The sequence below is a fragment of the Ambystoma mexicanum genome, chromosome 14, assembly GCF_040938575.1.
Source record: "Ambystoma mexicanum isolate Mex_15411 chromosome 14, UKY_AmexF1_1, whole genome shotgun sequence".
NCBI classification, from domain to species: Eukaryota; Metazoa; Chordata; class Amphibia; order Caudata; family Ambystomatidae; genus Ambystoma; species Ambystoma mexicanum.
The window spans coordinates 275,155,361-275,299,539 of record NC_090940.1 but is presented as its reverse complement, the minus strand read 5'-3'; positions in this window follow the sequence as shown (position 1 = coordinate 275,299,539).

Below are 144,179 nucleotides of genomic sequence, written 5' to 3'. Positions count from 1 at the left end.
ATTCGAATAGCACGTTAGAATGGAGTAACCGCATTCAGGGTGAGGTGCAGAAAGAAAAACTAGACAATATTTTTGCAGAAGGCAGCATAATTCAGGTCTGCCTTACAAGATTATTGAATGCAGCCGATAAAAGTGCAGAGAAAGACTGTTTAATACGGCTATGCGGCAAAATATGGTTTATTTTAAACAAATCCCTGCGAATGCAAGAGAATGATACTCAGCTAATTAACAGGTTAAAGACTGAATTAGAGGGGGCAAGTAAAAATCAGGAAATGTTGAGAGCAGAATTGGATGTATGCCAAAAAGACATGCAATTAAAATGCAGAGACTTTGATACTCAGTTATCCAAAAGCAAGAAACAATTTGAAGATAGTGAGCAAGAATTGGCACACTTAAAAGCCTTAGTGGATCACATTAGGCAGGATAAAGATGAGGTTGTTTCAGAAATGCAGATTTTACAAAAAGAACATTGCGAAAAAGAAGGTGATCTCCAGAGTGCAGAACAAGAAATGATTAAAATGATTCAAGAAAGAGACAAGAGAAATAAAGAGTTCAATGAATGCCAAATGCAAATGTGCGATATGCAGGAGGTGATTAATAAAATGAGTGATGAAAATAATTATTTGCATGATGAAGCCAACAGACTCCTTAAAAAGTGTAAGGACTTAGAACAGCAAATGTGCATTCCCAGGTCCCAGGAGAGGCGGCAGGGCACCACATTCAATGGAGTGGAGGTGAATTCTAGCTATGCCCAAAGAGCTAGTGCTCCAGTGACAGGGCCGGTGACTGAACTTGGTTGCAGCGCCCTTGGGGGATTTGATACTCCCATTGGGGGCAGCCACCAATCTCATACACCTGAAAACAGGATTGAGTCACAAAATAGTGCAATTCCATGCATTGCAACAAGTAGCCCCATAAAAATAATGAAATCCATTAAAGCCCTGATCAAACCATTTAAAAAGAGAGGTGAATGCTGCATTGAGGATCACTTAGAAGCGGTGCATGACATTTTTAAAGCACTCCAGATACCTAGGGAACAGTACAGACAATATTTTCATTTAACTTTAGATGCCCCGACGGCCAGCATCATAAGGGGATTAAATGAACAGCAGAATATGACATGGCTGGAGTTTGAAAAAGAAATTAGGCGTCATTTTTCTCCTTTTCAGTCATTGCAGGAGGCAAAGAAAGTCGCGTACACAATTACTGCTGGACCTAATACATCCCCTCGCCAATTTTTACAAGACTTAAAAAGAGCATTCTCTCGCTTTGATGTATCTTTTGACTCAAATTCCAATGAGTTTAAAACCGCATACTTCTATGGGCTACAGAAAGACATCATATCCCAATTGGCCCGTGAATTTGACCGTGACAAGTCCCTTGAATGGATTGTACATCAAAGCACAAAGCTATATGAGGTACTCTATTGTCAGGGTAGAGAAAGTGATAAAATGAAAGATACCAGGCCTAAATCTAAAGAACCCTCAGCCACAGTAATGGAAATCAGGTCAGCCAAAATGTCCCTTGAGTCTGCTCAAAGCCAAGGTAAAAATAATGTGACACCTGAACAAAGGGGTAATCAACAAAGATCGCCATTTCCTGTACCAATGTTCCAAACACATGATCCTAGTAATAGAGAGAGCTACATCAGCCCTAGATATTTAGGGGATAGACCCCGGGTAGGATATCGGCCTGATATGGCAGGTATGAACAATAACCAGAGACAAAATCAAGATCAAAGAAATGATGGTCCCTACCAGTCATTGGGGACACAGAGCAGATTTGATCCCAGCACCATGATATATGGTAATCAGGATAGGCCCCGATATGTGGATCGATTTACTGATAATGGAAATCAACATAGGGGCCAGTACCCACAATCTGAGAGACAGGACATGAGGCAAAACGTGAACTACAATCCACGCCAGTACAATGATTCCCCACCAGGGGACTATAATCAAAGGATGGGTGCAACCCGCTCCCCTCCACAAATGAATCAAGAGTTCAGAAACCATCCCAACCGACATCAATCACCTGAGAGGTATCAGAATAGATCCAATCAGGGGGAAAACAACCAATATCGACCTAGGCCACAGAAAGAGGATCCTAGAGAGATGGAAAGGTTCCAGTGCCTTGAGGCCCAAGTGAAAATGTTAGCTGAGCAAATAGGAAAGCTCTATACAGCGCAAAAACAACCTTCCAAATAGGGGGCTGATGGCCATAGCAATGACCGGGGGGCTTCCGAAAAGTGACTAAGTACTCATGATAACTGCAGTGCCAAAATGACAGATTGCTCTGATATAATTTTGCATAACAACTCTGAGATGACTAATGGATTAAAAATGAAAGTACCAGTAAATTAAATTGTGATAGAAAGTGCAAATACTTCTAAAAAAGAGGTACGGTTTAACTTAGAGCTAAATAAAACAGTAAAGATTTGCACAAATGAAAAAGAAACATTAGGAATTCCAAAAGAACAAAGGAACAGATTTAAGAAAAATGACTCATGCATGGGGAATATCAGTGAACAGGGGGTAAGTGGGGATGCCATAGCTCCTTCCCTGGGCAAGCAAAACAATGACCAAACACAGACAGAAAAAGGAAATACTCACAAGGAGGGTACAAGTCAATCACCTGAAGAATTCTTTGAGCCACATATTTTTGAAGAGGCTGAAAGGGCTGGTATTACACTAAATGATCACAAATGCACAGAATTAAAAAATGACAAATTGCTGAATGATGTTGTTACACATGTTCAGTTGGAAGGTTGTAATGTGGTCTCTGATGTTACCCAGATGGATGGGCGAACAGTGGCCACACTCCAAAAAACCTCTGAACATGGAGAAATGAATAAAATATCTCGCACAGAAATGGGTAAAAAGGAGGGAAAAATGTCTTTTCATTTACCAATGTGCTTAGCCAAAAGTGAAAAAGATCTGAGAAAGGTGAGCCCTGAAATCAGTAAGAATTCACATTTCTTATGTGTATTAGAGGAAGTTGAGGACAGATATTATGCACCCATCACTGTAGAAGAAAAATGCCACACCTTCGCTATGATTGACACTGGCGCACAGGCCACAATTATGTCCAAGGAGCTGGTAAAGAGTATCAATGAAGGGAGGCCTCCACAGAGTCAGATCACAGTGAAGGCAAATCAAGGCCGAGTGCATAACTTTAATGGGGAGGAGGTGCCCATCATAGGTGTAACTGAGGTTGACATAAAAATAGGAAAGCACAGAATGAAACAAGAGGTATTGATCACATCTATTTGTGAAATTCCATTTCTGATGGGGACAGATTGCCTGAAAAGATTGTCTACTCTCATAGATGGGGTGAATGGAGTGCTGTGGTCCTTAACCAAAAAACCATTGAGGCCTAAGAAACTAAAATCACAAAACAGCAATATAAATGAATGTCACACCGTTGCCAAAACAAATGATGCTGTGGAGGTATATCTCCAGAATAGCTGCATACCTAGTGTCACTGTTATATTAGTGTGTCAAGACAAAATGCAGAGCGACAATGAAAAACTACCTGTACAAATATACTTGGACCCAAGGAAAGATTGGCAGACTGCCATAGATGAGCACACATTACGTTTCTATTTAAAAGAGAAATCATGCAAACAGAATATTGCTCCTAAAACAGATTCAGAAAAACACATTACCACTCTGGCAGAAATACACATGGAAGATGAGCAACCATGGGTTCATGTTGGTATAAATGATTATCTTAAAACAATAAAAGCCACTTTAGCACTTGAACATGAAAGGAGTTTCATTAATGAGAAATTGTTGCAAAAAATTATGGAGAGGGAAGAAATCCCGAAATTTAGGATTAAAAACCAATATGTTTCTGGGTTGGACAGTCCAGACTTTGAAAACCGAATTGCAGACAGATGCATGCTTAAAACTAGCATTGGGCAGAAAACAATTTACCATAATGTATGGATAGTGAGTGGAGCACAAAATGAATTTTACATGGGCAATGACATCATGCACAGAATGTGTATGGTGTTAGATTTACTTAATCAAAAAATATGGTCACGCCTAGGTGGTCCGGCACCTGAATTTGAAGACAAAAGAAGGGCTTATCATTGTGCACAACTGGTTCCTTATGCAGTCGAATTACAAATGAGGAAAAATACTATTATTCCTGCATTTACAAAACAGTTTGCAATAACACTGAAATGCAAAAATGGGCAGCAGATGAAAGGCTCTGATGCATTTGTATGCCTGAATGAATCCATAAAACAGCAAGGCCTGGATTATGAATACATTCCATTGGTAGACATTGGTGAGGGATCTGTAAAAATCATGGTAAATAATAAAGGTTGTCAGGATATTCATTTAGAGGAAAACTCTCCATTAGGAATGGCCATACAAAAATCACATTACCATTGGTTTTGATGGCAATCAGGTCGACTCCTGCCAAAGCAACAGGTGTTAGCCCCCATGAGGTCTTAACAGGTAGGAAAATGGTGTTACCACAACACCTACTATACAGAACACATGAGCAAACCCTTGTGAGTGCATCCACAGTTCATGAATATATTGATGAACTGAGGAGACATTTGCAACATGCATTTGCTTTTGTGCAGAGAAATCTGGAAAGAGCTGTTGACAGTGCAAAGTCATATTATGATAAAAAGACATCAGTAAAGGAATACAGTGTAGGGGATCAGGTGTACAAGTTTCATTTTGGAAAAAGTAAACAGAAAAATTCTAAATTTCTAGCAGCCTGGCAGGGGCCATTTCGAATTATAGATAAGGTCTCTCCTGTAGTGTATAAAATTTTGAAAAATGAAGGTGAAACAGCAATAGAGCAGTTTGTCCATGTAAATCAAATCAAACCATGCCATCCCAGACATGAGATCAGGCAGCTTGAGCATGTAGAGACAGATAAAGTCCCTTAAAAAAAAAAAAGGAGAAAATAAGTGGATGTAGTCAGGAGGCAGTGACAAAGAAGTTAAAAAAAAAAAAAAGTTGATTGTTATGATGGCACATAAACACTGTAATATATGTAAAAATATATAATATAAATAAATAAATAAATAAATAAATGCACATATAATGGAAGCTCATGGTTGGTGTGCAGAGAGAAAGTGTGTTAAATATTGAATATCTGCTTGTTTTCTTTTAACTTGTGTTTAATTTCAGAAAAAAAAATATATATATATTTTTACCAAGCATGTTTTATTTTTATTATTTATTATTTATTATGCTATGTACTTAATTTGTTTATTTTCTATTTTGATTTAGACAATTAACATTATTTGGTCGGAGGTTTCGAGATCAGAGCCCACGGGAGAGACGATGGAGTCCTGGAGTCCCCTGGATGAAGACCAAAAGATGCCTGCCTCCAGGTGGAGGTGAAGACAAAATAACCGGAATGCCAAAAGAGATGACTGCTGTGGATTCAAGATTGCCAAGATGAAAAAATACTCGAATGAACCGAATAACATCGCTGGTCGGGACATACCAAAAGAGACAAAACAGAAGTTCCGGCATATGAAGTTCCACGTATTTATTATTTTAATTATTTATTTTAATTTGTTATATTAATTATTTGTTTTAGTTAGTTGTTTTATTTCGTTGTTTTTAATTGACTTGGAAAATTTAAACTTAAAGTAATGCCACTTCCACTGAGAAGGCAAATGTGGAACATTTTATGAAATGCAAAAATGGACTCAGATGAAATGTTGATTGCAAATTTTTCATTGATGCACATGAATATTCATTTTGTTGGATTGCTATATTGTAAAAAAAAAAAAAAAAAAGAAAGAACAAGTTGTTTTTAGGAATTGGCTTGGATTGTAGCCAAGTTCTAAAAATAAAAGGAGGGTATATGTAAGGATATTTGGCATGTTACAGCACAGAGTACAGCACTACTGCACAGGTAGCAAACAGCACAGAGTACAGCACTACTGCACAAGTAGCACATTTTTTTTTGCAGCATCACCACAAGGGTGCGGTGCATTGCTATATGGGTTACCAGATTAACAAGGAAAGACAGGCTATTCAGTCAAAAACGATTTTAACATATAAGATGCAAATCTATTTTTACAGTTAAAAGCACACGTGCTCATTTAAAAATGCACACTATTTTTCACATGAAATGCCTATGGTGCGAGAGACACATTTGAAAATTAACAGCTAACCTATTAACCATTAACCTGACTAATAAAACCTTATTTAACATAACCCACTAATGAAATGTGTTCTCCACTGCAGAATTAGGCATACTCTGAAAACCATTTAAATGTGTGTGCAGATTTTTTTTCTTCTCTTCTTTGTCTGCTTCTCCGTGTTTTTGTGCACAGTAACTGCAGGAAGAAGGAAGTCAGATTTGCAACAATTGCAAATGTATAAGCGAAGCTATTGTTGAGAGTAGGAGGATGAGAGATGATGGATTTCATTGTGACACGTCATACAGAGGGCTGAGATGAAAGTTTTAGTGGGCAGTATCGGGGAAAAAGACAGGCAGACATTTTTCTGCACTACTGGGGAGAAGACCTGGCTGTGGGACTCCTGACTGAATGCAGATCCCTGCGTCCTGCTACAGTCAAGATTTGGTAGTCGAGATTGGGGAGAGCTGAAAGAAGGACCTTTCCACTGGCTGAGGCGTTCCTATCTGAAAAAGCTGAGAATTCCAGGCAATGACCCCGGTTTGAGAAGGCAAGCGTTCCTTTTTGCTGGAGTTAATCCAAGGGAGCCACATTCACAAAGAGAACAGCCAAAGAGAACAACTAAAAAGATAAGGTAATGAGAAGTGTGGGAGCTGAGTGTGTACGGTAATATGCAGTCAGTGTAGGATTCCTGTGCATGCCTTAATCAAATGCTAATGTTGCAATTTGAGTTCTGTTCTCCGCCACGCTCTTCGCAGTGTGTCATAGACAATGCTTTTACTGTACCATTTTATTTATTTCTGTAAAGAATGAGATCATTTTTAAATGCAACTTTTATAATACAGAAAAATATTTGAAAACAGACGGGTGGTGTATTTAATATTTACCATTACAATGCCGATGATGTGGGGAGATTTTTAATCAGTGCAATGGTCATTTTAAGACAGATGTGTGCATGTCAGAATCAGTATGAACAGTTGTGAGTGACCGTAGCATAGCTTGTTGGAGGTACATGAGCCAACGGGAAGAGAGACTCTCTGAACATAGCTCCCTACCGTATATAAGGTAGTGGAAATTACCACAAGACTACCATATATAGCTCTCTGTCGTAAATAAGTCAGTGAGTTCGCCCACGGTGGCACACCATCACTATTACTGAAAAATGTGGTCTTCCTAAAATGTAGGTCTGAGGTCTCTCTAGTGATCACACGAAAAATCTAAGCAAAGATAAGGGATTTTGGACATTGGGGCCACAAATAAAACAAGGGAATTATGCTCACTAAAATGCCACCAACCGCGCCTACCAACCACGTATACCAAATATGCAGGTCTGGGTGCTGAAATAATGCATGTCCATTGTATTATTGTTGCACATGGCCAAATCTGAATACAAAGAGTGATTATTGCTAAGTTATTTTTCGGCGGTAATAAAATACCGTCAGGCCCCAAATCTCCACAAAATACCCTACAGACCAGATAGGCTGAATGTAAACCCAAACAAAGGAGGCTCTGTACCAGCGTGTAAGGATAATTATTGACTGAGAGGCCTGCTAGCATGTGTTTCTTTATCCAGGGATTACATCTAAGGCTGCAACTCCCTAGGAAACCATGGACCATTTAAATCAAAAGCATAACTTGCATTAAAAAATGTTTTTAACATATGTGCAGAAATATACAATTAGAAACAAAATGCTGCGTTGCAATTGTGAGACTCCTCTCTATCAGATGAGTCCAAATTTGAAATTCCTATGGTTTGTAATACTTAATACAATTATCAATATTAATAACTCTGGGAGCAATTTTAAAAAACAGGTGCACACAGGGAATAGAACTCACTCTGCAATTAAAAGCTGCAGGGAAGAAACACCACCTTTTCCCATTGGATAAGTGCTGAATATGGATATTACCTGGAGATGACAAGGCCTTATCCCTGTGGGAATTTGAACCAACCCAACCTGAGGCTGACGGGCTTTCCAGAAAAAAGGGAGGATGGGACCAGAAAGGGCATGCTGGCTGGAATTTCTCTGGTATTGAGTATTTCTGCCAGCGCAGCGTCTTAAAGAGTTATTCAAAGTTAGTAGTACAAAAAAATGTAATTAGATAAGTACATTAGAACTAATGCCCTTACGTCGGTTACACGGATGCTGTATTTTCGACTGTGAGAGTTGATTAGGGATTAATGGGCCAATTTCCCGACACCCCCTCCTTTATCTCCAGTCATAGAGCTTGTCACCAAACCTCCCTCCATAGCCCACCTTGTTTTCTCTCTATATAAATATATCCGGGCTCAGAGGTCGTGCCCCACCGTTCCAGGGCACAATGGGATACTGATTTGGGAAAGACACTAACTGACACCCAATGGACGCACATCTGTATGCAATCCCGTACCATCTCCATGTCTGCCCTCTAACACCTAGGCCTCATTCCAGCAAGGTCTCATCAATTCATTAGATATAAATCTGATGATGCGAATTTTTTTCGTGTTTCATGGGACTGTCCCTGGGTGAGACCATTTTTGTATAGTATTAGAGATGCCATTTCTGAAATGCTGGTGGGGTATAATCTGTGTGTCCCCAAGGTATGGCCTCTGGCCTAGCTACTCCCGTGCCCGAAAAGTGTGCTAAAACTGGTGGCAATGGCATCTGTTGTTGCGAGATCCTTGATTGGTAAGACTTAGGGTCAGGCAAGAGCCCCCTCCTACTGGGAATGGTATAACAATATGAATATGTGTGAGAGAAAGGAAACCCTCTACAATGCATCCCTCCCTGAGAGCAGTAAGCCCATAGACTACTGGCTTCCATATAAGAGTCATGTGATTCGTGATCCAGTCAGCTCCCCTGGCCGTTCCCCTGGGGACAGAAGGTGGCGATGGGGACACCCCCCCCCAATGTCCAGGAATGGTCTGTCTAGAAACCTTTTGTTTGGATTGGGTTACATTTGCACCTGTTCATGGTGCGACTCAGGTATATATGGACTCCAGTGTACATATATTGTTCAGTCGGTCACCTTGTTTAGGGTGTGTGGGGTGGTATGGTGTTTGTTGACTTGGTTGTAGTTGATGGTTTCTCTAATTCTTGTGTAATGTCTGTATAATTCATGCCTGTTGTTAAATTAAAACTCAATAAAGAAAGTGTTTTTAAAAAAAAGAACTATTGCCCTGATCAGTCCATTGGGTGATAGGGAATTGGAGTGGGTGTTGCCACTAGGTGTCTCTCTTTCCATATAGAATAGCTTAATGCCATATTTGAAAAACACACTGTGCTTTTCACTCCATAAAGGCCAAGTGAAATTTTACTTTGTGTATAACAGATAGCATTCCTACATACAGCGCACAGGTGCTAATACAACATTATTGATAGCATGAGAATAAGGTGTTGTAGTTGTTGCGTATGAGTTATATCCTGTTTTCATTATACTTTAAACCGATGTTGAATACCTTTAACTAATAATAAAAAATGAGTTTTCTGTGTTGTGTGCACCTTGTAAAATAGGGAAAGCTTTCCAGCTCAGGGAGTATAGGATGTTATAAGTAATAGATACATTGGATCCCACAGTAGTCACAGGTGTAATATGATACTGGATTTGTGGAGGGGTGCACATTTCCACATCTTCATGATTGATTAACAACGTGCAACCTGTTAAAGCCACAGATATTAAGAAGTGAATGGCTATTTGAAAGGTAGTTAGCCATCATCAAGCAGTTGCAAATGAAAATAATCCCAATATAAAAACACCTTCTCCTCACTCTTCTGATTGCATAGTGCAACCCGGTTACGAAATGAAGTGGGAGCAGTACTCATTCTCATTCACTCATCCTCACAAGATTAGGTGGGTCAACCAATTGTTTGTGCATTTAAATTGATAACGCTGCTTCCTAAGCCAAACCTGAACATTGCATGCACAAGCTAGGAACCCACAACCCCACAGTGACACTCTGTGGGGAATGAATACAAGAAAATATGCGCATGTGCCTTATAGTCATTTTTCTATGTGACTTATCTCTGTTCCCAATACTTGCTTTTGGTACTGGATGTTTTTGGATTAGTTAATGATTGACTGTAGTTATTTTGCGAAATGTGAACTGGAAAGAGCTTTAATTGCAGCCACAGAATTAAATGTTTTTTTTTGGGGTGGGTTTCTATTATTTGGGATTAGAATTGTTAGAAACATTACTAATAGTTATGTTGTGTGACTATTTGTGTGTATTATATTTAGAGAGATTGTCACAGGCGTGCCCAGTTTAATTGGGTACATTATGCCATTTAATATATATCTGATGCCTTGTTGTGACTTTCCCTGCATAAAGTAAGTAGATCACCTTTGGTTAGCTTTTAATTAAATACATTCTAATGTTAATCAAGCGTATAGTCTCATGTCCCTGAATAGTTGGATGGGACTGTATACCAGGTGGTGTTAAATTAGGGATAGCCGCATAGTTTAAAGATGCACAAATATCAAAATGATGGTGGGTTGAAGAGCTGAGGAGTTGGTGGCAGTGAGGGAGTAGAGTACTGTTGAGATATTAATTGCAATACAGAGTGTTACAGGTTATATCCAGTGTAATGTGAGAAAAGGGGGTGTGAAAGGTGAGTGAGGGAGAGAACGCTAGAGTGGGATGTGGAGATCACCTTTGGTTAGCTTTTAATTAAATACATTCTAATGTTAATCAAGCGTATAGTCTCATGTCCCTGAATAGTTGGATGGGACTGTATACCAGGTGGTGTTAAATTAGGGATAGCCGCATAGTTTAAAGATGCACAAATATCAAAATGATGGTGGGTTGAAGAGCTGAGGAGTTGGTGGCAGTGAGGGAGTAGAGTACTGTTGAGATATTAATTGCAATACAGAGTGTTACAGGTTATATCCAGTGTAATGTGAGAAAAGGGGGTGTGAAAGGTGAGTGAGGGAGAGAACGCTAGAATGGGATGTGGAGAAAGCATAGAGAGAATTAGAGAGAGAGTGAGAGCGATAGAGAGAGTGTATGGTAAGAGGGTGGAGTGAGAGTGCAAGATGGTAGTGGGAGTACAGGTGAGCGCAGATGAAGTAGGAATGAGGGCATTGTTGGATGTTATTGGCTTGGAGATTGTGGTAAGAGCAGGGCACAGGGGGGTAGATAAGGAACTAAGTGTGGAGAGTAGAGTGGAGAAGGGAGTGAAGAAGGGTGTGTTGAGATGTAAGTAATGAAGGGACAGCAGGTAACATGTTCCTGTAGAGTGAGTAGGGCACCATATCCCTGAGTGGGGAATGCAGTGAGAAGTAAGGATAGCTCAGGGGCAATGCGTTTATCATGAAATCAACACAGAGAAACACACATTTGAATCACGGTCCCGTGCTTAGAGACGGATCTTGGGAATTTTAGCATGTAATAAAAGATTAATGAATTATTCAATTAAGAGGGTTGAGAGAAGCAGAGCAAGGCGGGTGAAGAAGAGCATTGAGGAGGGATGAATGTAGGAGTGCATGGAGGGGCAAGAAGAGAGTGAGAGTAATGATCATGAAAGGGACAGGAGAGAGGGATGGAAGGTGAGAAGGAGAACAAGAGAGGGAGGAGAGGGTGCTTTAGAGTTGAGTAGGAGGAAGAGAGAGGTATAGTAATATCAAGGAGCAAAAATAAAGGGCGAAATGGAGGGAGGGAATGGACCAAGGTGTCTGGTATTGACTCTAGCCTGACAACATACTTTGGAATGTGTGGTGAATGTTATGGATCCCTTAGGAAGTCCCTATGCTTTCAATATAGATATGGCTTCTGTCTTTCAGCCCTCAACACTTGCCAGAGAAAATATTAGATTGCAGTCATTATTAATCTCTGGAGCAAATCACCCTTGGGCTTAGGGAAGCCTGGGCTAGATAGAGGGAGATGAGAGAGAGATGGTTGTCGCTTATAGCGAATTCACCACAAAAGACCAGTCCTTTGAATATATTTTTAAAACCATGAACCAAATTTCCAACTATATAAATAATTGAAGCCATCTGTGGCAACTTGGAGAATGTGGTGCAGATTTAGAAAATGTGAGATACTAGCCTGAAGTTTGTGGTAAAATGTAATGAATATATCTCCTTTGCATGAAGTTGGATTCCCAACTTATTCGAAATGGAAGTGGAATATGATGTCATACACGTTGTTAAAAGCTACAGGCTCAAATATGAATTTCTGAACAGTTCCAGTGTTTGGAACTGGGCCCAACATTTATCACCAAGGGATCAAATAATAGGGACAGAGAGAAAGGGGCATATGTGAAAGGGAAACTAGGATTACCTTGGAGCTGTGTTGAAGGATAAAGAATATGTCTTTATGCACATTAAGAAGGCTGAGAAATTATTGAAATTGATTCTTGAGAGAGCTACTGTTGATGTAGATAAGTGATGTCAGGACATGCAACCAATTAGGTTCTGTAGAATAGTTGTTTAGAATTATGTTCCACAACATTGATTTAGATATACATCTGAATCACTAAGCTCCTGTAAATATACATTAATATCTTGTGTGTGTTTGGTAGAAGCACTGGTTGTTTTCAAGGAGATTGTTTGGTGTAATACTGCGCTACTTACATTGTGTAGGAACTATTCATGTATGAAGAGGATATCGGTGTGAGATATTTGGTTGTAATGAATGAAGATATGGTGAGGTTTCCACCCATTTATATATTATACAGGGTTCTGATCTTTTCACAACTCCAGAAATGGACTTCTGGAGTAGTGAGAAATACTCAACATATTTATAATCCAACACCTACTTACCATGGCTGGCTTCATTAAAAATAAAAACAGTCACATTGATGCACTTAAGCCTCTATTTTGTTATTCTTCATCAGTGCTTCCTCTATCTGCAATGGCAGGGACAAGGGAAACATTGATTGGATGGATGTTTTGACATCTTCACCCCATTGGCTGCTACCTGGTGACCTGTAATTATGAAATCCGGGACCCGTGCCAACCAAGGTGGAAGGGCGGTACTCCATTTGGCTTCTGTGGTTAGGGATGGGGTGCAGATGCCCTTCCATGCCTGGCAATTAGCCTTCTTCCCAGCATAAACCAGTCTGTCACTCAATTATAAGACTTCTGTTACCAGAATACCTCATGCAGGAATATAGAGGTCCATGGACAGGAAGAGCAAGCCTCTAGAGGTACATGCACTATGAAAGGCTCTAGAGATACCAAACTCAATTTAGGGCATTGTTGTCCAATTCCAGATCTGAGTCCCTGAATCCTGACAGGTTTTCAGGGAGTCCCTCAATAATATTCATGAGAAAAAATGTGCATACATTGTATGCAAATGTATTCCATGAATATAAATGTAAGGTATCCTGCAAATTCAACAAATGTCCAGCCCTTTAGGCCTGCAGTTAGACAACCCTGATTTAGGGAATTCCAAGATGTCACAGACGCTTTCAAAATGTTGTGTTACCAATGAAACCCTAATAGAAGCCTGTGTGCCCTCAGTAAAATGGCTCAGCAAGTTAATCGCTCACTGCTGTGATCTCTGATTGATCTGCAGGTTGCAGGTTCATATCCCGGGCAAAGTTGACTCAGCATATAATACTTCCGTGGTCAATAAAATGAGTAACAATTTTGATTGGGTTATAATGTATGTAAATATGTGCTATGTAAAGCACTTTGGATATTAATTATTACTATTATTATTATTATTATTATTATTATTATTATTATTATTATTATTATTATCATTATTATTATTATTATCCCATGTATCAAACACTGACATTGACGAATATTCACACAATGAGGTGAAGTAAGACTTGCAAGATGAATACATGATCCAATGAGAAAATGCAAGATGGTAGAGGAAAGGACGAATCAGAGTCAGCCTTAGAAAATACTCCACAGCTTTGTTGATATAAAAGGGTCAGGACAGGTTAATTCAGAATTGTGCACCTGGAGACAGCAGACATGCTTGCCTGTTGCTTCCTTGATATAAGATGATGCTGCTTTGCTGCTGGAAGGAATGCTGCCTGGAGGAAAACAGGTAAAGCATGGGGAAGCTAGAAGTAGAGTTGCTGCGCTGCCCCTCTCTTATCCCTGTCCTAATTGGAAAACAGAGCAATGTTTTTCCATTGGTTATCCCTAGAAAGGGACAGAAGTCTGGGGCAGGAGGGCCAGAGAATGGCATTTGCTTGAACAGTAGTACCCTGCATGAGAGGGGTGGAGGTACCCATTAAATACAAATTTCAAGAGGGACTGGTTAGAAATCCAGAAACCGAGATTCAGGTAGGATCTGTTTCAAAGCTTACAATTAAGATCTAAGAGGGACCTGCTTCAAAGCCTGAAACCAAGTTCTCGGAGGGACCTGTTGCCAAGCCTGAAGCCTATGTCCCGGAGGGACCTCTTACAAAGCATAAAGCTAAGGTCCGGGAGAGGCATGTTACAAAACCTCAAACCAAGGTCTGAAACTGACAAACCAAAGTCTAGAACTGACCTGCTGCTAAGCCTGAAGTCAACTGTGATCTTTAAAGGAACTAGTTAAGACAGAACAGAATGCAAAAATAATTGAATCTGACCTGGGAGAAGAGCTCTTAAAGCAGGGAAAATGCTGGAAGACTGAGGGAAATCGGTTTTGGAAGTAGTCATGGGAGGACAGCCTTCCCAGAGGGTAAGGTTTGGTTCTGGTTTTGGATTGGACTTCTGAAGTATAGGTTAAAGAAATGTATGCTGATCAAATATTAAGACCTTTGCTTAATGCTCAGAGTAGCCTGAAGGCAAAATACTCATTAAGAATAGGTGCTGAGTCTTTTGTTGGCTGCATCTTTTTGGACATTATTTGTATGTTTCCAATAAGGAATAAGGACTGTCAAGAGTATGGATTATGTTATTGAATACAACCCGGATTTGCTGAGATGTCAATTACCAAGAAAACCTCACTTTTGTTGTCTCATACTGGCACTGTTTAATTTAGAAGTTTTTCTTCTGTTTTAGAGTTTCCCCTAGACCTTTTGAAGAATTTGTCTAACCCAACATTGAGCACTTTGATTAATAATAATAATAATAATAATAATAATAATAATAATAATAATAATAATAATAAGGTGTTAAAGTACATTTTGTGGGTGTGTCTTGTATCATTGTCACAAATATGCCATGATTCTATACAATCTCCAGTATTGTCCTTTTATCTCAAGCCTCACCAACCCACATGTCTGGTGCCTAACATATAGACATTCACAGGGTCAGCATCTTGATTCTGTCAAGGGTGAACAGGAAATCCTCCCTGGAGCAGGATGCCCAGAGCATATTGCAGAGCTGATTCCACTACAGAGGTGGGGTGAGGGATTTTCAGGGCAAAGGGGGCAAGTCACTGACCAATGAGTATTTGTTGCATTGTACACCTTTTCTCTGGATGGAAGTCTTTTCCATTTTCCATAACACCTGCAAAGATGCAGCCTTTACCAAACAGGGAAAGAGTCCATCACAGCAAGCCTTAACAGCCCCAGGCTGAACAACCAGAGATAAAGCCGCTAAACAAAAATGGGGCAGAGGCAAGTAATAACTTTGAAAGGTTTCACTGTACAAGCTCAGCTGCTGGGGACAGCATAACATAAAGCAAGATTGGGAAGAGGGAGGCTGTAACTATCAACACAGGCAGGTGTATATAATCCTGCATTCAGTTGCAAGAATGAGTGATGTCTCTGTGAGGTTCTGTCTGACAGACAAGGCAGTGGAATGAGGGAGTTGAAGTGAAGTGGTGCGGAGGTGGTGGAAATGTTAGGTGAAAATACAAGTATGGCAGGGTGTGAGAGAGTGGTGTCAAGCTTAAGAGACTGAAGTGATTGTTACATATGCATTGCAGAGTATGAGGAGAAAGGGGAGTAGGAGAGAGGGGAGTGTGAGAGTAGGGGAGAGTTGAATGTATATATTGGAACTTGAGTGTGCTACAGAGTAAAAGAGAGAGAGCTTTAGAGGAAGAGAGAGCAGGGTAGTAGGAAAGAAGAAGTAGGCATAGTTGGGGGTTGGAGAACAGGAGGGAGGAAGAGATACTAAGTGGAAGGAGATAGGATATGAGGATATGAGAGGAGAGTGAGTGACATGTGTGAGAAGATCTTTAAAAGGAGGAAGGGTGAGGAAGAGAGAAGGAGAAGTAGCAGGAGAGAAAGAGAAAGATAGACAGCAGGGAGAAGAGTATGCACAGGGAGAAAGGTGAGATAGAGTGGAGACAGGGTTAGAGGACCTAGGAGAGAGAGAGAGACAGAGAGAGAGAGAGAGAGAGAGAGGGAGAGAGAGAGAGAGAGAGAGAGAGAGAGAGAGAGAGAGAGAGAGAGAGATAGTAAGAGTGTGGAAACATCATCCAAACATCGCTTAAAAGGCAGTTTATGGTAGCATCAAGGTGGGGAACTTTAAGGTAGTCCCGGAGGGGGTAAGGTATTTAAGGCTTGAGTCTTATGAGGTCCTCATTGTAAGACTAAGTTATAGTCAGACAGTAAGGGTTACATGTTTTTAGACTTTTGTCAGATCCTGTTGGGAAATAGGGATGGTTGGGCTAGGGTGGAGTGAACCCACCGGAAAGTATGAGTGTGAGACTAGGGATCCCCTTAGTCTGGTCTTCCAACAATCATTCAACATTCAATCCTTTGAAATTAATAGTAGAGTCCTCAAGTTATTCAAGCCATCTGTGACATCACATAATTGACCTGAAACACCCTATGCATTTCATCCAATGTATTGATTTTCTCATCAACATGGTATTGCTGCCAGTTTGGATGTGGATATTCTCAGAGCATTTGACAAAATGAATGCATAGTTTCTGTATGACAGTGATAATCATAATTTATTACCTGGGTCAAGTGGATTGCTATCCCTGAACCGAACGATGGCTTGAATTGTTGTATGTTATTTAGAGAGTTGCTCCTTTGGGCATCATATATCCTATCCACTGCTTCACTTTAGAGTCTGTAGCTCTGGCCAAAAGCAGCAAGATTACTTTAGATTCTCGGGTGGTGGTAGTTAGGAAATAAGTTTGGATGTTCCTTGAGGAAATGGGTGTAGAATTAGGTTGGCTAATCAAATATTTCATAGTGTCTTGGCTTTAAATTTAACTTTCACTGTTTCTACTTTTGCTACAATAGATCTTAGAAATACTTCAAAGATTGCAAACTCTTTAACAAAATACAGTTGCTGTTCTTACTATATGCCATCAGTTGAAAATGCGGGGTATTATCCAGTTGACAACTGCTAGGGGTCAGAAATGTGAGGCAGACAAATTTGTAAAGGTTTTTCATAAGATGGCATTTTATTAACTTAAACAGTTCTGATAAACACCTCACTATCCCTACCTTACATAGAATATCCCTGCCAATCAAAATAACTAAAGGAAACAGTTTAGCAAAAGGAATCTGTCCCTTACATGTAAACATGCAACAAACATATGAAGGGACGATATGGCCATTCAAAACATAACAAAACTACAGTTATGTCAAACATAAACCCAGTAACTGATTGTCCATGTGAACTGGGTAATGTTTCCCTCCCCAGATTGAAAGCAGGAAATTGTATCCACAGTTCAAAACAGGAACGTTTTGATAATAAGGTTCTTCTTGCTCTAAAATTCTCTTAATGGACGCTTCCAACAGTTTAAAAGAAATAACAAATCCTTGTTTACGCTCTGGTGACAAATAGTTCAACCCAACTTCTTCTGAAGAACTAAAAACCCTTTCTCAATTCCTTATAGGTAACAAAAATGTTTTTTTCAGGATGATTCCACAATGATTCTCAATATCATGCAGTGGCCTTGCCACTTCTTCTTCTCCATAGTCATTAATCAGAACACAGAATTCAATATCTTCTACCGTGTCTACTCACTTGCCAGGTCTAACACTACAAGGTCACTTGCCCGGGTATACTCGCCTGCCAGGAAGAAAAGCTTCTAAAACAACTGCAAGTGTTTCTGTGATAAAGTTCATTTACCAACAACTTAGCAAAGTCTTTTGACTTTTAATAATTTCAGTAATTAACACGTCTTCTAGTAAGGCATGAAACAAATTGGTGCTGTTTATGCCATATAAAATGCAGATTATGCTCATCTCCTCCTGATTACTCTTTGCAATGAGGGCTGCTCTTCTGCCACAACAAAGTCTTTTAGGTTTCAACAAAATCCATAATAACATATTTGTTTGTTCCACCTTTGGGATTGCCACCTGCAATGCAGATTACGATCCCCTCCTCCTGAATACTGGCAATCAGGAGGACAGCTCTTCTGCCTCCCTTGTTTCTTCACTTTCACATCAACCAAATGCTAATAATGGCTTTGTATCACCCTTGCTCTTCTTTGACTTAGGACATGCTTGTTTAGGTCTTTCTTAACTATTACCTCTTCCTCTCTGCGACACCATTGGTCTGCTTTGTAATTGTCCCCTTTTAGATTGTGGCAATACAGGTTGTTGGTAATGTCTTTAACTATTGACTTTTCTTGGTTTCATCAATGGTGGTTCTTGTTATCTTTGGAATTATAATTGACCCCAATGTTCTTATCCTGCTACTTGAGCTGATAACCATTAGTTTGTTATTCTATGTTATCCCCAGTCTGCCCATTCCACTTCTTAACATTAGTTTGGTCTTCAATATTGCTTACACGGGGCAGCTGACGATTACGAAGCATTCCGGGGCAAATTTAACTAGGGAACTCACCGGGTGCTGCATACGGTCTCTCTGCAGCCTCTGTGTCTTATGCTTTCTCTGCTTCCCCCTACAATGTTAGTTGCTTTATTCTGCTCCCCGCAGCCCATGCCAGTTGGGAGAGGAGCGTTCCTTGCGCTTGCCTGCCACTGGAGCCCTCTTCTCTATGGGTAAAGCATTCTGCATTAATGCTTCCCACCGTGCAGCCTCAGCACATAAGATCCTCAGGGGGAAAGTCTTCTGAAATAATGCTTCCCGCTGTGCAATCTCTGCAGAAACATTGCTTGAGGGTAGAGACCGTCATAAAATCGGCATTCACTTCCAAATTAGCGGTGTCTCCAGTGACTCTGCTGCCCCTCAACGTCCGCTTCTGATGCACCATGGAGTAATGAAGATTACTCCACTCTCTGCTACTTATCTTACTACAACTCCTTGCCTGCACCTGAGGGGGCCCTTTATACACCCTAGTCCCTCTCAGGTGTGGATCTTTAAAATCATTAGACTGCACCTTGCAGTCTATTGCCTCCAAATCCCTCTTCTTCATTCCAGTTCTTTGGGAATTGTGGGACTTGAAGTCCCCAATGTTAAAATGAGATTTTTCCCTCTGCACATTATGTTTAAATGGGTTTACTTCACTTCTATTATTGATCATGCTTTCAGGAGGAAATGTAAAAGTAGTCAATGATTCTTTTGAAATCAAAGGAGTGCTAGCCCTATCAGAATGTAAGGTGGTAATGTTCTGATGTTCACCTTTAACTTCCTCTTGTTGACTACAAGAGTGCTTACATTTGTACGTGTGGGCAGCTTTATAAGGGGGAGCTTTATGCCTGATAAATTATGGATTAGGACAGGTTTCACAGTCCCCAGGAGGAACCGATTTTGAACAATTGATCTCATTCTGACTACCAGCCATCACGTATTCTGGCATCATTGACATCTCTTTCTATGATGGAGACCAATATACAGGGTCTCACCCAATGGAGTCGTCCTATTCCATAGGGGCCCTTCTCCTCACAGGTGATCCTCCCGGCTAATAACACCCCCAGGGTTACAATCAGGTGGCAGCTCACTTGCCCTGGCCACCTTGGAGGAGACTTTAGGTAGAGTTTTTGCTAGCACTCCAGAGAATTTGTCACACACACTTCTGATACACTTGATATTGGCTTGCCCAAAGAGGTGCAGAAAGTGATAAAGATCAATATATCATAAGCAGTGTTAATTTGCCCCAAAGGGGTGAAGAAGGAGAGACTGGTAAAAGAATTTAGCAGTGAGATATCTGTGCTCAAAACAATGAAGAAGGTGATAGGGGAGAGACCTAAAGAGGAGAGTGAGCTATGTTCAAAGAGTCAATGAAGGCTCTGAGTGGGTTACAGCCTCTGACCACAGGGCTGAAGAATATGGCCAAGATAGGATAGAGGACGAGAATTAAAACACTGACCAGAAGTGAGTAGAGAAGGAGGGACTTGGAGTTTGTACAAAATCTGATCGCAGAGATAGACAGCTTGAACATATGGACAAAGACAGATGAAGTTGGAGAACTGATGGGAAATAGGAAGAACAGTTGGCCAACCTCTCCCCCTATCAGGCTTCCGGGATATATAAACATTGACATGAAGGACTGCACTTCCCTTTCTACGAGAAACTGATGTCTTCCCAGATAGAGAGTTCCTCCAAGACCACACCAAGGGAATCACTGTTGTGCATTACACACAGTGGCCCAGCTAGGACAATGGATGAGCAAGGTGGAGAAAGGGGAGACATTCTTATGAAACCAGTGATTACCTCAGCCTTGGAGGTACTTAGAGAAAGGCAAGTCCTGGATAATGGGAAAATGAGCGACCTATTATTTTTGTTCAAGAATGCACTGTGTAGGAGAAGATGCCTGGCACCACCTGACACTGAGTTTCCATGACATGTAAGTAAAAACAACTGGATCTAGCTTGAGACATTTTCAATGTCACTGTATCCCATAATTGTTCAATATGTTACCCCACACTGTTATAGTTCACAAATAAAACCACTTTAAATGTAAGGTCTCTGTGTTGGTCTGGTCTTTGATCCCTTTCACCTACATTGCAAAATGTAGTGGGAGGATGGCAGGCTGCATGGGTCTGTGTGTTGCTGTAGTTATTGCAAATGTTATAGGGGCTGTGTGTTAAGGAAGGAAACATTATACAGGAAGATGTATGTGTTTTCAGGGTGAGGGGCATGCTGTAAGGGAATGTCTTTGTGTTCAGGGGTAGCGGTTATGCTGAAGGGGTCTGTTTATGCAGAGGGAAAGGGGCGTGCAGCAGGGCTCTATTTATGTATGGGAAGAAAGAACATGCTGCTGTTGGATGTTGGTGTTTGGGGGCATTCAGAAGGGATCTGTGTGGGTGGTGCATTGTAACAAACAGATTATCCAGGTGAGAATAGGAAATATAGCTGATGCAGGCAACTGCAGCAGGGACCATAATGATTTACTCACTGAATGTCAGCGCTGTTAACACTATGCCAATGGGCCAACTGGAAGAAATGTAGTCCCATAGACACCTTATCAGTGAATAACACATTGGTTTTAAAAAAAGGCTCAACCTCATTAAATGTTGGAGAAGCACTACATAAAGCAGTGTCACAATTACAATTGTGATCCAAATTCACCATGCTCAGATCAAAGAAATCCTACTTACCATAGCCATAGCGAAAGCTATACACCCCCATAGCAACTCACTGTTTACCAGGAATTGGCAACTAAACTGATGGCATCAATCAAATTTAACTCCTTCTAAACAGTTATGTCATGTCCTCATGGACAATTTTCGAAAACAAAATCACTGCCTTTTGAACTTGCTTGTCCAAGTTAGATTGACCTAACACGAGACCCCATTACAGATCTTTCCTATGAAACCACCATATTTGAATTTTCCTCAAGGGTATAATTTCCAAGATTTTCAACTAGCTAAAACCTGTGACTTATACCAGTAACATCGGCTGGGTGGCTTCTTCATGTTTCTGATTGTGAATATACACCACCAAATTGCTGAAACTATTGTTACAGAAGAGAGGGAGGGGATGGGGGTTTTGAACTAAGGATATCTGGTTAGCATGGAAACGGGCAATCTCTTTTTCCAAACTTCTCCACCGGACTACCAAATGAGAAGTTCCACAACAATAGTTGCTCCAATCAGCAGCTTTGTAGGAAGGAAGTTGGGCTGGGCTTTGCAGTTCCCAGCTGCGCATGGATTTCATATTGGGTTATTTTGGGCTATTTCCATAAACAATTGGACTGTTTTTAGGCTACTATTGATAGCTGATCTGTTCTTTTCCTCCTGAGGCTGACTTCCTACAACCACCCACCAACCCGACACTCACTCTCTCCATCATCGCCCCACACTGTCTAATCCTAACCACCCCACCCCCATTAGGTGTACTGGTTGGGTTTAGTTTAGGATAATTTTGACAAGTCCTCCAGAGGCTGCTTTGTTCTTCATATTTTTTGCCCCAACAAACTACCATCACCCACCCACCCCACCCACACTCTCTCTAATACCACCCACTTACCCACCCTTCCACAACCTACCGCCTCCCTCTCTGCTCCCACCCATCCAATACACTAACTCTCTACCCTCACCCACCCAACCCCAACTCCCTCTATACCCACCCATCCAAACTACTCCACCCTGTCAGCCAACATCCACCCACCCTATCAGCACACTCTCTATGCCAACCCACCCACCCCATCCCAACTTTCTCTACCCTACTCCACTCTCTCTTCAGACCACCCACCCTACCCTACCACCACTATCTCTACTACCACCAACCCAGCATGCCCTAACATCCACCCTAATCCCTCTCTCTTTACCTCACCTACCCTACCGCTACTCTCTCTACCCACACCAATGTATCCTACCTCCTCTCTTTCTACCCCATACCTCCACTTGTTCTACCCCCACACACCCACCATACTTCTACCATTTAACCCCACCCACCCACCATATTCCCTTTCAACCCCACCCGCCTTACCCCCACCCACTTACCTTATCCCCACTCTCTCTTTCTCAACCACACACCCTTCCCCCATATCTCTAACCCTACCCACCCTATGCCACTCTCTCTACCCCAACAACCCACCCTACATCTGATATCGCTAAACCCCCTTTCTACCATCCACCTTATTCCCAACCACCTACCTTACCCCCACTCTCTTTTTCTTGAACCACCCACCCTACCCTCACTCTCTAGAGAGCTAGAGTCTGACCCACCCTGCCCCACCCTCTCGATTGCCACCCATGACCTCTCTCTACTGCCACTCACCAACCCTACCTCCACTCTCTCTACCCCATCTAGCCAACTCTCTTTTCAACACCGTCACCCAACACCACTCTCTGCCCCCTCTCATCCTTCCTCTTACACTCTCAATTTATTTGTTGACATCTCACTCTGAACCTTCCTTGCTCATAATTCCTCTTGCTCATCATTGATGGCACCCTCTCTCAATCATTTCCTCCCTTGCTCTATTCTCATTCCTTCTCATTCTCTTGCACACCCACGTGCCTTATCGCATCCTCCTTTGAAACTTTGCACTTTTTTCCTTGCAACCAGGTGCCTATAAACACAAAATGTAAAGAACAGCAGAAAATGGCCAAACTATTGGCTATGCCAATGCTTGTTAATTTGAGCTGTGGTTTTTAGTTGGAATTTAAATATCATTCCAGTGTGCTTTGGTGCTGTGGTTCACTTTTCTATATAACTTTATTGATTCCTACTGTTGTTAAAACCCAGTAAATTGGCTCTTCCCCCGTTTCATGTTCACCTTCTTTGCCTCCTCACCAGCTTCCATCCAGCTAGTATCCCTTATCTGCGGGAGACCTTTGCCACCTGAACATGAACTACAATTTCCTTCTTTCTCAAGGGAAGTTGATAGCTAGAATTTGTAATTAGCAACCTCATAATAAAACGTGTTGGCTGGATACCTCAAAAGAATTGGGTAGAGAGGCAGGTGCACACATCATTTATAGAGCCCACCCCCAATCCTCTTTCATAATGGAAGAACAACAAGAGAACACTGTGCATGACACCTGGCATCTTCCCAATACCACATGGAAGATATGAGAGGCGGTATGTGCTCAGGCAAACGTATCGTGTGTACCCTCGAACTGATGCAGTAGACATAAGCCTGCAGACACCACCGGATATAGAAGAATTATAAGTAACGATCGGAAGATGAAAAATTATGCCACTAAAGAGAAAATATATGTGGACACACTAAACCTGATGTATGGATATCTAAAGAATGAAGATGTAATTGAAGCAACCAAATTAACATATATGCAAATGAAAAGGAAACCATATATGATGAGAAGATGTGACAAGAGATGTAATAGATGTAGATACGCAGAAACGCAAGGTAGATAGGACAACATAGAAGCTTGCTAAAGTAGATAATAGAATGCAAGTAAAGCAGCCATGTTGAGAAAATTGATGCCAGCGTTGTACAATAGTAGACGAGAAGCCTTGAGAAGGGAAACCAAGGCTGCAGTGCTGACAGGCACTGAAATACCAAGTCATGCAGGACTAGTTGTTTGGCTCAGAATCAAGGATGCCACAGCAAGAGCAACTACATGGCTCGAAAGGAGTCAAAGAGGTTACGCCATGTACGTAGGACATATTTCTCTTAGATTAAGTAAACGAGTGAATAATTATGATTGCCAAGTATTGTACAATTAAAGATGTGGAAAGCATATACAGGATGGAGAAACCAAGTCTCCAGAGGCCAAGAAGAGTAATAGCACCCAATATAATTGAATCAAATTGCACAAAATAGAAGGACTGAGTGATTAAAATCATGGGGCCTCATTACACGTTTGCTGGTCCGGTAACAACGGTGTCAGTAAGCTACCAGCACCGCTGTTACCGGACCAGCAATCTACAAGTTCTGCAAGCGGGTGCCTGGCAGGCAGACCGGCACCCACTCACAGAACTTGATGGATGCTGTTAAGCGGAAACCTGTGCAGTTCCCTCTGGGACCACTGCAAAAGATTTAGGCCTACAGGTGTTTGGCAGTAAACCCACTTGGTAGCAGTCTGTACCACACAGATTCACTTGGTAGCTGTGGCTGAGTAGTCTGACTTCCCTCAAGAAAAGTTAGGCAGTATGTGGAGTATACAAGATAGGGCAATTTACACAGTAGAACAAGCAGACACGGAACAGAGCTTGGGTGTAAAGATATATAATTATTTATTTTAAAAACACATCTATGAAAAACACACTGGCACTAATACGGCAAACAACTTCGATCACAATTACTATAAGTATATCAATCCCCTAACAATATTTCGACAAGTCTAGGTTCAACGGCACCACTTATTTGCAGACAGAGGTCAATGCTTTAACCTAGATGGCACTCTAATATTCGTTAGAACAAGAGATAAAAGGCAGGGTATGAAAACCAACTCGGTACCAACACTTTTCGAAGCAAATGCAAGGCAAGTAAGGCAGGGTTTACTGTTGATCACAAAGTCAGAGGCCAGGCCCACTCGGAGAGAGGCAAGGCGTTATGTCCCAAAAATAATCACAGTGGAAATGCACTTCGAGTCTTTGTAGCAAATTGACACAGAAAGGTTGGACCAGTCTAGAACGAATTCCATTGGGTCGCCTCCAGAAAAAAGGTCTGGAGGCGACCCAATGGAAAGGTAAGGATTTAAGACACCTCACGCTAACCGTCACAAGGGAAGCCAGGAGGACACGGTGCCTTGTAAGTGCAGAGACAGCTCCGGCGGGGGCAGTTGTTCCTGGTGGTGGATGCAAGTCGGGGCTTTGCCAAGAGATGAGATGGTCTCGTCGTCGAAGGAAAGTTGAAGTTCCTTGCACCACCAGGGAAGAGACTAGCCACGGAGTGCTCCGTCACAAGGTACCACCTTTTGGTCGCAGTACAGTTGTTAGTGGCTATCCGGTTGCCGGGGTGCTCAGCACGGGAAATTCGACCACTAAGTCCTGGAAGCGAAGAAAAAGCAAAGGACTGGTTGTTCCCACCAGTCAAGGGAAGAAGACTCTCCAGCAGGGAGATCTCCTCTGTCATTGGGAAGTGGTGAGTCGGTTCAGCAGGGCTCCACCGGAGGTGTCGTCGTTGCAGGTCGGCTCAGCTTTACCCTCGTCGGATTCTTAGGTCCTGTGGCGACTTCTGAAGATCCAGTCCCAAAAGCCCTGCTTTTATGCAGAAAACCGCCATTCATTCAGCCTAGCTGTCAATCAGAACACGCTAAGTGGTGAGCGGGGTGGCTCACCACTTGGGCCAATCACACCAGAGTGCGACTTGAGTTGGAAAGGCAACTCAGTCCAGGGTGCCTAAACCCACTCCCACACCCCCTGTGGTACCCAGACAGAATGGCACCACTTTGGAGGGCTTCTGTGCAGAAGCCCGCCAAAAGTGGAACAAAGGGCTCAACCTTTGGTTCGGAGTTACAGAGGCGAACACAGACGCCATTTTAAAAACCAAGTCCTGGCAGAAAATACCAACCGGTAGATTTATTTAAGACAAATAAACCAGCGGTATGTTAGAGACTAACGGGAAAAAGTATTAGCCCCCAACAATGGGAAGAATCCCATAGAATTATATTTGGGGTCGAATATAACAAGTAGTTTCCACTGCCACCAGCCAAAACTCAATGAGGGGGGACGGGGCAGTGCCCCCTCGAACAACAGACCCAGGGGTAATCGAATTACCCCTACCAGTACGTCCACAATAGGATGGTTTGTACTAGTTCTGTTAGTAAATTTAAGTCTAGTAAAGCCAATGGTGACTTTACATGCCCTGGGAGTCAGTAGTCAGTCCCAGGGTATGGAGTCTATGGTGGGGATCCTCTAGGACACCCCAGTGTTTCGGCACGGAGGGTGCGGTGTAACACACATAGCAAAACACATGAGACCCTATGGAGTAAAAGACCCCATAGCCCATAGAACACATTGACATTCAAAGGAATTAACCACATTCATGTCCAAGAGTGGGAGAAAAGAGTCTCACTCTTGGCAGGATGGAAAAAAACAAACTCCAGAATTCCAGCAAAGCTGCTGGGGGACTCACTAGGTTAGGAAATTCAGCCTAAACAGAGAATTCTCCCTAACAGATGCACCGGCACCATTCAATTGGACTCAAATAGGAATGGGGAGTAATATTTACCGGCACCAGGCAATGGTGATTTACCGGGTCCGCTGGGGCCGTAATGCTCTGGTAAGTCCCCATTGTCGGGTGCCGGTAAATTCATGACTCTGGCGGCAGCCGTGCAGGTATTTATCAGCATGGCTACCGCCGGGGTCAGAATGAGGCCCATGGTCTCCTCACACATGGTGCAGGAACAGAAAACAAGGCCTATCCATAAAGCTCCAGATAAAGATAGCAATGTACCTTCAATCCCTTTAAGGTTTAGAGGAAGAGAACATGCAGCAAGGTCAACTACAAAGAAGAAGTCTTGGCTTAATGCCTAACGAAGGTAGGCTAATTAGCTAAGAAAGGCAGTTGTCTGACATTGTTCCTTTGCACCTGGGTTTTGTTGTTTACGTGCTGCTAATGCGCCGTGTGTCAAATGTTGGTAAGAGAGTGCCAACCAATCAAGTGGGTCTATGTAGTGGTAGACCATACATTGCTGTATGGGCCTATTCACTGCTGTTATTATATTATTAACTGTATTTTACATAGTTAGAGGTACTTCAAGGCGTGCCTACCAGAAAAGGGGCATCCAATGATGATACTACCATGCATTCAAACTATATGTATACGTATGTATATGTATGCACTTCCCCTAACCAATCCATCCACTCAGTAGATTTTTACTGTTAGCCACATAGGATGATGTCGTAGCTGACGTATGTTGAGGTATAAAATCTTTTGTGTAACTGAAATGCACTGAGAGTGTGTGAACTGCAATCTGTTTGTTCGCCAGGTTGACCTACTTTATTGAACTGATAATAAAGTAGTATTTTGCCATATTCCTTGTATCTGGACAGTTATTTGGGGCAATCCCATTCAGAACCTGGAGCACTCTATGTGCTATTGCACATTGTGGTAGCAGAGGATGGTTCAGATCCAGACCCTTGGATTTTTGATGTGTTCCGCCATCAGCGGGAAGATCGCAGGGTTTCCTCTGGAGAACAGAATAATCAAGCTTGCAAACAAAGATGGTGAGCAGGTGCTTCTTTGAAGAAATTGTTGTCTGGGCCCCACGGTTGCCCTACATACTCAAAGTGAAGTGGTCAACTGGAGAAGAGTCGATACCGAATGGCTCAAGCTGAGCAACGGACGTAAGTAAAACATAGAACATTTTAGTATTTAACATGGCAATATTATTAATATTGCATATCCATCTTGTATGCTTCGCCCTATGCCTATGTTACTATATGTGCACTTCAGTATATTGGAAAAAACTTCATAATACAATGGTATTTGGATTAATGCATTACTTAATACACTACGTACCGCATGATATTTATGCCAATGATCCTTGATACTTTTTTTTATTAACATTCCAATAAGAATCCCTTGTACAGACTTTTCATGAAAGGTAAATGCATATGTGATGTCATCAGTGATGTCATCAATGACATTTGTGATGCCGTCTTTGATGTCCTGGGTGTTAGTCTTAGCAGTGCACGGTGGTGGCACGAGTTATGGTTGCTTAGTTTACCATAACTGGCGAAGTTCAGGGGTTTTTCGGTTTTACTTGGAACCATAACGTCCCTTTCACAAAGTTTTTTTACTGAATTTCTTAGGTTTTTAGTAGCGCAACTTAACCATAACGTCCCTTTAACAAAGTTGTTTTACTGAATTTCATAGGTTTTTAGTAGCACAACTTAACCATAATATCCCTGACTTTATATACATGTAACATAGAACATACTGAACCCCCAGCTAGTTACTTTGATGTCCGCGCACTGTGCGTATGTCCAGGGACGGACGCTGACTACAACAACACTACCCAAAAACTCAGGGGGTATCTTAAATTGTTATATCGTGCCATATGAACAGTACACAAGTTCAAAAACCAGCACACAACCACATTATAAGTAGTAATAAGTAAGAAGTGGAACCTATATATCTAACACATCAACCATCCATTTAAATACCATATGTACTAAAATGGAATATACCAATAGAAGAAAGATAGGCTTCCAACATAATTACCTCACAGAAACTGCACAACTAGGAGCAACAGGAGATCTACAGACCAGTAAGAACACAATTTACCAGAAGCTAGTAAGTGTACTTAATTTTTCTTACATATTTCTAAAATGTCTGTATTAGATACAATAAAAGTAATATATTTTTTTTTTCACAGAAATGTCCAGTACTTTGGAGTGGCTTGAGGAGATTTTCCCACGTGAGGAAATGTCTGAAGATGGTGATACTAATGGTAGACACTTCTCTATATAACCAAATTAATAAGCATTACTTTATGTACACTTAAGATATATATATTTTTTTAACAGACCATACAAACATTGAAAATAGTAGACCAAAAGATAGATTGGAAAAGACTCTTCAGCGCATGGAAGAAAATATGGACATGCTCATGGCAAATTTCAACCATTTGAAAAACTTTTTGGAGGACCACATAAAAGAAAAAATTAAATACCATTGTCCCACATGTACCTGTCCCCCCTCTCCAAATCCCAGTCAATTATCCCCAAACTCTCTCCACGAAGAAAAACATTTTGATGAGACTTCCATCCCTTCATCTCCTCCTATCCATCCTCTTGAAACCCCCAATCCGCCTGTGTTTGTGTCAGGTTCTGCTTCCCTCTCTTTCATACATTTTATATTTGTATATAATAAAAAAAATATTATGTGTGTTTTAATTCAGTCCTCTGTGTCTTTCTTTTTTTTAAAAAGGCAGTTAGGGTGTCCGCGGACAGCGCGGGTGTCCGGGATTTCCGTAATTAACCAAAATGGGGGTGTCCTAAGGACACTATACCTGTCCGTACTGTCCGCAAGCAAAATGGAACCGTTCTTAGAACACACTCGGTGTCTGGGAGGTCCACAATTAACCAAAATGGAGGTGTCCTAAGGACACTACACCTGTCCGTACTGTTCGCAGGCAAGTAGAAACTGTTCTAAGAACACACGCGGTGTCCAGGATGTGCGCAATGATACAAAACGGAGGTGTCCTAAGAACACTATACCTGTCCGTACTGTTTGCAGGCAAGTTGAAACTGTTCTAAGAACACACTCGGTGTCCGGGATGTCCGCAATTAATCAAAATGGGGGTGTCCTAAGGAAACTATACCTGTCTGTACTGTCCACAAGCAAAATGGAACCGTTCTTAGAACACACTCGGTGTCCGGGATGTCCGCAATTAACCAAAATGGAGGTGTCCTAAGGACACTATACCCATTCGTACTGTTTGCAGGCAAGTTGAAAATGTTCTAAGAACACACGCGGTGTCCAGGATGTCCGTAATCAAACAAAAATGGAGGTGTCCTAAGAACACTATACCTGTCTGTACTGTTCGCAGGCAAGTTTAAACTGTTCTAAGAACACACTTGGTGTCCGGGATGTTCGTAATTAAACAAAATGGAGGTGCCCCAAGGACACTATACCTGTCCATGCTGTCCGCAAGCGAAATGGAATTGTTTTTAGAATACGCTCGGTATCCGGGATGTCCGCAATTAACCAAAATGGAGGTGTCCTAAGAACACTATACCTTGCATACTGTTCGCAGGCAAGTTGAAACTGTTCTAAGAACAAACACGGTGTCTGAGATATCCGCATATACACAAAAAAGGGGATGTTCAGGACACTATACCTGTCCGTACTGCCTGAAGAACATCTACGCACATGCGCACCACACCCGTAAATTCTCCGAACATCGCGCCTGTCCGTAACTGTTCGTCTCACTTGTGTCGCACTTTTAATTAGTTTCAGGAACCAAACACTCTCCGTAGAACACCTGCGCGCATGCGCACAATCGTTCCCGTGCATTGGGTTCGCGACGCCATCATGTGACCGCACCCATGCTAAGCGTGTGTCCTGGATTGCGGACACTGTCCGCCTCCCCGAACATTTTAAAAGTACCTTTTCAGGCAATCCACAGTATTTCATAGTAAAAATTCACCATAGCACATATCCCAGAAAATGACCCTGACTTTCTACATACTTTTTGGAACTTTTTGAGCCTTTTTGGGGTGTTCAATCTGTCCGCGGACAGTGCAGGTGTCTGCGAAGCGCGCACCCGCACCCCTATAAAAGTCCACACCCCAGAGCTCATCCTCATTGTGTTTCTGGCTATCTGAAAGAACACAGAGTACTTTGGCTGCCAATCTTGCAGATTTTGCTGAAACCTGATGGCATCCATGGCTCCTCTACTTCCACCTGGTGCTACATCTGCCTCAGCAGCACCCTCACCCCCTCCACCACTACCACCTCACCAAAGGGCCTGAAGAGGGGAACAGGCATGAGGATGTAGAGAAGGATGAAGAGGATGACGAGGATGAGGTAGTGGAAGTCCCTACTAACAGCACTCGCCATGAGTCGTGGGTGTGGCAGTTATTTACCTTTCATGGTAATGTACCCAAGGTGCGTGCAAACAAAGTCACCTGCAACCAGTGCAAAATGGTGCTGAGTCGCAGGAGGCTTGGTTCGGACAGCTTTGGTACAACAACTATGAAGCGACACCTAAAGTCGTTCCACGGTGGGGCCATTCGCAAGGTTGTACCTTGTGAGGAGCATGGTAGGTTGAGTTCCTCTACTTCACCCTCCGTTTCTGCTCCTCTCACCACAAGAGACACTCCTGTGGGAGAGCGCATCCCTCAAGCTGCCTCAAAGGCCATTCACAATGCTGATGACCCTTACCTTTCGAGGGTCACAGTTTTGTGTATGTACTGTGACGCAGTACTCTGCAGGGAGAAGAGACTTCGAAGTGCTTTTGGGACTACGGTCTCGGAGCATGAGAAGACCTGCCCACTACCTAAGTAAGGCCCACCCTACATCTTCCTCTCTCCATCCGCCCTTTCTTATCCGCATGGTTGGTGCCCCTCCTTTACCCTGCTTTCCCCTCCTCTCCTAGCGTGTCGTGTGTAAAAAAATATAAAACAAAAATCCCCCACAAAAAAAGGCTCTTTTCAGAGACGCCTTTCACAGTCTAAAAATAGAAGTGACAAATAAATGGAGCAGGGCCCTGTGCATTTTTTTAGAAGTCTGCGGACAGTTCGCGAACATCTAACATTTTGGGGTGCTGCCCTATTAAAATCATTGCACTTTTCTCTGGGAGGAAGTGGTGGCTCTGAAAAGAGCCTTTTGGTGTTTTTTTTGTGTTTGAAAAACTTGAAATAGTGAACACCTTTTGCAAAATGGATGGCTGTAATTCCACAAAAGGACGCGATGCCTTTTGTACATTTCTCAGAAAAATCTGATTACCAGCATAAGTAAGATGGACTCCATCTCTGCGAAAAATGTATGTGCTACGAAACATAATATTTTCATTGTGAAAAGAGGACATGCCAGCATCTCCTAGAAAGGCACAAACAGCCTTATTAACATTCTGCCTTGCTTTCTCCATTTGTGGACCAAATGAAGAAGAATGCAGCCACATTTGTCTCTGCGCAATACAAGAAAATATTACTTGGGAATTTGGAAACATGTCCCTGACCTTCCCAAGTCCTTCTTTCATCACAAATTGCAAAGAAATTCCTGACACATGTCCTAAACTGTTCCCTCCACAATGAAATATAATTATATCTGGAAGAAGCTCTGTCTCCAAACTAGCACAGAGAGGTACCAAATCCAGCCACTTCATTCCACGCGAGGGAATCCAAGATCTGCAGCTACTCCACAGCGTTGTGCATGCACCTCCAACCAATGTATCCATGAGTCTCCCAAAATCCAGACAATCTGTTTTCTGAAACACACATCCATAGCTAACTGTTCTTCTTTCAGGAACAAGATTTTCTGACAAATTCTCTCCTTACACAGCACACCTACTAAACTTTACTGACCAATCAATTGCTCTGCTCATTTTCATTAACATGCCTCTCCACCCCAAAATCCCCGTATGTAATACACGATGTCCGCGGACTACCGCCATGTCCGCGGACATATCGTAACGTGGACAGCCCTTCTACCTTTTCCACTTCACTCTCTGTGCCATTCCCTCATTGGATACAGCGAACCAGTCACACAACCATCCACCAATCACATCCAAGACCTCTACTTCTAACTCCATCATCAGAGTTAAGCACTTCAAATCTACTGTAGATCACTCTGAGTACAGGTATCATATAATTGGAAAGCACCTACTATGAAAACTACTGTACAAGTCTTCAAGATTTCTACTTGCAACTGCATGCATATCCACATGCATGAATACAAACTACAGGTATGCATATTTTCTGCACAGTACATGTTCAACTCTTATAAATGAATATAAACACAGTAAATGCCACTTAACCTGTATAGCCTATAAAATGAACTTATTGTCATTTTTTTCCATCTGCTAAAATCAACTATCAAACCTGTCTGCTATCTATTTTGTTTTTATACGCACAACTATCTAAAAAATTATAATATTAGAAGATGAAAGAAATAACAATATAATTGTGGAAAAACACTTAGTAGTGTATCATAAAATTACACACAGCCAGTAAAATGTCAAGCATCTTCATACACTCACACATATAGAGACTTCCAATGAAATGCTCCCAGCTGCAATAACACCACTACCTGTAAATCACATCCTTCTACTTTAATACCCACAGCTTCACAAATACATATATGCTATGCTTTTCTATACAGTTTCTGCCATATACCTAATAAAAATTGCAAAATAAATATAACATTATTTCTTCTGTCTCCTAACATTCTATAACACAGCTTTAAAGAACCAAGTGAATTTCATACACTTAATATTCTACTGATTTACAAAGCATGTTGAACTAACATAACATAAATAAAATATAAAGGCTGCACATAGTCAAATGAAACTGCATGCATACACTATGTTCAGAAATCAAACAAGAATACCACTACAAAGACATAAAAATGAATCTCTCAATTAACATCACTGCTATAAACACACAAAAATTACTGACTTCTTTCTTTTACAATTGCAGTGAAGACCAGTCTCCTGGAAAACAGCAACATCTGAACTACAAACACCAACTACAAAGAAACCTGTTAATTCCACAAAATAAGAGTGAGTTTATCTGCCTGGTCTTTAAATCTCTTCACAATCTTGCTCCCCCTTATCTCTCCTCTCTCCTCTCTTTCTACACTCCCTCCCACTGCCTTCACTCTGCTGACCACTTTCTTCTCACTGTTCGTCCTTCCCCTTGTGCCACATCCCGTTTCCGCTTCTTCGACCTCCTAGCCCCCCTGCACTGGAACTCCTTACCTCTCTCACTCTATTTCTACCTTTTCCTCATTCTACACTTTCCTCAAATCTCTTCTTCTCCATTCCCCAACATGAAACCTCTCCCACCTTCTTGCCCGCTCCCCCCTTGCCTTATCTCCTTAATCATCCCCCTCCCCTTGCCTCTCCCCCATTCTCATCTTTAACCCATCCATTTCCCTCCTCCTCCTCTTCCCCACCCTTCCCTCTTTCTCACTTCTACTGCACTACTCTCCTTCTCCCCTTCAGTTTAATTGGGCTACTTACTGTTTTCATTGTCTGATTCTCAATTTTAAATTGCTTCCACTGTTACTGTTATAATGTTAATTGTTATATGTATCATCTTGTTATTAAAATATATTACTCAAACACACTGTGCAGGTGATTCATGTAATGTGTGCACCAAAAGACAAAGATTTGTGTACCATTTTACCCACAAATCACCATTTATTAAACAGAGATTAGCACACAGAATGGCACACAAATCCCTGTTATTCAGAGCACAAATATTATAACTCAGCCCCTAGAATATTAATATTACAAAACAAAGAATTGTTTTAATTTTATACCATTTGAATTACTATTAGTGCTTAGCCTCACCACTAGCTCACTTTCTAGTGTCATCTGAACCACAGTATAGTAACACACAAATAGAAGAGTAGCCTTCCCAACTAATTGTAGCTGCCCAATGCACAATCACACACCACCAGATACATCTTTACCATCATACTCCAACACCCATGCATACAGGACACATACATTGCACAACAGCCCAACCCAGACCTTCTATTTTTTTGTTTCAACAGACCCCACACAATGCCTACCAGAAAGCAAGTCCATAGAAAGCAACGCAGAAATAGAGCAAATGAAAATAAAAATGTCCAAAATAAGCATCCATCTGTAGAAGAGTTTGTACAAAAAGTTCTAACAAAACAGCTAAGACAGCCATTTAGCAAAACTAAGCAATCTTCCATTACAGAAATATTGCCCCCTCTATCAAAATGTAAAAGAAAACAGCAAATGATTAACATAAATGCAGCTACCACTACTGCTAAAACTGTTCCTGTAAATCTTGATATAGTAGGAAGCAACCATACCAAAAAAAGTATATTAGCAAAAATATTCCACCAGAGAATCCTTCAGAATATTATAAAAAAATAGGAGACAAATCATGCACAACCCTTGAAAACTACCGTAAAAAATGAATCTTAGAAGCTTTGATAGACAGTGCAATCCTTCTCAAAAGAAAGTTATTTATTTTAGTGTTAAACAGAATGAAACCACTAACAAAACTAAGTACTAAATTACAAAAAAGAATTCTCAATAAACGGAATGTCAACAAAAATAACTTCTTAAATATCTGTGGAGGTGAATGGAGTCACACCACAAGCACAGAACCATATTTCAATGAAGAAGCATACAAACAAAATCAAACAAACACTATTGCCATCCATAGCAATGGACGAGGTTATGAAAAACTTAATACCATAATGGAACAAGAAATGCTGCTTACAAATGTATCCCCAGAAAACTCAGAATCAATTCTCCATTCGACTGAACCGGAACATCCAGTATACAAATGGTCATGCAAGTCAATGTGTAACATTGCCAAAAAATCTTTAAAATCTTTACGCCAGTTCCTCAATCAATATGTAAAAGGCAACGATAAAATCAAAATAAAACTGCTGCAAAATATGGATACCTGTCTAGTGCGCAAATACACAGGACTGCAAGGACATTCATTGGCCTGCATTTCAGGACTTATATGCAAATGCAGCTTCCATCATATCAAAATGATATCAACACATCATTCAACTATAAGAAATCTAGCCTTTAAACAGTACTATGCTAAAAGTCATGCTTTAGCACTAGCCAATTTAAATAACAATCTTCTACATGATTCAGCCAAAGACCTACTCGAAGAAATCAACCATATCCAGAGTAAATATTTTGGAAGTGAAAACCACTTACAAAATGCAATAGCTTTACAACAGCCTAGCAACAATTCTGCACATGGCAAACTTCTACTACACACATACAAAAAAGAAATACTAAAATTCAAAAGTACATCCGCTGAAATACCAAACCAGTGAGTGTGTGTTGCCGCAGAACATTTTATAAAAGTAACACAAAAACTATAGACATAACATACAAAATAGAAGAGACAAAACGATTCCAAATGGTTTGAATTAGCTCTCTACCTTATAGCAGAAAACAAATATGAAATATCTAACCCCTTAACAGTTTGTAGTTACTGCACTACAAAACTTGACAACAATCAAACTCCTTCACATGCTATAACAAATAATTTGGAATTATTCCCTCTACCAAAACCCATGCAACAACCCAATTTATATGAGAGCATCATAATTCAAACAGTGCACCCATTTCAAGCAATAATACGCCTTCAACCAAAAACAGCAAAATGACCTCCCTCTGAATTGGTGAAAGGCATTTGCGGCAAAGTAGTATATTTACCATTAGATCTAAAAGAAAATGTGCACACTCTGGGAGTGCAACGTCCAATAGAACAATCTTTAATTGTCTTAGTAAATGGTGTGCCTACAAAAGACAAAACAAATTGGCAACAACTGGTAGACTTACTTAAAGTTAGACAAGCCTTGCAATATCTAAAAGACAATAATGAATACTACAAAGAAATAAATATTGAAGAAAACTTAAGGGAAACACGGAAATAATTCAAGAATCACCAGAAACTAGTCAATTTGAACATCAAGATCCTGCTACAGTATCCAATATTTTAGACCATTATACAATTAATTCATTACACTCTAATGACACCATAGAAGATGCACTAGAAACGTACCAAATGTGACAAATGAAAGGATCACCAATCAGCATATGGAAAAAATTATAGAAGCACATGCTTTTCCTCTATCTTTCCTACTGGCAAAGGAGGAAGGTACGATGATAGACCCACTCATATAACAGCATCAGAATACCGCTGATTACAAATGTATTCTGAAGATCCCAGATTTAGACAAAATGTGGAATGCATATTCCACCTACTCTTTGGAAGTGAACTAGCAACTCTATGTTACGGAGTTGCACACACATTAAAATGAGGGACCCACTTTCAAAATATGTCAGCTACACAATAATTACAAAAAGGAAAAAGATGAAGTTTTACAATCAAGCATCTGTTAGCAAACATGCGTGGTACGAAAGAGTACTGGTTCTGACGTCACGGAGAAATACGTTGTATGATAAGAAACCTTGGCCCACCCACTTGGTTTGTTACATTAAGTTGTACAGAATATACATGGGAAGATCTACATGATTTCCTACGCATATCAAACAAAAACAAAACAAACATAGATATACTAACACCTGGTGAACTTTGCTCTCTAGATCCTGTTAATGATTTCCATCATCGCTTCATTGCTATGCTACACTTTATTTGCAATAAAACTGTTCCTCGCCTCGGAGTAGTGCAACCCTTCTTTTGGATAAAAGAATACCAAGCCAGAGGAGCACCACATATCCACATGCTTTTATGGATTAAAGATGCTCCTAAATTTGGTCAAGACAGTGATGCCACTGTGTTACAGTTTATCGAAAAATATGTCACTTGTGAAATTCCATCAGAAGCAACAAATCGTGATCTTCATGCACAAAGTGTACAATTTCAAAGACACAAATGTGGCAAATATTGTCGTCGCAAATACAAAAACAAAGAAAATAGTGCACCAAATGCCGTTTTGGTTTCCCTAGACCGGTTACAGAAACAGGTGAAGTGAACAACTTCATGTCTTCAGTTAGACATAGTGTTAAAGGTAAATCACCTAAAAATACATATTACATAAAAAGAACAGAAGAAGCAAAATATATCAATGATTAAAATGCACTCGTTGCCCTATTGTGGAATGCAAACATAGAGGTGCAGTACATTGCAGACAATTCCACTGCAGTTGCACGATATGTTACAGCCTACTTAACCAAAGCAGAAAAAACAGAGCTTCAGACCTCTGGAATGACCTGTCATCAGACAAAACACTGTCTCAGAAATTGTACAGCTTGGGCATAAAAATGCTCTCCCAGAGAGAATGTGGTTGCTATGAAGCTGCAGATCGTTTAACCGGTACTGCTTTGTATGGAAAATCTGAAAATATGGTATGGCTAAGTCTTGGTCCTGCTAAATCCAGAAAAAGAGTTCTCAAATCATACGACGACATAGAAAATAGCCAAAAATGATCCCAACAGCCAAGACATTTTGAAACAAAATTTACTAGACACATAGGGCCTCATTACACGGACGGCGGTAAGGGTTAACGGTCACCGTTAATGGCAACGGTGACCGTTAACCCTTACTGCCGTACTACGAGGTCCCTTAGCGGGTTGGTGCTTTAACGCCTGCTTTTTGCAGGTGTTAAAAACCAACCCGCTAAGGGACCTCGGAGCTAATTACGGCACCGCAAAATTGCGGTGCCGTAATTAGCGCCTTCCCCATTCCCATAGAGCCCTATGGGGCAGAAATGGGAATGGGGAAGGGCAATGGCGGAAGGGGGATTTACCGCCCCACCGACCTTGGAATGGGGCGGTAAATCCCCTTACCGCCAAGGCGGTGCCGGTAATTTACCGGCATGGTCCAGGGTGCTAATAGCACCCTGGATCACCGCCTTCCGTGTAATGAGGCCCATAGTATCCAAACAGAAGTACCACTTTGGAAACCATGTATCTATACCACATAGCCCAAAACTTCACGTACCAAAATAATATAAAACCTGATGAAAAAAAGGTAGATACAGAGCAACAAATTGTGAAGGTAGCTTAGTAAAACTTACCAAACCAAGTTTAATTAATCATATCAAATTGTCATAAAAAAACTCCTCAACATAAAGAACTATATTACATGTCCCTGATACAACTCTTTAAACCATGGAGAAAAGAAGAAGAAATACTAGATAACTATGACTCCTATGAAGACGCTTTCAAAGCAAATGAAAGCACTATCACTGATGTAAACTTTACACAGTACAAAACAATGTTGCACAATGAACAGCAACACGAAGAAGAACTCCAGGCCCAAATAGATAAGGACACTCCTGACAGTGGTCAACCTTCTGTAACAGGAAGCCAAGAACCACTGGGACAGCCACTAATAGCAAATGAGGCAGAATTAGCTATGACAGAAGTAGAAAACACCATGTGTCAGTATGAAGATACAGAAGACTTAAATACACTACAATCAAAACTAAACTATGACCAGCGTAGCATTTTTCAAGAAGTAACAAAAGAAATTGCACATGGTGTACAACATGAAAATAAAGAATGTACCTGCCAAAATTACAAACCTATACTATTATACGTCATTGGTGAAGCTGGTTCAGGCAAAACATTCTTAATCAAAATCATCAGCAAGTTCCTTCAACAATTGACAGACAATAAACTGTCAGCTGCTGTAACTTGCGCCACAGGTTCAACTGCCTACAACATAGGCGGTGTCACTTTACACCGATTACTACTCCTGTCAGTAGAACACCAACACAAATTAGAATATTACAAACTTTCTACAGGAGCTGCAATGGAACTGCGCAGAGTGTTAAAACAAATGAAAATGCTACTAATAGATGAAGTGAGCATGGTCTCCAACCTAATGTTTGCTTTGATTCACCTCAGATTACAAGAAGTACTGAAAACAAACTACGAAGAGCTCTTGGGAGGAAAACACATTATTGTTTTCGGAGATCTTCTTCAATTGACACCAGTGAAAGGAGAACTTTTATAACCTTAGGACACAAACTCTGCCGGAAAACTGTAGGCAGCAAAGGAAATGTCAACCTTTGGCAACATTTCCAATACAAAGAATTAACAGAAAACATGCGACAGTCTGCAGACCTCACCTATGCCAACATTTTAAAAAGTATTAGAGTTGGTGTACTATCTCAAGAAGCACAAACAATATTAAAAACCTGGCACATCCATGCACTTTATGGCCATAACTCATGTGCTACTGATGTTATGGAACAATTAGCGCTCAAAAATGTCAATTGTATGTCCTTCATGCCAACTCTTGCAAGCTGTTCCAAATTCAATGAAACAATGTTGAAAGGAAATGCAACCAATAACGAGTTTCCGCAACAGACAAATTGGACGTACATGGTATGACACTACCCATGTGTCAACAAGCCACAACAAGACTAAATACCTTAGAAAATTATATTTCCAACACAGCCGGTTTGGAAAAAATATTAAAATTATCCTTAAACTCTAGAGTAATGCTTAAACGTAACCTTGACATGGAGCAAGGACTAGTTAATGGAGCACTGTGCACAGTTGTTGGCTTTCAAACATATGCATGTGACAACAGCATTCAGTTTGTCAATATGCTCTTTGACAAACTTTCAGAAGTAAAAAGGATAGGGGCTCAACAGCTTGATTCCTTCTCTTCAAAGACATGTATGTATGCAGAGAACCATTTTCTCTAACTCTAGCATACGCAGTCACCATTCATAAATCACAAGGTCTTACCCTAGGCAAAGCATTGATAGATATTGGTAACAGTCTTTAAAGAAGGCATGAGCTACGTAGCACTATCACGCTTACGTACACTTGACAATCTATTTCTAATCAACTTTGATGCAAGTAAAGTAAACGCTGATATTCCTTGCATTTTAGAATACAATAGACTACGTTCACTATACACCCCCATCTAGAAACATATCCTGTTCCACAAAAAAGAAAACGTTGTAAAAGAAAAATAATTCAAACAGAAATGCAACAAGATCTCACTGCAAATCCCCCAAAGAGACAGAATGAAGCTAATACTTCATCAATAACCACAACCAAAGAAGAACCTATTACTCAAAGTAACTCAGGTACTTCTTCAAAGAAGCAACAAACACTCCAAAAAAATGACTTAGACAATGACCTATCTGGTCCATTCAAATTTTCAAATATAACTGGTGTAAGTTGCTGCGCAAATGTAGCAATGAATATTCTATTTCAATTACCACCAATTGTTGACAACATTTACTTACACAGTACAGACCAATTGTGTTTGCAAATGTTAGTACTTCATAGAAACGCAACAAACAATCCTGACAACACGTATAGTGTTCATGGAATAAGACAAGAATTGGACTACTGTGCTGGAATGGTGAAAGTCACTATAAACTCACAAGAAGATCCACAAGAATTTCTAATGTACTTACTACAAGTACTTGAAAACAAAAACATACCTGTAAATGAAATCTTTTAGATTTCATACATGTGGAAACATCCATGCACTCTCTGCAACAATGTGACACAGGAACAAATCCCTAATGAGCGCTTTGTGTATGTATCCATACCTAATTGTGAATCCGTTCCATTTCAGCAACTTGTACAAAATGCAAACCATGGTAGATTATGTACTACCTGCAATTCAGATAATCGCTCCACCTTACTAATACAAACACATAGTAAATACCTAATACTAATGCTTCTATGTTACAATGCAGATGGTACAAAAAACAACTGCAAGCTGACTGGATTCACACATGGTCAAGTGTCACTTGGTAAGAAAACCTTCACAACACTGCATATATTAGAAAGAAATGTAGATGGCTCGAATGTAATGATAGTACCATTACTCTAAAGCAGAGATTACTAGCAAATCTTACAAACGCTTATTTAATCTTCTTAAAACCAAAATTTAATAACTAACCTGTACTTAAACATTAACAAAACTTCAATTAAAAAACTATGATCTATTTCAATATGCCAACAGGTATCTAACTGCCCCAAGATTCTACAGCAACTAAACAGATAAATGAATACCACAAAATTATAACAAGAAATAAACAGTTAGAAAACACCAACAGGTATCTAACTGCCCCAATATTTTGCAACAACCAAACAGATAAATCAATACCACTAAATTATAACAAAAAATAGACAGTTGAATACGCCAACAGGTATCTGTTGGATATTTTGTGTAGATTTGCGGTCTGGCGGTATTTTCTTATCGCAAAAAATAATGGTAATTTGGTGATGGCTACTCCTTGCATTTAGATTGGGTTTGGCCTTATTTCCTTTCAGTGACCATTCCTTGTTACATTATATGGGATGATTTAGTGTTATACATTATTGTCGGTGGTTTCGTGGTGAGCATAATTTTTCTGTTTTATTTGTGGCCCCAATATACACAAAACCCTTCTTATTCTTAGATTCTTGTGATCTATAGAAGCCCTGGACCTAGATTCAGAAACACCACAATTTCACTTATAGCATTCTCAATAACCTGTGGTATTATCACTAATTTATATACATTAGTAAACTATGTTTCCATAGGCCTCTTTGCTGGTTCACGGACCCCCAGCAATGTCTATTGCATTAACTTCCACTCAGACACCATGCACTGAGTGGACACACGCACACAGGTATTTATCACTGCTAGTGCTATTATTCCATCTGCATGGGAAACATGACACGTGTATTACCTAAAAACCTTCCCCCTTTCCCGAGATAGTATTCTAAATGCACCAAGAAAATACAAAAGCAAAAACACTCTACACGATTTGTGTACATATCATTTGTATTATAAACAGTTGCATTTCAAAATAACATCTTACACTCTTTACTGCCGCATTATCTGTAACAAACAGAAGAGAAAAAATATACAGCAACAAAACGAAATTCACTCTGCATTATTTGTAACAAGAAGAAGAAAAAAAAATTACAGCGACAGAACAAACTTCACTTTGTCAATTAAACACAGGGGATTCCCTTGGCTACTCTCCCTGCATGATATTTATAGAAGGTCAGCGGTACAGCACACGATAACTTCAATTCACTTGGATAATTACCAATTTTCTGTCCCCCACGCGACCTCCCTTCGCTCGCCTCCGAGGAATGGGCCAAGGGTTGTCTTCGTAATCTTGAAGGCTTGAAGTGCACAGCGAGAACATGCAGTTATCTACAGTTCTCAAGCCGGTGCTAAGTGAGACTGGGAATGCCTCCTCACAGCCCATTCTCAGATGGTCCGTGTCAGCAGCTCAGCAGCTCAGCAAAAAGCAATCTGAACTTTTTTCTGTCAGACTTTTCCAGCAAACCTCTGTTGCTTACGTGGAACCACTGTAGATACTTTGCACCAATCAAATTAAAAAGGTCTGTATCACCCTTCCTTCCACAATAGCTCAATTTTTACAGTAAGAAACTGTAGCTAAAATCATTTCCTGGCATGCAGATTCTGCTTTCTGCAAACACAGTGAACAAAGAGAGAAGAAAAAAAAATCCAAGTGCACGTTTGAAAAGCGAATTTCAGAACATGTATTTCTACCTCATTTTCCACATGGAGAGCACATTATAGTGTTAATGAGTTAATACTAGTGATTAGTATTTGTTAATTAAGTCAGTCAATTAGATAGCTAATGTAGTCTCCTGCGAATGAGGCATTTCAAGTAAGAGAAAAAAGAAAATATATATATATATATATATATATATATATATATATATATATATATATATATATATATATATTGAGAAGACCAGAGGAGAAGGGATGGACCGCACTCTCTGTGGACCCAAAAAGGTCCTACAATTCCAGATGGGAAGAGAACCCAAAATTATATAATGCTCACACGGTAAGAATCGGAAGTTTTTAATAGTAAAAAGACTGCACAGTTGTACAGAGCAAAAAAAGGCTGGGGAAACAGCAAAACAAACAGAGGCAGGACGCCTGGTACACGGCCCACCTACAACGCGTTTCACGCTCAACTGAGCGCTTGATCACGTAGCGCAACAGAGGACAAAGACACAATTAAGAATAACATGTAGTCCATCATCTAGTTGTTAGTTGGAATAGAGGTACAATAGAGTACTGATTCCATGGCGGCCATGTTGGAATGGAGATTCAATAATAAGCCAACAGTGTAACACTTATACCGATCTATAATGTAAGTACAGAATTAAAAGAGAAGATTCTATACAAACAGCCATGTGAGCCAAGTCCCTTGTACCTCGAATTCCAACATATGTTACTGGTTCTAGAGACAAGATATAACAATGCATATTTAAAGGTCGAATAAGTGCATAGTGCGCTTAAAAGAAATAAGATTACAACTTATAAAAGTCAATCAGTCAATCGTAAAACAGGCTAAAAAGGCAACGCGATACCATGTGCAATCATTCTGTGTGCAAATCCACAAAATATCAGCATAAGTATGCGAGTTTTGGCTTTGTGCAAATGAGCAAAATAGCAGCATAAACATGTGCAAAATAGCAAACATTGCATTACATTGTCATAGTAGACGGTTCAAACGGCTCAGTGCCGATAAAATAATCATAGAGGAACCATCAGTGTTGAAAGGTGATCAGAATGCGGAGATATGTAAAAAATAATCAGAATTGCAATTCTGATAATAAAATACAGGGCAACAATAATTGTTACATATAAATAAAAAAACATTACATATTCTGACCAGTAATGACATAAAATGCAGGTGCAAGTCGGTTAAAAGCAGCATGAAAAAATGTGCAAACAGGCAAGATCACATGGGCCATATTGACATAAAGTGCAAGTGCAAATCAATCAAAAGCAGCATAAAAGTTGTGCAAACAGGCAAGATCGCGTAAGCAACTAAAATTAGCAGCAATTTGGCAGATTAATTGGCAGATGGTATCATAGCTAACAAAGATGAACACTTTCGTAACGCTAGCTGAATACCTCGACTGAAGCATGTCAATTTGAAATGATCTTGTTCAACCAGATAACCAGAATGAAGAAGATGTTAAAAAGTACCAAGATATTAAACATGAAAGACTACAGCAAAAAAGTACATAAACAAAAAGTGTCAAATGTCCCACTAGGTCATGAAGATTGCAGCTTGAGAAATAAGACTAGAAGTAAAACCAATCCCATTTATAAACCTTAGTGGTAATATAGCCATCATAGTGGTAATGGGAAAAAGATTAAACTAGAGCACAGGTCAGGGACTAAAAGTAAAAAGCGAAGAACGTGTTCATTCCAGGAAACAGAAAAAACAACGAAGGAAACAACACTAGTTAGTGAAAAAGCACAGTCCCATCATCTAAATATAATCAGAAACAAATTGATTACTGAAGAAAAGCCAATCCAATACAAACAATAAGCAAACAAAAGTCTCTTATGTACCTAAAAACGTATAAAGCTCCTCGTCAAGATTGTGACCATTGGGGAACTTGGTGTCGAAATCCAAAATACATCTGGTCTCTAGCTGTCTTAGTTTGAGCACACGATCCCCACCTCTAGGGTGGATCGGAATGTGCGCCACTGCAAAGAAATTAAGGAGAGAAAGGTCATTGTTGTGTTTTTCTTTAAAATGCTTGGCCATAGGGTATGCGGGATCGGAGTTTTTGATTGCCCTAAGATGCTGTAGTATTCTGAGCTTAAGCTTACATGTGGTACTCCCGACATACCATCTCGTGCATGGACATGAGAGCACATAAACCACAAAAGTGGTATCACAATTCATTGAATGTTTGATTAACTGGTTGCATTGGGTAACCGGATGCAAAAAGAATTTACATGTAATGGCATGAGCACAGGCCTTACATTTGCAGCATTTAGTAAAGCCTATGGGAGATTCCATCAATGATTTCATGAGAGATGGATTGGTATTGATAGGTGGCAAGAAGCTAGAGACCAGTTTATCCCTGAGCGAGGGTACACATTTGTACGTGATAGTAGGACGTTTGGAAAGCAGAGGACATAAGTCCTTGTCAATGATGAGAATCTGCCAATGTCGTGCTATAATTTTGCGAACATGATTGGAAGCATTGTCAAATGTGACAATCAGACGGGGTTCATCATTGACAGTAGTTCTAGCAGGCCTAATGCCATACAATAGGCGGTCCCTGGATAGTCCACGTGCTTTGGTGTAGGCCAATTCTATGATTCTGCGCTCATAGCCTTGCTTAACAAAATCCGGAGCCGCCAGGGCACAATGATGATCAAAGGATGCTAGATCTGTGCAATTCCTACGATATCTAATAAATTCCCCTTATGGAATACTCTGTTTACATGATGTAGGATGAAAGCTTGTGGCATGTGAGGGTAAACCAGTGTTTGATGGTTTTTTGTATAGTGCTGTACGACGGCCAGATCTTTCAAGAGTCACCACTGTATCAAGATAGACAATTTCAGTCATGCTGTTACATTCTGTGAAGCTCAGATTAGAAATGTTGGTATTAATCTGTTTCACAAATGATTGCCATTCAACTTCGGTCCCCTTCCATATGACGAATACATCGTCAATATATCGCCACCAGGCGACAATATGTGTGGCAAAGCTAGATGCAAGTAGATCACTAAGGAAAGTGGCCTCCCACCATCCCATTGTCAGGTTTGCATATGAAGGAGCAAAAGTACTGCACATGGCAGTGCCCCTTACCTGACGAAAAAACAAACCCTCGAACAAGAAGACATTGTTGTTTAGGCAAAAAGAGAGCATTTCAAGAATCATGGAGCTGTGGCTGTGGAAATTCAATGGGCGAGTATCTAGAAAATATTTGCAGGCACCCATACCAACTTGATGGTCAATGGAGGTATAGAGGGAGACAACATCAAGGGTTGCTAAAAGCAAACCATCCTCCCAAGGTATCTTTGAGATATGTTGTAGAAAATCTTTGGTATCCCGTAAATAAGAAGGTAAAACTGACACAAAGGGAAATAAAGTTTCGTCAACAAACTGGGCCAAATGCTCAAGGAGAGAACCACACAGAGTAACAATAGCCACTTTTTGGGCGGCTTATAACTTCGCTCTCCCTGGACGAATCCTCACCAAAATTTGCAAAAAAAGTATATGGGGCACTCTGAATATTTTTTCAGTTTTTTAGTTTGGTGAGGATTCGTCCAGGGGGGGCAAAGTTATAGGGGGGGTCCCAAAACATTTTTTTTTCCCATAGCCCAAACCGCTGGATGGATTTTCACCAAATTTAGACCAGGAGCAGCGGCTTGGTCCCGAAAGCGTGCTTTTGCAAATTTGGTGAAAATCCATCCAGTAGTTTTTTTTAAAATGACCAAAAAGTAGGTTAAAAAAATTTGTGATATCTGTGTTCGGTCCGCGGACGGAGTTCCCTGTTCGCTCTGCGGACAGGACGGTGATTGGGCCAGCAGCTTGCGTGATGTCCGCGGACATCTGACGTGCTCTCTCATTGGATGCGGTGAAAGCGTGCAGTGCGTCTGGCTTCAGAGACGCCCGCCATCTTTCTTTCCCGCATGAGAGGCTTTGTCAGGTCAGCAGGAGCGTGTCTGTCACTTGTTCCTCCCACCCCCGCTCATGCCTGTGTATGCCCCACCCCCCGCTCATGCCCCGTGTGTCCTTTCTGTCCTCCCCACCCCCGCTCATGCCCCATGTGTCCTTCCTGGCCCCCCCACTCCTGCTCATGCTCCGTGTGTCCCCTGTTCCTCCAGCCCCCCGCTCACGCCATCGCACACGGTGGCCAGCGGAGGGCTGAGGAGCGGGATCTGCCGCACAAACTCATGTCCGTGCGGCATGTCTGTGTTTTTGTTTGTCCCCCCACCCCCCTGCTCATGCCCCGTGTGTCTCTATCCATCCTGCCCACCCCACGCTCATGCCCCATGTGAGTCTCTCCCCCCCACCCCCGCTCATGCCCCGTGTGTCTCTATCCCTCCCGCCCACCCCCCACTCATGCCCCGTGTGTCTCTCTCCCTCCCCCCCACCCCTGCTCATGGCCCGTGTGCCTCTCGAACCTCCCCCCCACCCCCGCTCATGCCCCGTGTGTCTCTCTCCCCCCCCACCCCCGCTCAGGCCCCGTGTCGGTGGCCAGCGGAGGGCCGAGGAGCGGGATCTGCCGCACAAACTCATGTCCGTGCGGCATGTCCGTGATTTTGTTTGTCCCCCCACCCCCGCTCATGCACCGTGTGTCTCTATCCCTCCCGCCCACCCCCCGCTCATGCCCCGTGTGTGTCTCTGCCTCCCCCCCACCCCCGCTCATGCCCCGTGTGTGTCTCTCCCTCCTCCCGACCCCCGCTCATGCCCCGTGTGTCTCTATCCCTCCCGCCCACCCCCCGCTCATGCCCTGTGTGTCTCTCTCCCTCCCCCCACCCCCGCTCATGCCCCGTGTGTCTCTCTCAGCTCATGCCCCGTGTGTCTCTCTCTCTCCCCCCACACCCGCTCATGCCCCGTGTGTCTCTCTCCCTCCCCCCCACCCCCGCTCATGCCCCGTGTGTCTCTCCCTCCCCCCAACCCCGCTCATGCCCCGTGTGTCTCTCTCCCTCCCGCCCACCCCCCGGTCACCCCCCGCTCATGCCCCGTGTGTCTCTAGCCCTCTCACCCACCCCACCCTCATGCCCTGTGTGTCTCTAGCCCTCCCTCCCACCCCCGCTCATGCCCCGTGTGTCTAAAGCCTTCCCACCCACCCCCCGCTCATGCCCTGTGTGTCTCTAGCCCTCCCACCCCCTGCTCATGCCCCGTGTGTCTCTCCCCCCACCCCCTGCTCATGCCCCGCGTGTCTCTCCCCTCACCCCCTACTCATGCCCCGTGTGTCTCTAGCCCTCCCACCCACCCCCCGCTCATGACCCGTTTGTCTCTCCCCTCCCAGCCACCCCCCGCTCATGCCCCGTGTGTCTCTATCCCTCCCACCCACCCCCCGCTCATGCCCCGTGTGTCTCTCCCCTCACCCCCTACTCATGCCCCATGTGTCTCTAGCCCTCCCACCCACCCCCCGCTCATGCCCCTAGCTCTCCCACCCACCCCCACTCATGCCCCGTGTGTCTCTCCCCCCACCCCCTGCTCATGCCCCGCGTGTCTCTCCCCTCACCCCCTACTCATGCCCCGTGTGTCTCTAGCCCTCCCACCCACCCCCCGCTCATGCCCCGTTTGTCTCTCCCCTCCCAGCCACCCCCCGCTCATGCCCCGTGTGTCTCTATCCCTCCCACCCACCCCCCGCTCATGCCCCGTGTGTCTCTCCCCTCACCCCCTACTCATGCCCCATGTGTCTCTAGCCCTCCCACCCACCCCCCGCTCATGCCCCTAGCTCTCCCACCCACCTCCCGCTCATGCCCTGTGTGTGTCTATCCCTCCCACACACCCCCCGCTCATGCCCCTTGTGTCTCTATCCCTCCCACCCACCCCCCGCTCATGCCCCGTGTGTCTCTAGATCATCGCACCCACCCCCCGCTCATGCCCCGTGTGTCTCTATCCCTCCCACCCACCCCCCGCTCATGCCCCGTGTGTCTCTCTCCCTCCCCCCATCCCCGCTCATGCCCCGTGTGTCTCTATCCCTCCCGCCCACCCCCCGCTCATGCCCCGTGTGTCTCTATCCCTCCTGCCCACTCCCCGCTCATGCCCCATGTGTGTCTCTCCCTCCCCCACCCCAGCTCATGCCCCGTGTGTCTCTATCCCTCCCGCCCACCCCCCGCTCATGCCCCGTGTGTGTCTCTCCCTCCCCCCAACCACCTGCTCATGCCCTGTGTGTCTCTCCCCTTACCCCCTACTCATGCCCTGTGTGTCTCTAGCCCTCCCACCCACCCCCCGCTCATGCCCCTAGCCCTCCCACCAACCCCCCGCTCATGCCCCGTGTGTCTCTATCCCTCCCACCCACTCCCGATCATGCCCCGTGTGTCTCTCCCCCACCCCCGCTCATGCCCCGTCTGTCTCTATCCCTCCCGCCCACCCCCCGCTCATGCCCCGTGTGTGTCTCTCCCTCCCCCCACCCCCTGCTCATGCCCCGTGTGTCTCTCCCCCACCCCCGCACATGCCCCGTGTGTCTCTATACCTCCCGCCCACCCCCCGCTCATGCCCAGCGTGTCTCTCTCCCTCCCCCCACCCCCTGCTCATGCCCCATTTGTCTCTCGCCTCCCACCCACCTCCCGCTCATGCCCCGTGTGTCTCTATCCCTCCCACCCACCCCCCGCTCATGCCCCGTGTGTCACTATCCCTCCCACCCACCCCCGCTCACACCCCGTGTGTCTCTAGATCATCCCACCCACCCCACGCTCATGCCCCATGTGTCTCTATCCCTCCCACCCACCCGCCGCTCATGCCCCGTGTGTCTATCTCCCTCCCCCCACCCCCGCTCATGCCCCGTGTGTCTCTATCCCTCCCGCCCACCCACCCGCTCATGCTCCGTGTGTCTCTATCCCTCCCGCCCACCCCCCGCTCATGCCCCATGTGTGTCTCTCCCTCCCCAGCTCATGCCCCGTGTGTCTCTCCCCTTACCCCCTACTCATGCCCCGTTTGTCTCTATCCCTCCCACCCACCCCCCGCTCATGCCCGGTGTGTGTCTATCCCTCCCGCCCACCCCCCGCTCATGCCCCATGTGTGTCAATCCCTCCCGCCCACCCCCCGCTCATGCCCCGTGTGTCTCTATCCCTCCCGCCCACCCCCCGCTCATGCCCCGTGTGTGTCTCTCCCTCCCCCCACCCCCTGCTCATGCCCCGTGTGTCTCTCCCCTCACCCCCTACTCATGCCCCATGTGTCTCTAGACCTCCCACCCACCCCCCGCTCATGCCCCTAGCCCTCCCACCCACACCACGCTCATGCCCCGTGTCTCTCCCTCCCCCCCACCCCCTACTCATGCCCCGTGTGTCTCTAGCCCTCCCACTCACCCCCCGCTCATGCCCCTAGCCCTCCCACCCACCCCCGCTCATGCCCCGTTTGTCTCTCCCCTCCCACCCACCCCCCGCTCATGCCATGTGTGTCTCTCTCCCCCCCCACCCCCGCTCATGCCCCGTGTGTCTCTCCTCCTCCCCCCCACCCCCGCTCATGCCCCATGTGTCTCTTTCCCTCCCCCCCACCCCCGCTATTGCCCCATGTCAGTGGCCAGCGGAGGGCCGAGGAGCGGGATCTGCCGCACGAACTCATGTCCGTGCGGCATGTCCGTGTTTTTGTTTGTCCCCCCACCCCCCGCTCATGCCCTGTGTGTCTCTACCCCTCCCCCCCAACCCCGCTCATGCCCCGTGTGTGTCTCTCCCTCCCCCACCCCTGCTCACGCCCCGTGTGTCTCTATGCCTCCCGCCCACCCCCGCTCATGCCCCGTGTGTCTCTTTCCCTCCCCTCCAACCCCGCTCATGCCCCGTGTGTCTCTAGATCATCGCACCCACCCCCCGCTCCTGCCCAGTGTGTCTCTATCCCACCCACCCACCCCCCGCTCATGCCCCGTGTGTCTCTCTCCCTCCCCCCATCCCCGCTCATGCCCCGTGTGTCTCTATCCCTCCCGCCCACCCCCCGCTCATGCCCCGTGTGTGTCTCTCCCTCCTTTTTGGGGTGTTCAATCTGTCCGCGGACAGTGCAGGTGTCTGCGAAGCGCGCACCCGCACCCCTATAAAAGTCCACACCCCAGAGCTCATCCTCATTGTGTTTCTGGCTATCTGAAAGAACACAGAGTACTTTGGCTGCCAATCTTGCAGATTTTGCTGAAACCTGATGGCATCCATGGCTCCTCTACTTCCACCTGGTGCTACATCTGCCTCAGCAGCACCCCCACCCCCTCCACCACTACCACCTCACCAAAGGGCCTGAAGAGGGGAACAGGCATGAGGATGTAGAGAAGGATGAAGAGGATGACGAGGATGAGGTAGTGGAAGTCCCTACTAACAGCACTCGCCAGGAGTCGTGGGTGTGGCAGTTATTTACCTTTCATGGTAATGTACCCAAGGTGCGTGCAAACAAAGTCACCTGCAACCAGTGCAAAATGGTGCTGAGTCGCAGGAGGCTTGGTTCGGACAGCTTTGGTACAACAACTATGAAGCGACACCTAACGTTGTTCCACGGTGGGGCCATTCGCAAGGTTGTACCTTGTGAGGAGCATGGTAGGTTGAGTTCCTCTACTTCACCCTCCGTTTCTGCTCCTCTCACCACAAGAGACACTCCTGTGGGAGAGCGCATCCCTCAAGCTGCCTCAAAGGCCATTCACAATGCTGATGACCCTTACCTTTCGAGGGTCACAGTTTTGTGTATGTACTGTGACGCAGTACTCTGCAGGGAGAAGAGACTTCGAAGTGCTTTTGGGACTACGGTCTCGGAGCATGAGAAGACCTGCCCACTACCTAAGTAAGGCCCACCCTACATCTTCCTCTCTCCATCCGCCCTTTCTTATCCGCATGGTTGGTGCCCCTCCTTTACCCTGCTTTCCCCTCCTCTCCTAGCGTGTCGTGTGTAAAAAAATATAAAACAAAAATCCCCCACAAAAAAAGGCTCTTTTCAGAGACGCCTTTCACAGTCTAAAAATAGAAGTGACAAATAAATGGAGCAGGGCCCTGTGCATTTTTTTAGAAGTCTGCGGACAGTTCGCGAACATCTAACATTTTGGGGTGCTGCCCTATTAAAATCATTGCACTTTTCTCTGGGAGGAAGTGGTGGCTCTGAAAAGAGCCTTTTGGTTTTTTTTTGTGTTTGAAAAACTTGAAATAGTGAACACCTTTTGCAAAATGGATGGCTGTAATTCCACAAAAGGACGCGATGCCTTTTGTACATTTCTCAGAAAAATCTGATTACCAGCATAAGTAAGATGGACTCCATCTCTGCGAAAAATGTATGTGCTACGAAACATAATATTTTCATTGTGAAAAGAGGACATGCCAGCATCTCCTAGAAAGGCACAAACAGCCTTATTAACATTCTGCCTTGCTTTCTCCATTTGTGGACCAAATGAAGAAGAATGCAGCCACATTTGTCTCTGCGCAATACAAGAAAATATTACTTGGGAATTTGGAAACATGTCCCTGACCTTCCCAAGTCCTTCTTTCATCACAAATTGCAAAGAAATTCCTGACACATGTCCTAAACTGTTCCCTCCACAATGAAATATAATTATATCTGGAAGAAGCTCTGTCTCCAAACTAGCACAGAGAGGTACCAAATCCAGCCACTTCATTCCACGCGAGGGAATCCAAGATCTGCAGCTACTCCACAGCGTTGTGCATGCACCTCCAACCAATGTATCCATGAGTCTCCCAAAATCCAGACAATCTGTTTTCTGGAACACACATCCATAGCTAACTGTTCTTCTTTCAGGAACAAGATTTTCTGACAAATTCTCTCCTTACACAGCACACCTACTAAACTTTACTGACCAATCAATTGCTCTGCTCATTTTCATTAACATGCCTCTCCACCCCAAAATCCCCGTATGTAATACACGATGTCCGCGGACTACCGCCATGTCCGCGGACATATCGTAACGTGGACAGCCCTTCTACCTTTTCCACTTCACTCTCTGTGCCATTCCCTCATTGGATACAGCGAACCAGTCACACAACCATCCACCAATCACATCCAAGACCTCTACTTCTAACTCCATCATCAGAGTTAAGCACTTCAAATCTACTGTAGATCACTCTGAGTACAGGTATCATATAATTGGAAAGCACCTACTATGAAAACTACTGTACAAGTCTTCAAGATTTCTACTTGCAACTGCATGCATATCCACATGCATGAATACAAACTACAGGTATGCATATTTTCTGCACAGTACATGTTCAACTCTTATAAATGAATATAAACACAGTAAATGCCACTTAACCTGTATAGCCTATAAAATGAACTTATTGTCATTTTTTTCCATCTGCTAAAATCAACTATCACTTCCAAACCTGTCTGCTATCTATTTTGTTTTTATACGCACAACTATCTAAAAAATTATAATATTAGAAGATGAAAGAAATAACAATATAATTGTGGAAAAACACTTAGTAGTGTATCATAAAATTACACACAGCCAGTAAAATGTCAAGCATCTTCATACACTCACACATATAGAGACTTTCAATGAAATGCTCCCAGCTGCAATAACACCACTACCTGTAAATCACATCCTTCTACTTTAATACCCACAGCTTCACAAATACATATATGCTATGCTTTTCTATACAGTTTCTGCCATATACCTAATAAAAATTGCAAAATAAATATAACATTATTTCTTCTGTCTCCTAACATTCTATAACACAGCTTTAAAGAACCAAGTGAATTTCATACACTTAATATTCTACTGATTTACAAAGCATGTTGAACTAACATAACATAAATAAAATATAAAGGCTGCACATAGTCAAATGAAACTGCATGCATACACTATGTTCAGAAATCAAACAAGAATACCACTACAAAGACATAAAAATGAATCTCTCAATTAACATCACTGCTATAAACACACAAAAATTACTGACTTCTTTCTTTTACAATTGCAGTGAAGACCAGTCTCCTGGAAAACAGCAACATCTGAACTACAAACACCAACTACAAAGAAACCTGTTAATTCCACAAAATAAGAGTAATCTGAACCACAGTATAGTAACACACAAATAGAAGAGTAGCCTTCCCAACTAATTGTAGCTGCCCAATGCACAATCACACACCACCAGATACATCTTTACCATCATACTCCAACACCCATGCATACAGGACACATACATTGCACAACAGCCCAACCCAGACCTTCTATTTTTTTGTTTCAACAGACCCCACACAATGCCTACCAGAAAGCAAGTCCATAGAAAGCAACGCAGAAATAGAGCAAATGAAAATAAAAATGTCCAAAATAAGCATCCATCTGTAGAAGAGTTTGTACAAAAAGTTCTAACAAAACAGCTAAGACAGCCATTTAGCAAAACTAAGCAATCTTCCAGTACAGAAACATTGCCCCCTCTATCAAAATGTAAAAGAAAACAGCAAATGATTAACATAAATGCAGCTACCACTACTGCTAAAACTGTTCCTGTAAATCTTGATATATTAGGAAGCAACCATACCAAAAAAAGTATATTAGCAAAAATATTCCACCAGAGAATCCTTCAGAATATTATAAAAAAATAGGAGACAAATCATGCACAACCCTTGAAAACTACCGTAAAAAATGAATCTTAGAAGCTTTGATAGACAGTGCAATCCTTCTCAAAAGAAAGTTATTTATTTTAGTGTTAAACAGAATGAAACCACTAACAAAACTAAGTACTAAATTACAAAAAAGAATTCTCAATAAACGGAATGTCAACAAAAATAACTTCTTACATATCTGTGGAGGTGAATGGAGTCACACCACAAGCACAGAACCATATTTCAATGAAGAAGCATACAAACAAAATCAAACAAACACTATTGCCATCCATAGCAATGGACGAGGTTATGAAAAACTTAATACCATAATGGAACAAGAAATGCTGCTTACAAAAGTATCCCCAGAAAACTCAGAATCAATTCTCCATTCGACTGAACCGGAACGTCCAGTATACAAATGGTCATGCAAGTCAATGTGTAACATTGCCAAAAAATCTTTAAAATCTTTACGCCAGTTCCTCAATCAATATGTAAAAGGCAACGATAAAATCAAAATAAAACTGCTGCAAAATATGGATACCTGTCTAGTGCGCAAATACACAGGACTGCAAGGACATTCATTGGCCTGCATTTCAGGACTTATATGCAAATGCAGCTTCCATCATATCAAAATGATATCAACACATCATTCAACTATAAGAAATCTAGCCTTTAAACAGTACTATGCTAAAAGTCATGCTTTAGCACTAGCCAATTTAAATAACAATCTTCTACATGATTCAGCCAAAGACCTACTCGAAGAAATCAACCATATCCAGAGTAAATATTTTGGAAGTGAAAACCACTTACAAAATGCAATAGCTTTACAACAGCCTAGCAACAATTCTGCACATGGCAAACTTCTACTACACACATACAAAAAAGAAATACTAAAATTCAAAAGTACATCCGCTGAAATACCAAACCAGTGAGTGTGTGTTGCCGCAGAACATTTTATAAAAGTAACACAAAAACTATAGACATAACATCCAAAATAGAAGAGACAAAACGATTCCAAATGGTTTGAATTAGCTCTCTACCTTATAGCAGAAAACAAATATGAAATATCTAACCCCTTAACAATTTGTAGTTACTGCACTACAAAACTTGACAACAATCAAACTCCTTCACGTGCTATAACAAATAATTTGGAATTATTCCCTCTACCAAAACCCATGCAACAACCCAATTTATATGAGAGCATCATAATTCAAACAGTGCACCCATTTCAAGCAATAATACGCCTTCAACCAAAAACAGCAAAATGACCTCCCTCTGAATTGGTGAAAGGCATTTGCGGCAAAGTAGTATATTTACCATTAGATCTAAAAGAAAATGTGCACACTCTGGGAGTGCAACGTCCAATAGAACAATCTTTAATTGTCTTAGTAAATGGTGTGCCTACAAAAGACAAAACAAATTGGCAACAACTGGTAGACTTACTTAAAGTTAGACAAGCCTTGCAATATCTAAAAGACAATAATGAATACTACAAAGAAATAAATATTGAAGAAAACTTAAGGGAAACACTGAAATAATTCAAGAATCACCAGAAACTAGTCAATTTGAACATCTAGATCCTGCTACAGTATCCAATATTTTAGACCATTATACAATTAATTCATTACACTCTAATGACACCATAGAAGATGCACTAGAAACGTACCAAATGTGACAAATGAAAGGATCACCAATCAGCATATGGAAAAAATTATAGAAGCACATGCTTTTCCTCTACTCTTTCCTACTGGCAAAGGAGGAAGGTACGATGATAGACCCACTCATATAACAGCATCAGAATACCGCTGATTACAAATGTATTCTGAAGATCCCAGATTTAGACAAAATGTGGAATGCATATTCCACCTACTCTTTGGAAGTGAACTAGCAACTCTATGTTACGGAGTTGCACACACATTAAAATGAGGGACCCACTTTCAAAATATGTCAGCTACACAATAATTACAAAAAGTGCAGGAAAAAGATGAGGTTTTACAATCAAGCATCTGTTAGCAAACATGCGTGGTACGAAAGAGTACTGGTTCTGACGTCACGGAGAAATACGTTGTATGATAAGAAACCTTGGCCCACCCACTTGGTTTGTTACATTAAGTTGTACAGAATATACATGGGAAGATCTACATGATTTCCTACGCATATCAAACAAAAACAAAACAAACATAGATATACTAACACCTGGTGAACTTTGCTCTCTAGATCCTGTTAATGATTTCCATCATCGCTTCATTGCTATGCTACACTTTATTTGCAATAAAACTGTTCCTCGCCTCGGAGTAGTGCAACCCTTCTTTTGGAGAAAAGAATACCAAGCCAGAGGAGCACCACATATCCACATGCTTTTATGGATTAAAGATGCTCCTAAATTTGGTCAAGACAGTGATGCCACTGTGTTACAGTTTATCGAAAAATATGTCACTTGTGAAATTCCATCAGAAGCAACAAATCGTGATCTTCATGCACAAAGTGTACAATTTCAAAGACACAAATGTGGCAAATATTGTCGTCGCAAATACAAAAACAAAGAAAATAGTGCACCAAATGCCGTTTTGGTTTCCCTAGACCGGTTACAGAAACAGGTGAAGTGAACAACTTCATGTCTTCAGTTAGACATAGTGTTAAAGGTAAATCACCTAAAAATACATATTACATAAAAAGAACAGAAGAAGCAAAATATATCAATGATTAAAATGCACTCGTTGCCCTATTGTGGAATGCAAACATAGAGGTGCAGTACATTGCAGACAATTCCACTGCAGTTGCACGATATGTTACAGCCTACTTAACCAAAGCAGAAAAAACAGAGCTTCAAGACCTCTGGAATGACCTGTCATCAGACAAAACACTGTCTCAGAAATTGTACAGCTTGGGCATAAAAATGCTCTCCCAGAGAGAATGTGGTTGCTATGAAGCTGCAGATCGTTTAACCGGTACTGCTTTGTATGGAAAATCTGAAAATATGGTATGGCTAAGTCTTGGTCCTGCTAAATCCAGAAAAAGAGTTCTCAAATCATACGACGACATAGAAAATAGCCAAAAATGATCCCAACAGCCAAGACATTTTGAAACAAAATTTACTAGACACATAGGGCCTCATTACACGGACGGCGGTAAGGGTTAACGGTCACCGTTAATGGCAACGGTGACCGTTAACCCTTACCGCCGTACTATGAGGTCCCTTAGCGGGTTGGTGCTTTAACGCCTGCTTTTTGCAGGCGTTAAAAACCAACCCGCTAAGGGACCTCGGAGCTAATTACGGCACCGCAAAATTGCGGTGCCGTAATTAGCGCCTTCCCCATTCCCATAGAGCCCTATGGGGCAGAAATGGGAATGGGGAAGGGCAATGGCGGAAGGGGGATTTACCGCCCCACCGACCTTGGAATGGGGCGGTAAATCCCCTTACCGCCAAGGCGGTGCCGGTAATTTACCGGCATGGTCCAGGGTGCTAATAGCACCCTGGATCACCGCCTTCCGTGTAATGAGGCCCATAGTATCCAAACAGAAGTACCACTTTGGAAACCATGTATCTATACCACATAGCCCAAAACTTCACTTACCAAAATAATATAAAACCTGATGAAAAAAAGGTAGATACAGAGCAACAAATTGTGAAGGTAGCTTAGTAAAACTTACCAAACCAAGTTTAATTAATCATATCAAATTGTCATAAAAAAACTCCTCAACATAAAGAACTATATTACATGTCCCTGATACAACTCTTTAAACCATGGAGAAAAGAAGAAGAAATACTAGATAACTATGACTCCTATGAAGACGCTTTCAAAGCAAATGAAAGCACTATCACTGATGTAAACTTTACACAGTACAAAACAATGTTGCACAATGAACAGCAACACGAAGAAGAACTCCAGGCCCAAATAGATAAGGACACTCCTGACAGTGGTCAACCTTCTGTAACAGGAAGCCAAGAACCACTGGGACAGCCACTAATAGCAAATGAGGCAGAATTAGCTATGACAGAAGTAGAAAACACCATGTGTCAGTATGAAGATACAGAAGACTTAAATACACTACAATCAAAACTAAACTATGACCAGCGTAGCATTTTTCAAGAAGTAACAAAAGAAATTGCACATGGTGTACAACATGAAAATAAAGAATGTACCTGCCAAAATTACAAACCTATACTATTATACGTCATTGGTGAAGCTGGTTCAGGCAAAACATTCTTAATCAAAATCATCAGCAAGTTCCTTCAACAATTGACAGACAATAAACTGTCAGCTGCTGTAACTTGCGCCACAGGTTCAACTGCCTACAACATAGGCGGTGTCACTTTACACCGATTACTACTCCTGTCAGTAGAACACCAACACAAATTAGAATATTACAAACTTTCTACAGGAGCTGCAATGGAACTGCGCAGAGTGTTAAAACAAATGAAAATGCTACTAATAGATGAAGTGAGCATGGTCTCCAACCTAATGTTTGCTTTGATTCACCTCAGATTACAAGAAGTACTGAAAACAAACTACGAAGAGCTCTTGGGAGGAAAACACATTATTGTTTTCGGAGATCTTCTTCAATTGACACCAGTGAAAGGAGAACTTTTATAACCTTAGGACACAAACTCTGCCGGAAAACTGTAGGCAGCAAAGGAAATGTCAACCTTTGGCAACATTTCCAATACAAAGAATTAACAGAAAACATGCGACAGTCTGCAGACCTCACCTATGCCAACATTTTAAAAAGTATTAGAGTTGGTGTACTATCTCAAGAAGCACAAACAATATTAAAAACCTGGCACATCCATGCACTTTATGGCCATAACTCATGTGCTACTGATGTTATGGAACAATTAGCGCTCAAAAATGTCAATTGTATGTCCTTCATGCCAACTCTTGCAAGCTGTTCCAAATTCAATGAAACAATGTTGAAAGGAAATGCAACCAATAACGAGTTTCCGCAACAGACAAATTGGACGTACATGGTATGACACTACCCATGTGTCAACAAGCCACAACAAGACTAAATACCTTAGAAAATTATATTTCCAACACAGCCGGTTTGGAAAAAATATTAAAATTATCCTTAAACTCTAGAGTAATGCTTAAACGTAACCTTGACATGGAGCAAGGACTAGTTAATGGAGCACTGTGCACAGTTGTTGGCTTTCAAACATATGCATGTGACAACAGCATTCAGTTTGTCAATATGCTCTTTGACAAACTTTCAGAAGTAAAAAGGATAGGGGCTCAACAGCTTGATTCCTTCTCTTCAAAGACATGTATGTATGCAGAGAACCATTTTCTCTAACTCTAGCATACGCAGTCACCATTCATAAATCACAAGGTCTTACCCTAGGCAAAGCATTGATAGATATTGGTAACAGTCTTTAAAGAAGGCATGAGCTACGTAGCACTATCACGCTTACGTACACTTGACAATCTATTTCTAATCAACTTTGATGCAAGTAAAGTAAACGCTGATATTCCTTGCATTTTAGAATACAATAGACTACGTTCACTATACACCCCCATCTAGAAACATATCCTGTTCCACAAAAAAGAAAACGTTGTAAAAGAAAAATAATTCAAACAGAAATGCAACAAGATCTCACTGCAAATCCCCCAAAGAGACAGAATGAAGCTAATACTTCATCAATAACCACAACCAAAGAAGAACCTATTACTCAAAGTAACTCAGGTACTTCTTCAAAGAAGCAACAAACACTCCAAAAAAATGACTTAGACAATGACCTATCTGGTCCATTCAAATTTTCAAATATAACTGGTGTAAGTTGCTGCGCAAATGTAGCAATGAATATTCTATTTCAATTACCACCAATTGTTGACAACATTTACTTACACAGTACAGACCAATTGTGTTTGCAAATGTTAGTACTTCATAGAAACGCAACAAACAATCCTGACAACACGTATAGTGTTCATGGAATAAGACAAGAATTGGACTACTGTGCTGGAATGGTGAAAGTCACTATAAACTCACAAGAAGATCCACAAGAATTTCTAATGTACTTACTACAAGTACTTGAAAACAAAAACATACCTGTAAATGAAATCTTTTAGATTTCATACATGTGGAAACATCCATGCACTCTCTGCAACAATGTGACACAGGAACAAATCCCTAATGACCGCTTTGTGTATGTATCCATACCTAATTGTGAATCCGTTCCATTTCAGCAACTTGTACAAAATGCAAACCATGGTAGATTATGTACTACCTGCAATTCAGATAATCGCTCCACCTTACTAATACAAACACATAGTAAATACCTAATACTAATGCTTCTATGTTACAATGCAGATGGTACAAAAAACAACTGCAAGCTGACTGGATTCACACATGGTCAAGTGTCACTTGGTAAGAAAACCTTCACAACACTGCATATATTAGAAAGAAATGTAGATGGCTCGAATGTAATGATAGTACCATTACTCTAAAGCAGAGATTACTAGCAAATCTTACAAACGCTTATTTAATCTTCTTAAAACCAAAATTTAATAACTAACCTGTACTTAAACATTAACAAAACTTCAATTAAAAAACTATGATCTATTTCAATATGCCAACAGGTATCTAACTGCCCCAAGATTCTACAGCAACTAAACAGATAAATGAATACCACAAAATTATAACAAGAAATAAACAGTTAGAAAACACCAACAGGTATCTAACTGCCCCAATATTTTGCAACAACCAAACAGATAAATCAATACCACTAAATTATAACAAAAAATAGACAGTTAGAATACGCCAACAGGTATCTGTTGGATATTTTGTGTAGATTTGCGGTCTGGCGGTATTTTCTTATCGCAAAACATAATGGTAATTTGGTGATGGCTACTCCTTGCATTTAGATTGGGTTTGGCCTTATTTCCTTTCAGTGACCATTCCTTGTTACATTATATGGGATGATTTAGTGTTATACATTATTGTCGGTGGTTTCGTGGTGAGCATAATTTTTCTGTTTTATTTGTGGCCCCAATATACACAAAACCCTTCTTATTCTTAGATTCTTGTGATCTATAGAAGCCCTGGACCTAGATTCAGAAACACCACAATTTCACTTATAGCATTCTCAATAACCTGTGGTATTATCACTAATTTATATACATTAGTAAACTATGTTTCCATAGGCCTCTTTGCTGGTTCACGGACCACCAGCAATGTCTATTGCATTAACTTCCACTCAGACACCATGCACTGAGTGGACACACGCACACAGGTATTTATCACTGCTAGTGCTATTATTCCATCTGCATGGGAAACATGACACATGTATTACCTAAAAACCTTCCCCCTTTCCCAAGATATTATTCTAAATGCACCAAGAAAATACAAAAGCAAAAACACTCTACACGATTTGTGTACATATCATTTGTATTATAAACAGTTGCATTTCAAAATAACATCTTACCCTCTTTACTGCCGCATTATCTGTAACAAACAGAAGAGAAAAAATATACAGCAACAAAACGAAACTCACTCTGCATCATTTGTAACAAGAAGAAGAAAAAAAAATTACAGCGACAGAACAAACTTCACTTTGTCAATTAAACACAGGGGATTCCCTTGGCTACTCTCCCTGCATGATATTTATAGAAGGTCAGCGGTACAGCACACGATAACTTCAATTCACTTGGATAATTACCAATTTTCTGTCCCCCACGCGACCTCCCTTCGCTCGCCTCCGAGGAATGGGCCAAGGGTTGTCTTCGTAATCTTGAAGGCTTGAAGTGCACAGCGAGAACATGCAGTTATCTACAGTTCTCAAGCCGGTGCTAAGTGAGACTGGGAATGCCTCCTCACAGCCCATTCTCAGATGGTCCGTGTCAGCAGCTCAGAAGCTCAGCAAAAAGCAATCTGAACTTTTTTCTGTCAGACTTTTCCAGCAAACCTCTGTTGCTTACGTGGAACCACTGTAGATACTTTGCACCAATCAAATTAAAAAGGTCTGTATCACCCTTCCTTCCACAATAGCTCATTTTTTACAGTAAGAAACTGTAGCTAAAATCATTGCCTGGCATGCAGATTCTGCTTTCTGCAAACACAGTGAACAAAGAGAGAAGAAAAAAAAATCCAAGTGCACGTTTGAAAAGCGAATTTCAGAACATGTATTTCTACCTCATTTTCCACATGGAGAGCACATTATAGTGTTAATGAGTTAATACTAGTGATTAGTATTTGTTAATTAAGTCAGTCAATTAGATAGCTAATGTAGTCTCCTGCGAATGAGGCATTTCAAGTAAGAGAAAAAAGAAAATATATATATATATATCTATATATATATATATATCTATATATATATATATATATATATATATATATATTGAGAAGACCAGAGGAGAAGGGATGGACCGCACTCTCTGTGGACCCAAAAAGGTCCTACAATTCCAGATGGGAAGAGAACCCAAAATTATATAATGCTCACACGGTAAGAATCGGAAGTTTTTAATAGTAAAAAGACTGCACAGTTGTACAGAGCAAAAAAGGCTGGGGAAACAGCAAAACAAACAGAGGCAGGACGCCTGGTACACGGCCCACCTACAACGCGTTTCACGCTCAACTGAGCGCTTGATCACGTAGCGCAACAGAGGACAAAGACACAATTAAGAATAACATGTAGTCCATCATCTAGTTGTTAGTTGGAATAGAGGTACAATAGAGTACTGATTCCATGGCGGCCATGTTGGAATGGAGATTCAATAATAAGCCAACAGTGTAACACTTATACCGATCTATAATGTAAGTACAGAATTAAAAGAGAAGATTCTATACAAACAGCCATGTGAGCCAAATCCCGTGTACCTCGAATTCCAACATATGTTACTGGTTCTAGAGACAAGATATAACAATGCATATTTAAAGGTCGAATAAGTGCATAGTGCGCTTAAAAGAAATAAGATTACAACTTATAAAAGTCAATCAGTCAATCGTAAAACAGGCTAAAAAGGCAACGCGATACCATGTGCAATCAGGCTGTGTGCAAATCCACAAAATATCAGCATAAGTATGCGAGTTTTGGCTTTGTGCAAATGAGCAAAATAGCAGCATAAACATGTGCAAAATAGCAAACATTGCATTACATTGTCATAGTAGACGGTTCAAACGGCTCAGTGCCGATAAAATAATCATAGAGGAACCATCAGTGTTGAAAGGTGATCAGAATGCGGAGATATGTAAAAAATAATCAGAATTGCAATTCTGATAATAAAATACAGGGCAACAATAATTGTTACATATAAATAAAAAAACATTACATATTCTGACCAGTAATGACATAAAATGCAGGTGCAAGTCGGTTAAAAGCAGCATGAAAAAATGTGCAAACAGGCAAGATCACATGGGCCATATTGACATAAAGTGCAAGTGCAAATCAATCAAAAGCAGCATAAAAGTTGTGCAAACAGGCAAGATCGCGTAAGCAACTAAAATTAGCAGCAATTTGGCAGATTAATTGGCAGATGGTATCATAGCTAACAAAGATGAACACTTTCGTAACGCTAGCTGAATACCTCGACTGAAGCATGTCAATTTGAAATGATCTTGTTCAACCAGATAACCAGAATGAAGAAGATGTTAAAAAGCACCAAGACATTAAACATGAAAGACTACAGCAAAAAAAGTACATAAACAAAAAGTGTCAAATGTCCCACTAGGTCGTGAAGATTGCAGCTTGAGAAATAAGACTAGAAGTAAAACCAATTCCATTTATAAACCTTAGTGGTAATATAGCCGTCATAGTGGTAATGGGAAAAAGATTAAACTAGAGCACAGGTCAGGGACTAAAAGTAAAAAGCGAAGAACGTGTTCATTCCAGGAAACAGAAAAAACAACGAAGGAAACAACACTAGTTAGTGAAAAAGCACAGTCCCATCATCTAAATATAATCAGAAACAAATTGATTACTGAAGAAAAGCCAATCCAATACAAACAATAAGCAAACAAAAGTCTCTTATGTACCTAAAAACGTATAAAGCTCCTCGTCAAGATTGTGACCATTGGGGAACTTGGTGTCGAAATCCAAAATACATCTGGTCTCTAGCTGTCTTAGTTTGAGCACACGATCCCCACCTCTAGGGTGGATCGGAATGTGCGCCACTGCAAAGAAATTAAGGAGAGAAAGGTCATTGTTGTGTTTTTCTTTAAAATGCTTGGCCATAGGGTATGCGGGATCAGAGTTTTTGATTGCCCTAAGATGCTGTAGTATTCTGAGCTTAAGCTTACATGTGGTACTCCCGACATACCATCTCATGCATGGACATGAGAGCACATAAACCACAAAAGCGGTATCACAATTCATTGAATGTTTGATTAACTGGTTGCATTGGGTAACCGGATGCAAAAAGAATTTACATGTAATGGCATGAGCACAGGCCTTACATTTGCAGCATTTAGTAAAGCCTATGGGAGATTCCATCAATGATTTCATGAGAGATGGATTGGTATTGATAGGTGGCAAGAAGCTAGAGACCAGTTTATCCCTGAGCGAGGGTACACATTTGTACGTGATAGTAGGACGTTTGGAAAGCAGAGGACATAAGTCCTTGTCAATGATGAGAATCTGCCAATGTCGTGCTATAATTTTGCGAACATGATTGGAAGCATTGTCAAATGTGACAATCAGACGGGGTTCATCATTGACAGTAGTTCTAGCAGGCTTAATGCCATACAATAGGCGGTCCCTGGATAGTCCACGTGCTTTGGTGTAGGCCAATTCTATGATTCTGCGCTCATAGCCTTGCTTAACAAAATCCGGAGCCGCCAGGGCACAATGATGATCAAAGGATGCTAGATCTGTGCAATTCCTACGATATCTAATAAATTCCCCTTATGGAATACTCTGTTTACATGATGTAGGATGAAAGCTTGTGGCATGTGAGGGTAAACCAGTGTTTGATGGTTTTTTGTATAGTGCTGTACGACGGCCAGATCTTTCAAGAGTCACCACTGTATCAAGATAGACAATTTCAGTCATGCTGTTACATTCTGTGAAGCTCAGATTAGAAATGTTGGTATTAATCTGTTTCACAAATGATTGCCATTCAACTTCGGTCCCCTCCATATGACGAATACATCGTCAATATATCGCCACCAGGCGACAATATGTGTGGCAAAGCTAGATGCAAGTAGATCACTAAGGAAAGTGGCCTCCCACCATCCCATTGTCAGGTTGCATATGAAGGAGCAAAAGTACTGCACATGGCAGTGCCCCTTACCTGACGAAAAAACAAACCCTCGAACAAGAAGACATTGTTGTTTAGGCAAAAAGAGAGCATTTCAAGAATCATGGAGCTGTGGCTGTGGAAATTCAATGGGCGAGTATCTAGAAAATATTTGCAGGCACCCATACCAACTTGATGGTCAATGGAGGTATAGAGGGAGACAACATCAAGGGTTGCTAAAAGCAAACCATCCTCCCAAGGTATGTTTGAGATATGTTGTAGAAAATCTTTGGTATCCCGTAAATAAGAAGGTAAAACTGACACAAAGGGAAATAAAGTTTCGTCAACAAACTGGGCCAAATGCTCAAGGAGAGAACCACACAGAGTAACAATAGCCACTTTTTGGGCGGCTTATAACTTCGCTCTCCCTGGACGAATCCTCACCAAAATTTGCAAAAAAAGTATATGGGGCACTCTGAATATTTTTTCAGTTTTTTAGTTTGGTGAGGATTCGTCCAGGGGGGGCAAAGTTATAGGGGGGGTCCCAAAACATTTTTTTTTCCCATAGCCCAAACCGCTGGATGGATTTTCACCAAATTTAGACCAGGAGCAGCGGCTTGGTCCCGAAAGCGTGCTTTTGCAAATTTGGTGAAAATCCATCCAGTAGTTTTTTTTAAAATGACCAAAAAGTAGGTTAAAAAAATTTGTGATATCTGTGTTCGGTCCGCGGACGGAGTTCCCTGTTCGCTCTGCGGACAGGACGGTGATTGGGCCAGCAGCTTGCGTGATGTCTGCGGACATCTGACGTGCTCTCTCATTGGATGCGGTGAAAGCGTGCAGTGCGTCTGGCTTCAGAGACGCCCGCCATCTTTCTTTCCCGCATGAGAGGCTTTGTCAGGTCAGCAGGAGCGTGTCTGTCACTTGTTCCTCCCACCCCCGCTCATGCCTGTGTATGCCCCACCCCCCGCTCATGCCCCGTGTGTCCTTTCTGTCCTCCCCACCCCCGCTCATGCCCCATGTGTCCTTCCTGTCCCCCCCACTCCTGCTCATGCTCCGTGTGTCCCCTGTTCCTCCAGCCCCCCGCTCACGCCATCGCACACGGTGGCCAGCGGAGGGCTGAGGAGCGGGATCTGCCGCACAAACTCATGTCCGTGCGGCATGTCTGTGTTTTTGTTTGTCCCCCCACCCCCCTGCTCATGCCCCGTGTGTCTCTATCCCTCCTGCCCACCCCACGCTCATGCCCCGTGTGAGTCTCTCCCCCCCACCCCCGCTCATGCCCCGTGTGTCTCTATCCCTCCCGCCCACCCCCCACTCATGCCCCGTGTGTCTCTCTCCCTCCCCCCCACCCCTGCTCATGGCCCGTGTGCCTCTCTCCCTCCCCCCCACCCCCGCTCAGGCCCCGTGTCGGTGGCCAGCGGAGGGCCGAGGAGCGGGATCTGCCGCACAAACTCATGTCCGTGCGGCATGTCCGTGATTTTGTTTGTCCCCCCACCCCCCGCTCATGCACCGTGTGTCTCTATCCCTCCCGCCCACCCCCCGCTCATGCCCCGTGTGTGTCTCTGCCTCCCCCCCACCCCCGCTCATGCCCCGTGTGTGTCTCTCCCTCCTCCCGACCCCCGCTCATGCCCCGTGTGTCTCTATCCCTCCCGCCCACCCCCCGCTCATGCCCTGTGTGTCTCTCTCCCTCCCCCCACCCCCGCTCATGCCCCGTGTGTCTCTCTCCCTCCCCCCCACCCCCGCTCATGCCCCGTGTGTCTCTCTCTCTCCCCCCACACCCGCTCATGCCCCGTGTGTCTCTCTCCCTCCCCCCCACCCCCGCTCATGCCCCGTGTGTCTCTCCCTCCCCCCCACCCCCGCTCATGCCCCGTGTGTCTCTCTCCCTCCTGCCCACCGCCCGGTCACCCCCCGCTCATGCCCCGTGTGTCTCTAGCCCTCTCACCCACCCCGCCCTCATGCCCTGTGTGTCTCTAGCCCTCCCTCCCACCCCCGCTCATGCCCCGTGTGTCTAAAGCCTTCCCACCCACCCCCCGCTCATGCCCTGTGTGTCTCTAGCCCTCCCACCCCCTGCTCATGCCCCGTGTGTCTCTCCCCCCACCCCCTGCTCATGCCCCGCGTGTCTCTCCCCTCACCCCCTACTCATGCCCCGTGTGTCTCTAGCCCTCCCACCCACCCCCTGCTCATGCCCCGTTTGTCTCTCCCCTCCCAGCCACCCCCCGCTCATGCCCCGTGTGTCTCTATCCCTCCCACCCACCCCCCGCTCATGCCCCGTGTGTCTCTCCCCTCACCCCCTACTCATGCCCCATGTGTCTCTAGCCCTCTCACCCACCCCCTGCTCATGCCCCTAGCTCTCCCACCCACCCCCACTCATGCCCCGTGTGTCTCTCCCCCCACCCCCTGCTCATGCCCCGCGTGTCTCTCCCCTCACCCCCTACTCATGCCCCGTGTGTCTCTAGCCCTGCCACCCACCCCCCGCTCATGCCCCGTTTGTCTCTCCCCTCCCAGCCACCCCCCGCTCATGCCCCGTGTGTCTCTCTTCCTCCCCCCCACCCCCGCTCATGCCCCGTGTGTCTCTTTCCCTCCCCCCCACCCCCGCTAATGCCCCATGTCAGTGGCCAGCGGAGGGCCGAGGAGCGGGATCTGCCGCACGAACTCATGTCCGTGCGGCATGTCCGTGTTTTTGTTTGTCCCCCCCGCTCATGCCTTGTGTGTCTCTACCCCTCCCCCCCAACCCCGCTCATGCCCCGTGTGTGTCTCTCCCTCCCCCACCCCTGCTCACGCCCCGTGTGTCTCTATCCCTCCCGCCCACCCCCGCTCATGCCCCGTGTGTCTCTTTCCCTCCCCCCCACCCCCGCTCATGCCCCGTGTGTCTCTCTCCCTCCCCCCCACCCCTGATCATGCCCCGTTTGTCGCTCTCCCTCCCCTCACCCCTGCTCATGCCCCGTGTGTCTCTCTAACTCCCCCCCACCCCCGCTCATGCCTCGTGTGTCTCTCCCTCCCCCCCACCCCCGCTCATGCACCGTGTGTCCCATGCCCCATGTGTCTCTAGCCCTCCCTCCCACCCACCCCCTCTCATGACCCGTGTGTCTCTAGCCCTCCCACCCACCCCTGCTCATGCCCTGTGTGTCTCTAGCCCTCCCACCCCCCGCTCATGCCCTGTGTTTCTCTCCCCCCACCCCCTGCTCATGCCCCGTGTGTCTCTCCCTCACCCCCTACTCATGCCCCCGTGTTTCTCTAGCCCTCCCACCCACGCCCCGCTCATGCCCCGTTTGTCTCTCCCCTCCCACCCACCCCCCACTCATGCCCCGTGTGTCTCTATCCCTCCCACCCACCCCCCGCTCATGCCCCGTGTGTCTCTATCCCTCCCACCCACCCCCTGCTCATGCCCTGTGTATCTCTCCCCTCACCCCCTACTCATGCCCCGTGTGTCTCTAGCCCTCCCACCCACCCCCCGCTCATGCCCCTAGCTCTCCCACCCATCCCCCACTCATGCCCCATTTGTCTCTCCCCTCCCACCCACCCCCCGCTCATGCCGCGTGTATCTCTATCCCTCCCACCCACCCCCCGCTCATGCCCCGTGTGTCTCTATCCCTCCCACCCCCCGCTCATGCCCCGTGTGTCTCTATCCCTCCCACCCACCCCCCGCTCACACCCCGTGTGTCTCTAGATCATCCCACCCACCCCCCGCTCATGCCCCATGTGTCTCTATCCCTACCCCTCACCCCCCGCTCATGCCCTGTGTGTCTCTCTCTCTCACTCCCCCACCCCCCGCTCATGCCCCGTGTGTCTCTATCCCTCCCGCCCACCCACCCGCTCATGCCCCGTGTGTCTCTATCCCTCCCGCCCACCCCCCGCTCATGCCCCATGTGTGTCTCTCCCTCCCCCACCCCAGCTCATGCCCCGTGTTTCTCTATACCTCCGGCCCACCCCCTGCTCACGCCCCGTGTGTGTCTCTCCCTCCCCCCAACCCCCTGCTCAGGCCCTGTGTGTGTCTCCCCTCACCCCCTACTCATGCCCCGTGTGTCTCTAACCCCACTTATGCCCCTAGCCCTCCCACCAACCCCCCGCTCATGCCCCGTTTGACTCTATCCCTCCCACCCACCCCCGCTCATGCCCCATGTGTCTCTATCACTCCCACCCACCCCCGCTCATGCCCCGTGTCTCTATCCCTCCCACCCACCCTCGATCATGCCCCGTGTGTCTCTTCCCCACCCCCGCTCACGCCCAGTGTGTCTCTATCCCTCCCGCCCACCCCCCGCTCATAACCCGTGTGGGTCTCTCCCTCCCCCCACCCCCTGCTAATGCCCTGTGTGTCTCTCCCCTCACCCACTACTCATGCCCCGTATGTCTCTAGCCCTCCCACCCACCCCCCGCTCATGCCCCGTGTGTCTCTATCCCTCCCACCCACCCCCCGCTCATGCCCCTTGTCTCTATCCCTCCCACCCACACCCCGCTCATGCCCCGTGTCTCTCCCTCCCCCCACCCCCTGCTCATGCCCCGTTTGTCTCTCCCCTCACCCCCTACTCATGCCTGTGTGTCTCTAGCCCTCCCACTCACCCCCCGCTCATGCCCCTAGCCTTCCCACCCACCCCCCGCTCATGACCCGTTTGTCTCTCCCCCCCACCCACCACCCGCTCATGCCCCGTGTGTCTCTATCAATTCCACCCACCCCCCGCTCATGCCCCGTGTGTCTCTATCCCTCCCACCCATCCCCCGCTCATGCCACGTGTGTCTCTATCCCTCCCACCCACCCCCCGCTCATGCCCCGTGTGTCTCTATCCCTCCCACCCACCCCCCGCTCATGCACCGTGTGTCTCTATCCATCCCACCCACCCCGCTTATGCCCCGTGTGTCTCTCTCCCTCCCCTCACCCCCTACTCATGCCCCGTGTGTCTCTAGCCCTCCCATCCACCCCCCGGTCATGCCCCTAGCCCTCCCACCAACTCCCCGCTCATGCCCCATTTGTCTCTATCCCTCCCACCCACCCCGCGCTCATGCCCCGTGTGTCTCTATCACTCCCACCCACCCCCCGCTCACGCCCCGTGTGTCTCTATCCCTCCCACCCACCCCCCGCTCATGCCCCGTGTGTCTCTCCCCCCACCCCCGCTCATGCCCCGTGTGTCTCTAGCCCTCCCGCCCACCCCCGCTCATGCCCCGTGTGTGTCTCTCCCTCCCCCCACCCCCTGCTCATGCCCTGTGTGTCTCTCCCCTCACCCCCTACTCATGCCTTGTGTGTCTCTAGCCCTCCAACCCACCCCCAGCTCATGCCCCTAGCCCTCCCACCCACCCCCCTCTCATGCCACGTGTGTCTCTATCCCGACCAACCCCTACTCTCCCCTCACCCCCTACTCATGCCTCGTGTGTCTCTAGCCCTCCCACCCACCGCCCGCTCATGCCCCTAGCCCTCCCACCCACCCCCCGCTCATGCCCCGTGTGTCTCTATCCCATTTGTGATGTCATCTTTGATGTCCTGGGTGTTAGTCTTAGCAGTGCACGGGGGTGGCGCGAGTTATGGTTGCTTAGTTTACCATAACTGGCGAATTTCAAGGGTTTTTCGGTTTTACTTGGAACCATAACGTCCCTTTCACAAAGTTTTTTCACTGAATATATATATATATATATATATTGGGGAAACGTAATGAGATTGATTCATGGAGAGATACCTCAATACCTTTTCTGAAGGAGATAGAAGAAAACACATCACACTCCGGAATGGAGTATTAAGATGAGAGATTCCTGCGACAAGGCCAATAAAGGATGTGTTTTGCACTCCAAAATTGAGTAAAATGGAGATGAGATACTTTTACTACAGAGAGTAAAAAAGAAGATTGCAGACATTGTTGTGCACATTTTGTTTGGGGTTATGAATGTGTTAGTGTAAGCATTAGATTTGTTTGAAAAAGAACATGATTTTATTAGTTGTGATAATTTAGGTTGTAGACTGGAAATATAGAATGATAGTAAGACTGAGACTGTTTATTAGACTTTAAAAACAAATGATTGACGCCCACCATAGGAGGAGAACAGTTGAGGGAAGAGATGTAGCAAAATAAGATTCTTAGATTGTTATTAATAAAAGAGCAGGACAGTGAGAATTAATAGAACTGTGATGAAGAAGTAAAGAGATTATTATTGTGCAAGCTTGGAAATTGTTTGGAGAATCGTTTTTGAGAAATGGGCGACAATTAATGGTGCTTGCCCGATTTGATTGTTGTGGTATATGCAGCATTTGTGAAAAGAAGGAAAGAATAGTGTTGATATAATACTAATTGATGAAAGTAATAGCAGAGTAAAAGGTCAGGTAAGTATTGACAGTTAAAAATGACTTGTTATCATGGGGAACACTCCCCTTATACACGTGTGCAAAACATTACCGAGGTACACACCTAAGATTACGAAATATCATGCTGAATGGGTAAAATGTTCATGCCTTGGCCTCAAGAGGGTTTCCTATCAAGAACAGTATTGAAACACATGACAACATACTTACATGCTGCATACACAGGGAAAATGTTACAAAAAACGTTAGGTATTTTAGCTATGGAACATGTATCAGAGTGAGAAAGAAGACCCACCCGAGAAGGAGTGGATGCTTGATCAGCATGAAGGGAGGGTACAACACCCACAACACCCTCTGCTCCTCTGTCTCCTTCTGAAGACAATAGTACAACCATTGAGGAATGGGGATTGTATCCTCTAAAGGAGTGAAAAGTAGCAGCTTGGTATATTAATCCGATGTATGCACCCCCCACTTATAGTAGTGAAGATAGCACTGAAGAAAGTAAGATTAAAGAACATCCATATATGTCCGGAAGTAGTAAATATGAGTAGCGTAATGAGAGAAAGGACAGACTGATAGAGATAGAAGAAGAGACCAAGAGACAAATAGGTGAGAAAGATAGGGTTAGCGAAGTAACAATTGTACAGAATGAGTGGATGGGAGGACAAAAATGACTAAAATAAGACGGAAAGTGTATTGATGTTGTTAAAGAAAGTGAAGAAAGAGAGGAAAAGTAAAACGAATGCGAAAAGGCACACTAAGATGAGAAGGAAAAAGCAAGGAAGCTAAAGGAAGAACAAAGAAGGTATGAAGAGCAGGTAAAGGAGAGCGAGAGAAAAGAGATGTAGGAGAATAAACGTGAGGAAATAGAAACAGAGATTGAAAGAAAGAAGTTTACAGAAAAGAAGGGAAGAGGAACAAAAGAGACAGACGAGGAGACGGGAAGAGGAAGAGAAGAAGGAAATGAAAAGGAGTAAAGAACAAATGGATGATGAAATAGATCACATTGTTAATATATGTGTACTACCAGTTGAAGAACAAGAGCGATGGTAGGAAGAAAGAAGGTTGCAACAGCCCCACAGAAAGCTGCATGAGATATCTAGAGTACTGGCATGTGCCTACGACCATGAGGCAGAAGGCATAGTGAAAAGGTTTGGGGAATTATATAGACCAATGAGGAAAAAAGATGGTTATGAGACCAGAGAGTGTATCAAAGGACCTCCACTGAGGGAAACAAGAGGTAGATCAGATGACGTAATGATGGACAAGCATAGAATGCTGTCTCTAAGAAGACTAAATCTTCATTACTAAAAAAGGATAACAACCATACAAGTTGGGGTATAATGATGTCAGACAAAGAAAATGAGGAAAACGAGAGTTTCCGAAGATAGGGCACATGTGGCTCTTCGATGAATCTAAACATGGGGAAAGGGGTAAAATGTTAAGATTTAGGAGAACCAGAAAGAAAAATACTAGAACCGTGTGTGGGAGGAGGGGGTCTCGGAACCCCCCTCCATTTCCAAGAGGGCACATTTCCTGGATAGGCCCTAATGCGGCTGCTTTGGGTTCAGGGCCCCAGCCCCGGAGCACCTGCATTTGCACAGGAATACACTAGGAACTGTGCCCCCCCTAAGACAGCCTAAAACTAAAGTTGAGCCGGACTCCATTTTGTGGGCTGCTGACTTCATTTTGTTACTTCATAATGGCAGGCCAGCCATGAAATTAGAATATCAGCCTGCAGCTCTCCCCACCAGGCGCACACAGCAAACAAGCTACTTCCCCCACCGCCTACTCTCTGTCATCCTTGCAGACGTCAGTTGTCATGGGAGACTGGCCGTGCAAACACAACAAACTTCACACTGTATCTTCTGTCTTCCGTCTTACCTCAGTGACCCTGCCATGGCCCAGCTCAGGGACCGACAACAGAAGTCGTTCATCTCCACAAACCTGCCCCCACCTAACAGACCCAGGCCATAAAGAATACCAGTCCTTTGAACATGGTCAAATAATTAAGAATGATCCTTAAGCATGTTCTGTTTGTTCGCACCTTAAAACCAAAGTGTCTTTCTTCACGCAATCAGAGTACGTTGCTTATGAACTGTTTCCATTGCATATGGAATAATGAAAGAACCACATTAGAATTAGTTATATAAGTGTGGCGTGTATTAACGTGTAGACTGTAGTTAAATAGAAATAGATAGTAGTAATGAAATGGATAACAGAACATAACACTGTATATACTAGCACAAAACTACCTCGTTTTTTAGCTCAATGTAATTATGTGCTTGATATCATGTAAAAACACTATAGCAACCAGTTGCCATAACCTGTATGATGTTATCATGACAATATGTGTTAGGACCTGCATGTGCAGAATCTGGTAATGAACAGTTCAACTTAGTATGGACAATAACCTGAGCACATGTGAATTATCATTGTGAGTTATGTAACAATGAGAATACTCAGTCAGGTAGAAAGAAAGACATGTTTTGGACAAATATAACCAGAATGTAATAAACCACGTGTAAAAAGCCTTACTGTAAAAACCGCTCCTGAAGGCCCTGCATCCCCATGCAATGCAGAACTACACCGCAAAGGTGTTTCGATTCTCCTCCACCCTTCATAGTGCCAAAGCAGATCAGCAGAGATTTAATGATGTTTAAACAACCGGTCCTTAAACCCCACAATACGACTTATCACCATTGTGGTATGTGCCTTTTGTGACCTAGTATTTTAATGTGTAGGTTAGGCCTTAGATATAGAGCTCTCTTTGTTGTTTACCAGATGGACATTCCAGACCACACAGTGACCTCAAAAGTCTTACCTCCTTAGCCAGTATATCTTGTATTTTATTACTACACAGTTAAGCCTGCTTATCGATGGATCAATCACTAGATTTAATAGCAGCATCTTGGCCTATATCTAATGATAATTAACTTGTACTTGAGAAATGTCTTTCCTTTGGTGTCTAGATCACAGGTCTCAGAGTATGCTGGACAAGGCAGAATATGGTATTGGATGAATGGGAATGTGTGGCCACAAGGGCAAATGTCAAATGGTTATTTAGTATGTAATACTACAACAGTTGCCTACACCGCATACCAACTCGATGAGCCCAGCTGACCGATTGACTTGAAAATAATCATCATAACACCACTACAGAGACAACCACAGCCTTTCCCACCCTATGTCACCTGTAGGTGCTCACCCTTAGTGACCAATCCCAACTGTTCATGTGCCCCTTAGGCCTACCCCCTGTTCGATGATGATAAAGCTGTATAAAAATAATATGCAACATGTTTTCTGCAGAGTGCTCTCGGTGTGAGCAGAGTAGATTCTGGTTACCCTATTTTAGATAAAGACTTTGATATCACCAGCACTTGGTCTTGGTTTCATTCCCTCCAGGGAAGTTTCCTGTTTGACTTTATTGGGAGACTTAAGTGCAATTTTGGGGGCATTTCACTTTCAACAGTCGCAAAGTATAGGGGAACTGTCCCCAATCTATGTAAGTAGATTAAGGTCATTACCACGACAGAGATGAGCAGGTGAAACTAGCCTCACCCAAAAGACAAGAAGCGTAAGTGGATACGATTGTCAATTAGGATTTACACAATTCCCGTTATTAAAGAAAGGGGGAGGGAGACCACAATATATAGCATGGCCACGGATGGATAAAGATAATTTGAAATGCAAATTACCTAGTTTAACTTCAGGAGCGGGTACATAGATTTATGCGTTAGAAAGAATGACAGCGGAATGACACTAGCAGAAGGTGACATAGAAGGCCTACTAGCAGCTATTCTAGGGGAGAGAGCTGATGACATCTGGAGACAAGTGGGATATGCGAGTGTGACAACACAAAACACGACACATGATGGAGCACTATTTACTAATTGCAGAGCAGATGTATGAAGAGCATTTAGAGTACAGTATCCTAATATTGCAGATATGGGCATGATCATGACATGGAAAATAAGGTGAGGAGGAAGAACCTGTTGCTTATATTCAGGAGATTCAAGAACGTTGGCATAATTAGATGAGAGAACCATGGGATACAACTGTAACAGTATTCTATCATACTTTTATGTCAGGGATGGCCAGAGCCAGTTCAATGGCAGATGAAAGAACAGGTAGGGATGTAAGTGAAGCCATGGCCAGGAATACATCATACATCATTGTCGATTGCTACGAGAAAAGAACAAGAAAAAAGCTGAGAATAGGAAGCTCGAGGAATCAGTTCAGAATTTTCTTTCAAAGGAGTGGTCACACAAGAGTTACCGCCTACACAGCCAATCAATGTAGGGCACTCCATAGATCAGGGTGGGCATCATTTTTGGCCCTGTAAAAGAGGGAATTGATTTAGTGGACAAGCGGGCGGATTTCAGAACTCTCAAGGGGGGGAGGATTTAATGGAAGACAACCGCAACAGTGCTGGAATTGTGGGAGGACAGGACATCTTGCCAGAGCATGTAGAAGTAGAGGGGGCATGCAGCAGAACTGCCAAACTCCAAGAGGGGGGTGGGTTACTTCCCACCATATAATACAGAACCACCAGAGTATTATGTCCAAGATCACACTCAGTGTCAGACAAAAGCACCCCAAATGTAGCAAACGCAGCAGATTCTGCTGCAATAACAGTCACCAAAAGGACAACCACAGCAAGCTCCTCTGTAAGTGCAACAAGCACAGATGCAACAGATGATGATGCCACAATGGAAGGTGAACACTGGATCCCCACAAACACCTACATCCAGGATAGGGAGTGTGACAGTACTGGGAGGGAATCATGTTACAGGTACAGGGATTAATGTACACCCACAATAGGAATGTCCATATAGTGAACTGAGGTGCTCAGTACTATCTGTGACAACAGACCCCCAAGAGTAACCAAGGGTCAGAGTAACGATAGCAGGCAAGACATTTTTGTTTCTTGTAGACACGGGAGCGACTCACTCCTGTGTCCGAGAGGGAAAGTATCCAATGTCTGGCCCAATCCCAATACATAATAATTTTCGATTTTGGGATACGAAAAATAATTAACTTATTTGTTTCTTCACAATTGCCCCACAACAAGGGGCACGTGTTTTCCTCAATAAGGTTACAGCTTACGATGAATATTACTGTTTCTTTATTTCATTTTCTTCAATTTCATACTTTCACTTGTTAAGAGTTCATTTGTCAACCAACTGTGACTGTTAACTAACTTATGTTAAAAAAGTTTTTTTCATTACGTATTCTCAATTTTTTTAATGATTCTACACCTAATTCGTGTATGTACCATTTAAACCATTGTTTTTACATGCTGTTACATGTTAGACCTTACTTTTGTATATCATTTTCTGTTTCTTTGATATAAAGCTTTTAATTTGCAATTTCCATAATGTTTATGTCTCATTTTGAAGGAATGACTTTAATTTCTGACTGCATGCAATATCTATGAATTATACTAGATATAAAGGTTTTGGGACCGGATGAATAACTTTAATTTATTCACACCCCATACGGGCCAACCTTAGATACACCAGTACTTTGCTTTGTTGTAAACACATATGTCTTTTGACCCCCCTGGTGTGTCACTCCTGGGTCAAACCACTGCTGCTAGATGGTGGCACGCTTTTTTGTATATGGCATTGCCATGAATGCACAGGAATTCTCAGGGGCTATGAGTTTGGTTATGTTTACTGATGAATTACCAATTTCAATTGGATAACATGGCGTGCCTATGCCAATATTATATTCTCGACAGACATCAGTTAATATATTGGAAGGTGATTTAATGACAAAACATACTATGACAATATTTTTTACTGACAAGCGGATAATATGTTCCACTCCAGGGATACATTACATGGAAGTAAAATAATGTTTATTAGCATTTACAGGCTAAAAGTACTGCACCGAGATCTTTTTATTCCCAGAAATGTTTTGTATAAAGTGAATATTTTGTTGACATGGCTTCCTGGAATGATAGGTAAATTGCTGAAGATACCTGACAACTTTTTGTTTATACCAGAAGTACCTATGGACAATGAGGAAGGAGAGTTATTCGCATAGAACTGAAAGCAGGAAAAGGGTGGTTATTCATGGGACGATGAAGGAAGAGCATGGAGATCAGTAATAGCTTTTGACGAAGGGTATAGACTAACAGACTTGGCAGATGAGGAACTGTTCATAGATGAAAATTCAGATGATGAATTAGTTTATTCATAAGTATTATTGGATACAAATTGAGAAAAGGGAAATACCACAGAGAACGTCATTAGTAAAAAAGAAACCGCAATTTTTTCAGGAAGATTTCGATAATTGGCCAAGCATGTTATGGAGCAATAGTCCATATGACATGGGTCTATTGGGTGGAGCAGGTGTGGTCAAAATAAAGCTGAGCCAAGATCAATTTTACCATGAGCAAAACAATACCCCATGCCCAGAGAAGCAGATGAAGCTATATTTGAAAATATTTTCACTTTGATACAGCAGAGACTATTAGTACCATCAGACTCAACATGTAACATGGCTGTGTACCGAGTTAAGAAATCAATGTGGGGGGTTGTGGAGATTTATTCAGGTTCTACGCTCCCTAAATAATATTGTTGAAGCAGAATTTCTGTTGGTTCTGAATCCAGCTACGTAAAATCAGCAGTGGAATCATACAAGATTACCACAGGGGTACTGTGAGTCCCATCTTACGCCTCAGGTTGAATTTATGGCTGACCAGAGAAGTTTTTGTAAGGAGAAATGTTATACCATCTGACATGAATTACTGTCGTTATTGTAAGATTGTTTCCGAAAAAGAAACGCTTCAACATCTTGTGACATCTTGTGGCAAGCTGAATGAACAACGTGTTAAATTCTTCTCAAAACTGCTAAAGCTGAACATTGAATCAAATGAAAAACAGATTTGGAGCATACTATTTTCTACTACAAAATTTACTGTGATAAAAGCGTTAGTGCAATTCTGGAAGTTATTCTACCTATTGAAATTAAGATGTAACCGCATGTTCGAATTCAACAGGGAAATACTAGAAGCCAAATGAAGGAATGGAGAAATGTTATCGTACATATTAATGCTTTTTAACTTAATCTTATTATCTTTAATAGGGTCATCCAGATGGATCTAGTTAACATACAACTTGAGAGCACAATCATTTAGTGTGTGTATGACATATTAGTGTGCAGTTAGAAAGAAGAAAATGCAGAGAAGATTCAGTTCAGTTAATGACAGTATCGGCAGAAAAAGTAGACAAACAATTCAAAATAGACAAAGAGACACTGCAGAATTGTCAGGACAAGGTTCTGTATATAGGGCAGCTAATCTCTCAAGAGGTCAGAAAAGTGACACCTGAGAGAGCATAAGAAATCATGAAAACTCTAAGGCCTAAGACAGTGATGGAAATGCAGCAATGTATAGGCCTTTGTAATTATTGCAGGGCCAGGGTTTTAAATTACAGTACATATATCAGACCACTTTTAAAAGGACTCAACGAAGCACAGACAGGTAAAAGTGAGATGATATGGACAGACGAGATGACAGAAGGATTCGAAGAGTTAAAAAGGGTGATTTTATGGCTCCCTTGTTAAGGATTCCAGACTATAAAGAGGAGTTTTACTTATTTTTGCATTCAAATGGAATGGTGATGACAGCAGTCCTTACGCAGAAGACAACATTAAGACATGGGCACAAACCATTGGCTTATTACAGTGAGATTTTAGACCCAGAAGTGAGAGCAGTGAGAGAGCATTACCCCTGCGAACAAGTGTTAGCTGCTTTTGCTTCCACAATTGAAAAAGCTGCAAGTATTACCGTGGGGTGCTCAATGATATTGTATGTCGAGTATTCCTGATTCACCATTTTATTTTATTTTTTTGTTATTAATATTTGCATAGCCGTAGCAGGCTTTACATATATAAAACACAATCATCTTTCAATTTCTAACACCACTTCTAAGCAATCAGGTTACCATACATAAATACCATAAGATAACTATTTTAAAATGTTTAAAATCAACTCATAAAATGTCATCATGTGAAAAATCAAATTAATATCATTCCCTTCCATCAGTCTTTGCCATATTATTTCTATCTTATCATCTAAACAGGAGTTCTTATATCTTGTAAAATATTTTTCATGCAGCTGGTTGAGACTTTCACAGTGGCATATCAAATGTTTTGCAGTCTCAATATTTGCCAGTCTGCATAATTTGCATAATCTCAGCCTTTTCTTAATACTGAATGTGGCTCCTAATATCTCCATTGTATCACATCTATTAAATTTGAACATGAGATAAGATCTAACTATTGACTGATGGGGAAAGGCATATTGATATTTGGGTTCCCTTGTCTCTGTAGTCCACAAGGCAGCTGGTTGATTTTGTAGCAAGGTATATCATATCTCTTTCTTTAGCGAAACCATAAATATCAAATTGTAATAGATCTTTCACTTTCGCATTCAAGAGTAATAACCATCTCGAGGCATTGCCTTTGACCCATTTAGCATATGCTATTTATAATACATTCAGGGGCTGATTCATGGAATAAATGTGCGCTGAAAAGGGGAGCGCAAGCATGCAAATCGCAGCGCAAGCGTGAAAATCACAACGCACGCGTCCCAATGCCACGCACATCGGTTCATGGAATTCAGTGTGCGTGTAAATCCTAGGATGTGCGCTAAAATCGTGGGTGGCGCACGCGGGCGCACACGTCATTAAACGGCGTGCACTACGTGCACAGGGAAAGTTCACATAGCGCAGCACACACAACAAAAGTGGGCAGAACACAGGGCGTTACACGCGGAATGGGGAACAACGCGTGACAATGTGGGCGTTACGGGGAAGTACAGGAGGTAAATGCTCGCAACGCCCACACGCACGCCAACAACACGTATTCATGGAATCCAACAGGGGAAAGGGTGCACCAAAAAAGACGTGCTAATCCGGACACACGTACGCCAGCAGGAAGCAGGCGTAAGTGGCCCCGCGCAGCATAAAAGTGCACGCAAACAACAAACAAGCTCAGACGCTACGATGAATATACCTTTCCTCACAGCAGTGGTCGTGGGTCACCGCAGGAGGAGGAGGATAGCCAGGCCCTGCATTTTTTTACCCAGGACCAGCCTTTTTGGGATGCCTGATGACCAGGTGTATGGGAGGTACAGGTTTCCACCACACATAATCCTCGACCTGGTAAGTGAGTGGGAGGACGACTTCACATCACCCACCCTATGCTTGCAAGCACTTAGCCCCTTGGAAAAGTTGCTCAATGTACTGCACTTCTTGGCTACTTGTTCATTTCAGCGGACAAGTGCCATTGTGGGGGGTGTGTCACAGGCCACGCAGTCACGCTGCCTACACCAGGTGTTGGCCATCATGACTGCACGCCCCTCAGTCCGCAGGCACATATACATGCCCAGAACACCTGCACAAAGGCAGGCAGTGGTCCAGGACTTTTACGGGGTGGCACAATTCCCCAAAGTGCTAGGTGCCATTGATTGCACCCATGTGGCTCTTCGTCCTCCCAGGGCCACTGAGCACATATATCGAAACCGCAAGCACTGGCATTCAATCAACGTGCAGGTAGTATGTGATGCCAAGGGAATCATCATTTCAGTATATGCCAACTATCTAGGGTCAAGCCATGATAGTTTCCTTTTCAGAATGTCACCCCTAAACCGGGACCTGGAGGCTTGGCGGCATGGCGACACATGGCTCATTGGTGAGTATAAATGCCTCTGCACATGCATACATGTCAGATACTGAGTAATGTGAAAACCACACTAATGATAGCCATCATCACCTCCCCAGGGGACAGTGCCTACCCTCTGAGCACCTACATGTTGACGCCAATTCGGAACCCCACCACACCACCCGAGGTAAGATACAACACAGCCCATATTGCAACCCGGGGCATAGTGGAGCTCCCTTAACCGCTCTGGTGGGCAGCTGCTATATGCGCCCCCAGTAGTGTGCAGGATCATAGTGGCAGCATGTGTCCTGCACAACGTTGCAACCCGCCGGGGTGTGCCGGTGGACATGGTGGTGCCCCCACATCCCCAACCACATGCACGGCTGCTGTGCATGGGAAGTGAAAGGGCACGTGGTGAGGAAGCCGTATCCAGCTAGTGGCAAATTACTTCACCTAAAATCCCACCCCTGCGGAGTGCACACAGCCCTGGCACATACCAGCTGACAATCAATGATGATGACAAAAGGGACAGTCAACTGTCACAACCATACCAGCCTGAGATTGGTCACCTGGAAGTGTTACAATGTGTGCATCCCTACCTACTTAAAGACACCCAATGCTGTGTCACAAAAAGTCACACATTCATGCAGCATGAACGACTACCCCCTTGCAAAATACCACATCAAAAGAGTGGCATGTCACCCAACCCCTCCCCATCTCAGCTACCCAACACAACATGGCATGGCATGCAATGAAGTGTCACAAAGTGCACTGTCCCAAATGGAAACAGGCCACAGACAATATGCTCCCAGTAATCAATGAAAAACAGCACACATGAACAAATGCTTACCAGCAACACAAAACAGCAGCACAGGATGAAACAGTGGCAATATACAACAGTATAAAATTAAAGTAGTGCAAGTCTCACAACCTGACTAAGGCAGCACATCGACCCCTTCCAACTGCAGAGTTTTGCTGTCAGGCAAATGTCTCAGTGTACTGCATACAACATGAACTGCATCTGCAAAGGAGATGGGCTTGCGAAGACATGAAGAAGCTACATGTATATAAGGAGAAAGACATGGATGCACAAGCATATATCAATACACCATGCAGTGTAGAATCCAACAACAATCCCCACTAGGGATGTACACACAGTTTTGACTACAGACTGCCCACGCAACTCATGGGAGCCCAATGTCACTGTGTAAGATACGGTCACTTGGTCACACCCTTTGCAAGCCCATGGAAAGGGGAGGCAGGAGAGGTGTGTGTGTCAGGAACCCAAGCATCTTACTCAAAGACAGGACAAGCCTGCATGTGCCCAGTTGGAATACACAGTGGATGCCCACGGGAGCCACACAAAGCAACACACTGTAAAAGAAAAATGGCTATGTGTGGACCGGGGGGGCACTAAGGAGGGATGAGGTACAGGGTGCACCCCAACACCCACATGCGTGGATGTTGAGAAAAAAAATATACCTCCATGGGCTCATGGCCTGCACGGCTACGCTACAGTGGGAGAATTTACGTCGCTGTCATCACCCTCTGCTACTACATCAGGAGGTGGCCGTGATATGGGAGGCAGCCTGCGCAAAGCCCTGGTATGGTCCTCCATGGCAGCAAGCATGCGGGTCTGGAAGGTTTGGTTCTGCAGGATGATGGCACAGAGATCCCCGTGCAGCACCTCACGGGTAGCGTGGAGGTGGATTGGACAGAACAGCATCCCTGTCAGAAACACTCATCTGCGACGGCACATATGTCTCAATGTCCGATTCAGCACCTGATTCATAGAGGTCGGCGGATGTGTACCCAGAGACACCGATGGACAGCATGGTCTGTAGGACAAATGGGTTTTCACCCACCACCACCCAGCGTCCGCCAGTGGTGCCCGGTTGTGGCTGTGATTCCTCCTGGGTCTGCACCACTCCTCCTCCTCAACAGCATCAAGTGCCTCGTCACCTGCAAAAACAAGAAAGATAACAAATGGAAACAGGCATGAGCACCATAGCACACACATAGGCCTGACGAGGCAGAGATCCAGTACATAAATTACACATTTCCCATATGATAATAACCCTGGCATGCATGCACTGTCAATGATTTGGAAGGGGAGCCAAACAGCAGACACTGAGGACTCCAAGATGGAAAAGCAACACATGTGCTGCATGCTGGATAGCGCTGGCATCACACATTAGCCTGTGAGTGGCATGTCCAATACACATACATGACACATGCCAGCACACAGATGGCACGTAGCATAGCCATGGTACATTTAACAAGTACAGCCATATGGTAGGAAATAAGTACTGTCACCCATCCATGTGAAATGGACATCATGAGATTAAACATGCAAAATAGTGTGACAAAACATGCAAGTGCCACACGCTGCAACAAATCCAGTGTTCACTGATGCAGTGATGGCAGGCAGATGGATACATCCATGGTTGGTCACTTCAACATGACAGAAGACAACAGTCATGTTCAACATTCAAACAGGGTCCAAAAATGATTGTGTGTAGGCCATTACTCAATCAGCCTGAATGGTTAAATCATTTCCATAACAAGGTAATAAATGTGGGCCATTGTGGCGTGTCATCTATGACAGAAGTATGTTACATGTGTGGCTGTACAGCAAAAAAATGTGTGGTAAAAATGGCAAGGATTGAAACAATCAGGCTGAACGAACAGGAAAACATTTTGAACAATGTTGTTGCAAGATGACAGTTGAAGGGCAACTGCAGTAATCTGGTGCAAATTGGCCACTGTGGTCAGAAGGGATACTGTCATAACCAAACCCAAGTCCGTGGAATGATTTGGAGGGACCACATGGGTGACCCATACCAGTCATGACTACACAGCCTCACCTGGCACTCAGTCAGAACACATCACCCAAGCAACATACACATGGATTGCACACACATGCATGGGCACTCAACGGACAATGCTTCAAGATCTGGTAGGTCTCCCACGCCTCAGATCTGATCCTCTGTGATGTAGCCTCCAGCGACAGACTCATGTTCAGTGAGTTGGTCATCCTCTGGTGGAGAGCCACCGCCAGTCACCAGATTAGAGGCATGATTGGACGCCAGCTTGTTCTTTGCTCTAGGTTTCAGGTAATTCCACCGCTTATAGCAATTATCAGCTGTGCGCTTCACAAATCCAAGGGAACTAATGCGGGTCATTATGGTCTGCCAGTGGGCCCTACGTTGAGCAGGCGTAGTCTTGCACCCTGCAGTCACCACCATTTTGCGTCTATGTGCCAACACATAGGCCACAAGTGCATCTAGTTCGGCGTCATTGAAACTAGGCTTCCTTGTGAAGCCGTGTCTGGGGTCCCAGCCCGTAGTGCAAGAGCACCCTTCTTCTTCTTGGAAGGTGGTGCGGATCCTGAGTGGCTTACGCCACTCTGGTTGGTAGGGGCAGAAGTGCAGGTGGACTGGGCACTGGAAGTTTCCAAAGGCACAATGACCAAAGGTCTCACTGCAGGCATTGGCTACAGGGTGATGTTGGCAGGACCAACCTCGGTGTGATGGACTTGGACCGACACTGTCCCGGCTGGGAGACTCGGAGCTGGGGTGGCCCCTACAGCCTCCTCACCCTGGCTACTTGGGGCAGCAGATGACATTGCTGCCGCAGATCCACGTGGCCTGGTGACAGCAACCTTCACCGCCACACCTGGCTTAGACCCCTGGGGTAAGATGACAGGTCACGCAATGCACAGGCACCCCGAAAACAATATTAAACGTGCTCGCAACCCTTGGTAGACCACGTGCGTGGAAAAATGAACCAGCACTACCCTGTGGCACCCAGAAACGCAAAAATAAGCGTACGCATGATACACACAGCCTACAATGACCTCTGAAGGGGTACGCACCACACGGGGGCAATCACAGTTGGAAAATACATGAGCAACTCACTGTCTCCCTGGAAAAAGAATGTGAAAAAGACGTGTGTGTGCGCATTGGCAACACCCCCGCCAAAAGAATTGAATGCTGTCTGAGTAAACAGGGAGTACTGTCATATCCCACAGAAGAAGATGGTCATTGTGGCGCCGTTGGTCCCAATCACGGCTGGCGGCCATTGTTTCTCCCAAGATGGCGGCGTCATCCGATTGCAGTATTCCAGCCTTGCAAGGGATGCTTGCAACTATGGCTCCACCCCCTCAGCAAGGATCCGGTTATCTTGCGGCAGGCACAACGCTCGAGTGCATTGCTACTCTCGCCAGTCAGCGCTTCGTAAGTTCGCCCCTAGGCTTATACTCTTACTAAATTTCTCATTGCACCTTGCTAATACCTTCCACTGTTTCTGTCTTCTAGAAGCTTTCTTGCCGTACTCCAAGGGCAGAGATTCCGCCTCCTAACCTCTGTTTTCGAGTGCCAGACCGGCTCGAAACAGATCCTTTTCATTTCACCTGTAACCGCTTCCAATCGCACCGGTCTGAACACTTCGTATACATTGACTCGATTCAGCCTCTTCACCCATTTCCCGACAGTGTAATTCAGAAGGCTTTTTCTTTGCATCACAATCCGAATCTGCTGTCAGGTACCCTTCTCTCCTTTTCATTTGTTCCTATGGCATTTCAGAAAGGTCAGCCTGTTCTAAATTCAGGTCTTTCATGTTTCCCTTACATATCATATTAGATTCCCGAAGTTACATCACGATATCCACGAGTTCTCACTCTATGTTTCTCACAGAAGGAATTCGTACACATGCAATCCTGAGACATTATAGGGCACAATCTCCTTTATAAAGGGTAACTATTTGGCAACTGATATTCTGCTTCCACTCTGTCCTTCAGTGCAAACTTACCATTCTCTAATCTTTACTTTCGTTATTTTCTTTGTGGTATTTGCATTCAGTTACCTGGAACTGAGACTCGACCCAACCTGCTGAACAGAGAAGACGTCCAACAGCTGAGGCGGTCAGGGTTTTCTTCCCCAGAGGGTTTCCCTGGGGAGTTCCTTCCTTCCTGGTGCAATTTATCACGGGATAGGAAGAGATTCCCCCGGGGGGGCTTCTCATATTCAACACATTCGAGCTACTGGATCAGGTCAGTGGGTGCATGTTTACAGGGAACCATTATTATTCCTGGAGATTTTAAATGCAAGAACAATAGATTACAGTTAGCAACGCCCAAGAAGAATTATAATAAGGGATTTACCTTAGTTTCTTTTCTATGTTTGCGTTCTGTTTCCAGGAATAATTATTTTTCCCCTTGCGCGCTCACTGAAATGGATCCGGCTCAACAACAGCAATTATTGGCGGCAGTTCAGTTGCTAACGGCCGAAGTCCAAGCACTTAAGCAAGAGAATGCTGTATTATGGCAACACACGGGGAGGTCCCCTAGTTGTTCCGAACTTCCTCCTGGACCTTTACAAGGGGGACGTTTTGATGGAGACCCGCATAAGTTGAGAGAGTTTTTAGAATCTTGCACAGTGCAGTTTACGTTTAAGACTGCATTTTTTCACACTGATAGGGATAAGGTGGGACACATGATTGCTCACCTTACCGGTCCCGCTCTAGCCTGGGCTACCCCTTTAGTTACTTCAAACAATCCAATTCTGGATTCATATCCTGCCTTTGTTAATAGTCTTAAGACCATGTTCGGGAGGCAGGAGGTCACAGTGTCAGCTCAAGAACAACTATTGGATTTTCGTCAGGGTTCTTTGGATCTCTTGGTCTATATTACTCGCTTCAAACAATTGGCAGCAGGAACGTCCTGGGCTGATGACGCCTTGATTACGCTTTTTAGGCGGGGTTTAAATGAAGAACTAAAGGATGAGGTCTCTAGAGTTCCTCGCCCGCCTAATTTGGCCGAATTAATATCGATGGTTATGCAGATGGACTACAGAATTTTGGAAAGACGTCAGGAAAAGAGACGGCAAAAGAATTTTCGGTCTCAGCCTGACAATTCAATTGTCTCCCCCAAGGGAAACTTCTCTGACGAACCAATGCAGATAGGTGCAGCTCGTGGTCCTTTATCCGCTGAGGAGCGACTTCGACGTCGCACCTTAGGGTTATGCATGTACTGTGGTTCCAAGGAGCATTCTTTACAAAATTGTCCGATCATTCTCTCTCGGAAGCAGGGAAACGCTCGAACCCGACCGTCAGGGGAGCCGCGGTTAGGGAATCAGTGAGCGGTTCCCCTTCTTCCTCCATTTCATCCCACATTACAGATGTCCCTGATACCCCTATGTTGGTTCTAAAGGTTACCTTTTCTTGTGATTCCTTGGGTTTAATTGAGGTTCCAGCATTGGTGGATGGTGGGGCAGCAGGTAATTTCATTGACGATATTTGGGCGGCCAAATTTAGAATTCCTCGTTCTTCCAAATCTATTGCTATTCCCTTTGAGTCAGTAGATGGGAGTCCGTTGGTCTCGGGTCCCATCAAGGAACAGACGGTTCCCTTGCGGATGTCCGTTTCTACTCATAGGGAAGTCATCACTTTAGACATTATCCAGACTGCCCATTATCCTGTGATATTGGGATTACCTTGGCTTAGGGTGCACAACCCCTACATTAATTGGTCAGCTGGAACATTTTTTCTAGGTTCCGTTCATTGTCAAGCCCATTGTTTTCATCGCGGTACTGGTGAACTACTTTCTGCCTCGTCTCACGGGGGTGAGGGATTGAGTACTACTGTGCTAAATCAGATTCAGGGAATTCCTGAGCCTTATCACTCTTTCCATAAGGTATTTTCCAATACTGAATATGCTGAACTGCCACCTCATCGCAGGGATGATTGTGCCATCGATTTACTTCCGGACCACCCTATCCCATTTGGTCGCTTGTATGTGCTATCCGCAAGAGAAAAGGAGGTTCTTAAGGAGTATCTTCACAAAAATGTGCACAATGGTCTCATTACCGAATCCACCTCCCCTGCAGGGGCTTCCTTATTTTTTATTCCCAAAAAGGACTCTGCCGAACTTCGTCCTTGTGTTGACTTTCGCGGATTGAACAAGATTACGGTCCCTGATCGTTATCCTATGCCCCTAATCCCGGACATCCTTGAAGCCATTAAGGGTGCCAGGATTTTCACCAAGTTGGACTTGCGGGGAGCCTACCATCTCATCCGCATCAAATCGGGGGATGAATGGAAGACGGCTTTTAGGACGCCATTTGGACATTATGAGTATCGCGTAATGCCATTTGGATTGTCTAATGCACCTGCAGTCTTCCAGCGCTTTATGGACCATCTTTTCTCTGACATTCTCCTACATTCAGTTATCGTATATCTTGATGATATTTTGGTTTTTTCTACTACACCCGCTGAACACATTGGTCATGTTACAGATGTGCTACAGCGCCTTCTAGACAACCATTTATTCTGTAACCTGGACAAGTGTGAATTTCATCGAGACAGTGTGGCATATTTGGGATTCATTCTATCCGCTCAGGGGGTCTCTATGGATCCCCGGAAGGTTTCTGCTATCCGAGACTGGACTTCTCCAAATTGTGTTAAGGATATCCAGCGATTCCTGGGGTTTGCCAACTTTTATCGGCGATTTATTCCTAGATTTTCTGAGATCATTTTGCCATTAACGGCTCTCGACAAGAAAGGGGTTCCGTTTCATTGGTCCGTGCAAGCAGAAGAGGCTTTCACCTCCCTAAAGGGCTGTTTCATGACAGGGCCTATTCTGCTCTCTCCTGATCAAGGAAAGAGATTTATTGTAGAGTCGGATGCCTCCCACTTCGCCCTTGGAGCTATCCTTCTTCAGGAAGATGGACAGGGAGTGGAGTGTCCCGTTGCGTATATGTCTAAGACCCTTTCTCCTTCGGAACTGAACTATACAGTCCTTGAGAAGGAGTTGCTTGCCATCAAACGGGCTTTTGAGGAATGGCGACATTTGCTGCTAGGAGCCCAATTTGCGGTTGAGGTTCGGACAGACCATCACAATCTTCGAGCCCTTCAGAATGCACCAACTCGGAATAGCAGACAAGCCCATTGGGCTCATTTTTTTTCTCCGTATGAGATTGTGTTTACCTTCATTCCTGGCAAGAGTAATTTAAAGGCTGATGCTTTATCTAGGAAGGAATCTACTGAGTGGGCTCATTTCCGTGCCGAACCTTTATTTCCCAATGCTCGTTTTGTACATGTGATTTCTAGTTTTCTTCAGTCCGTAGCCAACGCTACGTTGGTTTTTCAACAGGAGAACCCTGACGTTTTTCGGGCACTGGGGCTCACTATCTCTCAGGGTTGTGGTTACCGGCATCGGAAACTGTTTCTGCCCTCGACGGAACTCCAAAAGACTATTCTTACAATGTGTCACGACTCGCTTATGGCTGGTCATCGAGGAGTCAACAATACTACGGAGCTGGTCCGCTGTAACTTCTGGTGGCCTAATCTTGTGGAGGATGTGAAGCAATAAGTGGCTGCCTGTACCGTCTGTTTACAATCTAAGGCACCTCAATGTTCCCCCTAGGGTCTCCTCTCGAGAATGCCCGTTCCGGTTCGTCCATGGCAGATCATTTCCACGGACTTTGTAGTGGATCTTCCTAAGTCAGCGGGATGTACGACCATTATGGTCACTATTGACTACTTCACGAAGATGGCCCACTTCGTGGCTTTGCCTAAGGTACCTACCTCAGCGCAGATGGCAAGGATCTTTATTACGCATATTTTTTCTGTTCATGGCTTACCGGATACGATTGTTTCTGATAGGGGTTCCCAGTACACTTCTAGATATTGGCAGCAACTGTGCAGGATGCTTGGTGTTACCCGTGCTTTGAGCTCGGGATTTCATCCACAAATGAATGGACAGACAGAACGATTGAATCAGACCCTTGAGGGTTATCTCAGGTGCTATGTTTCAGCGTCTCAGGACAATTGGACGGAGTTGTTGTCTTTGGCTGAATTTGCCTATAATAATGCACATCACGCATCATTGGGATCCAGTCCGTTTCACTGTTCCTATGGATTCCATCCTACCTGCTTCCCTGTAGGGGTGTCATCTGCATCTTCTTTTCCGGATGTCGTCTATCTGCTGCAGGATATTCAACAGGGTCATCAGAAGGCTCTGACTTCTCTTCAGAACGCTCAGGAACGGATTAAGCGTTTTGCTGATCGCCGACCCTCTCCAGCTCCGGTTTTTGCATCCGGGGACAGGGTATGGTTGGCCTCTCGATTTCTTCCTCGGCACCTGGTGCCTTCCAAACTTTCTCCTAAGTACTTTGGTCCATTCCCTGTGCTTCAACGTTTGGGTGAGGCGGCCTATCGTCCACAACTTCCTCCTTCTTGGTCCAGGATTCACCCGGTTTTTCATGTTTCTCAACTTAAGCAGGATGTGGCGGATCGCTTTTCTCGTCATCTGGTTGCTCGTCCTCCTCCTGTTTCGACTCCTTCGGGGCCGGAGTTTGAGGTAGCCGGAATTTGCGATTCCCGTTACCACCGGGGCCGTCTTCAGTACTTGGTGGATTGGCGTGGATATTCGCCGGCTGAACGGTCCTGGGAACCGGCTTCTGCCGTTCATGCTCCGCAGCTGGTTCGCCGGTTTCATCGTTCTCATCCCGGCAAACCGGGTACGTCTGCTCTTTGGAGGGGGCATACTGTCATATCCCACAGAAGGAGATGGTCATTGTGGCGCCGTTGGTCCCAATCACGGCTGGCGGCCATTGTTTCTCCCAAGATGGCGGCGTCAACCGATTGCAGTATTCCAGCCTTGCAAGGGATGCTTGCAACTATGGCTCCACCCCCTCAGCAAGGATCCGGGTATCTTGCGGCAGGCACAACGCTTGAGTGCGTTACTACTCTCCCCAGTCAGCGCTTCGTAAGTTCGCCCCTAGGCTTATACTCTTACTAAATTTCTCATTGCACCTTGCTAATACCTTCCACTGTTTCTGTCTTCTAGAAGCTTTCTTGCCGTACTCCAAGGGCAGAGATTCCGCCTCCTAACCTCTGTTTTCGAGTCAGACCGGCTCGAAACAGATCCTTTTCATTTCACCTGTAACCGCTTCCAATCGCACCGGTCTGAACACTTCGTATACATTGACTCGATTCAGCCTCTTCACTCATTTCCCGACAGTGTAATTCAGAAGGCTTTTTCTTTGCATCACAATCCGAATCTGCTGTCAGGTACCCTTCTCTCCTTTTCATTTGTTCCTATGGCATTTCAGAAAGGTCAGCCTGTTCTAAATTCAGGTCTTTCATGTTTCCCTTACATATCATATTAGATTCCCGAAGTTACATCACGATATCCACGAGTTCTCACTCTATGTGTCTCACAGAAGGAATTCGTACACATGCAATCCTGAGACATTATAGGGCACAATCTCCTTTATAAAGGGTAACTATTTGGCAACTGATATTCTGCTTCCACTCTGTCCTTCAGTGCAAACTTACCATTCTCTAATCTTTACTTTCGTTATTTTCTTTGTGGTATTTGCATTCAGTCACCTGGAACTGAGACTCGACCCAACCTGCTTAACAGAGAAGACGTCCAACAGCTGAGGCGGTCAGGGTTTTCTTCCCCAGAGGGTTTCCCTGGGTAGTTCCTTCCTTCCTGGTGCAATTTATCATGGGATAGGAAGAGATTCCCCCGGGGGGGCTTCTCATATTCAACACATTCGAGCTACTGGATCAGGTCAGTGGGTGCATGTTTACAGGGAACCATTATTATTCCTGGAGATTTTAAATGCAAGAACAATAGATTACAAGTACGAACTGGAACCGTTGTGAAGTAATCGCGTGTGATCTGAAAAGAAGAACAGAATCACCCGCTCGCTCTCCACAAAAAGCATGTACGAGAAAATGGCGTCATATGTGTGCCTTTTGTGCCAGCCCAAACATGCCACGTCACTTACGTGCGTATGCGCTAAGGCCCTTTCCTCCAATTGCACCCTGACGTGTTGTTTTTTCATGTGCTGATTCATTATGCACCCGTGTTGAGGGCAATATCCTTGCGGGTGACATCACAGATGTGTATACGCGCTAAGGGCCTTACCTCGAATTACACGCTGACGTGCAGTTTTTTCACATGCCAAATCACTCTGTATCAAGCTGGCCACACGACAACACACGGAAGACCACGCTCCTGCCTAAAGGCCATTTTCCTGCCCCCCCAGAGCCCAGAGCACGCTCCCACCTGCCATCTGCTGCTGCCTGCCCGCCTGCTGCCCACGTGCCCTGCTATTTGGTGCCTGCATGTCAGCCATCTGCAGGGGTCCAGTTGCTGTGTCCACCCCTGCTGGAACAGAAGACTCCCGACTTGGATACCATCGCTCCATAGCCCAGCCCCAGGACCCAGTTGCCCACCCACACCTGCCTCGGGGGTCGCCATGTCGGGGCAAACACCATCCAATACCACTGGCGACCCCCAGCCAGAGAGGCAGAGGGCTACCAGCTTCAGCGATAAGGAAGTTGGTATCCTGGTGGAGTAAGTTCTGGGGCATTATGATGCCCTCTTCACACCATCGTGCACCGACAGGAAGGACGGACATAGTGGGTCCCATCAACGCAGAGAGGGTGGCACCCCGCGACATCAAACACGTCCAGAAGCGCTGGGAGGACTACAAGCCCAGGACCCTCAAGAAGGCCCGGTTCCTCTTAGAGGCAGAGGATACAGTGGGGCGGCGGGGCCAGCTTACCAACCAGCAGATGAGGGTCCTGGAGCGCATTCGCCCAGTGCTTCTCCACCAGATCCTCAGGATGCAGGCCCGTCTGGAGTCGAGCGGTAAGTGGCCATGCATTGCTGTGTGAAACAGGGCATGTTGCAGTGTGCTGGTAGTCAGCTACTTGCCTGTATGTGTGACATAGGCCATGTATGGATGTGTGTGTGCAGCGACATCATGGTAATGCATGTGAGACCAGTCATGCGTGAACCTCATAGATGGTGCATGTGTTCCAATGCAACATGGGGAGCAGCATGCGGAATGCACACATGAATGCATGCCTGTCTCTGTTCTTGGACATGGATGGGGGGTGAGAGATGGGTGCTGCTCTCATTTACATGTATGGTGTACATGTCTGTGTGTCTGAGAAGCATGTGTATGACTTTGAAACGCCATGGATTCATGACACATTTCCATGACGATGTGTTGATTCACTTATGCAGAGTAGTCATCCTTGTATCCACTGTGTCTGTGGTGTACAAGCCATGATGCATGACCCTCCGGTGATGTGTGTGCATGGTATCAGTATGAGCCATGATGCATGTGAGTATGAAACCAACATTTCTGTTAATAGAGGCCCTTGTACATGGATGCTTATGTTGAATGCATGCACCGTGCCTGTTTCTGCATGTGTGTTGCCTGCATTGACCCATGTGTTGTGGAGGGACAGGATGGAAGTGACAGTGCCACTCATGTGTTATTGCTTCCTGTCTAGGGGATTATTGTACAGTACCCTGATGCTTGTGTTCTATGTCTCCCTCTACGTAGCGTCGAGTGAAGAAGAGGGCGGATATGGCGCTGTGGAACAAAGCGGCGGGGATGCCTCCACTGGGCGGCGATGCAAGGCCCAGCCACCCTCCCAGTGATTGCCATCATCTGGGAGCGAGGGGACTGGTGCCGCGTCTGCCACTACGGCTGTAGTGGAAGGGCCGGGTGAGCCCCCACAGGGGCTTGCGATGGCGGAAGACGGTGCAGAGACATCCAGGTTGGTGGTCTCCACAGAGGAGGAGGAGGCCGCTACTGAGCCACACAGGGGGCCTGGTGGGGGAAGTACCACTGGAGCAAGTGGTGCAGTCCAGGGCCAAGGGCAGGAGGCAGCACAGGTCGCAGCAGAGGGGCCTGTGCATGTCACTGTCCCTGACCCTGTGAAAGCACCACTATGCCCCGTCACAGGCCCGTCCACAGGTAGGGGGGAGGCCCACGTCATCTGGCACTCCGCTACCTGCGGACGACGAGACCCCTGACTGTATGGGTTCCGTCCTGATTGGTGTTGCGTTGCGCACGTGTGTCATTCGTGATGACATGCGTGCTTCCTGGGGGACCACAGACACCATCACAAAGAGCTGCTTGGCAACGTGGCACAGTTAGGAGGGGCCCTGGTCGGAGGGTTCCTACATGTGTCGAGCACTCTGGCGGCCCTCTCCTCCTCTGTGGAGACTATGCAGCAATCGTTCTCCCTGCCATCTTCCGGCCCAGATTCCACCAGGGCCCCCTGTGGACCTGGCCTGACCAACGCAGCCAGCTTGGTGGAGCTCCCATCCTTGCCACAGTCGGGAGTCAGAGGTCCAGCAGGGGTGGACACCTCACCAACTGGAGCCCAGCAGATGAAGGATGAGCTGGCATCATCGGCAAGGGCACATGGACAGCAGCAGCAGGCTCAAGGTAGGAGCGATGATGGCTCAGGCCATCAACATCAGAGGGGCAGGCATCGGCCGGAGGGCAGGAGGACCCTGGAATGGGAGTGGCTTGCACGTGGTGGCGGTTGGGCCAGCGGATAGGTGCGGAGCGGCGGCGGGCGAAAGAGGCGCGGCTCACCATGGTCAGGGCGGAGTTCTCCATGCACCGGTCGTTGAGGTGGGCTGAGTGCCTTGGGGAAACTCACTGGGAGTTGGAACAGGCCATGACTGCTTCCCTGCAAGACCTCGGGCCAGGGCAGAGGCTCGCCTCCAGAACATTGACATGGAGTTCGATGATGCCCTGGCCCGGGACATCACAGAGTGAGCCGTAGGACTTGCCTGCCGCCATTGTATATAGTTAGTTAGTGGTAGGTTTCCTTTCTGTTTTTATTTATTTTGGGGCGCTTGGACAATGCCCCATGTTTTTGTTTATAGTTCTTCATTAGGTAGGTTTTTTTTTTATAGGTTTCATTTCAATAATTGGGCACATGGACCCTGGATTTGTACTTTGTAAATAGTTCGACAATGGATTTGGCTTTTTATTATTTTTTTTCCATGGATCAATGGTCTTTTATTGTTTTTTCACTTTGGATTTGTTTTGCCGGACTGACACTTTGGAAACATGCTTTTGGATTGCTTTGGATTTTGCTATCATGCATTTTTGGTTTATATTTTGAACATGCAGCTTTTCATTATTTAGTTCCATTTTTGTGTGTTTCATTTCATTCCCTTGCTTTTGTGTTCAATACATTTTTATTTCCTACTTCCATGTGTGGTATTCTCTCTTTGGTTTCATTCATGTCACAATGTGTGTTTTCTCAATCACATGCACCCATTGTGTGGGTGTGACGGAAAAATATGTTGATATGCATACTTGCCATTTGGGATGTATCATGTGATGGGGATTTCATTGTGTGGTGGATGTCATACCTCGTTGTGTGTTTGGACTAGGGTGGCTTGGGGTGTGATTTGGGTGGCCATAAGGCCCATGATTGTGGATTGTCATGAGGTGTTGGAGGGGACATGAGTCGGGGCCTGCTGGCAGGTGCCTGTCACTGCTGGGTGGATGGAGGTGCAGGGGGACATGAGTCGGGGCCTGCTGGCAGGTGCCTGTCACTGCTGGGTGGGTGGAGGTGCAGGGGGACATGAGTCGGGGCCTGCTGGCAGGTGACTGTCACTGCTGGGTGGGTGAATGGGTGGAGGGACATGAGTCGGGGCCTGCTGGCAGGTGCCTGTCACTGCTGGGTGGGTGAGGGTCCAGGGGGACATGTGTCAGTGCTCACTTGTGCATGGTGACGTGGGTTGGCTGGGGGCATCGCCAGGGTAGATGGGCTGCCTGCAGGGCATGGCCAGGGGTGCAGGGTAGTCCCCTGTGTTGTGGGCTGCCTGCAGGGCCTGGGGAGGGGTGAGAGGGCACACCTGGGAGGACACACACTGCCAATTTGCGTTGGGGCACACCAGGAGTACACGTACCTGTGGCAGCAACGCATGTAAACCTCTCAGAGCGCCCCCGAAATACACGTACCCCGCTCGCCCATGGCCTTTCGCGTGTGAAACTTCCCGTGCACCCCCAAAATACACATACCCCATTCGCCCAAGGCCTATCGCGTGTGAAACTTCCCGTGCACCCCCAAAATACACATACCCCATTCGCCCAAGGCCTATCGCGTGTGAAACTTCCTGCGCACCCCAGAAATACACGTATCCCGCTCGCCCATGGCCTATCGCGTGTGAAACGTCCCGCGTACCCCCAAAATACACATACCCCGCTCGCACAAGCCCTATCGCGTGTGACACTTCCCGCGCTCCCCAGAAATACACGTACCCCGCTCGCACAAGCCCTATCGCATGTGAAACTTCCTGCGCACCCCCAAAGTACACATACCCTGCTTGCCCAAGGCCTATCGCGTGTGAAACTTCCCGCGCACCCCAGAAATACACGTACCCCACTCGCCCATGGCCTATCGCATGTGAAACTTCCCACGCACCCCCACAATACACGTACCCCACTCGCACAAGCTCTATCGCGTGTGAAACTTCCCGAGCACCCCAAAAATACATGTACCCCGCTCGCCAAGGCCCATTGTGTGTGAAACTTCCCGCACACCCCAGAAATACACGTACCCCGCTCGCACAAGCCCTATCGCGTGTGAAACTTCCCGAGCACCCCAAAAATACACGTACCCCGCTCGCCCATGGCCTATCGCGTGTGAAACTTCCCACGTACCCCCAAAATACACGTCCACCACTCGCACAAGCCCTATCACATGTGACACTTCCAGCACACCCCAGAAATAGATGTACCCTGCTCGCACAAGCCCTATCACATGTGAAACTTCCCGCGCACCCCCAAAATACACGTACCTCGCTCACCCAAAGCCTATTGCATGTGAAACTTCCCGCGCACCCCAGAAATACACATATCTCACTCGCCCATGGCCTATCGCATGTGAAACTTCCCGCGCACCCCAAAATACACGTACCCCACTCGCACAAGCCCTATCGCGTGTGACACTTCCCATGCACCCCAGAAATACACGTACCCCGCTCGTCCAAGGCCTATCGCGTGTGAAACTTCCTGAGCACCCCAAAAATACATGTACCCCGCTCGCCCAAGGCCTATTGCGTGTGAAACTTCCCGCAAACCCCAGAAATACACATACCCCGCTCACACAAGCCCTATCGCGTGTGAAACTTCCCGAGCACCCCAAAAATACATGTACCCCGCTCGCCCAAGGCCTATTGCATGTGAAACTTCCCGTGCACCCCAGAAATACACATACCCCGCTTGCCCATGCCCTATCGTGTGTGAAATTTACCACACACCCCCAAAATACACGTCCACCGCTCGCACAAGCCCTATCGCATGTGACACTTCCCGCACACCCCAGAAATACACGTACCCTGCTCGCACAAGCCCTATCGCATGTGGAACTTCCCGCGCACCCCCAAAATACACGTACCCCGATTGCCCAAGGCCTATTGCATGTGAAACTTCCCGCGCACCCCAGAAATACACATACCTCACTCGCCCATGGCCTATCGCATGTGAAACTTCCCGCGCACCCCAAAATACACGTACCCCACTCGCACAAGCCCTATCGCGTGTGACACTTCCCATGCACCCCAGAAATACACGTACCCCGCTCGTCCAAGGCCTATCGCGTGTGAAACGTCACGCACACCCCCAAAATACACGTACCCCGCTCACCCAAGGCCTATCGCGTGTGGAACTTCCTGCACACCCCAGAAATACACGTACCCTGCTCGCCCATGGCCTATCGTGTGTGAAACTTCCAGCACACCCCAGAAATACACGTACCCCGCTGGCACAAGTCCTATCACGTGTGAAACTTCCCACGCACCCCCTAAATACACGTACCCCACTCGCCCAAGGCCTATCGCGTGTGAAACTTCCCACGCACCCCAGAAATACACATACCCCGCTCGCCCATGGCCTATCACGTGTGAAACTTCCTGCGCACCCCCAAAATACATGTACCCCGCTCCCACAAGCCCTATCATGTGTGACACTTCCCGCACACCCAGAAATACACGTACCCCGCTCGCACAAGCCCTATCGCGAGGGAAACTTCCCGTGCACCCCCAAAATACATGTACTACGCTCGCCCAAGGCCTATCGTGTGTGAAACTTACTGCGCCCCCCAGAAATACACGTACCCCGCTCCCCAAGCCCTATCGCGTGTGATAATTCCAGCACACCCCAGAAATACACGTTTCCCGCTTGCGCAATTGCAGTGTAGCGGCCCTGTAAGCTGGTCCAGGGTTAGCACGGATTGCTTTGCGCTGCATTGGGGATTTCAATGCATTATCCCTGTGCAAGGGGCGTTCCTGGGGGCGTATCTGGCACTGCGGGACGTTCTCTGCGCCAGCGCTCAAAATGGCTTTGATATTCCATGAATACGCTGTGCGCCAGAATGCTGTTTTGCGCACACGGCTGGCGCACGCTGGGGCATGCTAGCTCTCTGCGCTGCTCGTGTGTTTTAACATTTCTACAATTCTCTCCTTTGTTAAATCTTTTCATCAATTCCACCACTAATATATTAATTGTCAAAGTACTCAACTTCACAAATAGCATAGCATATTTATACTCTAAAATATCTCTAGCATATCTAAAATCACATTCCAATAAAATATGTTCACAAGTCAGCACAGTGGGTAGTCTAAAAAGCCATTTTAAAATGTTTCCTTCCAATTTGCTTATTTCATTTAAAAACGTAGTCCCACATATCTCTGCCACATATAAAAGACATTCAATTATTTTGCTGGAATAGAGTAGTAGAATAGTGTTCACAGAGAAACCACCTTGTCTTCCTATGAATTGGCTCAAGGCTCTTGCTATTTTTATACATTTAAGTGTAGTCTCTAACCAGTATGGTTTCCATAATAGCTTATAATCAACTAGCACTCCTAAATATCTGTAACATTCAACAACTTCAATCGCTGCATTTTTCACAACCCACGTAAATTTATTAGATCATGATTGCTTTGTTGTCCCTTAATAAGTCATCACCTTCGTTTTAGCAAAGTTTATAACCAACCCATTGCTTTCAGCAAATTGGATCAAGCAATTTAGGGGGTAATTCATAGAATATTATGCACAAGTGGCGCACGTGGCTGGCGCGCAGAGTGCGCGTGCGAATCTCTGCACCAGTGGCATGCGCTAAAATCCATTTCCATGCACAGCATATTCATGGATTTTAGCTACCAAAACCAGTGGCTCAGCGACCCTGCAGCAGCGCCAGTTATGCCCCCAAGAACGCCCCTAGTGCAAGGAAAAGCCATCAAAATCCCCAATCCAGCGCAAAGGGCTGCGCTAACCCTGGACCAGTTTACAGGGCTGCCAAACAGCAAACGCCAAGCGATGGAACGTGTATTACTGGGGTTCACGTGAAGTTTCACACGCGACAGGCCCTGTGCGAGCGGGGTACGTGTATTACTGGGTTTCGCGTGAAGTCTGACACACGATTGGATCCGGGTACGTGTATTTCGGGGGTGCGCGGGAAGTTTCACACACGATTGGCCCAGTGAGAGTGGGGTATGTGTATAACTGGGGTTCCCGCGAAGTCTCACACGTGATTGGATCCGTGTACGTGTATTTCGGGGGTGTGCAGGAACTTCCACACGCGATTAGCCCTGTGCGAGTGGGGTATGTGTATAACTGGGGTACGCAGGAAGTCTCACATGCGATTTGAGCATGGTACGTGTATTTCGGGGGTGCGCGGGAAGTTTCACACGTGAATGGCCCTGTGCGTGTGGGGTACGTGTATAACTGGGGTTCGTGGGAAGTTTCACATGCGATTGTCCCTTTGCGAGTAGGGTACGTGTATAACTGAGGTTCGTGTGAAGTCTCACAAGCGATTTGAGCATGGTACGTGTATTTCGGGGGTGCGCGGGAAGTTTCACATGCGAATGTTCCTGTGCGACTGGGGTACGTGTATAACTGGGGTTCTCGGGAAGTTTCACACGCGATTGTCCCTGTGCGAGTGGGGTATGTTTATAACTAGGGTTCGTGGGAAGTTTTACACGCGATTGGCCCTGTGCGAGTGGGGTACGTGGTACGTGTATAACTGGGGTTTGTGCGAAGTCTCACACGCGATTTGAGCAGGGTATGTGATTTCGGGGGTGCGCGTGAAGTTTCACACGCGAATGGCCCTGTGAGAGTGTGGTACGTGTATAACTGGGGATCGCGTGAAGTCTCACACATGATTTGAGCATGGTACGTGTATTTCGGGGGTGCGCAGGAAGTTTCACACGCACATGGCCCTGTGCGAGCAGGGTACGTGTATAACTGGGGTTCGTAGGAAGTCTCACACGCGATTTGAGCAGGGTACGTGCATTTCTGTGGTGCGCGGGGAGTCCTACACGTAAATTGGCAGTGTGGGTCCTCCCAGGTGTTCCCTCTACACCCTCCACGGCCCCTGCAGGCAGCCCACACCACAGGGGACTACCCTGCACCCCTGGTCATGTCCCGCAGGCAGCCCATCCACCATGGGCATGCCCCCAGCCAAGCCACATGTCAGCTTGCACTACTGATCACCAACTCATGTCCCCCTGCACAGCCACCCCCCAGCCGTGCGGGGCACCTGCCAGCAGGCCCCCACTCATGTCCCCCTGCGCCCCCACCCCCCAGCAGTGTGGGGCACCTGCCAGCAGGCCCCCACTCATGTCCCACTCATGTCCCCCTGCACCCTCACCTCCAGCAGTGTGGGGCACCTGCCAGCAGGCCCCCACTCATGTTCCCCTGCACCCCCACCCCCCAGCAGTGCGGGGCACCTGCCAACAGGCCCCCACTCATGTCCCCCTGAACCCCCACACCCAGCAGTGCGGGGCACCTCCCAGCAGGCCCCCACTCATGTCCCACTCATGTCCCCCTGCACCCCCACCCCCCAGCAGTGCAGGGCACCTGCCAGCAGGCCCCCACTCATGTCCCACTCATGTCCCCCAGCACCCCTACTCCCCCAGCAGTCCGGGGCACCTGCCAGCAGGCCCCGACTCATGTCCCCCTGCACCCACCCCCCCAGCAGTGCGGGGCACCTGCCGCAGGCCCCCACTCATGTCCCCCAGCACCCCCACCCCCTAGCAGTCTGGGGCACCTGCCAGCAGGCCCCCACTCATGTCCCCCCTACACGAAATAAAGATGCACAATCATGGCCCACACTGACATGCTCATCTCAAGACACAAACCAAAACTCAACTATGTACATCAACACATGTCCATCACACACATACACTGGTTGGCATTGCTTGTGTAAACCCACATTTTCACATGCATCAACCCAATGAGCGAATCCCACACATGGAACTAACATATGAAAATGTATTATGTACATAAATAAATAAATGAAATGAAAGCATACCAAAATATCAAACATGAAATGCATGTGAAAAAGATGAGTGAATGAAAATGATAACCAACCCAAAAAAATTTGAAAGAAAAACAGTCCTAACTCTCCCTCCACCAACGCAAATCCAAAGGAAAGGTAAAAAAATGATATCCATTGTTTCATGTTCATAATGAAAACTAAAAAAGATAAATCAATCCATAGTCCAACTATTTCCAATACATTGTCTGAAAAAAAATAATCAATTTCTCCATGTCCATAATGAAAAAAAAATTACAAATTAATCCATGATCAAACTATATACAAATCATTGTCCAAAATAAAAATCCATTAATCCATGTGCAAAATTCCAAAAAAGATATCAAATGAATCCATTGTCCAACGATGTAAAGGGTCCATGAGCCCAACCAAACAAATGAAACCTACCTAAGAAACTACCTAAAAGTAAAACTATATACAAATGTGTGTGGCATTGTCCATTGACCACAAATAAAAGGAAAAGGAAAAGGAAACCTACCTCTAAAAACTATTTACAATGGCAGCGGGCTAGTCCGACGGCTCACTTTTGGATGTCCCAGGCCAGGGCATCATCGAACTCCCGCTCAAAGTCCTGGAGGCGGTCCTCTTCCATGGCCCCGAGGGTTCGCAGGGACGACGGCATGTTCTCCTCCAACTCCCTGAGAATTGCCTCGAGGAACTCGGCCCGCCTCAGGGCCCTCCACATGGAGTTCTCCGCCCTGACCATTGTGAGCCGTGCGTCTTCCGCCCGCTGCCGCTCCGCATCTATGGCGTGGCCCAACCGCTGCCACACGGAAGACACTTGAAATCCAGGGTCCTCCTGCCCTATGGCCGATGCCTGCCCCTCCGATGTTGAAGGCCCTGAGCCATCATGGCTCCCACCTTGTTGCTGCTGCTGTGCCTCTGCCTGTGCCCTGGCTCTTGCTGCCTGCACATCCTCCACCGGCTGGGGTGCAGTTGTTGAGGTGTCCGACTCCCGACTGTGGCAGGGATGTGTCCTCCACCAGCCTGGCCGCAGGGTCAGAGGCAGCTCCACAAGGTACCCAGGTGATACAGGGGTGGGAAGATGGCATGGAGGATGACTGGCGCATAGGGGGTTCAGCAGCATCCATACACATTCAACAGCATTTACAGCCAAAGGTGAGCCGGACATCACATGAAACAATGGGAGTGCACTAGACATGCACACACGCCACCACACTTACATGCATGTGTACATATCCAACTGTCGCAGTGATGAGATCGCCATACATGTCACATCTGACATTCAGCCTTCTACATATCAGTGTCATGTGCATCCATGTTGCATCACAGTTGCACACTTGTCAAATACACATACATGCACATGTACACAGTGCAGATACATGCATAATGAACCAACATCCATGCCACAACCATGCCAATGTACATACACAGAAATTCAAACATGTGTGCTCCCACACCTGCCTTTGCCCAGCATGCTTACCAACACATACACCATCTTTGTGTCTCACACCTGAGAGGACTCACAAGTGGCAGCCTCATGCCCATGTTCATACACATCCCTACATGGCCCTACAAAAACACGTGCAACCTGCACACTACAGGCACACCACGACACGCACATCGTCCAATCACCATGCATGTACACTTATCGCTCGACTGCAGACGGGTCTGCCTCTCAAGGATCTGGACGTAGAGCGCTGGGCATATGCATTCCAGGACCCTCATTTGGTGGTCCGACAGCTGGACCCGGCGCCCCTTGGTATCCGCTGCCTTAGCGAGGCGCCGGGCCTTGTTGAGGGTCCTGGACCTGAAGTCCTCCCAGCGCTTCTTGACATGATGTAAGTCGCGGACTGCCACCCCCTCCGCGTTGATGGCAGTCACGATGTCCATCCAGATCCTTGTCCGTCCTTCCTTGTCGGCGCGCAAACTTCCAAAGAGGGCATCATACTGCCCCAGGACTTGCTCCACCAGGACACCAACTTCCCTGGCACTGAAGCTGGTGGCCCTCTGCCTCTCTGGCTGGGGGTTGCCAATGGTGCCAGATGGTGTTGTGCCCGATATGGCAAACCCAGAGGCAGGAGTGGGTGGGCAACTGGGTCCTGGGGCTGGGCTGTGGAGTGATGGTATCCCAGTCGGGAGTCTTCGGTTCCAGCAGGGGTGGTCACAGCAACTGCACCCCTGGCTGACGTGCAGGCAGCAAATAGCAGGGCACATGGGCAGCAGGCAGTCAGGCAGCAGCAGATGGCAGGTGGGAGTGTGCTCAGGGTTCTGGGGGGCAGTAATTTGGCCTTCTGGCAGGAGCGTGGTCTTCTGTGTGTTGTTGCGTGGCCAGCTTGATACGGAGTGATTTGGCACGTGAAAATCTTGCACGTCAGCGTGTCATTTGAGGAAAGGTCCTTCGCACGTAAGCGCGTCAGCACACGTATGTGGTTTCATTGGACCAAAAGCCCTGAGAGCGTAAGCACTTCTGTGACATGACCCGCACGGGCGTTTCCCTCGTGACGTGGCATCGCGCGTGGAAAAACTGCACGTCCACGTGTGAATGAGTGTATTACGAGGAAAAGGCCTACGCACATAAGTGACGTGACGCACGCGGGCGTTTCCATCAACACGGGTGCATGTTCATCGTACACGTCCAAAAAATGCACGTCCGAGTGTCAGCTCGTGTAATTGGAGGAAAGGGCCTTAGCGCATACACGCATATGTGACGTGTACGTGTGGGCCGGTTTAAAAGCTACGTATCGGATGCCATTTCCTTGTACGTGCTTTTCGTGGAGAGCGAGTGGGTGAATTCTGTACTTCTTGTCTGTTCACACAAACTTCACAGCGTTTCAAATTCGTACTCCCCTCTGACAGCTTTTTTCAGATTTTTTGTTGGGAGTGTTTCCTCAAACAGCATTCACTTCTTTTGTCTTGTCTCCTCAGACAGCGTACAATTCTTCTTTTGGCGGGTGTGTTGCCAACGCGCACACGCGCATATTTTTCACGTTCTTTTTCCAGGCAGACAGTGAGTTGCGCACGTATTTACCAACTGTGCTTGCCCTGTGTGTCGCGTACCCCTTCAGAGGTCATTGTAGGCTGCGTGTATTACGCGTACGCTTATTTTTGTGTTTCTGGGTGCCACAGCGTAGGGCGCGTACATTTTTTCACGCACGTGGTCTACGAGGGGTTGCGTGCACGTTATTTTTTTGATTTTGGGCTGCCTGTGCATTGCGTGCCCTGTCATCTTCTCCCAGGGGTCACAGACAGCCTTGTTAGAGCACTAGGGTACGAATTACATCTAGTACCCTACCCATTTGACCCCCAATTGCCCAGGACAATTGTTTACTGCAACTCCCATATGCACAACAACATCAGTATCATGGTTGGGAGGCGACCAAGCGGTAAGGGAGGCAAAGGTGGCCGACCTTCAAAAGGTGGCCGTGTTGGGGGCGTGGTAGGGGACGTGGCTGGGATCTTCAGGTTGCCCCTATAGCCCCATGTGTGGAGGACCAATCAGGGACACCCATGCCCCCCCCATGGTTGAGGGAAACCATCACAGCTCAGCCCTTGTTGGACCAGCCCATTGTGGCACCTGACCTGGCACAGGATGACTCCCATGCTGACTTCCAGGTCAGCAAGTCTAGGCCACGTGTGTATGTGCAAGTTGTTGTCACCAAGCCACGTGGATCTGGGGCAGCTATGTCATCTGCTGCCCGAGTCGGCAGGGTGGGGAGGCTGCAGGGGCAGCTGCAGCTCCATCCGCCCCAGCTCTGACTCTCCCAGCCAGGACAGTGTCGGTCCAGGTCCATTAAATTGACGTTCCCCCTGCCAACATTACCCTGCAACCAATGCCTGCAACAAGACCTATGGTCATTGTGCATTCCCACACTCCTACTACCCAGTCCACCGGTGCTTCTGCACCTACTGACCAGAGCGGCGTAAGCCACTCTGGCTCCGCTCCACCTTTAAAGAAGAGGAAGTGTGAGACCCCAGACACGGCTACACACTCCGGCACGTCAAGGAAGCCTTGCTTTAATGACGCAGAACTTGATGCACTTGTGTCCTATGTGTCGGCACATAGCCATGAAATGCTGGTGACTGCAGGGTCCAAGACCATAACTGGTCAACGTAAGGCATACTGGCAGATTATCGCCGACCGCATAAGTGCCCTTGGATTTGTGAGGCGCACAGCTGATGATTGCTACAAGCGGTGGAATGAACTGAAACGCAGAGCAAAGAACAAGCTGGCTTCAAATCATGCCGCTACTCTGGTGACTGGCGGTGGGTCTCCACCAGAGGACAACGAACTCACTGAACATGAGTCTGTTGCTGGGGCCTTTCGTCACAGAGGAACAGAACCAAGGCATGGGAGAACTATCTGATTACGATGCATTGTCTGGTGAGTGCCCATGCATTTGTGTGTAATCCATAGGTATGTTGTTTGGGTGACGGGTTCAGATTGAGTGCCAGGTGAGGGTGTGTGCACCTGAGTGGTATGGGTCACCCATGTGCTTCCTCCCATACATTCACGTGCCTTGGATTTGGGTATGACTGTATCCCTTCTGGCCACAGTTGCCTATTAAGCCCACATTTGTGCACTTTACCTTGAACTGTTGTCTTGCAACTACATTGGTCTGATTTAGTAAGTCTTCATTCATGCTGATTGTTTGCACTCTCCCCTTTTTGCTAGACAATTTTATGCCCTATTGCGACATATGTGATATGCTTCGGTCATTGTTTACAGGCCACACTGGGGCACTATTATTACCTGGTTATGTTAATGATTACACCATTCAGGCTGATGGAGTATTGGCCTGCATAAAAATGATTATAAGGGGCTGTTTGCATGTGGAACATGACAGATGCTTCCTGTGAGTTCAAAGTGACCAACCTTTGATCAGCCCACAATGACAATATTTTTGGACACTGGATGTGTTTCAGTGTGTGGCACACGCATATTTTGAAACACTATTCAGCATTAATCTTCTCATTATGTCGATGTCACGTGGATGTGTGACAGTACTCAATTACTGACATATTGCTGTAGTTTTGTACTTTACCGTGGATATGCTACATGGCATCTGTGTTTGCATGTGTCATGTATGTGTATTGGACATGCCACTCACAGCCTGATGTTACCCAACATGCTACAAATGTGTTGCTTTTCCATCTTGCTCTCCCCAGTATCTGCCTTTTTGACTCCACTTCCAACTCTTTGACAGTGCATGCATGGCAGGGTTGTAGTCATGTGGGACATGTGTAGATCATGTACTGGATCTGTGGCTTGTCACGGCCAATGTGTGTGCTATGGTGCTCATGCCTGTTTCCATTTGTTGTCTTTCATGTTTTTGCAGGTGATGACGTACTTGATGCTGTTCAGGTTGAGGAGATGGTGCAGACCCAAGAGGAATTTCGGGCATGACCAGGCACCAGTGGGGGACGTGGTGTGGTGGTGGGTGAGAACCCAATGTTACTGCAGGCCATACTCTCCAGGGGTGTCTCTGGGTGCACCTTGCCAGACCTCTATTCGGGTGCTGAATCGGATGATGAGACTTATGTGCCGTTGCAGTTAAATGTTTCTGGCAGGGATTCTGTTCTGTCCAACCCACCTGCACCAGGGGGAGAACCCTCTATGGGGATGTCAGTGTTGGTAGGTCCGCCTTTGGTGGTTACGGATGCAGGGTCACACTCCACAGTATCTGATCCTGTTCCTGTGCCAGCAGATCAGAGGGGGAATGCAGTCCTGCAGCCTCAGGCAGTGCCAGCACAGCAAGGTGCAGATCGCCTTGCCCCAAACAGGTGTGGTGCCCGTCGACGCGGTGGCCGTGCGCCACCAGGCAATACTGTATGGGAAAACTCCATGTACGGTATTGCAACCCAGCAGGCAGCATCAGTAGAAATGATGGCTCAGGCAATGGAGAGGGTGGCCACTTCCATTATCCCCCCTGAAAGGCAGATGGAGCAACAACAGCAGGCAACAGACTCCATTTGCCAATCACACAGGGAAGACATGTTGGCGTCCAACAGAGACCGATGGGTGGCACTGGAGACTCTGCGCCAATCGATATCAATAGAGTCCCAGGCCCACAGGGAAGCCCTGAGGGAAGAACTACATACCCTCAGGCAGACTCTGGTTGACCTTAGGGCTTCCACTAATCTTAGGGCAGAACAGCAGTTGGAGCAGCTCACACGCTCTCAGCTGAGATGCAGGCAACACATGAGGAGATCTGGGCATCAGGCGAGGCCATGCGTGCAGAAATGCAGGCAACCCGTGAGGTGCTGCATGGGGATCTCCACACATTAATCCTCCAGAATCAGACCTTCCAGACCTGCATGCTTGCTGCCATGGAGGACCATACCCGGGCTTTGTGTGGGCTGCCTCCCATAGTGCCACCACCTCCTGATGCAGCAGCAGAGGGTGAGGAGAGCGACAGCAGTTCTCCCACAATGGCATAGCCGTACAGGCCATGAACCCAAGGAGGTATTTTCTTTTCCCAACATCCACACAGGTGGTTGTTGGTGTGCAGCCTGTCCTCGAACCTCCTGGGTGGCCTCCCCCACACCCCCTGGCTCCCACATGGCCATTTTTATTTATTTTTATTTTTTATTTTTTTATTTTTTTTACAGTGTGTTGCCTTGTGTGGCTCCCGTGGGCATCCACTGTATTCCGGCTGGGCACATGCAGGCTTGTCCTGACTTTGGGTTAGATGCTTGGGTTCGTGAGACACACACCCCTCTTGCTTCCCGTTACCATGGGCTTGCAAAGGGTGTGACCAAGTGACAGTGAATTACACAGTGACGTTGGGCTCCCATGAGCTGTGTGGGCAGTCTGTAGTCAATACTGTGTAGACATTCCTAGTGGATATTGTTGTTGTTTTCTACACTGCATGGTGTATTGATATGTGCTTGTGCATCCACTCTTGATGAATTTACTATAATTAGTTTGATGTAGCTTTCTGTCTGTTTCGCTTTCAACCTGGCAACAGATTAACATTCAACTGTTCTTCATAATACATTTAAAACGTTTTTAAATGAACAGAAGGCGTATACGTGCAGGTAAAATAGCATCAAACTCTTCAAAATACTAATGGAGTTCTGCACAATGTTAACATACTGCATCCGTGTTGCACAATAAAGAGGGTTGCTATCCACGCTGCAGTGATTTGTGTATTATGCCTGGATAGGCATTCATGCATTACCTTGTTACTTTTTACTGTCCTTTTATTCACTGCATGTGATATAGGCCCTATATAGAAATTAGTAGCATTTGTGCAGGCACTAATGCTATTGCAACTAGAACATTGTACTCCTATACACAATGGCCAACCAAATCGTTGAAATAAATGTGTTTGCTTCAAAACACAGCATTAAGGCTAGTACCCTTTCCAAAACGAATCATTGGGCCTCATTCCGAGTTTGGAGGTAAGTACCGGACATTACCGGCATGGTGCAAATAGCGTGTCCGAGCTGGCAATAGACCGCTAAAAGCAGCCTATTACGACTTCGCGGGCACGAGTTTTGCGCCATGCCGCTAATGCACCTAGCACCATGCCACAAAAGTGCCCCAAAAAGCCCTTACTGCCATCAAGCGCACCGTACATAACACTACTGCCATAGAGTAAAGCGGCAATAGCGGTAACCGTAAATAGCGGTGACCGTAATCAGCGGTGACCGCTATTTACAGTCACCGTTAAATAGCGAAACCGGAAACAGCGTCATCGCACAGGAACGGGAAGGAGCACGGCGGCCATCTTTAAAAACACAATTCATTGCCATCCTCACCGCACAGGACCCGGAGCCATTTACTGATTACAGACATCGACCATCAACACCAGCATCATGCCGAAAGCACCAAAAAAGCCCGGATGAGCTCCAGATGATGGTGGATACTCTCCACAAGCATTCAGACACCGTTTCCAGCGGTGACATGCGGAGGGTGGCGGTAATTAAAAAGAAAGAGATCTGGGCCATGGTAGCACAGAAGGTGAGCGCCGTGGGCAACACCCCCCACACCACAAAGGACTGCCAAAAATGGTGGGACGACAAGCGGCTGAGGGTGCGGAGCATCCTCTCGGCCAACAGAAGCCAGGCCCTGGAGACAGGAGGAGGGCCAGGTTCCCCCATGAAATTGATGCCGTGGGAGGAGACGTGTGCGTCCATGATAGGCCCAGAAGCCATTGAAGGGGTTGGCGACATGGAGTGCGGGGCAACGTCATCTGTCGATGGAGGTGAGTGTCCAAAGTTAATACTGCCAACGCATTTGTTATGAAAGTCACTGCCAAGGGCTGGGCAATGTGTCATGTCATGGTTGGCCAGACCTCCCCCCTTTAAATCATGCCAAAACAAGTGAGACCCAGGCTAATGCCAGGTGCAAGGCTGTAACCTATATGGCACATACCACACGAAGAGGCCCATTCCGTGAGGCACACAGGGCATTTGATATAAATAGTGTGCATGTGCGCCAGCACAGTACCCGGCCAACATGAGTGACCCAGACATATGCATGCATTTACCATCCAAGCATAGATCAATGTGCCGCTCACCACCAAAATGGCAACCCACTAGAATCCCATTGTGATATTGTAGGTAATTATCGCTCATGCCGTCTCTCTCTTCCACCCCCACAGGCAGTGAGCATGACAGCGAGGACCAGGCAAGCAACTGGCCCAGTACCTCCAGGGGCCAAATCAGGGCCCGCCGTCTACCTGCAAGCAGGAAGACACCGCAAGCCATACCACCAGCTCCAGCAAGGCTCATGGAGGGTGCACAACCCCCACCCCCACCTGTACCCCACCCTGCACTGGGGCAGGACACATGCCCCACGCTGCACTCTGAGGAGTCCAGTGTAACTGGGGAGAATGCAGCCACGTGACCCCTCAATGTTCCTGACAGCCCCTCATCTATATGCGTAGCAATTGAGGAGGACACTGATGAGATTGTCCACACCCCTGATGCCCAAACCAACCCCCAGGTGTCATACAGTGACTCAGGTGAGAGTGATACACCAGGGCTTACAGGGCAAGGAGCTACACTGGAACATGCCAGTCCTGTATCCACTTCCCTTACCGAAGTACCGGAAAGACATGCAAGCCCAATTCCCAGCGGGCCAACCACATCTGCCACATCAGCCATTGATGCAGAGCGCTCTCAGCAGCTCACAGGCCTCATAAATGACTTCATCCGAGACAATTGGGAGGTCATCACAGTCAGCACAAACTGGCTCTGCAAGGTCCTTGGCTGGATTGCAGATGCCCTGGAGGCAGCACCTCCTGCACGACAGCCCCAGCAGGAGGACACACCGTCTCAATGCTCCTCCACCCAGACCAGCCCGCTCAGTCGCTCACAACGTGCATTGCGCTGCCAGGACATGGCTCCCCCTGGCTCTGGGAGCGCACAGTGACAATGCTGGCATACACATGTGGCCTACGTGGTCCTTATGGCACTGGTGTGGGGTTGTTGTGGGGGGAGAGGAAGGGGGTGAGGGTGTGTTTGGGAGTTGTGGGGGGAGAGGGGAGGGTGGTGGAGGGATTGTTTTTCACATTTGAACCTACTAATTCAATACACCGGTTGTTCATCAAAAAAACAACAGAGTGGACATTCATCATTGCGCATGTGTCATTTAATGTTTCACAGTGCATAGTGTACATGTATCCCCACACCCAGTGCCCGATGTCCTGACATCCTCACACCCTCTGCTGACTTGTGTGTCAGAAATATTGTCCAACAATGATTGCCGCACGGCACGTCCCTCCTGTGCATCAGCACTGTGATGCTGTCCTGCCACTTCTTCCTCCTCCTCCCCTTCATCATCATCAGGTGGTAGCAGCTCCATGTCAGGGGGCAGGGGTACGTTCCGACGGATGCACATATTGTGCAGCATTACACATGCCATGGTGATCTTGGCTACCTTCTCATGGCTGTAGATAAGTGCCCCACCCGACCGGCTGAGGCAACGAAATCGTGCCTTCAACAGGCCAAAGGTCTGCTCAATCACCACACGTGTACGGGAATGGGAACGATTGTAGTCCTCCTCATGCCTGTTATGTGGGTTTCAGACAGGGGTCATGAGCCATGGCTTCAAGGGATAGCCACCATCACCTGCATGAGGTAAGTGTTTGTACATTCATGGCGGACAACTGTACTAGTCTTACATGGCAGCAGGTAATTTCTGCCCATACACACATGTCCCTGGATGCATTGGCCCCATTTCTGACCCCGATATGTGTCCTGTGCAATGGGATGATGGAGTGGGTAGCATCCTCAAGATGGGTTATGGTGTGCACTCACATCTTGTTGCACGTGCATCGTATATGCATGCAGCAGTGTTGGAGTGAAATCATTGATGTGTTGTGTTCTGTGAGATTTGGTAGTAGGGAGTGTTAGCTGTTGTCAGTAGCATATTCGTACCACGCTGTGGTATCCCTGTTAGGCTCAGTTCAATGTACTCCCAGGGATGACTCTCTGGTGTGGTGATATGCTGGAGGAAGCGACATAGTGCATATGTTGTGCACAGTGCTAGATGCCCTTACGGTGTGTGAGGGCCGCCGATGAGTGGTGCATGTGTTGTGGGATGTGGCCTAGTCACCTGTTAGTCATGTAGTGTTAGGTGTCGGCCTTACTTCGTCACTGTGGGATTTGGTACTCATGTGCCGTTTCACTGGCTCTGGAGCACAGTGTTTGGTGAGGTGCACATCTTGCACTGGCGTCAACATTTCCACCCAGGTAGAGTATGCAGGCACCCACCTCACAACCCCGATGCACTGGCATGGCCCAGTCGAGCAACTCCCCAAGCAGCCAGGCACGTTGTCCAGCATGTCGCTCCATTTAGCGTGGTAGCGTGGAGTTCCGCAGAACCAAAGAATCATGAGTTGATCCTGGATATCGGGCACAGCAATGTGTGATGATCTTGCTCACATTGCATAACATTGGCATATTGATGGAGTGGTATTGCTTGCGGTTGTGATACGCCACCTCCATGGCATGCGGGACCACCAACTCCACGTGGGTGCAGTCAAGGGCACCTATACAATTTTGCATGCCTGCCAGTGCATGGAAGGCAACTTTTGTATCGAGTATCTCCTGGGGAGTCCATGGTAGGGATATGTAGTCCCTTGTGTGCTTGAGGAGGGCATCCAGCACTTGGTTCAGTGTCCGGGAAAATAAGGGTTGTGTTATGCCATACATGTGCCCCACTGTGTGCTGGTAGGTGCCTGTGGCAAGGATGTGGAGCACAGACACTACCTTCAGTAGAGGGGGGATGGCGGTGCGTATTTCTATGAGGCTCACTATGTCGTTGTGTATCAGGTCCACTATGGTGGTGATGGTGTCATGGTCATGCTAGTACAGGGTGTGGATCTGCTCTGGTGTTAGGTTGAAGGTGGTGGCCCTGATGCGAGGGATTGGGGGCTGCCGGCATGGTAACGGTGGCTGCACTGGTGGGGCATGCTGAGCCTGTCTCACCCTCCTTCTACTCCTGTGTATCCTCTGTGGTGGGGGCTGTAGTTGTTGTTGTTGCTGTTGGTGTTGTTGCTGCCTTGCAAGCAGGGCCTCCAGCTCCAGTAATGCGACTACTTTTGGTAGCATCTTGGTTTGGGAGGGGGTGTGGTGTGTGGGTGTGCTCCTTTTGTGCTGTGCCAGACTCCATTGCCTCCACCTGTGCTGATTGTGTGCACCTGTGGCTCTTGGAAACACTGCTCAGGGTTCTTAACACCTTCTCGGAGATGCCGGTAATTACTCCATGCCGGTATGGTACTTTTCAGGCTTCAGAAGGCCGTTATTTGCATGTCTGCATTACTTGGGATCAGCTCCAGTTTACGGCATGCCGCTAATATCAGCATGGTATGTCGCGGGTGCGACCCTAGACCGCTATTTACGGCATCATACTTTACGGTCCTGTAAATAGCGGTCTGGTTGGTCAGACTAGCCCGTAGCGGTAAGTGATGCCGGTAATCCTTTACTGGCATTGTTTTTCCCTTACCTCCAACCTCGGAATGAACCCCATTGCATTAGCCCTAACTTAGGTTGGCAGTGAACTTACGCACCCAGATACCTATGGGTTAGGTGCGCTATATAAATAAATAAACAAATAAATAAACAAACAAACTTCGCCTGAAGTGATTCTCAAATATTCACTGGTCATTTTGAGGGCTGCAAACAGACCATCTCACACCACCAAAAGCACTATCCCCTCCAGCCAGCACTGCTCCCTATGGACACCTTTCCCCAGCTCCTCAAGAATGGTTTAAACTTGTTTCCATTTTTAGTGCAAGAACTAGGGTTCAACAGTCCGTCTGTTAGGGTTGGCTCCTGTGCTTGAATGTATGCTGTGCCAGGATTGATGTCATCATCAGAATTTAGGCTGTGAGTGTGAGGTTAGAATGTTCAGAGTTGAATTGGTTCTAACCCAGGCAGTTACAATATGTGAGCCTGGGTGGTGGGAGCCAGTGGGCTCATTATCCCTGATCCTCTTGATCTCTCAATTATCTGATGACATCTGATCCTGTAACTAAGAAGCTAATAAAGTAACCACTAAGAGTACCTGGCCTGAGTATCCTGAGTGTCCTTTGGAGTGAACCCTATGACCAAGGGCTGGTCATAACACCGTCCTACTGTTCTGTGTTGCCTTCTGGGTCCCAAATGGGCAGTGGAGCATATTATAGGACCATTTGTGTGACAGAAGGAGCTGGTCTTCCCTTGTATACATCATACATCATAAAAACAACATATTATTATGTACTTTCATTAAGCTTTCCCAGTATCGCCTGTGCAAAGTTGTAAAGTGCTAAAACAAGTGAGGGATTGTCCCCCCACATAAGCCAGGCCCAAAACAAATCTCATGCAGTCTCCCCCTGCCAAACCCTAAAAAGGCCCCAAAATAAAATGTTCTACATTCCGTCAGATTGGGACAGAAAAGCGTAAAATGTTTCAATGTCTGTATAACAGTTGATTGTTTAAACGTCAAACTAAGGACCATATCAAGTTATTGCCCCATTTGCTAGTGCGGTCCAATGTGGGGAGTACCTTTAATTTAAACCGTAAATATAGGTTTAGAACACTAGGTGATGGAAACAAACGATGATATCATCTGCAGCACCAGGATAAACTAAAGACCTTTAAATGTGATACTCAACTGTACCCGCAAATAGAAGGTGCCTTGATGTAGGTTCCCATATCACCTACCATAGCTAACTTTTACTTGGAAGCCTTTGAAGAATAATTTCTCTACACGTTTGACAACCGATTCCAACACAAACAGACCATTTGGAAATGATCTATTGACAACGTTTGTCTTGCCTGTGCTGAGCTGATAAAAAATAAAAACGACAGCGTTTATTGATTGGAAAAGCCAAGTACATTCCCAACTGTGACTTACACACAGCCTTGACACTAATGAAATAAATGTGATGCCTTTTAAGAATCATGCTGAAGAAGACACATTGGGGCTCTTTTTCAAAGTCCCTGGAGCGTGAATGTGAATGAAGGTTCAGAAGACAGGCGTAAATGATTCTTAACGCCTCCATGCAAGCTCCTGGGCATTTTCATTGTTTTTGAAGATAGAGGGCGGGACTAAACAGGTGTTACATTTCCGCCTTCAAAAATAACTTGGTTTTATGTCAGCATGCAGTATACAAGCTGGCCTAGAAACAATCATTTCCTATGTAATCCGCTTGCTCTTTAGACCAGCAAATGGGCGGTGGATTACATAGTAAATCAATATCAATGCTGCCTGCCATATGTACATGTCAGGTTTTACTCATTTTTTCTGCTCAGTGCAAAAGAGAGACATAAAGGTGCTTCTGCAGTCACTTTACGCTTCGCTTTGCACTCTGCAGTTCAAATGATGAACATTGCTGAGAGGGGACCTCTTTGCATGTAAGTGCAAACGTAAGCAGTCCATTCTGGGAACTTTACGATCATTACTGAAATGTGCTCCATTGAAGTTGCGCCCTTTCTTCAAGCCCACCGAGAGTGACTCATTCATACATTACAACATGCTTCCACCATAAAACATCTTCGGGGCACTCTCCAATATATATGGTCAATTTCACTGCTTAAAAGGAACTCGACATATCCACATTGGTACATAAACAATGCAGCCATACAAGCCGTTCTTGTAAGCACTATTACAAGAAATAAATCATAATAGTCTGCAAGAGAGCCCAGAATAACAATCACAAGGCTTTCCTTAAAGGAAGAACTAAGGCTCCTCAAAACCGAATTGTCAGCTTCTGTACATTTAAAATGAATGAAAAATATCCAAAGCCAGGTGCATATTCTCAACAGCGCCACTATTCATAGTCAAGTGCCCCGTTTACTTTGAACTGAGGCAGCAACCTAAGGAACAGGTTGGTGTGAGATGTTAATGTAAAAAAAAGCAATAGGATAGAGACACATGACACTCCCAGACAAATGGGGACTGCCCAGAATCCAGGGGCATTACCTACGTGGCAATTAAAACATGTTTTTTAATTTAAGCAGCATACCACAGGAATGGATTAAGGGTGTAGGGGACATAATTAGGAAATGCCACGCTATAGGAAACTCTTTCATTCCAGTAAAAGTGATGTTGGGAAGATTGCATGGAAAGTATGTGCTGGGTTACAGAGCACTGCATAAGGAGTGGGATACTGTCTGCCTGTACTACATTAAGGAATGGAACAATGCTGGTACCCAATTACATCACCATTAGATATGGTAGTTGACATCACTGTGACTGTCTTAAGTACAGTGACAGAAGGACATAAACAATCCAGAGGCATTCACCTTCACTATTTGGAGTAATGAGTGACATTCGATAGGCAAAATAAATATCAAGGGTTTGAAGGAAAAATTAACTCACTCTTCTGACTGTTGGTGTTCCACAAGACTCTGTCTTGGGTCCGCTCCTCTTTAGACTACAGTTCTACTCATGGTGCACTAATATCCTCCTTTCGGCTCACGTACCAACTCTTTTCGCAGACAAGACCCAAATCTTCTTCTCTTTTCCTGAACTCTCCTCTGATCTCTCCATCAAAATGTCCAACTTGCTCTCTGCAATTAAATATTGGATGGCTTTGCACTCTGTGATGTTAAACTCTACAAAAACAGAGAGGTTCCCTGACAAAAGCTCTCGCTCACCTCTTCCTCTGACTACCCAGTTACCACCTGACACTCTCCCTTGCTCTTCTTCAGCTAGGAACCTCAGTGTCATATGACCCTTCTCACACCTTCTCTACTTTCATCTCCAAAACTGGAACAGCAGCTCGCCTCAGCCTCCTAAAAATTAGGAAAATCTGGCATCTCCTTCTTTTCAACACCACCAACCATCTCTTAATCACTCATATCTTCTTCAAACTGTACTACTGTGCCAGCATCCTCTTTGGTCTCCCCAACTATGCTTTTGTCCTTTCAACAAGATCATTAACTTCGCTACCAGGACTCTCTTTGAACTCCTTCACTTCACACCTACTTCCTCGTACCGTCACTAGGCTGGATGGCTGATGATGCAAAACAGGGCCAGATTTAATGTTCTTCTCCTTGTTCACAAATCGGTCCCTGGTAAGGCACTGCTGTATCTATCCTCCCCTATCCAACTCTATAAGCCTTGTAATCTCTGCTCTGCTACCTCAACTAGCCTTGCGGCTCCTCGCCCTCCCTGTGCTTCCTTCTTGCTTCCGCTCTTTCTCTCTTCTTGCTCCACTTGTATGGAATTCTCTTCCCCCGAAACAGCTGAGAAACAGTCCACATCGATATGTGTTCAAAACCAAACTAATAGCTTACCTCCTCACCTCTGAGTTACCCTCTTAATCTACCTCTCTCTCATCTGCCTGCTAGCTAACATTTTTCCCTCACCTCGAACTTGCCTCTGTCTCTCACTTCCTCTGTTATAGCACTTCAGCCAGGAGGGGCACGCCCCAAGCACAGCTGGCTGTACGGCCTATCTGCACTTAAAAATGACCAATGTTAGTTGTCCTTAATCTATGTATGTCCACTTATGTATTGTCCCCGGCGACTGTTCCATTTATGCCCCTCCACAACCTGGTCAGAATGTCCCTCGAGCTCACCCCACTGCAAGAAGCTCACTGCTTCCTGTCAAATCTGATTTCTTATCTTTTTTATGTTCTTTTGTTCCTTCTTTATATAAATAAATAAATAATGTAAGTGTCTGTGTTCATCCAGCCACTAATAAACATCCTTTTATCTGCATCTCAGCTGATCTTTCACGATAATATTTAAATATTTACAAACATAACACATCTTGAGTGGTTACTTCCTGTTTGTCTATTTTCATTCTAGTCCTCCAGAAGGCACCATGTGACCTGGATGCTAGAACATGCCCCAAAAAGTGAAGCAACTAAAGCTGTGGATATGGATCTCTAGCTCCCATCTCACCCCTTGGCAAGGATTAGAAAACAATGATTTATGAAGCCTTTAATTTCCCTTTATGCTATAAATTCTTCTTCCTCGAATCTACCCTAGCAGATCTTCTTTCTGATACCAATGTGGTTTCTGTCCGCACTCTCAAGGGGTACATCTGTAAGGTTACTCTGTATAGAAGCCAAACTTGTCTTCAGAGAGCTCATTGCTGGTGTAATTTAATAAGCTTAGGAAAGTTCTTTTACCGATTTATCATAGCAGTAAGAACTGTCCCAATCATTGTCTTGAGGACAGTAGTTCTTAGTCTAAAAAGTGGGGGGACAAAGGTCCCCCCAGGTTTGATTTTTTAAGTAAAATGGACGAATGGTTAAGTATGCTACAGTTATTGGAGCCCCCTCGGAACAACTACATGTTCCACAATTAATTGAGCAATTAGTTCTCCCTTCATTGAATGACCCCTCCTATCAGAAATACACGTTATGTTTTTTCAGCATGCAGACATCACCTTTGGAAGGTCTTCATGTGACAAGGAATGACACAGGTTGGGTGTCTGGTTTATTAGTGCCAAAACTCTTTTTATCTGTATTCAATATGAACACAGTAACTGTTAGATGCATTGTTATATGAACAGCATTTATAGAGGTATGTGTATTCTGTTTTCACCTACATATGTCCTCCCGGAACAACTGTGAAATGTACAAAGTTAATGAGGCACTGAACTTAATGTAATGGAAATAGTTATGCATGAGCAAAGTAGCAGATTTTGCGTTACAAATGTGAACATCATTCATACAATTTAAATATGCTACAGACGTTAGCATTTTAAGAGTTGGAAGTGGTTTATGGATATTCATAGCCAACAAGTGATCATGTATTTAGTCATTTGTCATTCAAGATGATCAGATATTAGCTTATCCTGTTTCCATGCACCAACTACATCCTATGCACATTTTGTTGGTAAATATGTCAGTGTTTTTTTTTCTTCAATATGTTTTGTTTAATGCAAAAAATGTAATTAATTCGTTTTACGTGGTTGACATTGAAGGACCCACAAATGGCCTGACACAAGGATATGATTTATGGGAAGCTGTAATAGGGGTGAGTACAAATTAGGGCCAACATAATAAATAGGCAAGCTTTTACCTAAACCAGAATAGTCAAGGTGCTGATTCTCCAGGAACTGATCAGTGTCATTGGACAACTGAAACAGTAAGTGGCTTTCATGGAAATTAAAGAGTGTCCAAATAAAAAGGTGTCCTAATTCTACATAATCCCCACACTGGCTTTCTTCCACAAGGTCAATGCAAATACCTGTATGCTTGCAGTCTTGTCTTTAAGGGTGACCCGCATCTTTCTCCTCTGGTCTAATCAGATTCTCTTCTCCATGGTTCTCAGTGCTGGGCTTAAATGTTCCCTCACCCTTCATCTAGGGCTTTCTTGGGGTCTCTCTCCGCTTGGATCTCAGTATTCGTTCCTGCACCCATTTTATAGTCTTTTCAGGGTCTTCCACTGCTTGGTTCCCAGCTTTGAGATAAGTGGCTTTTGCTCTCTTTGGCTATGTTCTTCTAAAAGTGGAATATCCTCCTAGGTCTCAGCTTTTTACTGGGGCTTGTTGGTGGGCTATGCAGATGTAGTCACACTTGAGAAGACCTTCAACCAAGACCTGGCGCCACATGGAGACTGGAGGTAAACCATGGGATGCTCTACACCTCTTTCAACATCCCTCCTGCTTAGGGTCCAAGTTCAACAACTACCTACTCAATTCTCTCTCTGACCCCTGGCATCTTACATCCAGTATTTCTCTTGGTCGTTATTGTGAGCTTCTCATGTGCCTCACCATGAACTCCTTTCCACCCTTCTTCCATGTACCCCATTGGTTTCTTAACACCCACAACCTTCTCTTCCTTCCTAATGTTTTCTACTACCTCCTGTTTCTCCTTCCAGCTGTACATCCACTCCTCCTCTTCCATCAACTCTGCACGCACTCTGGCACGCACTCACGAAGTGCTTCCAAATGGCTGATACGGCTGAGCATTGTCTTCGTGACAGCTACTTCATTTGAATTTTTACAAGCTGTTCTTCCTCCTAAACACAACATTACTGCTGGACTGAAAGAACATCCATCCATGGACTATTTGGTAAAATGTTCCATATAACTAATACTTATCTCTATTTTCAAAGTGCAAGCAGAGACTCCTCCTCCTTCACCCAGAAGCACATATTATCTCGAGCATGTGCGCATTCGCGTGAGTGCATTCACGGCTTCCAAAGGGCTGTTACGGCTGATAGGGCTGGAGGCTGCCAAGGGTGAGTGAATTTGTTATTATTGTGCTGTGAATGTGAGTTTGGGAAAGATGTGGGCTTTAAACTGAGTTTTGATAGGTGGTGACAATTGAAATGTATATGGTAAAGTTTTACTCCTTAAAAACGGCAATGCCTTCGCCACGACGAGTAGCAGACGCAATCGCTAAAGCATATGAAACGCCCAAATGCTCCACCTACTCAGTTAATTTAGCATGCAGTGCTAAATTGAATACACAAGCTAAGATAACATCTTTAACAACATTCATAAGCAAGTTCTATCCCAAAAAGATTGCTGCTACTGTTCAACTTGAGAAAGGAGCAGAAGCGATAGTGGTTCACACTACCGCAGTGGAACCAATACAAACAATGAATGAGTTAACTAACATGGTGCAGATTGATCTATGCACGCTGCCAGGCTCGCTATTGGCTGCTTTCACTTAATCAGACTTGCTGGGAATATATGCCCAATCTATTCAAAATCAATCACGCACTAAAGCGATTGTGCACAATAGCACGGAGGGCTTATACTGACCTTAGCATCGGGCAATGCTCAAAGCAAGGCCAGGAATGAGACAGAAGGGCAGGTGTCTCCACAGGTAATAGTTGTGATCGAAATAGAGCCCCCTCCTGGCCCCCACTTGGCCAACCAGGCGTTGAGAAACACAGGATTATTAATACACCTGAGCACCTCTCTCAATCACCTGTGATGTTCTCGCACTCTCCTCAAGAATGTTCAGTTCTATCGATATCATACACACAACCAACTCTGAGGAGAGTGAAAACCCCTCCACTCCAGAATCAAGAGACTTCCATGTCAACTGCGTTACCATTTGCCACACTTTCTTTCCAGGCAATTAATACAGCATTGTTCTCACTAGCAAAACTGTATGAAAGTATAGATACCAGATTAGTTGATCAACATATCTTGCTAAAGGAGTTACTAGAAACAAGAATATTGTGGACCCACATGGTGGAAGTAGGCGCCATGACAGCCCCTCTTGAATGTAACCATCTGATTGAAAGCTCTGCAGGAAGAGTTGGAGAGAGTAAAGAACCGGTCCAACTGCTTACAGAAAAAAAATGCACTAAGGGCCCAATTAATCTTGATCAGCCCGGCACGATGAACAAAATAAAAGACGGCTCACTCGCTGATAGAGGTGAGCCGGATATTATATGTGTATGTGTATCCGATGCCTCTGTTGCGCTTCAACTAGCAAAGGTGGTGTTGGTAGTGAAAACTGCAAAGGTACAAATGAAGTCGAATTCTCGTTACTTCATACATTCTCTTAATCTACCGACTCAGAAAACCAAACAAGCAAGCTTTGCGGTTTTGAGAAAGTAGGCTGCAATAACTAAGAACAAATTTGCAGCTGAAGGGAAAAGAAACAAGCGTATACCCAGTGCAATTTCAAATGCACCAGTCATGGCCTATCCTCCATTAGATAGCCTTATACAAGATGTGCAAAAGATAGAAAATGCAGACCCCTCCCATATATTAAGAACAACCACGGAGGTGGACCCTTTTTGCACATTGGAGGATAGGTGAGAAGAAATACAAAGATCCATCAATTTATTTCCAACCCGTCCCCCCCACCCCGTGAAAAAACAGGCTGAGACGAGGCTCAGCAACACACACCTATGCACACTCTATGAATCAGGACACAGCACGCATTCCATTGGGTCCTATTCAATGTATGAAACAACAATCTTGCTCGGTGCCCCAATCTATTGCAAGGAGTTTTCCACCTGAGTTGAATAATAGGATTAATAAAAAAAAAACAAGCACAATAATTGCGATCCATCTATGCACTATAGCTTCATCTTACAACACAGAGGTGGCAATTTTCCGATTAATGAGCTTAATAGGGCGTCTGTATTAAACATCATGGATGAAGTATCGGATTTGCAAGACATAACCTTGGGCAATCTTGCCCAGGTAGAGTTCATACCTCATTATGATAATTCCGTTGTTAAGTTATGGATGACGTCGGGAGTAGTCAGGAATATTATATGGCAAGCTAGACAAGACCTATATCACCTGGGCTTTTTAATACTTAATCCGACTGAAATATTAACTCCAAACCCCAAATTGACATCTTTCAACCAAGCACCGACTCAAGTCAAACCGTGGTTGATCGAGCCTCTACCAATCTCTTACCCTGCAGCCAATCAAAAAGATGCTCGATCCATCATTCTGAACAACAGTCAAATTCAAGCACTGATTCAATAACAACTCAAGGTCACACCTAATTCCTGTTATAAACAAGTTTCCTGGAATACACGGGGCCACAAGCATTTAAGTACATCTTCTAGTAACCTACTTTCTGATTATGATATAGTACTGCTGCAAGAGGTTTGGTTATCTTCCCCTCCAATCTGGGACAATCATACTATATCTTTAGTATCTGCTCGTACTTTGGCAAGAGGACAACCCAGGGCGGGTCTTATGGTAGCGGTTAAAGCCTCCACAGGATTTAGGATAATACCATGCGTTGTGCCAACTAGTTACATGCAATTAGTTCAGATTGAAGTTAGATCTATTGCTGTTCCTTGTTTAAACATATATTGGAATCATTTGGCTACTAATGATGTACAGTTTTTTCAGGATTTAGAAATGTTGTTAAATCTTATTACTAATGAACCAACAATTGCTCATACAATTGTTGCTGGGGACCTAAAAATGAAATGTTTGCCTAATAATGGGATGAAATATCAAAACGCTGCAAGACCGTGGAAGTTAATAATGCATGATAGAGGTCTTCTGATGGCAAATGTTTGTAGCGAGGGAGATACTCCCCCGAAACCGACATGGCAAAGAATTAATCTAAAAGCTGTGATTGACTACATTTACATAGATACCAACTTGTTTGCCATAATGGATCATTTTAGAGTCATAGAAAAGAATGTGAGCGATCATAATCTTCTAGAATTAACATAGTCCTGGCCTCTTATTAACAAGCTAGATACAACTGATTATTATGGACATCAGCTAGTCATATCCACCAGAGGCAATCGTTTTAAGTGGCACACAAGAAAATTGAAGGATCTAATGTTGGCAATCTTTTACCCAATGGACATTTTGCACCCTGAAATAGTTCACTCAGATGGACTTTATGTAGTGGCATTGCACATTTTTAAATCTGAAAGAACCCGATCAGATGGAAATGCGAAATTGCATACTCATACATTTGATCAAATATTGAAAGATGCAAAAGCCAAGCTCAGAACCGACATTTGTGCCCTCACGAATTTCCCAGATACCTCAAAATCACGTGAAATGGCCAAATTTAAGAATAAATACAGCAACTGGGTCAAAGGAAGAGGTGCTGAAATGCATCTAGCTGATGCGCAAGTAATGCTAAAATCACTGGCATCTAAAAACTCAGCCATGCTATGGTGACTTTTGAAAACAGTAACTGCTATAAACTGTATAGCCGGTAAGATAGCTCAGCGGGTTGAACGCTCACTGCTGCTATCTGAGCATGATATGCAGGTTGCAGGTTTGAATCCCGGCAAGGCCAACTCAGCCTTTCATCCTTCTGAGGTTGATAAATGAGTACCAATTTCGGTTGGGTGATATTGTATGTAAATATGTGCTCTGTAAAACGCTTTGGATTAAGGCGCTATGTAAATAACACATCATTATCATAAAGCAATCCCCTATGCAGATTAATGCAGCACCTTAAGTTGTTTGTGTGTCGTATTATAACTCTCTGTAAGCAGCTACCCCTTCGTCTTCCCATAATCTAGCTATATCCCACGATCAGATCACTCAACTGGTTATAACTGAAGAAGATACAATCTTTCATATCATGATACTCGGCTCCTCGAGAGCTCCGGGCCCAGACAGGCTATCTAATATCATGTCGAGAAAGCATCCCAAATTTTGGGCTCGAATATTATGTGTATTATTTTTTTTCAACATATTCCACACACTTGGCAAAAGTCGATTATTGTGCCTATTTATAAAAAGGAGACCGGAATTGCCCCTCCAATTATAGGCCAGTGGCATTGCTGAATGCCCCGGGAAAGACATTCGCATGATTGGTACTGGGAAAATTCACAAAATGGACCAAACAGAATAATATGCATGATCCGTTTCAAACAGGCTTTATGCCTGTTTTAGGGACGTCCATTAATTTACATGTCCTGCATGCCATTAAACAGCATGAATGGCAAATAAAACAACCCGTTTATGCTGCGTTCATAGATCTAGAAACTGCTTTCGATTCAGTGTCCAGGGAATTGCTTTTTTCCAAATTTAGCAAAGCTAAATGTCCCGCTTTGGTTCTGCTGGCAAAGACGGCCAGGGGACTGCAAACCTTATTAGACCAATTGAATATTTATACTGACAGAAATTATTTGATCATAAATCTGAGCAAGTCTAAGGTCATGATAATTGCGAATACAAGAGTAACAAAAACGCTTATTGAACCTGTATCTTCAGAGTAAACCACTGGACATTGTAAGTGAATATAAGTATTTAGGTCTCAATGCCAACAATTGTATATCTGATGCCCCGTATTATATCGAAGTTTGTAGAAAAATGAAACAGCCACTGCGCAGGCAATGATATTGAATGATAAATACAGCTAATTTCCCTTTTGCCAGTTCTAACATTTTATCGACAAAACGCTGTTACAACAACCATCTATGGTGCTGCAGAATCACTGAGCTGGCGGGTGGGGGATTCTTTTTGGACAGTAGTAGAAGGATCCTTCTCGAAAAAACTGTTGCACTTACCAAAATCCATGTCTATGTGCATAGTGTGATAGGAGTTGGGCTTGGCATCTCTCTATTCTATGTACTTGTGGAAGCTATGCAGTCTGTATAGGAAGTGTATTATTGACGGCAGCCCCAATTCTATTTTACATGAATTGTCCAAATATAAGGAATCAACCACTCACAGATGTATGACTATATGGCGGTACAAGGTTCAAGAGTTCTTGACAGCAGCGGATGTGTCTAAAGTGCTATTAACGCAAAATCCTAATAAGGCCAAAAAGAAAATCCTAATTTGGGATTGGAATAATACCTGAACACAGTGTCTACAATGTAAACTTCTAGTGCTTTATTGCTCATTAAGCAAACAACCACAGACAGCTGAATCTTATGTGGTGAAATTTCCGGCAGCCTACCACCAAGATTTATACATCAGATTTTTTTTTTTTGATTTTTTTTTTCTCCAATCAATCAGTTTATTGAATATACATATAGCACGAGGCTTTTTTTATAACATTTGATATATCACATTTTAAAATTCACTCAATATGCAAACTAGACAAGTAAAACAGATTATTTTCAAGCAGCATAAAAACATTTTCATCAATTAATACAAATATACTCATAAAAGACATTTAAAAATCTCAACAATATGCACATAAAATCTAACAGTAAAATAAATTAGGTTAATATCATCAACCTGTAAAAATTCATACCATAATCGAGGAATATCTAGCATATTAGCAGCATTATTGTATGATTTAAAATACTTCAGACGAAGACAATTCAAACTTTCACATTCAATTAGGAGATGGAACAATGTTTCTTTCAACAAATTGCCACATAATCTACAGTATTTATGGCTTTTTGGCGATAGCGCCACTGATACGTTAAATTTCAAAAGAAGATATATCCGAAATATGTTTGGACTCGGATATGCCGATATATATTTTGGAGTAGCTTTTCTGACTCTTCTGTATTGGCCATATTCTGTAGCAGATGCCAGGGACTCAAGGTGGAACATATTATGATGGAAAGCGGATACACATAATTTCTTCTTAAGCCACTGTTTAATGTCACCAAATACATATGGATTGCTTCCTTCGTAAAGCCACTGGCTATAAATACGCTTTAAATTGCCAATTGTGCCTACTGGTATAGCAGCATCCAAAGATAAAAAGGCCTGTACATATGGGACGATTATTGTATCAGTTGACACAGTAGTCAAACGCTGGAAGAACATTACACATTATGGTAGATGGACATTCCAAATGCCCTTTAGTTCAAACTCAAGGTACAAATATTCAATACTAATACTTTTGAGAAGTCGAAATAAACGCCTCAATATTTTTGCTTCAAATCTAATAAGTGCTATTTGAATTTATGACCCCAAATCGCTATTGCATAAGATAGCATTGCAGTTATTTTCAATTTTAAATAGATATAACAGCCGATGCACTGTAGCCATTGTTCCTACCAATAAATGCACTTAAGATGTTAATAGAGGTCTCACATTTTAATTTTAACTCGGCTAAATGAAGTTCCCACTTCAGCTTATCATCAATGACAGCTCCTAAATATTTATAAGAGGACACTTGTTCCAATGGGGCGTCAGATATGGACCAATGTAAACACTTCGGCCTCGACTCCTGCGTAAAGACCATAATTTTACTTTTTTTGGCTGTTAATTATGAGGCCATAGTTAGTCGCATATTTGGCTAGTGGATTCAACATAAGTTGTAGCCCCGCTGAAGTATAGTCGAGAAGTAAGAGGCCATCAGCATACGCCAGCCAGCCCAAGGTCACATTCCTTATTTTAATAGGTTTGGCGGTGTGGATATTAAAAGAAACAATCATATTGGCGAGATATAAGTTAAAAAGCGTTGCAGCTATCATACATCCCTGTTATACACCGTGTTTGGAGCACATGGATTTTGATAGTTTTCCCAAAGCGTTAAGACTAACACTAACTGATGTGTCTGCATGAAGTAGCATCAGCATACGAAGCAAACCACTCGGAATCCCCCATTCTGTCAATTTGCGCCACAGCTGATTCATACATACCGTGTCAAACGCAGCAGAAAAATCAATAAAGGCACAATAAACATTGAGGTTCCGCTGCCCCCAAGAATGTTCAATTGCCGATCTTAAAATAATAAGATTATGTGAGGTTCTAGATTTGGGTCGAAAACCAATCTGATTAAGAGGAAGGATTTTCTGGGTATCAATCCAAGAGTTCAATTCATAGAGTAATACTTTGGTAAAAACTTTAGATGCAGAATCTAACATCGCGAGCATTCTGAAGTTAGAGGGATTATCCCAGGCACCCTTCTTGTATACCGTCAGAATATTACTTGCTTTCCAGGAAGATGGTATCTTTCCATGTATGCCAATGTGACTGAATAGATGTGCAATACAGCACCCCATAGTGGGGGATCACCTTTAATAACTAAGTTAGATATACCATCAGGGCCCGCCGCACAGGATGATTTTAAGTTTTCAATTATGGCTATGATATCTAAGACCAAAGCTTTATATTACCAAAGTGAATCAGGGATCGATAGGGCTTCAGCGACAGTATCACTGCTGCCTATAGTAGAAGCTATATGATCTGCCCATGACTCTTCATTGATGCAATTTATAGTCAGATCTCTTTTTTTGTTTTTGGCTCTGAGATGCCATATCGCATTTCCATCACCCAATAGGGATAGCCTAGCTATCTTTTTCCAGAGATTTAGCTCCAGGTCTAATTTATGAGATTTTAGCCAACGTTTATGGCTTTTCTTTAAGTTGTGAATCTGTGCCGATATAGACGAGGCCGTCATCACCCCATTTTTGGAATGAACCAGCTTTTTGATGTTGGTACGTAGTTTCTTTTTTCATTTTGAATGATTTTATCATTACCATCGCAAGCTGGTCTCAGTATATTGACTTTCTCCATAACAGATTTCTAAGCTCGTTGCTCTATGCTAGAACTTTGTATTTTAGTCATAACAGATGAAAAATGGGCAATTAATTGATCATCAAGGCTTGACCCAGAGGAGTATCATTGAATAAAGGCAGGTAGTAATTCTCAGGCCTTTAATTTAGCTTGTTCAATATTATGAGGTTTCATTAAAATACCGTTCTGTCCTTCATTTAGCAGTATCTGGCCATTCTTAGCATATAGTTAGGATATATGATTCACATCCTGTATATCAATAAGAAGACATAAAGGTAGGTGATCACTTTCCTCTCGACACACAACTCCCATATCTTTTACAAAGGGCATACCAAGGATATTTGATAAAATATAATCAATAGTTACTTCGGTTGAACCTTCTATACGCGTCAGAGCCATATTTTGATCGCTCATAGTGGTGCCATTCAAACGTGTCATATTATGAGCTTGTAGAAGACTGTGCAACTTTTTCCCTTGATTGTTAGAACCTTTTTTAATGGGATTAGATTTTATAAGGCCATCTACTAATTGCTCAACTGGATAAAGCTCATCAATTTTAGCATTGAAGTCTCCAAGAAGCAAAATTGGGAAATTATTGGAATATTTTATTAGAATAGCATCAATTGCTCTGAGGTTTTTGAAATTAATGACATTTTGGGTGGATCGTAGACATTAATTATAATGATGGTAGTTTCCCGGTTCTTAATCTTAGCTATTAGTATATTTGGAGACGATTTGGGAAGTTTTTCTATTGTCCATGGGCTCATGAACGATATGAGAAGATCCCCTTTTGGTCGACCCATCAGGCCTTTAGTTGCCACTTCATAGACTGTCAGATGATTATCTATTTGGATCTCAGCTATTATCCAGGTTTCCTGAAGGGCAACTATGTGGAACATATCAATATTGGTTCAAAAACCATCGACAATGTGTGTGAACCCCCTAGTATTCCAAGAGTATAGAAATTCTTGTGACCTTTGTCATTGTCGTGTCCCAGAGAAGTGGTCCTTGAAGGATAGAGGTAACCATTGCCAATATCCTTTCGGAATAGGGTCTGTGAATAGAGAGTCCTTTGTTGTTGATTGCGCTGGTACTGATTTATGAGTTACTCTTGTGCTTCTAGAATTTGAGTCTGATACTGCAGTGACAGGAGTTAGAACACATTTGGTGGCTATTTGAGAAGCAAAATTGCCCGACATATCAGCCGGTCGTTTAGTAATCGGAATCTCAACTGGTTGAGTGGTATATCCCAAATTAAGCAAATTCTCTTTGAAGCTGAGAACATAATTGAGGGTTGCATCCTTTTTAAAACACACATTCGATGAATAGTGGTTATCTAGCTCAATTTGATCGACTAAATCAATGTAATTTGATGTTATTACACGAAGTGGGACAATCTCATGAAATAACTTCAAGATTGCAGCTCTATTTAAAGGAGCACGCGATTGAACAGTCGCAATTTGAGTTAGTTTAAGAGCTGCATCACTACCTACCTTATTTTACTTGTCTAAGTTTCCTACCCAGGTGTGTATGCATTCTTAAAAGCCTGAAGGTGACTGTATATAGGTTTGATAATTGAATATTGTGTGATATTACTACCTGCTTGTTTCATTTTCTGCTGTGTGGGTTGGGCCTATAATATATAGTATGTTGTACTTTCCTGTCTAAATTGAATTATTATGTGGTTCACTGTATGGACTCATTATGCAACCCTGACCCCACTCATATTCTCCTGAAACTGAGCCTTTACCACTCTCCATGCTTACCTCAGTTGGGTGTGGCTGACCTCTCAGAGGTTCACTATGACTAAGGTGGCATTCTAAAATCTGTCTACCAATCCAGATTCTAGAAGTCCATCTGAACAAGTTGGTGCTGAGCGGTGAGGATAAGGTCTAGGGTAGCCCAGTGTTATCCACTGGTATAGTATCATAATTCTATTTACACAGAACACTGTGATTTGAAACTTAGTAGTTGTTGTAACAGTTTCCCACTCTTTATTAAAATATGGAACATTTACTATGTCTACTCTAGCCGTACTTAAAGTAAAACATTTTAAAAAGATGTGCGTGGACAGAGGCTGATTTAGTACAGAACTTGTTGGATCACCAGGAGTCTAGAATTGTTCCTTTTCCTATTAATACTGATGCAGTAGATGCTGGCCACATCCCAGCAGTAGCAATGGACTTGTGGTAACTGCTACAATTGAGAATGCACAGGAAAAGGAAGATAAGTCTTCCCATGTTTCCCTGTCAACTTCAGATGCTGAGACTTTGTGGGAGCTTAAAATAGAGAAGCTCAGCCTCAGAAAGAAAGAGTTGGATTTTACAGGATTGCGAAAGAAAAAGATAGAGATGACAAGTTGGAGTTGGCCAGACTGCAAGGGTCTCAAGGCTCCTCCAGAGGTTCTTGGAGTGGTTCAATATCTCCTTCTCATCCTACATTTCCCAAGGATCTGCTTAGTATTTATGATGAAATACTATTATTGATTGACTAACAACATTTGAGTATGCTTGTGAAGTGCAAGAAGTAAGTGAGTGTGATAAGATTGCTTTGTTGCTCAGCAGACTACCCCATTATGGCTCCAGTGCTATTATGGATGCGTCAAAAGTTGACCATTAAAACTTTGACACATTCAAGCAGGCTCTCCTCTCAAAGTTTGGCAAAACTCCTGCCCAATACATAAAGAGGTTCAGGGAGTACAATAAAAAAAGAAAATAATACTTGGGTGTCTTTTGATACAGATTCCTTGAACAACTTGAGTGGCTGGGTAGAGGTCCATAAAGTAACCACTTTTGAAGGCAGGATCAACCTGGTCATACTGGGGCATATGTTTGCCTCTTGTTCTCCTGAGTTTAAGCAGCACTTGGCAGATTCTAAGGAGTTAGATCCTAAGAAGCTGGCCATTTCTGCTGATCTTTGGATTTCCCATAGAGTGTCACATAAGGGGAAGCCTGCTTATAGTAAGCATTACGAGGGGAAAAAGCAAAAAGAGAAAGTGGGTGGGTCTCCTGATAAAACGTCTTGCCATAATGCCCACACAATGTTTCATAGAGGAAACAAGCGACATGAGTATGGAAAGGGTAGTGGGTCTAACTATCCCAGGCAAGAGAGTGGACACTCTAAGACTCCCTACATATAGAGGTCCAGTAGACCTTGTGTAGCTTGTGGACCAAGTGACCATGCAAAGGGGTAGCCCAGATGTAGGGGTAAGACCTTCTGGCTCCACTCTGTGAATTTTGTACTTCCTTATGAAGAGGAGGACATAATCACAGGGGCATCCTTCTCTTCATATTCCATACCATGTGGGACAGGATCTAAGGTACTTTTAGTTTCCCAGGGATCATGTGAACATCGCGATTCTGAGCCTTATGCCTCCATACCTGATAACACTAAGCATTATTTCAAGGATGGTGTGCTGGTAGATGGTGTAGACACCTCTGCCATTAGTGACAGTGGGGCTAGTCGAACTGTAGTGTATCCCACTCTGGTGAATACAGAGGCTCTGGTCGGGGCTCGTCTGATGCCCACTAGGTTGACTGATGGTTCCCCCCTCAAATTTCGAGTTATGTCCGTCACTTTAGCTGTGAATGGTGGGGTGGTCTGGATACCTGCTAGTGTACAGAGGCAAGTCCCTGGAAAGTTTATCTTAGAGAATGACCTCAGAGACTTCAGTCTTGTGGGGACACTGCAGAATGTCCACATACTAGGTCTCAGCAAAGGGGAAACCTAAGGCTAAAGGAGAGAGGAAAAACACTATTCCACCTAACTCCCCTACAACCGAGGTGGAGGTAGCTGGCCAAGCCCTGGAACCTGATGGGGAAGAGGGGCTGTTTGAAATTCTCAACCCCCATAATCACCCTTAACTGCAGAGTTAACTTGCACAAGGGGGTCCCTCAAGGGAAGAGTCTAGTAAGGGCCAACGTGAGTGTCCATCACTTGAAAGCCTAAGGAGACAGGTCTGCTCTAAGTTAGAGGCTGAAGCACATGAGCAGCATGGGATTTATTGGTAGGTGGGCTCCTGTACAGTGACAGAAGACCTTAAGAGGTTGATGGTTTCCCTTCAGGTGAGACCCTTGCTGCTGCAATTAGTGCATGAGTTCCCCCTTGCAGGTCATCTTGGCAAGACTAAGGGGAGGTTAAGCATGCACTTCTACTGGCCTAAAATGTTGGCCACAGGTAGGGAGTCACTGCAGGGGTTTGCTACCTGTCAGATTTCTGACAATGGTATACCTTTTGAGAGGAAAGGGATTGAAGTTGTTGGTCCCCTTGATCCTCCTACATCCTCTGGCAATAGGTTTGTCCTTGTGGTAGTTGATCATGCCACAAGATATCCTGAAGCCATCACACTGAAGACAGTAACTGCCAAGTCAGTTGCTAGAGCATTGCAGTTTATCTTTACTAGGGTTGTCCTTCCTAAAGAAGTTATATCTGACAGAGGCAGCAGCGTTATGTCCAAGTCTATGCAGGCCATGTGGATGGAATGTGGGATGTCATATACATTTTCATGTGCATATCATCCACAGACCAATGGACAATTTGAAAGATTCAATAGAACTCTCAAAAGTATGATTACATCTCTTCAAGATCCCCAGAGGAGAAAGTGGATCTCTTGATGTCATGATTACTTTTTGGCTACAGAGAGGCCTCAAGTGGGGGTTGGATTTAGTGCCTTTGAACGCTTGTTTGGTCACCCTATCAGGGGACCCCTGGCCATAGTCAAGGAAGGATGGGAGATGCCCACTCCTGTCACTATCAATGTATTGGACTAGATGTTAGGCTTTAGGAAGGGGCTGGCCTTACTGATGGCTCAGGGCAATGGCAAGTTGAAGGCTGGTCAGGTGTTGGTCAAACATTGGTATGACCAGAACACCTCACTTGTGCATTTTTCACTAGGACAAAGAAATTCTTATTATGAACCCTCTCATACCTAGAGATTTACGGGCAAGTAGTCAGATCCTTTCTGCATTGTTGAGAAACTGGGTGAGGTAAACTATTTAGTGGAAGACCTGGACAGTTTTTAATGTAAATAGGTTGAAGGTATTCATCCCTAAGGTTGAAATGGGATCCCTGATTCTGGCTTTATATAGGAAACAAGAGGTATTTAAACCTTTCCCTGATCTGTTCAAGGCAGCCCTACTGATTGCTCCATTGAGGGTGTCAAAGTGTCCCCTCAACTGACTTCACAGCAGCAAGGTGAGGTTTGCTTAGGCAGTTTCTCCCCTTGTTTTCACTCACTCCAGGCTTGATACCTTGGTGCAAGGATGACATTGACATTTGGGACAGTGTGCCTACCAAATGTAGGAACTTTAGAATGCCAGACAAAGTGAGATCCCACATAAAGTCTGAGGTCAACAAAATGTTAGATCTATCAGTGATAGAGCCCTTAGTAGTCCTTTTTTCAGTCCTGTGACTCTAGTGCCAAAAGCAGGGACGTACGATTTCAAATTATGTGTGCACTACAGAGCTCTTAATGCTTTACCAAGACAGATGCTCATCCGCTTCCACCAACAGATGAATTGGTGTACAAGATACACATTGCAACATACCTTATCACCTTTAATCGTACTGAAGGATATTTGCAAATATGCCTGACAGAGAATGCCTTGGAGAAGACTGAATATTCAACACCTGAAGGACTTCACCAGTTCAGGGTAATACCCTTTGGATTGAAGAATTCACCCGCCATTTTTCAAAGATTGGTCAACCATGTCTTGGTTGGGTTGGATACATTCTGCATGACTTATCTGAATCATATAGAAGCCTTCAGTCTCACTTTGGAGGAACATGTTAGACACCCAGAAATAGTGTTGCAGGTTCTTCAGCAGGCCCACCCTGACCATAAAGACTATCAAGTGCCAGATTGGTCAGGGTTCAGTGACCAACCTTGGGCATGAGGTTGGTGGGGGCAAGATTCAGCCTCTTCCCAGCAAAGTACATGCTGTACAAGACTGGGCAACCCGCACAACCCAAAACCAGGTAAGAGCTTTTCTAGGTCTCGCTAGGATTTATAGAAACTGTATGGCAGACTGTATAGGTGCCCTCTGATTGTCTTCACAACTCCAAAGACTCATAATAACGCTTCTTGATCTGAGGAGTGTGAGAAGGCCTTCCAAGGCCAGAAAGATTCACTTTGTCAGGCCCCTGTTCCCAGGGCACCATATTACACAGACCTTTTCTAGTGCATACAGATGCCTCTGACTTTGGGATAGCTGATGTCCTTTAAGTTATATGATAAAGGCTGGGAACGTCCTATACGCTTTATTAGTCGTCAGCTTAAGGACAAAGGGGTATCTGTGGAAAAGGATTGTTTTTCCATTATGTGAGCCCTTCGAAAGCTGAGACGCTACCTCTTGGGGACTCACTTCACTGTGCAGACTGACCATAAGCCCTTAAATTGGTCATTGAACAAGAAGGGAGTGAATTTGATGCTGCTCAGCTTGTCCATAAACCTTCAAGGCTTTGAATTCTCCATTGAGCATAAGCCAGGTACACAACATAGCAATGCTGATGGACTATTCAGAATGTATAACCAACTGGAACAGGATACTAATACAGGGGTGGATTAGATTTAGCTCTCCCTAGTCTTGGGGGTGAGTATTAGGAAAGATGTATCTTAAGGCAACTTTCCCTCCATATTCTATGGACCCCAAACATTTTGCTTTCGTTTTTGAACCTGTCATGACTTTTTACAGGGAAGTGAAGCCTTCAGCGTCAAGCCCCAGTGGCCTTTTTCTTATTATGACATGGGGAGACTGATCTGTCCTGCAAGGTATAAATACTGGGAAACTATGCTTCCCTTTGACTTTCTACCTTTTTGGTAACTATTTAATAGTACACACAGCATCTTACAATGCAGTGTAGTGTCAACCTAAAGGATAACACATGTTTGGTTACTTGTATGTGTTCCTAAAGACAAGCTGGTGGCAGCAGATACATTTTGACCATTTTTGAATTATTTTTAGTGTGCACATACATGTTTACCATGTATGGCTATTAAACATGACTAGTGCCCTAAAATGGACGTTCCACAAGATTTTTCAATTGTCTTTTGGCCATATTGTTGTTTGCACTTCTTCCTGCCATCTCAGGAAATCCCATATAAGGTCATGCACGTGCCCGGAAAGCTGCTGCTTAGGCGGGTTAGTGATGCCTTTGTGTTTGTGTGGCCCAGGAAGTGGGTGGGACTGTCTGGAACTCCACATCTTTGGTGCCAGAGAGTCTGCATGTGGGGCATGAGTGAAACACAGAATGGTCCCTGATTGAACAACTGCTATCTGTTCAAATGGTGCAGATCCTTACCGTTGGGCTTGGACTTGCTTCTAGTCATGATTTGGGATAAGAAGAGGACTCATGCAGCCATTTCTTCGATCAGCATTGTGGAGAAGAGCAGCCAACTGAAGATCAATGGACAACTCCCAAAGAGGCCTGGCATCCCTTTCAGTGTTTTGCCTGGTGAAGCACTGCTGGACTACATGATCTGCGAATGCCCTCTGCAGTGCTTCAGCCCTTGGACTGATGGAACCAACCAGTCCCAACACATTGTCGAGGATGGAACCATCCTGAGCCTTCAGAAGTGCCTCTGGACCACATGGTGGACTGACCAGCTCTCCAGTGGGCTACTTCGGTAGCTGCCAATTTTCAAGGAATCCTGCTCCAGAAGGTCTTCTTCAACCATGACTGGAAAGACGCTTGCAGTAGCTGTTGCTGAAACTCGCCTTCCCCCGTCTGGTGAAGTGTCCTGAAGAGGTCTGCATTAGTGCCTTCTGCGTTTCTTCTTCGCAATGTGTTGCATTGGGTTGCACTCTTCTCCTGGAACCGACCAGAAGAATACTTGCACTGCAGCTCCTGGACTCCTACTACTGGATCCAATGGCAGGAAAACATACCTCCAGCAATCATCAGCCGGTATACCTAGTCACCTTGGAAAATCAGTCAGGGGCAAGTAATTGCAACACATTCACCTCCCACTGCTCTCCTTATAAAACACCTTAGAATGAACTTTGGTTATTGAATGCATTCCTAAAAACCTAAAGGTGACTCTATAGGTTTGATCTTTGGGTATTGGGTGTTATTAATGCCTGCTTGTTTCATGTTCTAGTGTGTGTTTTGGTCCTATAATGAATAATGTATTTTGTATTTACCTGTCTAACTTGAATTATTGTGTGCTTCACAGTGTGGACTCATTGTGGACCCCTGACTCCACTCATATTCTCCTGAAACTAAGCCTTGCCCACTCTCCAAACTTACCTTAATTGGGTTTGGCCAGCCTCTCAGAGTTCCCCTGCTCCCCTGCTCAATATATCTAGGGTGGCCTTCTAAATCTGTCCACCACTCCAGATTCGAGAAATCCATCTTAACACCCAGCCACCTGGGTCTTTGCTGCATGCATCTAACTTCTTCTTAACCTCGCCTTCCGGATCTTTCCTCCAGTATCCTGTCTCCTGATCGCCTTACGGTCCAGAATCTCTCCTCCAATAGACTTCTCGAGTTCCTTTGTTTATCCTTCAGCTTGCTTTGAGTTAGCTCTTCCCCCTAACTACCTCAGCCTTCTGTCACACATCAAACCCTGACTTGTATAGGGTTTTAGCCAAATCTGGAATTCTCTATCTGTTGTAAGTGGACTTAGATAGCATTGCTTGCACAATTTTAGATTTTTAGACAACCCACTCTCTTGTCTCAAGACCCTTTCTTGGGTAACCCACACTTAAAATATCTAATGCACACAAGACTTTATATCTTCCATTTAAAAGCACACCGTTATTTATTGATATTGGTATTTTATTTGTATCACACCTGTACACAAGTGTTTCAGAGCATGAGCAGGCAAGGGAGGGGAACAAGGGAGAACACAATAATTCAGAAATACTTCCAAATATAGGGAGCGGAGGAGTGGAACCATAGACGAATGCAATAAACTGGTGGAGGATTACAGAAGGAACACGCCTGCAAGAATGTGCTTAGGAAGCAAAGTACATTGGGTAGAAATCTGGTTACAGGGACCTAAGCCATATTAAGTGTAGTTCTATGTACAAAAAGAGAGCAGGACAGGTAGTTTACTGTCCCTAATTTACAGAGCAGTGGAGGTCGTTATAGTCTATGATGTGCAAGAGGAGTCTTGTGCCCATGTAAATGAGATTGAGTTGGTAAGCAAGCCCTAAATTGGTTCTGATTTTCATTGATCAAATCCCTTTCCATACAACTATTAAGTCATGCTCGGAAAAACTGTCAGCGCTGAGAAATAAGAGTAACTCTGCTGTTATTTACCATACAGTTAGAATGTTTTTTTTGTATGCGCCAATCACCATATGGTCCGAAGAGAGGCAATACACATAATTAGCTAATGTTGCATTTTTCATCCCGGTATGGCAATCCCTTCGCTAAAAAGGCAGTGTGAGAAGTAATCAGTCTTCAACCGGCTGTCATACACATTGCATGGCACAGTAGCAGGATTTCCAGACGAAACTGCAGTCTATATTTATAAAAGTGAAAATGTGTGAGTTTGTGTTTGGGTTTGTGGCTTGGATAAGGGTCGTTCCTTATACAATTCCACAACATTTCACCAATCTGCACGAATTTGTGCATAGGTACCGGTTAGTACTCTCTCAACTTTACTGGCTACATGACATGTGGATAACCCACACCTTTCTCCGGATTTCAGCAACTTCACACATGAGATGGTTGCCTGAAATTGGTAAACATCAATGTGGTCATAGAAAGACCGGTCTCAACATGAGAAACACAACTGGATGTTCCGATGGGACTTCGGAAACTGCTTTCAAGGCCCTAGGATGCATGGTTGCCGAGAAATGTGCGCTGCAGCAAACTGCACCACGCCAGTGTGAGGCGATAGGTGGGGAGAGGGCACAGACGGTCCCAGTGTGCAGCAGCACACCAACGCTCGCCTCCCGACCAAAGTCTGTTCCGGGATATATCAGCCATGTGCCCATTCTCAGTGCAGTTTACTTCAGAGTGCAAAGCACATCAAGCGATAAGCAAATCACAACAGTCATAACAGGATCATGGATTTTCAACAATTGATGAGAGGGTTGTCATGTTTGTCCACAGAACCCGTTCAGAGAACAGGTACTTCTTGCTAGTGCATATATAATATCAGAGAAAAAAACGGTTTAACTGACCTACAATGTTTATGGCAGAGTACACTTTGGATTTCAGCGGTACAGTACTTCTTAGCAGGCCTTGAATACTTTCCTATGTTGCACACTTTCCTATGGACCAGGATCTTTTCAGTGGGCTGCTCTTAATAGCATAGTACCAGAGCGCCAAAGCATTCTATGGGCCAAGCTTCTCTCACACGAGCAGGTATAATGTACACTAGCAGACATTGGGCCTCATTACGACCCAGGCGGTAAACTACGTTTACGCCATGGTGGTTGGCGGACTTACCGCCCCATTCCGACCTTGGCGGGGCGGTAAGTCCCCAATCCCCATTTACCCTTCCCCATTCCCATTTTTGCCCCATAGGGCATAATGGGAGTGGGGAAGGCGTTAATTACGCCACCATAAATTACGGTGGCGTAATTAACTCCATGGTCCCTTAGCGCCATGGATTTTAACACCTGCTAAAAGCAGGTGTTAAAAGCGCATGGCGCTAAGGGACCTCGTAATTGGCGGTAAGGGGTCGGCGCAGCTAACGCTGGCGTAAACCCCTTACCGCCAGGGTCGTAATGACGCCCATTGTGACAAATCACTCGGATTCTCATTTTGTGCTAGGCTTTCCGAAGCAGCAGCCACTTTTGAAATGCGAGATAGATTTTAGTTTCTGGAACAGCTGAGACTCTGTCCAGGGCACCTTACACGTGAGTCACAATGCTCAAAGCGCTGCATGTTTCTAGAGGCAGTGCCATGCTGGACAACATTGCTCAGTAGCTTAATGAGTTTATTCAAGTCATCGCAGGTGTCATTCCCGATCAAGTAGCTTGGTGGGTTCATATAATTGTTGTAGAGATTTGTTTTACATGCAGGTCACAAGTTTCAGACCCCTATTCTGAACTTGGCGCAGTGAAGGTGGCTTCAGAAGAATGTGCCACCTTCAGAATAGGTCTTAAGTACCGAAAAGGTCGTTAACCCTTTTAACGTCCTTTTCGGTACTTAACACCTTGATGAGAATATGGGCCTCAGTCTTAAGCAAAAACGTATCGCTGTCTCAAGGGCTGCAAAACATTCTTTGGCGCGGTAATGCCAAAGTGTGGTATGTCTAATGAACCAGTTAGTTCACTCTGTCATTGCATCATAGCCATCTTCCTATGCTTCAACCCATCAGCTTCCATTTAATAATAATAATAATGATGATAATAATAATAATTTTGGCATTTATATAGCGCTACAAACCCTCAGGTATCTGAGCGCTGCTTATTATTACCCACGGTGTGTGGTGCTCATCTATCGACCTCGGAAGGATGAAAGGCTGAGTTTGGCGCTGCCAGGATTCGCACCTGCGTCAGCAGGCTCTGCACGGATGTCAAAGCAGGCGCTCTACTCGCTGTGCCACTTGACCGATTACATCAATTGCATTGGTGGTCACATCCAACAAACTGGGCTTTCCTATGGATTTCAACCGGAATCGCCGGAAAAAACATCATTTTTTGGAACACGTTGCGCAATTAGACCGACTCTAAAGCACACACTATAGTGTGCTGTTTTGTCTGTGTCAAGCAGTTCTGGTAGAAGAATTCTAATTGGAGCAGACACCCCCGGATTTGGCCAGACACCACCTATCATTCTGTGTCAGAGCAATCAGGCATTATGTTCACTTCTATGGGATAAAATTACACGCTGTACAGCCACTTGCTGGAGGGCTGACAGGGTTTTCTGAAGCAGTATGGAAATTCATGTCTCATTATAAGTCGGGTGGTGTAGTCAAAAATGCAACAGTAATACCGTACCACCACATTACCGCACCACCCAACTACGAGTTTGGTGGAGAGATGGAGGATTAACCTCCAGCTAAGAATTGGAGGTCAAAACTGCAATGTCGCCGGCATTACCTCAGTGGTTTTACCGCCAGAGGTTATTCCACCGAAATCCCCCATGTAGTCCTTTAGACTCATTAATGGGGACTAATACTGTCTCCCACCACTTGTAATCTGGCGGTAATATCACCAGACCAAGTGGGTATCTCAGCAGATTTACCACCCAGATACAACCACACTTGTAATGAGGCCCTGATTACTTTACTTTCAGTAGCAGAGTGCTGGCATTTGATTGCACAGTGTCTATTCTTTGCATATATAGGGGCTGATTTACAAAGCCTATTTCAATGGGATTTTGCCATTGTAAAAGGCTTTTGTAAATCAGGCCCACAGTATCTGCTGCTACACTTTTAAGTGGATGGTACGCCAACATTTTTGAATGGATAACTGAGGTTTAATAATATAGAACCAGCCAGGGGTTTTGCTAGATCTGGAAAAGTTCAGGGCTAAGCTAATGTCGGGACTGTTGGGACTTGGGGCTAGCTAGCCTTTTGGTTGTAGCCCCTGAGATTATATCCGGGGCTACAACCAAAAGACCTGGGGCTATATCCCCCTCAGCCCCCCCTAGCAACGCCTCTGGACTCAACCAACACTTTTTTTTAAATCTCAGCAGAGACGCAAATGATTGAATAGGCATCGAGTTTGAACTCTCCTCTTATCCTTCTAAACATTTAGGGTGCACGCAGGTATGGTTCAAATGCCACAGTTTCAAAAACATTACCCCTACAATGCCTGCCAGCTTCAACCCCCTCCCTAACCCCTGCAATGCCTGACAGCCTGATCCGGACAGGGCTTTCTGAAATAGGCTGTGTATTCAGTGGTACACCAAATAACCTGCTTTATGGAACTGTAAGGCCTTATCTCAACACCATTGCAGAAGGTTGTTACTCCCCGCCTTTGCTCTAGCATATTAGGGCTCTGCCAGAGAGGGACCGCTCTCTTTAGCTGGTTCTTCTGTTAGTGTGCAGCATTCTCAGTGGGGCTGTGAATTATCGGCAAACACGACTATTGTGAATTGAGCTGTTCAAAACATGTTACTGATGGAAATAGCAGCATGTTTGGAGCTTCTGAAAACTATTGTATTCAGGGCACAATAGACAACTGATGTTTAAAAAATAAATAATGATGACCTATTTAATTTTAATGAACTATTTTAAATGTGTGAATAGTTGTGTGTTCTTTTGCTAGTAAGTCTCTGACTTCTCATTGCATTTGCTATTCCAGGGTGATTTATCTGCTCCAAGAGGCCACTATGATTGAGAATGTGTGTTATATATACAAAAATGCATGCTACCATACCAAATATTGCTTTTGTGTTTGAGAGACTATATATTAAAATGCTAAAAGAGCCCAATGCTACAAACAATGGATTCACTCAAACAGACGCTTCTGCTAAAAGTGATGAACTTTTTTCTAGATTGAGTTCTTCAGAAACGCCAGGATATTTTACAACCTAAATGATGTTGGTGAGGGAGGCCACTTCCCATCACCTCCACTCAGAAAAGAGTTTCAGCCCCCCTGCTTGTGGAGGATGAATCTAACCGTAATTGTGATTAAAACTGCAGTCCATGGCCTTTCCCCAAAGCCTTCACCAAATTCATGCCTTCCTACTCCACTGAAAGCTGACCTAAACCCAGTGGTAGAAGTGTACCGAAAAAAGTAGTGGAACTGCAGTCTCGGCAGGGGATAGGGTAGGCGGAAACATAGTGCAACATGTGACAAGGTGCTGAGCCGGGGGAATTGCAATATTCTAAGTGACTACTAGTAACTACGGATCCTATTAAAACTTTACACATGCACAAGGACATGGAAAAATGCCATATATGCAATGGTGAATATGGTCCTGAAAAGTAGAGGGATGGCAAAGCGGCAACAATACAAGTAGTTGAACACCGCTCCCGACCGTTCCCGCTCACTTCGATCACTACCCAAACCCCATGCATTCAAAACAACCACCTGTCCAGACAGCAATCTGATTCACACCGCCCAGATAACCATTCCACAAATCAGCACTAAAGATCCGACATCACACTGAATTCATATGTGTGGAATTAAGCAAGCAATGAAGCAGCACTTTTTTTCAGATTGCCCCCAAGTTCCCTTGCAGGCAGCTCTATATACAGTTTCTGGCCAGGGCGTGTCTCTTTTCAATTTATTGGTCAAGAACTGCGTCTGGCATTGCTGCATCGTTTTATTTACAGGTCTTGTCTTTGTATTCAAATGGCAAAGTGATTGACAGATATGACATTAATACATTGTAACCTGTGAGAGTTCAAGGTTTAACTTCATGCACATCACATTAACAAAAGAGACAGTACCTCCCTGTGCTTTTGTGCGCGGATTTCGTGTAATAATTTCTTTTCACCCGGAGCCTTCTGGGTTTTGTACCAGTTGCTAAAGCATCACAAACAATGTTTGTGTCGCGTACGCAATTGGATTGAATTGAACATCTTAGTTACTGAACGTGAGTGGTTGTTGTTGCAATTCATGCAATTCAATGGAATGCAATTAAAGAAAGGAGCAACAGAGAAACGGCTGTCTAAAATGTGAAGCACGTGCCTATTATCAAAAAGGACATTTTATTTAGTTTCCATTGGAAATACCATTAAGTTGTTCACCGTCCTATGTCTGGATAGTAAGACTGTGCAAGTCCTCGCACAAAATTAATTCTTCAAATGACTGTTCTATTTAATGAACACAGAGGTGGAATTTTTCTTTGAAATAATACATTGAGAGAAGGTATGCTTCTCTATATTTCCTTTGCTATCACCCCAGGTTTAACTGGATTTTATGGGATAAACGTTGGGATAAAAGTTGTACTTCATTTCAATTCTACTGTAGAATTATTTCTACGTAGGTTGGTAGAATTTTTGCTCCAGTATTAGAGCCTTACTGAAACTATTGTGTTGTATATTTTATGTTCCAACAGGGCTTGTATTGTTGTTGCTTGAACAATACCAATGCTGTGCCGCTGGAAGAATTATGTTTCCTTTGGTCTAAGGATATCCTCTGAAACCTGCGTATCTGCATATGGTTTGGACTAAGACCCCTACGATCGCTTACCATTGACTATCTTGTCTATGGCTGATAATATTTGCAATCCAAAATATTTGGAGAGCTAGAGGTTTCAGGTTACAGTTGGAGACCGGTATGCCCAGGGTTTTGTCAGAGTAAATGTGAATACTTCCAGGTAGGCCAATTCCTTTCTAGCATTAATTTGTATAATAATTAAATGTTTTGTGTGTGTGTGTGTGTGTGTGTGTGTACACACTTACATAAGGGGTTTCCTATTATTGGTAGAGTTGTTAGGTAGGTTCAACTGGTCAAGATTAGTTGGCTGGAGCTCAATTCATAAAACATTTATTGAAGGGATTTTTTTTTCATTCAGCTTTGTGTATCAGATTGGGATTTGCACGTAGGGCAGGCGCCTTAGTTAATCATTTCTCCAACGCTATGTATTGGATAATTGAAAGGGCAATCTAGTTGTCTACGTTCATATCCAACAGGCAATCTGTTCTCATGTTCATATTCCTGATTATATCAACAGATGAGTGAGAGCACTGGAATCTGGGATTTTACAGTGTAGTGGTTGGCCAAATCTCCATTTGGATAATGCCTGGATTAATTACCAGTAATCTTTATTATACCAACTTATTTGTCCATTTCCTGCCAAAAATTTGAACCCCATTCTCGAGACATGCAAAACTGCTGCTTTACATTCATAAAAGTTGTCTCATTT